General features: G+C 46.7%; 2 protein-coding genes and 1 pseudogene across 2 annotated transcripts in view; 1 reads left to right on the forward strand and 2 right to left on the reverse strand.

Annotated features, from left to right (window-relative positions):
• The window catches only part of LOC135900067 (adult-specific rigid cuticular protein 15.7-like), a 7,487-nt gene extending 6,158 nt beyond the window's left edge, over positions 1 to 1,329 (forward strand). Inside the window, exon 4 of the mRNA XM_065429507.1 lies at positions 1 to 1,329. This exon is cut by the window's left edge and continues 1,052 nt beyond it. The gene's annotated coding sequence lies outside the window, so the exon portion shown is untranslated.
• Positions 1,330 to 14,436: 13,107 nt separating this feature from the next.
• LOC135900068 (large neutral amino acids transporter small subunit 2-like) lies at positions 14,437 to 118,792 on the reverse strand. Its single transcript, XM_065429508.1, has 10 exons — positions 116,972 to 118,792; positions 65,320 to 65,445; positions 62,283 to 62,379; positions 59,472 to 59,516; positions 56,752 to 56,875; positions 49,190 to 49,293; positions 38,382 to 38,478; positions 36,014 to 36,163; positions 23,612 to 23,789; positions 14,437 to 21,131 (listed from the first exon to the last, which is right to left on the reverse strand). The coding sequence occupies exons 1-10, from the start codon at positions 117,399 to 117,401 to the stop codon at positions 21,049 to 21,051; spliced, it is 1,434 nt and encodes a 477-aa protein (XP_065285580.1). The 5' UTR covers positions 117,402 to 118,792; the 3' UTR covers positions 14,437 to 21,048.
• On the reverse strand, positions 58,357 to 59,393 carry LOC135900085 (uncharacterized; annotated as a pseudogene).
• Positions 118,793 to 130,978: the final 12,186 nt, after the last annotated feature.

Genomic DNA, 130,978 nt, shown 5'->3' on the forward strand with positions numbered 1-130,978 from the left:
CGACACTACGGCCAATTGTTCACACAGTCGCTTGGCTTTACAGTGAGAACACAGCGCGGTCCATGAAGAAGAGGCCGTGAGACTTGAATGGTCAATTCAATTGTTAAGCCTCGGCGGTTTGCTTAAAAAGAGAAAACTTTGTTGAGCCGGCAGCGACGTCCCCCTCCTAATGACGAAATCACCGGCTTTAGCAACGTCGACGTTCATTGTGTATAAGTGTACAGACAACTCCCCGCATTGTGCTGTTCTCTTTGTAAACTTTTCATGTTCATTGTGCATAAGTGTACAAATAACTATCCGCGTTGTGTTAACTACTGTTTGTAAACTTCCCTAGTGCAATATAAATAACTGTACAGACAATTCCCTGCTGTTTTCGCTTATATTTGTATGTGTTTTTTTTTTTATGCTGTTGCCTGTACGCTGGCTGGAAGTAACCAAATACCTAACTCTTTCCCGCGAAGCATGACGGTTCAGCGCAGATTTGGTGCCTGTCTTTCTAGATCCGTGCTGCTTCTGATACCGCTGCTCTCGGCTTGCACAGTTCTGACACGCGTTTTCGGCAGACTTAATCCCTTAGCGCGACTAAATTGCTCTTAGTTTGAGCACCATTGGCGAACAGCTTACAAATCAACAAGAAAGCATTGCCCTCATTTTAGCAGCACGTACAACTAGATTATTCTGATTTTGCTTCCAACGACCGCTTCCTGCAATTACTCGACCGCACGCCGCCTGCTCCGTATAAGTATTGTTCCGCTCTACTAGCGCGTCGCGCCTGCGGCTTGCAGCCTAGAAAACTGACGTTTTCGGCCGGATTAGCCCCCTGGAAATTGAAAATGCACGTTATTTTCGGCTTCAATCTCCCCGAGATTGCAAACACCGCGATATAATATAGCATGCCCAGGAAATTCGGCATTGCTTCGCTGCGCTTTGAGGTCTAGTTTCAGCGAGTTTTGTGTACATACGCTCATTTGTGACTGGCGCCTTCTATACTTTCCCGCGCTACGTCGATTCGACGCTCCTTCTTGTCTGCAAGCGGTCGTTGCTCGCAGTGCCAACGTGCCGTCGTGTTGCATGCTGAAAGCCATGTTGATTCTATTAAACCGTACGCTGCGGCCGTCCTTGAGCTGTGCGTGCGCCTCTGTGTGTTTTGTGGCAAATGTGCGAGCGCTCAGCGTTGCACTAACCCCGCAGGCACGCGAAAGTTATACAGGTCCCGGAACTCGTGTGCGTCATCGGGTCTGCGATTTGGTATTTAATATTTCCACTACCCTCTGTACAAAGTGTGCGTTTGGTTCAACGAAAATAAAAGAATGCTACTTGTTTGCCTTATGCCTGAAGTTCGCTATGCCTAGACAGTTGTGCTCCTCTGGCCGGCCAAAGAAGCGTTGCGTGAAATTACGTGCGTTATCTTGGGTAGCGCGCAGAAACATAGAGAATGTTCATTAGGCGCTGTCTATGCCCTTATTTGCTTCCACCAGCAACAGCACTTCCCTTGATTTTTTTTGAGCGATCATGATGTCCAAATGCCAACTAGCCCATTTTTACACTTTATGAGTACCATGAGAAGCAGATAAAAAATGCTTCCCCCCCTCCCCAATAAAAAAACATCGCGTTCATACATTCAGCGCATACAGTACTGACGGGCGAATGCATGCAAAAATATAATGTATAATATAATATATTAATATAACAACTGAATTACGGCTTACGCGCCGTAGTAATAGTAATTCCGCTAGTAATAGGCAGAAGGTGTCCAATATTAACAGCCTTATAACAAAGTGAAATAAATAAATGTGAAAAAAAACAATTACAAAACCCACATAAAGGCTTTGGCTTCATGTGATGGTTTGAAATCGTCAAGTACAGTTTTCCTCGGTAGCTGCGTGACCGTAGACAGGACGACGTAAGCGCTCTACAAGCCTTAAAAATCACTACTACTACCTTCAAAATTTTCAGAGAACGTTATGAACTGTTAGAACACCATAGTACGTGCACCACCTAGAGCTTTATTTTAATGATGACAACAAGTTTGTTCATTATCACATTACCAGTACAAGACATGTGACCAGCGCATAGCAGAATCAGTATATATGTACTCCATCCTGCTCCCGCACGCTCCTGAATTGCCTATATGCGCATCTATAAAAGAGAATATAGGCAAGAGGAAAACAGTTTGTTCACGTATCTCATTGTACTTCCACGAGGGCTGTCCCTTCACAGAAAAAAAAATGTTATTTCCTGATTCAGCAAAACCAGAACTATATACCGAACGAGCTCGATGTGGGTCGTGCTATCGCTCTACTGCAGCTACTAAAGCAGAAAGAACACCTTTTCTAGTTGCTCACACACATTCATGCTTGTATTTACACCAGCCATCAGGCAAGGAACACGCCGAGCGAAGCTAAAATGGACGATGATAAAGTGCTCGTGCAAACTATGCTGCAACTCCAAGCGTAATAAGGGGCATCGCACGCCTGAAGCAACTCGTCACTTGTATAGTCACCGCATATAAGGCAATATCCACACTGACAGCGCACATGTGCTTTGGCGCTATAGCTTCCCCCCAATGCAGCCTTTAATCGAGAGCTCCAGCATTATCATCATAGTGTAACGCCGCTAAGCGCACAGCGGCGTCTGTTAAGTAATAAAAATTTCTATGATGGAGGCAACTAGTCTGTGGCTTTGAGCGCGAGAATACGCCTAGTACCGCTGACAAGCGTTATCAGCAGAAAACAGCACTAAACGACAGGATAGAGAGGGACACAGACCGCAGTACCGCAATTCCCTCTCTTCGTCCTGTCGTTTAGCGCTGTTTTCTGCTAGTAATCATGAACCAACCAACCCAAATGCGTACTCGTCTGAAATCTTTATCAGTTCCTCGGATCTCACTAAGTGCCAATGATGGGATGCATATCCTTTTTTGGGGGGAGGGATTTTATAATAAAAAGAAGTTAAATTATGGGGTTCAAACAATATATTCAATTATGTGGCGCTAAATAAGTGAAATTGTGAGCGAAATACACATATAATTCAACTCTGTCAGCATAGCTTTGCGAATGAGCCACGATTTCGTGGTTACGCAACGGCGTGCAACGGAAGGTTTAGAATGCCGCTAAAACGGATCCTCAGCAAGGAAGAGTTGGCAGAGCGACGTCGTATACATGCCCAAAGGGCTTGATAACGCTTTACTGCCACGCAAGTAGCTTTATTATACGAAAATAAATCCATGCTCACCGGCAGGTGTGAGTAGCGATTGCCTGAACGATCGGCGGGTAGCCATCCTCTATTCCTTTCTATTCAGGAAAAAAAATCGGTTTTATTTAGCATATTAATGCATCTTTTACGCGTATACTTGACTTTGATGCGGGGAGTTTGTGCGGTTTTGTGATGTCGCATGACATACAGGGGCGCTATAACGTAAAACTATCCCAAACTGTTCTGTTTCAATTCTGCAATCAGCCCTCCGCGATTGGTCGAAAACATTTTGGGACCACCCCTACTTCACCTGTTTGTCACACGACGTCACGAAAACCGCGATAGCTCCCCATCTGATATGATGTCTGCACACTGATTATGCATGATTTGACCGAATAAAAGAAAACTAGCTTTTTTCTTATCCGACGACTTTTCGCCATTAGCCCTCGGCTATTGGTCAAAACTTTTCGGGCTGTACCCACTTCACCTGCCTGTCACGCGACGTCTCAAAACCGCAAAAACTCACCACCATAAAGTGAGGTGTAGGCGTTAAAAATGCATTACTATGCCGAACAAAACTGAATTTTTTCCTGAATAGCCGCAGGCTGCCACATTCCGACAGGAATAAAAGATGGCTGCCGCCGATCGCTCAGGCACTGGCTACTCGCACTTGCCGGAGAGCATTGGTTTATTTGCATATAATAAATCTTTTTGCGTGGCCGTGTAATGTTTTCGAGCACTTTCGGCACGTTTACGGCCTCGTTCCTCCAACTATTCTTTGCTGAAGATCCGTTTTCGCATCATTCTTAAGCTTCCGTTACGTGCCGCCGCAATTTTCGACCAGCCACCGCTAGATAAGTAATGGAAAGCTGGCCAATCGCACACGCCGGCACCACCCTCTTCATCCGATTATCGATTTTCAGTGTTGTGGCTCAGCCCCATCGAATCCTTCTCAACTTGAGCGTGCTCCTGGCCTCTTGTCAGCCAGTCAGATAAGACAAGCTGCTCAGTGTAAGCAATGTTATCCGTTTTTTAAGCAAACAAACGTGACCTCCTAAGAACGAGGAGAGCGTTTGATTGGTCTGTTCAGACAACCCTGCAGGTGACCGCCCGATGCTTACCTCGGCGGTTGCACAAATTTGACGTCAGGAGATTGTAATAAAAACACATTGGAATAGTTTTACGTTATACGGCTCCTGGTATTGCTTCCCTATAGCACCCTTTCCATCCTTGTCATGCACATCATAAACAGCAGCGGGCATAGAGGGCACCCCTATCTCTATCCTTTGGTGATATCGACTTTGACGTCGCTCCTCATCCCTTCCCATTCAATGCAAACGGTGTTTTCTCGGTAAATCTCCCTCAGAAGCTGTATACAGTTGTCACCTGTACTTTCGCCTTCCAGAAAATCCCACAAAATGTTATTGTCTACGTTGTCACATATGTTCCAGTTATGTCTAAAGAAGGCACATGTAACGGTCTCCTTTCTTCTCTGGATATTTCTATACACTGAGTGACAACCTATAAGTCATCATCCGAACGCCTACCGATTCTGAAGCCATTCTGAAGTTCTTACAATATGCCATTTTTTCTGCCCATGTTTACAATTTTAAATTTGAACGCCTGAATTGCCAACTTGCATATTATAGAGGTATTGGTCAACGTTCTATACGACGGAATTCTATCTTTCTCCCCTTTACCTTTATAAATTAATTTCATTCTACTTTTTCACCAACTGTCTAGTATTCGCCTACATTGTAAGCATTTTTCTGCTGCTTACAACAGACCTTCCTTACTTTTTTCGTCGTAGCTCATTAATCAGCCTGACGGGAACCTCGTCTAGCCCTGTGGCTGTGCGCTTAGGAATTTTCTCTTCGGCTTTCATCCAGTTGAAATTTGTCAGCACCAGCTCTTTTTCCATCTGGTTCTCTTTCATGCTCTCTTCTTTTTCTTCAAGTACAACCTCGTCATTGCCTTGAAAAGATTCGGCTGTTATTTTTCGGATGTAATTTAATGCCCGCATCCCCTTCCAGTTTATTTCCATCTCAGTCTAGGATATGTTGTTGTATGGTTGTTGACTTCCTGCCTAGTAATTTTATGTGGTTCCACAATATTCCAGGTGCGCCCTTCTTTTTCTCACGTATGTCTGACAACCAGCGTTCACTTCCACGTTTAATCTTTGCTTGAGCCAGTATTTGAACCCTAGGTCTTTTCTCCCGGTATATTTCCCTTTTCCTGTCTATTTCATGCTGCGGCAACTGTGCATTTTTGGCCTGCCTATGCCCTCGTGATGCTTTCTGCCATTCATCGATCGCTTCTCGTATGTCCCTGTTCCATCACCTTCACGGTTTCCTTTTTTCCTTTCCAACTAGCTTGTTGGTTCTATTTCCTCATTTCTCTCGCCATTACACTTAGAAGCTCACTATATTCCGACCTCGTGCTTGGACATTTGTCAAGTTCTTTCTCGACTGCTGTGACTACATTTATTTGTTCAGCGTTCAAATTTGGAGTGGGCATTCTTAGTTCCTTACTCTCTTTCCCTACTACATATCTAATCTTCGAAATGATGCATTTATGCTCACTACCTATGCTGCTATACCCTTCTTCGTCAATGACCATTTCTCTCAACTAATAATTTGCTTTTGTCATCAGACAGTAATCGATCGTTCACTGCCTATTTCCGCCTTCCTGTGTGATCTGGCCATCACATTTAGGCCCCATAGACACGATAACGCGGTTACGTTGCATAGAGACACCCCAGTCAGTCGGTATAACCGTCTAGATCCTGCATGTGGCCATTCATGTTACTCAACAGCATGATTTCAGCATTATTTCCGAAATTCTTAATAAATGCACTTCTGCATTCCACTAACTTCTGGGCCCTAAAACGTAAAACTATTCCAATCTGCTTTTATTCCAATCTCCTGACGGCAAACTTACGTAACTACCGACGTAAGCATCGGGCGGCAACCCACCGCGTTGTCTGAAAAGCCAAAGCAAACGTGGTCCTCGTTTATAGGAGGTCACTTTTGTTTGCTTTAAAAACGAATAACATTGGCTACAATAAGGGACTTGTCTTATGTAATTGGGTGATAAGAGGCGAGGAGCACTCTCAAGTAGAGAGGGTTTCGTTGGCGCCGAGCAAGCGCACTGAAAAACGATAACCGGATCTTGAAGAGGGTGGTGCCGGCATCTGCGATTGGTCCGCTTTCCCTTACTTAGCTTGCGGTGGCTGGTCCAAAATTGCTGCAGCGTGCAACAGAAGGTTAAGATTACCGCCTGAACTAATCGTCAGCAAGGAAAAGCTTGCAGAGCAATGACGTATATGTGCCGAAAAGGCTCGATAACGTTATACTGCCATGCAAAACGTTATAGGCAAATAAATCTATGTCCCCGGCAGTCGGAGCTGCCGCGAGCACGAACGGGCCACCACCCGGCTATTCAGAAAAAAACAGTCAGTTTTGTTCGGCATATTAATGTGCCTTTAACGCGTACACGTCACTTTGACGCGGTGAGTTTACGCGGTTTTATCACGTCGTGTGACAGACAGGAGAAGTGAGCGCAGCCCGAAAACGCTTGAGCAATAGCAGAGGGCTAATGGCGAAACAGGCGTCGTATCAGAAATAATTTTTCTTTCATTTGGTATTATCACGTACAATGATTGTGCACATACCATGTGAAATAAGGCGTTTTCGCGGTGTTCATGACGTCCTGTGACAGACAGGTGAAGTGAGGGTAGCCCGAAATTTTTTTGACCAATTGGGGAGGGCTGATTACAGAATTGCAATAGAAAAATTTGGAATAGGTTTACGTTATAGCACCCCTTCATTCTTCTCTTCACAATTTTCCCGTCCATAAATACGTCACTCTCAGCCAAGCTTTCTTTCCACCGACTGTGCCGGATAACCAAAGATGCTCTTGACACTTTAAATTTATTCTTTGCCGTTTGGCTCCGTGATGTATGAGCATTCCGACTCCCCCTCCCTTTCTTTCCAATTGTGTTCTGTTGCACCGTTCCCGAACATAATTCTCAATCATTGGTGAAGTCTCTAAGGTGTGTCTGTGTAAGTGCTAACACACCTATTTGATCTATATTTAACTGCGCCTCAATCTCTAATCATTTTTGCCGCCTTGTGTGTTTATGTAACCTATTGCACAGCAAGAACTTGTCCCGTTTTTTGGGGGGGGTTTTTTTCGTTGTTGTTGTTGTTATTGTTGTTTCCGGTGATGCTACTCTAAGGTTCCCCAGGGCGCCTTCTTGTTTACTACTTACCCTGCCCACCTGAGTACCCGTGGGCTCCCAAAAAAACAATTACACGCCCAGCAAGTCGCCAGCCCAATTCTCGTCCAAGCCTGTGACGGAAGGGTATTCCGTCTCTTTGAAAACCACCATACCTTCTCATTTCCCTGTTGATTTGCATAACCTCGAAAGCTTTTTCGTGGTTCACTTTCCAAATCGCCTCATTAGTCACCACAACTGTTCTTTGTACGTTAGTGTCACGTACAGGTACCTTCGGCGCCGTGCACACCAGAATCTGCATGCGAGGGGACATCTGGCGCAATTCGTCTACACCCTACGCCAAACGCTGGGCCAGTCTCGCCCCTTTCCGCTTTAGCACGTCATTTAGGCCGCCCGCTACTACTACAAGGTTGCATGCCTGTGCATTCTCCGCGAGCTATTCTCCAGCTCGCTCCATGACATAGCCCGATGGCCGCCCTTGAAACGCCCCTACCGCCACTCTTTTGTCATCCTTCACCCACTCTGAGAAGACGACGGCCCTTCACTCCTGAATGACCGCAGCCCAACGTTTATACGAGGCGTGAATTATGGCGGCTGTCTTGGCCTAGCTTTCGTCTCGTTCTTTCACAAGATGTGTTAAATGGGTTTTCGATATCGAGACACACTGGGGTGATCACATTCCCACGTACCTTATCATCAAAGGGATGTCCAGGTCCGTCCCGCGAAACACCATTCGATTAATTGACTGGAATAATTTTATTTCTGCCATGGAAGATGCTTGTCGAGAGGGCTTGTCCTCTGGATTAGAGGAAACAAACAAGTCTGCAATGCGAGACGCCACGCGCACGGTCACGGTTTCGTCGAAGCACACGGAATTGGATATAGAGTAGGAGCGGCTTCGTACACTCCATCGTGGTGCGGGGCGGCGATATCGGCGTACGAAATCCATCGATGACATTAGGACAGCCAGACAACTAGAAAAGAAAATTGAACGGCGCATGGATAGATTGGCATACTTACGTTGGACAATGTTTTGCCAGTCACTAGACCCCCTAAAGCCACTTTCAAACATCTCGAGAACCATACGTGGTCTGCGTTCCCTCCCTGAACAACACTTCCAATTCAAAGCGCTGGCGCTCTTCCAGAGGCGACTGGATGCTGATGTTGCAGAAGACGTGTGCAAGGATCGTTGGCCAAGCAACCGGTCCAGGATCTCCAGCCCCCAGTGACATCCCTGTTTCGCGTGACTGCAGCATGGATCTTCCTTTCACAATGGAGTAACTTGAAGCGGCTCTTGCTCTATACAGGCATTCTTCATCCCCAGGATCAGATGGAATATCCTACCGCGCCTTAAACAACCTGAGTGAAGGCACACGGAGAGAACTGTTAGATCTCTACAACGTATCCTGGCAAGATGGCATGGTTCCCGAAGAATGGAAGACAAGCCGCTTGGTCCCTCTCCTGAAGCAAGGCAAGTCTCCACTTGAACTCATACCGCCCAAAACAGCGCTGGCCAGCTGTGTGGGAGAGATAATGGAAAAGATGAACCTTGCCCGCTTGGAGTGGTATCTGGAACACTACAACAGGTTCCCAAATTGCATGGTTGGTTTGTGTCGAGGTCACTCATCAGTAGACAGTCTTGTCGATCTCGCTACGTATGTCCAGCATCAAAAGTCATGCAAAAGATTATCTGCAGCTTTGTTCTTGAATGTCAAGGGGGCATACGATAAGGTATCTGACGAGGCTGTCCTCGATGCTCTTGAGATGGTTGGCCTAGGTGGTCGAGTTTTTCAATAGATTTCTTATTACCTTTTTATGAGATCATTCTTTGTATGTACCGGCGATGGTAAAACCGCACGACACTACACCTAGCGAGGTGTTATTCAAGGCAGTGTTCTAAGCCCCACCCTATTCAACCTCACACTCATTGGTCTCGTTGAACATCTGCCACCAGCGATCACGATATCAATGTATGCAGACGACATATGTATATGGACTTCAGGTGTGACACGTCTTCAGATACGTGCAGGGCTTCAAAAAGCTGCTACTCTGACAGCTATATACCTCCGCAACCAAGGTCTTGAAATCTCGTCACACAAATGTGCACTGATGGCATTCACTCGCAAACCAATGATACCCTACGCCATCTCAATAAATGGCGAGATAATTTCTTATAATACTCACAGGTTTCTTGGCATAATCATTGATAGAGATCTCTCGTGGAGCCCGCACTTGACCTACTTGAAACAGCGTCTGACAGAGATCTCCCAGCTTTTCAAGTTGCTGGGTGGAAAGACTTGGGGAATGTCAGTGCATGTAATATTGGAAATGTACAGGGCTCTTCTGGGCTTCTTGAGATATAGTTCGCCGTTACTGACCAACACTTGCCAGACAAATCATCGTGCTCTACAGGCTATTCAAGCTCACGCTCTCAGGGTTTGTCTTGGTTTGCCAAAATGCACATCGGCAGTGGAGACTATTCCAATCGCCCGGGACCAACCCATACAAACACACATTGCGGTGGAAGTATTGAGAGTGCATATTAGGCACTTTGCCCGTGCCCGTTCCTATCATCTGGCAACACTACCGTCAGAAAGGCCGCAGGCATCATATTGTACAACAATTTAGGATTATTACACCCGCCTTCCATCACGCTTCACCCCCGTAACTAAGCCATTGATTCCTCTATGGTGTTTGACTCGACTTGCAGTGCACCTCACCGTACCAGGAATCCAGAAAAAATCTGAGCTGTCATCACCTGCATTTAAACAACTCTGCTCCTTTTGCAGGAGAGGTACGCCGACCGCGTACATATTTATAATGGTGGATCAGCAACTCTCCAGTGTTCCATGGAGCCATGGTTTTCTCAGCGAAAGGCATCGCCATCAGTTTCAACACGTGTCACCCAACGACACCGACGGCTTCGGGCTTGCAGCTCCTCGCGCGACACTTCGTCTCGTCAGCGAAGAACAACCTCGACGATGGTCAATATTCAGCGACTCGAAGGCAGCACTGCAGTCTTTGCTATCAGCCCTGCGGCGTGGACCACACGAAAAAATGGTATACGAGATTAGAGAACTAATCCATACCTTGACTGAGAAAGGGCACCACGTGACATTTCAGTGGCTTCCAAGTCACTGCGGCGCCATAGAGAACGAATACGCGGATAACGCTGCTCGGTCGGCTCTTCAAGCGACGAAGAGGAGCCGATACAGTTATCAAGGACAGATGCCGCTAGAAAACTTCGAATGCTCACCCGTGAAATCACGTTCTCCTTCTGGAACGCAGGAAGTTTTCAAAACAACCAGCTAGCTGCACAACCTAGACTCCTTTCTACGCCTTTGCATTCCAGCTGGACTCTGCCGTGGCGAAGCTATCCTGCTTTGTCGAATATGGCTAGGGGTGGCGTTCACTAAGCCTTCTCCATTCCGAATCGTATGGGCCGACGACGCCTCGTCTGATGACTGTGGTAGCGAGGAGACCGTTCAGCACATTCTCTGTGACTGTCCTCGCTACAATTTACAGAGACGATCGCTCGCAATCGCGATAGCGCGCTTTGACCAAAGACCTCTAACTGAGGAATTTATTTAGAGTGCCGACATCACAAGCCATCGCAGCGGAGTGCGATGAGGGTACTGTTGCAGTTTTTAAGGACAGCAGAATTGGACAAGCGGCTGTAGCCTGAACAGATGTTTATAGTGCTGCAAGTGCTACAGTGCTGTGCGGTGACGGTGATCGACTGTAATTGTATGTCTATGCTCCTTTCTTTGTCGGCACTTTGCTATCACTTTACCTCCCTATCCCCTCTTTCCCCAGCGTAGGGTATCAGACCGGATCTTCCCATCTGGTTAACCTCCCTGCCTTTCTGCTTTCTTCTGTCTCTCTCTCTTCACCTGCTCCACAATTGCATCTGAGCACCTACAGATTTGAGACAGCGGCGGTTATAACCTTTTCACTCTCCTACTGACGACGACTTTGCCTGCTTCCCTTTGTCATCCTTTTCCGCGTGATTCGGATTTGAAAAGGGAATTTGACGCCTGCGTCCGTACTTTGCCTTCGTGGTAGCTTCAAGGGAGGCGACCTTATTTCCAGCTGCCGTCAGTGTTGCGCTGCTAACGCCACCTAACGGCGGGGTTATTTGGGCGCAAAAGGAAGTAGCCTGTTCCTCTTTGGCTTGGTGTCGGCTAGCTGCGTGGGCGTCTCACGCGCTCGCAGGCGGTTTGCGGGACCTCCTTGCGAAAGGCTTAGGAGCAGGGCACCGGTATGGACGAACACGATCGTTCGAACGCGCCACCGTTCGCGTGACCGTAGACACGAACAATTAGGCGTTGGTGTTCAGCGTGGGAGCGAACCTAATCGCTCGCTATCCGGTCGCGGTGAGTCGGACTTCCTCAATTTGTCCCGTCCCCATCGGCATGTTCTATGGTAATAATTCGGCTGGCTAGATTGGTGTAAAAAGCTGAATGCCCTTGTGATCGTCTGCACTACTGTGTTGTCGTTCCTTAACCCAAGGAAACGTTTGAGACACCGCAGAATAGGCCTCTATGGATAAGCATATGTAGATACTAAAGGAGCTTACGGCAACGTAGACAGGGAATCGTTACGGGATATTCTCAAGAACGAAGGCATATATGTCGATCTTGTGCAGCTGCTGAGGAATATATATATATATATATATATATATATATATATATATATATATATATATATATATATATATATATATATATATATATATATATATAGAGAGAGAGAGAGAGAGAGAGAGAGAGAGAAACCGGAGTACAAAGATTTACAGACATCTCCGAATGTGTGGCAACACAGCGATAAATCTAGGCCTTAAGTTCAGCACAAAGATAACGGGAATTATAATTATAATTATAACGAGTAATTACGCGACGTCAATTCAACAGAAGTCATACCCCTAGCCATGTAATATATATACCTCGACGAATACATAAACGAAGGGTAGACTTACTTATGCGCCCGCCAAGGTAATCTGAAAATAAAAGGGAAGTGGAATGCAGCAATGATGAAACATACAGCACTTTGCGGCCACAATATATATGAAGTGGTGCGTCGAATCTGGAAAGTAATGGTTCCAGCGCTAGCGTTCGCAAATGCCATTCTATGCTTCAAAGCGGACATCTTGTCGGGTTTGGAAGTTAACCAAAGATCAATAGAACGGTTGACTTTGGGAGCCCCCAGTAAAACCACAAATGAGGCAGTGTAGTGTGACATGGGTTGGGCCTCATTTGAAGTCAGCGAACCGCAGAGCAAAGTTAGTTTTGAAGAAAGGCTCAGGAACATGGATCAAAATTAATGGTGGCTAAATTTCACAAGGAGAAGAAGGAAAAACAAGCGTCCAAAGGTTTAAGAGGCCTTGCGGTGTGGGGCCTACTCGTCGGCCAGGAGCCCTTGTGCCCTGGCGGCGTCTTCGGCGACCAGGATGACCCGCAGTTATTCTTCCAGGTCAGAGCTGAGTAGCACGGTCGTCTTTGCTCAGCGCTGTCATGTTACCTAGCTTTCTCCTGGGCGGCTGGCCCAAATCATATGATCAAAGTTAGCTTCTTCATTGCAAAATTACAAGTATCTGCACGTGAAAACCATAGACACAGAATGAGGGAACCAGTCAAGAAAATTGGCAACCAAGTACAGGGTATATATGTGAAAGTGCAAATAGACAACCAGGGGTCATCAGAAAGAAAGGGTGAAACAAAGATAGTGAATTGGATGCAACGAATGGAAACAAAAAAGAGCATGGAAATTTACAAGAATTGGTAGAAATTAGAAGGGAAAATGTGTACAGAACGAAGGGCAGTGCCTTGCTATTTGAGGCTGGAGCTGGCTGCATAAGGACAAAAACATACTGGAGCAAAAGTTTGCAACAAGGTGTGTATGCTGCAGCTAAAATGCGCAGACCACTCAGCACATTTTAATGGCATTCGAAGGGATTCACCAAGTGAGATCCATAGTAACGTACACCTTCCAAAAGCCCTTGGATTCAAAGTGGACGAAAGCATCAACCGGTCAGCAGCCGAGACAAGCAAGATGCATTTAGAGTATTGGTTGAAAAAAAATTCACTGGCGATTACGATACTCCCTAATACGAAATTTGAGCGTAGCGGTATGTGTTTTCATTTCGCGATATATTGGCTGGCACGGACAATCTCGTGCGGCACCTTGCAACGGAACGAAGTGTGGCGCGACTGCCTCGCTAATCGGGAGATCGCAAAAGGCAGCGCGTGGGTCACGCATGGGCGCGACTCAGATCTCCGCTCACGCCGCAGACAGACCTCCGCTCATGCAGCGCTTTGTTTCATATATGGTATCGGTGGCGTCATCGGTGAACAGACGACGCGCGCTACTCAGACGCCATCTCGTAGCCATCGTCGCCAAAGGGCCCGTATTGCGCGGCACAACGCTTCTCTTCTCACGCTTTTGCCTTATCCTCCTCCCCTTTCCTCCTCGAGCTCGCTTCACTATCGCCATCTTTCATACGCGCTCCACGTTCGCTCTTTCATCCTTCGCTGTGCTATTTCGCTCGGCTACGAGGATGGCGAGGGACGACGACGCCGCACGCCGCAGGAACTGGAGCCAAGAGCTGCGCTCTAAAAAATAGCGAAGAGATTGATACGGCCGGATCCGTTGCAGGCACAGGTAGCGGGAAAAGGTAGATAAGTCCGGAGGAAGAAAACAAAAGGTTAAGGAGATATATAAAAATACTACAAAGAAAAAACATGTATAGCATACCTGATTGAATCAAGCCGGCTAGGTGGCTGTCACCGCCCTGTTTCAAAGGGGATGCCAATAGATCACCATCATATCATCATCATCATCATCATCACCCTGAAAGCTGAATATGAAAGCACCCATAATAGATTTGTACAAAGAACAGTTTATTGGCCAAAAAGCGCTGTAGAGGCTGTTTTCGGTTAAACATCAAACGAGCTTGCTTTCTAGTATCAGGTTGCTCAAAAAAGCAAAAAGGCTGCCAAGTATGTTCATTAGAAAATGTATAGATATACACGTTCCAAACCACACTGAGAAAGTGACATGAATAGAAAGGTTATTTCGACAGGCATTTGTAGAGCACAAGACGTGGAATGTTGACTATACTAAAAGTCGTCTTAAAAATGACATGCAAAGTCACTCTCCAACGTGGTCGTTTCTTTGTTTTGCCTTTTTTCTCATCATCGTAGGTGCACCTTAACACAAATGAACACACAAACAATTTGAAGGAATGAAATGGATGGAAATGCAAACAGGAATGTTGTGGGGTCGCTTTTAAGATTTGTTTGAAGCAGGTGGCCCGTACCGATACTATAGACCAAAGTCACATAGAAATCTTAAAACTCTGGCCTTTAGTTGCCCACTAGTGTCAAGCGATTTTCGATCTGTACGCTACAACTGTCCGAAGTCGCAACGTTTGGGATAATGCTGTTGCTAAATGCATAGTGAACCCCACTTTGCCGCGGCTAACAAAAAGAGTGAGGTGTGACCAAATGCTCTATATGATGTAGTATATGTAGTGTCGTTGGTTCACTTTATGACATAACAAAGCAAATCGTATGACATTTAAGATACCAGTGAGGGGACACATAACACAAGAAAAAAAATCAAGGTAAGCAGCCGTCCCTGCCTGATGTTGTTGGAATAGAATATGATGTGCAGTACAGCGAAGCACAACTATTAAGTGCTTTTAGAAAAGTAACAAATGCGTCATGTAGCTATAGCCGAAGGATGATATGAAATGTGATTCAAGCGCAGTCGAGGACCCCAGTGCAGAAGACGTGACCAAATAAGCAGCAATACATGCTGTGCACATACACAATTAAGCAAGTCTGTTATGCCCGCTCGTACCAAGGTTTGCCCTAATGATCCCGCGCAATAACTGAATGCGCTCAGATACTTTCGAATATATCCGCTGGCATGCCAGAGCAAATGGTGCAACATTAGCAGGTATCTTGATGTCAATAATGTTGCTTCAGTGTAGACATTACCATTTAGAGCTTGGCATAGCATTTCCTGTGGTTACTTGAAACGTCCGCATGTCAACAATTTTCCTAACCTGCTTTACATATAACATCTCAATATACCTGCATCACTTTCCCCAACGTAAACACCGATAACCATGCACATCAATCGTGTAACACTCAGTCAGTGACTAGTAGCCCGAGCAGAGAACAAATTCCTCCCGGCCTGCACACGCAACTAAAATTTTGTACGTCCCAGTCACCGGCGATAACAATGGACGAAAATGTAATGATCGAATTTGACTACTACCTCCTTTCAAAAGCTTCAGTGCTTATTTTTCATTTACTAAAGACGCACATTCATACACTGCCTCATTGCGCAACAACAAACGCAAAAGCTGAAAGCTCTCTACGGACCACTGCGCTGGCGTTTAACTCCGCTACCAACGTCGGCCCTCGTGTACTTTGAATAGATGCCTTTCTCAATAAAATAAGATGGCACTTGCTGTGGAAAACACGTCGCTTGACTTAAAAAGAAAATGTGAAACTTTGCTATTTCATAGCCAGGGCAAAAATCAAACTGTCCACAGCGTACAGTACTTATTGGAAAATACAATTATGGCACACTCGATATCCTGTCCTAACAGCCCTAGCACTCATTTGTCACCTTCAGTGAACCAAAACTATGCTGTGCGAAAGAAAGAACGAACCAGCCTCAACCAATAGCTCAGGTGCATTACCGCTGGGAAAAGACGAGCCAATGCAATATGTATGAAAATCAACACAATAAAGACGATATTTGGCACTACTTGTGCTACATTGCTATGGGAACGCAGTGCAATGTTCTGTACAAAAATGTGCCACAACTTATACTTTCTAAAGCATCATCACACTATATCACTGAGCGTCCATCGGCATTAATTTCCTCAATACTACATTTATCAACAAGACTATTAAGAGCTCCTTAAGCATTGAGCACCGAGGTAGCATCAAAAATATACTCGACTCTGATATGTTGTGCCCACTGCTTACTAAGGTGCCCACACTTGCAAGCCTATTGAAAGGTATGCCATGATATCAAAAAAGTTCATTCTACTTTTCAACAACCTTACGCAAAAAAGTGGTTGCAAAAATCTACAGTAATCATTAGACTTTCTTCCTTTTGAACCATATATCACTTCCTCTATCACAAGTAACGGTCTGTCTTGATGCATTTTTAAATGAACAACATATGTTGCGTTCCTGTGCCACAGAGTAAAAAATATGTATAAAGTCCACTTATAAGCACAACCACAACGCCAGCACAAACAATCCCAGCAACAAACATGAAGACCTGGAGGCTGTCAAACTGTTGTAAACACGAGATTTTATACTAGCAGTTAAAGAATATAAACAAGGTTTCAGTGTCTATTACATAGCCTCCAACAACACGAAATGAAGTGCGCAAAACGGCGATCAAAACCTCCGTTTACACGCGCTATGGCTCAACAATTCTTTCTGACGTAATGTACTGGTCTTTTCGCAACCAAAAACTACCATATAGAATACACATGACACTTGGCTTGTTACGCTATCATTACGCCGGCGTTTTATGAAAACTTATTTGCACGAGATAAAATGGGAATATTGAAATTTTCCATCAGTGCTGCCCACATTCGTACTCAGCACAATCCTGCAAAAAAAGATTTTGGAAAAAAGATATAACAAGCTGGTGGCCATGGTGCGCGCCGTATTCAAACGGCACTGGGACAATTGACGCGGGATGAAACGCCTGGAAAACGGCAGGGCGACAAACATTCGTTTTGCGAGTTCGATTCGGCAGGACACCAGCATTGGTGGACAACGTAAAAACTCTAAAACAACAAATGATTATTAGAGTGCTCAGTTCCTCGTCACGATGCCATGGAAACAAGACGACGTGAATATGAGACAAAACTGACAAGCAATGGCAAAATTTGTAAGGAGAGATCTCAATCAGTGAACACACCACACCAAGAAGCCGTACGACCTCAGACAACGAGTATGTCCGTCGGCAGGCTTTGAGCGCAAAGAATGAAAACTGAGACAGCGTCTGGCCCCGAAATTTGTGAAGACTAGAGTCAATAGCATTTACCGTAGCATTCCCAGAGCCCTCGGTAATAAAAAAGTAACAATACCTGTCAATTTATGGGCACGTAAATTAAACCCGTATACGCGCGTAACATTAGAGACTTTTAGCGTGTCCGCTATTCCGGCAAACCGGGGCGGTTTGGGCGGATTACCGGATGGTCGGGGGCGTAAACGTCAGCGGCCAGATTGGTGGCGCCAGCTGGTGGTGCAAAGCTCAACCACCTAAACGCAAAGCCAATTACTATATTCTTGTTAGCTGGGGTGTAAGTTTTTGACAACGGCGTAATTGTGTTCACAATTACGCCGCTGCCGAAAATTTGGACCAGCAGCGAAGCAGAATAAATTAGGTTACTGCAATTTTACTTCTGTGTTTGTCTGATTGAGCTCTACACCACCAGGCGGCTGCACCGCTCCGGCCGCTCACGTTTACGTCCCCGACCATACGGTAATCCGCCCAAACCGCCCCGGTTTGCCGGAATAGAGGACACGCTAAACATCTCTATTGTCAGACCTGGGGCGCTATAACGTAAAGCTATTCCAAACTTTTTCTATTCCAATTCTGCAATCAGCCTTACGCGATTGGTCAACTTTTTTTGGGACACCCTCACTTCGCCGGTCAGTCACACGACGTCACGCAAACCACGATAGCTCCCCATCTGATATGACGTGTGCACTCTGATTATGCATGATTGGACTGAACAAAAAAAAATAGTTATTTCTGATTCGACGCCTTTTCGCAATTAGCCCTCGGCTATTGGTCAAAAGTTTTCGTGCTACACCCATTTCACCTGCCTCTCACGCGACGTCCCAAAACCGCGGAAACTCACCGCGTCAAAGTTACGAGCACGCGTTACAGATGCATTAATATGTCGAACAAAACTGAACTTTTCTCTGAATAGTCACAGGCTGCCCCGTTCCGAAAGGAATAAAAGATGGCTGCCACCGATCGCTCAGGCACTGGCTACTCCCACCTCCCGGAGAGCATGGGTTTATTTGCGTACAACAAAGCTTTTTGCTTGGCCATGCAACGATGTTTTCGAGCACTTTCGGCACATTTACGACCTCGCTCAGCCAACTTTTCTTTGCTGAGGATCCTTTTTAGCGGCATTCTTAACCTTCCGTTGCATGCCGCCGCGACCTTCTACCAGCCACCGCAAGCTAAGTAAGGAAAAACGGACCAATCGCAGACGCCGGCACCACCCTCGTCATGCGGTTATCGATTTTCAGTGCACTGGCTCGGCCCCATCGAATCCCTATCCACTTAAGCGTGCTCCTCGCCTCTTATCACCCAATTACATAAGACAAGCGGCTCATTGTAGGCAATGTTGCTCGTTCTTAAAGCAAACAAAAGTGACCTCCTATAAATGAGGAGAGCATTTGATTGGTCTGTTTAGACAACCCTGCGGGTCACCGCCCGATGCCTGCGTCGGCGGCTACGCAAATTTGACGTCAGGAGATTGGAATAAAAACATACTGAAATAGTTTTACGTTATAGGGCCCATCGGGTGCTATAACGTACAATTATTCCAATCTGTTTATATTCCATTTCTGCCGCTAGTCATCCACAATTGGTCAAAATCTTTTCGGGCCACCCCCATTCACCTCTCTGTAACGCGACGTCCCGAAAACCATAAAAACCATGAAAACCATCGCTTGTACACACTGATTATGCATGGTTAGGCCGAACAAAAGAAAAGAAAACCTTAGATTGTGCGCCTTTTTCGCCATGAGCCCTACGCGAGCAATCAAGAATTTTCGGGCTGCGCCCGCCCACTTCGCCTGTCTATCACGCGACGTCCGAAGAGTGCGAGAACTCACAACGACACCTTAACGTGTACGCACCAAATATTTATTACTATGCCGAACAAAATCGAATATTTTTTTTTCGGTATAGGCGGAGGCTGACGCCGTTCCGAAAGGAATAAAAGTTGGCTGCCCGCCGATCGCTCTAGCACTATAGCTACACGGAGCTGCCGAGGAAAATTTCTCTGAATATAAGAAAGAACTGTTTGTTGCCAGTACAACGTTGTCGAGTACTTTCGGTATGTACAATACATCGCTCTGCCAACTCTCCTTCGCTGAGAATCTGTTTTAGCGGAATTTTTAACCTTCTGGGGGAGTTTCACACCACCGCAACTTTCGAGCGGCCGCCACAAGCTAAGCAGCGGGAGAGACGGACCAATCGCAGATGCCAGCACCGCCTTCCTCATCCGGTTATGTACTTTCACTGCGCTAGCTCAGACCCACCGAACCTCTGTCCCCTTGTGCGCTCTCCTCGCGTCTTGTCAGCTAAATAGATGGCAAAACCCTGTCAAGGTAGGCTGTGCCATTTGCTTTCAAAGCAAACAGAAGTGACTTCCTATGAACGAGAAGAGCGTTTGACTGGGCTGTTCAAACAATCCTGCGGATCACCGCCCGTTGTTTGCGTCTGCGGTTACGTAAATTTGACACCAAGAAATTGGAATAAAGTCAGAATGTAGTAGCTTTACGTTATACGGCCCCTGTCTAACGCCACAATCAGTGCCGTCTTTTGATCATGCCGATTAGCAGGTGACGCTTCAGGTGACGCGATGCGCGTCAGAACCACCGACGACTGTAAACGGAGGCGTTGGCGTGCACGCGGTGACGGGAAAGCGATCTCTGGCCGGATGCTAGGGGAGAAATTGTTTTCCTTTCGCGTACACAGCCGCCCGCATAAGCTCGACTACACATCGGTTGCCTTTAGGAGGGCGAGATACTGCGCTCCGAAAGGCAGCACGTATAATTTTTGATTGGATGAAGCGTTTTCTTTGATTTGACACCATCGGCCAAGGGCCGGACGTTCGTTCACGGTAACGATGGCAACGCAGCAGCACTCAAGACATGACGAAGTGACAATTTGTTTTTGGAACGGCAATCACAACTTAGTGAAGAGCCGCAGTACCTTCCGAGAAATACAACCACTCCCGGCACTCACGCTAAATATCATCCCATCCTTTCTTCCTTACTTGAGCTAGATTTTCCAACATTAGACTCAGCAGCAATCAGGCAGTTAAACAGAACTGTGTGATAAAAATTTAAGCTATTCCTTGAAAGAGTAACGCCTACTAATTCGTACAATCTACTCTATCAGAAAATGGCAGAGACTTCTTGACATACCAAGGCACTGCAAGACGAGTAATCAATAACACACGACAATACCTCTTTGAGCTCATTCACCTGCAAATAAAAAATGAATTTTGACTTGTTACTACCGTCACCATTATGTTCTCGATCCTCCAGTTCATCATGTCAGTTTGCACGCAAATTTCTGGCACGCTACAAGAAGTTAAGCCATTCCTTTTTCGGTACAGCAACATTCACTAATGCTTGGCGGCGATAAGTATTTTAACAATCTTCCAAAAATTTACATACACCGGTGTTTTCGCTGCTTTTGACGTTCATTGTTCCCACACTGAAGCGACACTGGTTCAGTATGGGGACACACACTGTAGTAAATGAGCTGAATGGTCCTTTAGAATTAGGTTCCTGAAAGCAAGATTGCAGCCTTCAGGATTCAACTTCCAGAAGTTTTTCTTCTTGTTCAGGATATACGACTTCCAGATACTTCTGCATCTCTATTGTCATAAATTCTGGAAAAAAAGGCGGCACACATGTTAGTATTGCAACTTTTTCCAATCGTACCTCTATGTCTATAAAACAGATTTAAATTGACATGAGCACATCCCGCTCAATGGAAAGTTTCACTTTTTGATTGGTGATTGCACACGGAAGTTATTGCACGCGAACGATTTTTTTATATATATCAGGGGCCATATTTCGTATGGCCTCTTCGTAAGGACGATTCTGTTCATTTATCATTCGTTCCGAGGAGTGGCCAATACCGACGATGGCGGGGGCAACGAAGGCTAAACAGCATGGAAAATGAAAATAATCATTCTATAATATGGACTCAGGGCTTGTATTCACAAAATATGTTTTACGTAAAAACGTTTAGTATTGTGTGGAAGCTAGCGATCGGTGTGATTAAGAGATCATCGCCGGGGTTGAAGGCCAATTCCAGACAGCACTTGTGTAATACAGGTTTGGTGAATACGGGCTCCTGGGGCTAAATTCACAACAATTCTCATTCGTGAAATCTTTCGTCCTTCCCCGCTCGCCTTATATATGTCAGCCGATGCGTGTTCTTGCGAACTGCTCTAGCGTACGAACTGCTTCGGAATACAGTAACATGTCCTCCGGGCTCACATGCAAATATTTTCTTTCGTAAGAGCAGTTTGTCACTGGCCGGTCATCTTGGTTAATAATATGTTTGTTATTCTAACTACGCTGCGCCTCACAAAATATATGGACAGACCATACAGATTACAGTGAAGCCCAAAAGCGAATGCCTGCCACATATGTGCCCAGAAACTAAAACACCCTTCGTGGTGTCTAGGTGGAGCTTAAAGGGACCGACGACCGACGTTCAAGGACCCAGTTTTTTACGACGCAACAAAAATCTAATCGTTGGAATGTTTATACCTGCAGCAGCTACTTCCAAAAGCGCATGAAAATTTTGTAAGCCAGATTTTTCGATCTGAGCAATGTTTAAAAAAGTAGGAGTCTCGACAATAGCAGCACTGAAAAGTGAGAGCGATGTCGATTTCCCGCTTCGCAAATTGAGAAAGCAGAACGATATGCGGTTTTCGCAGGAGTGAGTGCCACTTTCACTAACCATCCGTATTTTGACCATTTCAGCCACTTTTGAAAATAAAAATCGGCTACAATAAGTGTGCGTTCCTGTAAAGACCTTACTTAATTTTCTTGCGTTTTTTTTTTTCTAAGTACACTCCTACGTCATGGCTTGTCCCTGATGTCCTTATTCTGCCAATGGACAAGGCAAGCCATCCGAAACGAAACGAAACTTTTGCAAGAGATTGATTGCTTCTTGCAAAAGTTCCGTTTCTGTAGCACCACGCGCGATTTAAGTGTGTTGACATTCGGAAACATGTCGTCGCTCGAAAAGATCAGCGATTTGTCACTCAGAAATTCTAGCTCGCGTGCGACAGAATAACCTAAATCCGTACTAACAAGCACCTAACCGCGATGTTTCCCCAAACAGCAGCGGAAGTGGGGATCGAGATTTCGAAAGGCCCCCATCACTGCAAGCCGTAACGAGAAAGAAGCGCCACTTTTCTACTCACAACAATAGAAGGTTTAGCTATGCGATGTAATATACAAAAAACAAGAAAGAAACTAGAAAATCCTGTAATAAATAACGTATTGCATTACACTATTTTAAGTATGCTCACGAGCCACATACATTAATGGAAGGTCAAGTGATAAAGCACCCTACTTGTGTTTTTGGCGCGTGGGGCACCAAACGTCATTTTTCGCGGACTGGTTGTGCCGTATTAAAAAAAAATTCCTCGTTTAATGAGGAAAGCGGTACTCGTTTCAGTTAATATAAGGCACGATCTTTCCATCAGCGGGGCTATCTCGCTCCGTGTGCTAAACGTCTACCTGTCCCTTTAAGTTGTCAAATTGGTATATTCTTCAAGCATCATCACGCACGAATTTTAGTCTGCTGTTTTCCATTGCTTCTTGATAGCTTAGGGAAGATTGTTCTGGAAGGAGAGGTAACGCTACGTGCACTTCTTTCTTATTTTTCACTTTTGTCGCATACTGTGTTGTGGTTTGTATACCACGTAATAGTTAAGTTTTAGCACAATAAGGGAGTGGGTATCAGAGCGCTATTACGTCGCGAGTGCAATGGTGGGCTGACCAATATCAGATGCACACGACGTGGGTAACACAGTCAAGCCGAGATTACAGCTGTTTGCTATAATGGCACATTATAAATAAAGGTCTGACTGCCAGCAGCGCCCTTCAATCTGATCGGTCATGCTGTCAGTATCGTCGCCCGTTACTGCCTAATTGTGCTATCTATGCGGGCGCAAGTTCACTCAGAAAACAGCTTCTATCTTTGATGTACTTCATCAGTTGTCTGCGCCCTTCTATTCGTATTCAGCTTTTGTAAAGTCTTTAGGCACAAAAAGGCACGAGCAACACAAATTTAATTCACTGAGGTTTCATAAACACGCGCAACAATGACCCATGCTATGCTTACCAGAAACCTTTCGGATCACTTTGTTTTTCGGACTCCAAATAACGAAGACGTAATAAGCTGGAATGCCAGTAATAAGAATTACAAGGCCCATTCCAGTCTCCGTGGGGCTGGCATACAAGGGCATGAACGTAAGGAAGGTGCACATGGCCAGGAACACAATGGGGACGATAAGAGGAACCTATAAGAGGTTGGAGAAAGGAATAAATATAATGAATATGCTGCGTACAATAACTCTAAGCCAAAGGCACACAGGGTTTTCAATCTCGCTTGCGTGAACGATTTAAAAAAGGCACAGTTTCGCCCGAAAGGCGAAGCCTTGATTGCTATGCCAAATGATTAAACAACAGTACAAAATATTAAGAATATCAGTTTTATCGGGCGTATAAACTGATGTTAACATTCGCTTACTAACTAAATTAGCAAACATCGTGTGACGTGCACACAGGCAAACATGAACACATTTCACTCGATGACCGCAAACACTCGCTTTCAGGAGGCCGACGTGATGAAGAGCGGCAGCAGCGGCAAGCGAATTTCCCTTCGTGCTGCGTTTCGCTTCAACGCGAACCAGACCCGTGAGAACACAGCACCCACGAAGCCACTATAGCTATCCGGGTGGCCTAGCCTTTGAACATAACTCAGATTACCTCCAAGACAGGGGTATGGCACGCCATGGAGGAAGGGAAATACCAGGAGGGAGTGTCACGTGACAATTTTGAAGCCTAGTCATAAAAAATTTTGAGGAATGGGATGATGGCAAATAGGCCCTCAGATGATAGGCAAGCGGTCGCTTTAGTCAGCTCGCTGTGGTTGCGTCTGCCGCGGGGGTTTTGGAATATGCGTACATAGTTGGCGTGGCAAACGCACGCCGAGGTTGAGTGAAGAAATTCAAGTGTGTGAAGCAGTTGAGTCTGTGTTATGTCAGTCAGGTAAAGCACCGAAGCCCCACGCGGCTCGCCACATAAGCAAGCAGCAGACAGACGCCAATGCAGTAGCGAACGAAGGCGTCGGTATTATGCCCAACAACCCGCCAGTACCACCTAAAGGACGACAGGTCGCGTTTCGGGCCAGTTTCAGGGAAACGAGGAAACCTTTCAACCGGCAAACGTGTGAAGGCAACCAAGCCGCCCTTCCGACGGCGATTCGTAGCGTTTGGGGCCATCTTCTGGGAAACAATATTCTGTCTTTCACCCCTGCAAACATGTGCAGGCGCTAAAGCGAGCGTCCAGGATCCGCAGCGACTGCTTTTCCGTGAGAAACAAATTGTACCATCTTAGAGCCACCCTTCAACACATGTTGTGGGGATGTGAAATATTACAAAATAAAATGGCAGTCTCCCCGGAAAATCTACGGGCGCGATGGTCGGCCGTGCTGCTCAGCTCAGAACTCCAAGACCAACTTTGGGCTGTCCAGCGAGCCATGAAGGCCGCACGGGAGCAGCAGCTCCCAGTAGCCATCTAGGCGGCCCCAGGCCTGGGCCTCCCAATCGCCGGATTCCAAATAAAGTTATCACACATCTTGTGCCCAGCGATGGAATGGCAGGCCCGAGACCCCTACCATATTTGAGGCCCACTGTTATAACAGACGGTCTCAGTCGACGCTGTCGTTTTGCTCAATGTCTTCTGTCTCTCAACAGACCGGCGAGAACTCAATAGGCACGTGTCGACAGCGTAAGGACGTCGCATCACACAATCTTACAAAACAGTGCGCGTAAATCTCAAGGAAAGGCGACGACTTCAGCGGTTAGAGTACAACGTAATGCTATTTATTTATTTCACAACGAAAGACGCAAAACAGCAGCTTTTACTAAGCAAACACGCGAAAGATATTGTCTGATCTTATATAGGTGCTGGACAGCAGAACAAAAATTGGCAATACGCACCGGAGTTTCAGATACACAACAGCTGATTTGACGAAACAATAGACCACATTCGGACCAACATATTCTCGACGGTTTTCGAAGTGAGAGCGCCGGCCAAAGTATAAACCCCATGCACGCGATCCTGCGCGCGACAGTGACACGCGATGCAATGGAGATGGCTGTCGCGTTCACTCGTTGCCTACAAGTACTACCCCATGCGAGCGACGATACTGAGCGGCGTCTCGCCGCTTTTGCGGTAATAGGGCATCAAATACGCGGCGAAATTAGCGTGACCAGTGCTTTATTAATTTAAGTTGATGCATATTTTACTGTAAAAAGCAGCATAAAATATTTCTCAATATCTTGCAGTAGGTTCTTATTCTTGCACGTATAAGAATTCAATAGTTTGCTCGTTCCGTGCGACACCCAGTAATATTTGAGTGATGTACATCCAGTTCCGGCTTCGCGCTATTGGGTAGTCACTCATAGCAATTCTGGGCGAAGAGCGACGAATTCTAGATTTGCAGAACCGAGCGACTGAGCGACAAGACCGAGCGATTTGTTCAAGCGACGGCCCGTTTCATCGCTCGAAGCCGTCGCTCGTCGCCGTCAAGCACAAAATCGCTCTCATCGGGCTTAGCCTTAACTGCGGTGGTAAGCGCAAGTGATGCTTTGAAAATTATGTCGCCATGGGTCTGGCTCCCCAGTCTTTCTCCACATTTCAAGGCAGCGCATTTGAAGCGAAGAACGGCGCCCGCGATAGTAGAAACCCACGCGTTTACTTCCTACGTACCTCCCTGCCTTTGACGGCAGGCGCCACTAGGCCACTAATCGTTACCACCTGCCAAACAAACACGAATGGCCCGGCAACAATGTGGGCCCATTCCTACCCCAAAGGAACCGCGCACAAGGCCCCGGCGAGCGGGGGAGGGGGGGGGGGGTGTCTTCATAGGAGGTTGGCTAGCCGAGGCTAGCAGAATCACGTGATGCTCCCGCCTAGTATCTTTCCTTCCTCCATGGGGCGCGCGGCCGCGCTCAGTCGCGCCATATGTAGCCGCGGCCGGAGTAGAAGCGCGCTAATCTGCCCCCCTCCGCCTCCCCTTTTCTTGACACAGCGCTAACATCTCCTTGCTCCCTCTCCCCCTTAGCGCGGGCGAGAAGACGGCAAGAAGACGGCGCGGATCCTCCCGGACTTCCTCCGCGCAGCAAGAAGGCGCCAGCCTTCTCGGCTCTCCCTCGCACTCTTTCTTTGCACCTGCAGCTTATGGCACGTAAAGCCCCTCAATCTCCCAAAGTAGCGCCATTCACTTCCCTCCTCCTCCGCTCGGCGCGGCCTCGACGGTGGCGCCGCTGGTGGTGGGCCTGCCGTAGCAGACGACGGCTAACACGCTACGGGAGGAAATCCGCGGAAAAGTTCGTTCGAGTCCTGCGGAGCAGTTTTTTCAATCTAGATCTTGCTTTATCAGTCGGTAACTGGCCTTAAGAATGTCGTGTCGGATTTGCGGAAGAAATAGAGAAAAGCACCATTATTCAACGCGTATTTAAGGCGTAAAGCGCGCGCACGTTGAAAGTTCGTGTTGCTGAAACGCGACACAAGCACGCGGTGTGCTCAGACACGCGAGTAATTACCAGAGTTTCAGGTTTTGACAGCGCGAAAGTATGTGCACGTGGTTTCGTAGGTTAATTTACGTACCTGCAGGATGCTTTTGTTCGGCCGGCGCGTGAGAGATTCCGACTGTCTGCGGTCAGCAATGCCTGGCAGCAGGGCCGTTTCTGTTCCGCGCCTTTTACGGATGTACGTAGCTCATGCACAGGTTGTGGTGGCCATGAGCAACGTTTTCACACATAGGCGGTATAGATAATTTTAACAACGTACCAGCATATGAAATCGTTATTTATTTATTACAGTGCAAATGGTTAGAATTTGATAGAAAAGAAAGAAGGAACTTGATGGGACAACTGGAAAGAGGTTCAGAAAATAATTATCCCCCTCCCTCATTGGCACCAGCAACACTTTTGTTGAAGTGCTAATTTTATCTCTGTATACTACGTGCGTCTGTATTCTTTTGCGTTGTAACTTTTCACAAGGAAGCAGTGTTGCGTTAACTGGAATAGTCAAGGCACACAAGACAGAAGAAAAGTTGATTCTTGGGTTTTACATCCCAACACCACGATCTCATAAGGCACGCCATAATGGGGGCTCTGGATTAATTTTTTTTGCAGCTGGGGTTCTTTAACGCACCCCCAATGCACTGGACACGGGCCCGTTTTGACACGGGCGTCAAAAGAAGAGGTTGGAGGAGCCGTGTCACTTCACAAAGCCGCGCGTTCTTTGCCACTTGCTCGAAGTCAGCCCACCCGATCTTGTGAATCCACACTTTTCTTCGTTTTGCGTTGCGCCCGGCGGATGGTAAAACAAAAAGCTTTTTGCCGTCACTGGGTCTGTTGTGGCAACCGTAGGCGCAGCAGCACGGCATCGCAATTAAGCACTCGGCCCTAACACATTGTATAAAACTACCGCGCTCCTTCAAACCGCCTGCCGTACTTCGTCGCGCAGGCCCAAGAATGGGGGTCGCAGGCCCAAGATTGGGGGTCGCAGCGCGCTGGAAAGAAAAGATATACAAAAGCGCGGCGCCTGCTCTGCGCCGGAAAGAAAAAAATATACAAAAGCGCGGGGCCCGCTTTCACGTGACACAGATTGGCCAATGGGGGAGCGGAGGAGGCTGGGGCGACAGGAGGAGTGGAGGAGGAAGCGCCTGGGTGAGCGGGGTGGCGGAAAGATCTAAGAATGGCGCTACTTTTGGAAAATTGAGGGGCTTTAATGGCACGCGGCCGCGATCCTACCGCACTTGCACTTTATAAGGAACATCACGGCAACGCCAACGGCGGTGACGGCGACGGAAATTCGTCTGGGATGTCCATATAATTGATATCGCAATAAAAGTGGTGTATCGCAGATGGCTGAGGTTAAAGGCATGTTATTGTTGCGCTTAGCCCACTTTTCTTTTATTGCACAAGCGCCGACTTACCCGAATAAAATTGACAATGCTAAGAATTAAACACTATTCCGGGGCACAACTTAAACTATAACAGCTGCAGAGGGTATCCGCGAAGGGTTCAATTGTTTCAAGACACCTACATGTTTGTTTTCCCGTGGTTTGCTGAAGTCCAACGGGTTTTTTGCATACCGTATGCAGCCTCAACGTCGGAGGAGTTGGTAACAATTGACGTTGCACCGAAGTACGTATGAGTGGAGCCAACCACATCGAAGTTTGTAATCCTTAGCTCTCATGCTTCCTTCAGCAGAAATATGGGGAAGTGACGCTGAGAGCTAGTCGTGCGTCAAGTATCAATGTGAATTCCATCAATGCTGCATCTCTAGAAGTATCCCTAGGGCGCCGCTGTGCGCGAGCGACGACGGACGCACTTCACATGGGCTGTGCCGATTTCTTGGCTTCACCCCGGACAGCGAGATCCTAGCGCACTTTCATCGAGGTCGTCAGCTTCCTAACGACGACAAGAATCCAGAGACACCAACCAGAAGTACGTACGACGACGAGTGACCAATTCAGGCCAACGTTTACCCGCCACCACGCCGGATGCCTCGTTAGGCCTGCCGCGCCGTCGACCGAGCCCGCGCGCCGTAGTTCACCATGAAGGTCGCCGTAGAGGGCATCCCAATTTCTCGGGATGAATTAGCAGCCATTGATTAGTTGACTAAATTTGACAAGCTCCGGGTAACGCGGACAGCAACGGGGCCAGCCGTACCCGTTTTCCCCACCTGTCGCTCGGGTCCGACAGTTTGGAACATCAAAAAACACGAGCCAGAAGGTCTTGGCCTTGGCTCACTACAGATATCTGCGGAAGCATGGGGAGTTTTTGTCATCGTTGAGGTAAAACCAGTGGAAGAGGGCTGGCTCAACCTAAGCCGTTATGCCAGAGCATCTGTTTCAGAAAGAGTTCCACCAGGAATACTACGAGCGGAAGCAACCATTCTGTGCCGCCTATGGCTCGGCGTGGCGTTCACGAACGCCTAGTCAAGCTTCCGCGTTGTAATGGCCGACAGCCTTGCTTGCCACAACTGTGGCTGCGAGAAAGCGATCAAGCGTCTATGACTGTCCCCGTTACAATGTGGCAAGGAAAGTGCTCGCGACCACGCTCTAAACACTGGACGATCGCCCCTTGATAGAGGAGCGTGTTTTGGCACTCAAGGCCTTAAGTGCTCTGCTCAAGTTCTTAGGGCTTGCGACTTGTGTGACCGACTTTCAAAGTTGTAGCGCGTAGAATCGCGTTATTGTGTGAATTTTTCTCACTTTATTTTCATTTGTTTCTTCTATCACCTTTTATTCCCTTTACCCCTTGCCCCAACACAGGGTCGCCAGCCGGTACACTTACACTCGCTAACCTCCCTGCCTTTCCTTCCCTTTGTTTTTTCTCTCTCTCTCTTAGGAAGAGTTCAGGACTCTGACCTTGGAACTTTCCAGTCGTCGGTTGCAGGGACCTGATGTCCGTTTTCCCTGGATGGAAGGAATTACCCGCCTCAAAATGACGTACAGACGTCAAGGAAGCCTCGAGGAAAATACTGGGCCTGTGAGAACCTTTACTCAGGAGATAAGCTACCGAGGGTCTGCGACCATTTCCAAATCTAGGTACGATAGCAGCACTATGCATTCAGACCGGATTTCGTAGAGCGTTCCAACGGCTCGGAAGAACGGACATTGAATACTCCATACAGATGCGTCAAGCAAAAAGAAAAATACAAATCAAATTATGGGGCTGAATGTCCCAAAGCAACACACATGCCATGAGACGCGCCGTAATGGAGGCTCCAGATTAATTTAAGCTACCTGGGGTTATTCAATGAGCACCTAATCTTAACATGCAAGCATTTTTGCATTCTGCCCTGATCAGAATGCCGTTGCCGCGGCTGGCAATCCAACCCGTGACCTCCAGCTCTGCAGCAGAACGCCATAGCCACTGAGCGTCATTGCAGCGTCAGTTGCGGCAGTTGTGTCAAGTCGCCATCCCGCTCGCTCTCAGCCAACCTAGCAGGTGCACGCTCTTACCACTATATACAATGGCGAGGGGAGAGAAAACGGACCGATCTCCATCACGGTTTTCCCTGTAAACCCTGACGAATATATATACATACACACACGCATATATATATATATATATATATATATATATATATATATATATATTACGCGCAAGCGCACATCGCCCGACAGCGAAATCGGCAAAGGTATGTTTGAAACCCCGAGGGAAGCGAGCGCCGGAGGAGGAAGGCGCCTGGAGGTGGAGAAGATAATTGCGCGCAGGGCCGAGGAAAGTACGAAGGAGCACGCAGAGCGCGCGGCAAAGCAATGCCACCTAGAGGAAAGTCAAGGTGGCGTTGAGCGAAGCGTCTCAGAGGAGGAGGGTAGGCGGAGGGAGGCGCGCTAGGTTGACCTCCTCTAGCAGCAGTGCTGCCAACCCTAGGGAAATTTTCCCAGGTCTAAGTGCTTTAGGTCTAGTTTCGGGAAAAACTTTTATATCTCGGGAAAAGTTGTGAAGTAATTAAAGAAGAACTGTTGTATTGCAAAAACTTGCACTGCAACATAATTTAGGCTTGAGCACAGCTACTTCAATAGATACGTTCATAAAAACGAGCTTGGCCATAACTGTAAACAATAATATCGCAGTACATCTGCATAACAAAGACGTTAATCTCGACAAAGAGGTATATTAGCAAAGTGAACAAGTGTATCCTAAAGAAGGTATGGATATCGAGAGAATTTCTTTATCCGATTTAAGGGAAAACTGGCTTGAGAGATTGGCAGCACTGTCTAGCAGTTGCCTCGGGTTCTGTCTGTGGTACGGACAGACGGGGTTAGTTTCGTAATAACATTGTTCCGGCGCGCCGTATGTTGTATGTGCGAGTGAAGCGTGCGATAGTGAGCCAACGATGGCAGCTCAATCTCGTGCATGCAAGGGAGGAAAGTGGGGAAGGAGCGCGTCGTCTTCCGTCGCAGACAAGGTACTGGGCAGAGGGGAGGGAGAGGGAGTGCCACCGCGGCGGCTGCTGCGTATGATGCAGCCGGGCGAGTCCTATGTTGAAAGCGACCTGCGATACGGACAGTGTAGGCGTCTAGGCGCCCTGAGGGCCGAGAGCTTCGTGTGCGTTATAGCCCCTATACGCTTGCGCGTCACTTGCGTTCACGAAGTGAAACGTCACTGTAACTTTTTTTGGTATTTGTGAAAGGGGCAGTTTCATCCGCTCTTGCTTTTTTAGATGAGATTGTTACGTAATAACTGATAACATTTATTTTGGCTGCAAGCTGCAAACGCTAACGCGGTCATCGATCAGAAGCCCATTAGTAATGACTTTAATGTAATGGGTGTGTAATGACTACAGTGACATTGACTAATTCTACAGCATTAATGAGAGGGTAGCTGTAGTCGTAATCAAACTTAATAAGAGGTATAGATTAAAGGTAGTACAATCCTACGCTCGAACATCCAGTCACGATGATGAGGAAGTGAATCAGATTCATGAATATGTTGAATTAGCGATGAGAAAGTGCAAACTCATTATACTGTAGTAATGGGCGACTTCAATGCAAAAGTAGGGGGAAAGCAGGCTGGTGAACAAGCAATTGGCAACTATGGCGTCGATTCTAGGAACACTAGAGGAGAGATGCTGGTAGGATTCGCAGAAAGGAATAAGCCTCGAATAATGAACAGCTTTTTCAGGAAGCGTAGCAACAGTAAGTGGACTTGGAAAAGCCCTAATGGTGAAAGAAGAAATGAAATTGACTTCGCACTTTCTGCTGATCTCAGCATAGTACAGGATGTAGAAGTGAAAGGTGGGGTAAAGTGCAGCGATCATAGGTTAGTGAAGGCTAGGATTCACCTCAATTTGAAGGGACAAAGAGCTAAATTGGTCAAGAAGAAACAGGTCAACCTAGAGGCAGTAACGGTAAAAGCAGACAAATTCAGGCTGGAACTTGCTAACAAATACGCAGCCTTAGAATAAAGAGATGATGATGACAAAGAGCTACTAAATGAAACCGTCACTAGGTTGGCTTCAGAGGCAGCAATTGAAGTGGGTTTCAGGGCACCAAGGCAAGCAGTAGGCACGATCTCCCAAGTAACAAAGGGTCTAATAAAAAAACGACAAAAATGAAAGTGTGCAACTCAAGAGATAGGATAGAATTCGCGGAACTGTCAAAACTGATCAACAAGGCGAAAGTAAGGGATATGCGAAACAATAAGGTTAGAAAAACTGAATAAGCCGTAAAAAATGGACGCAGCCTGAAATCGGTGAGAAAGAAACTTGGCATAGGACAAACCAAGATGTATGCATTGAAAAATAAGCAGGGTAATGTCATCAGCAATCTCGAAGATATAGTAAAAGCAGCGGAAGAATCCTATACTGACCTGTACAGTACCCAGAGGAGTCAGGATACCTCAATTAGAAACAGTATTGAACAGGATACAGAAACTCTTTCTATAACTAGCAATGAAGTCAGAAGGGCCTTCCAAGACATGAAACGAGGAAGAGCGGCAGGAGAAGATAACATAACAGTCGATTTGATCAAAGATGGAGAAGAAATAATGCTTGGAAAACTGGAGGCTGTTTATATGAAGTGTCTATCAACTGCAAGGGTCACAGAAAACTAGAAGAATGCAAACATTGTACTAATCCAAGGGAGATGTTAAAGAATTGAAAAATTATAGGTCCATTAGCTTACTCCCAGGGCAATATAAAATATTTACCAAAATAATTTCCAATAGAATAAGGGCAACACTGGATTTTAGTCAACCAAGGGAACAGGCTGGCTTCAGGAAGGAATACACTACAATGGATCACATCCATGTCATTAATCAGGTTATCAAGAAATCTGCAGAGTACAATAAGCCTCTATATATGGCTTTCATAGATAACGAAAAGGCATTTGACTCAGTAGAGATACCAGCAGTCATAGAGGCATTATGTAATCAAGAAGTACAGAACGCTTGCGTAAAGACCTTGGAAAGTATCTACAGAGGTTCTACAGCTACCTTAATTCTACACAAGAAAAGCCGGAAGATACTTATAAAGAAAGGGGTCAGACAGGGAGACAAAATCTCTCTAATGCTATTCACTGCGTGCTTAGAGGTATTCAAGGCATTAAACTGGGAAGGCTTAGGAGATTATTTATTTATTTATTTATTTATTTATTTATTTATTTATTTATTTATTTATTTATTTATTTATTTATTTATTTATTTATTTATTTATTTATTTATTTATTTATTTATTTATTTATTTATTTATTTATACATACTGCAGCGCAATTTGCGCTATTGCAGGAGTGGGTTGAGAAGAGGTGCAGAAAATGCATTGAAGTACACAGCGGTAAACACAAGTGAACACTTTTACAAAAGAGCATTGTTGAAAGGAAAATACACAACAAGTTATACAAATGCTACCGGGCATGGGTGAGCACGATTATGCATCTAGGATGGCGGTTGCAAAAATTCGGGATGAGCATGAGCGAATGGACCCAGGTAATGAATTCCAGTCTTCGATTGAGCGGGGAAAAAAGCTGAATTTGAACATGTTAGTACGTGCGTAGTACGGTATCAAGTTCAGGTCATGATGTCGTCTCGATGACGATCCTGGCGCGAAGTTTATGTAATTATCATTGGAGAGCCTAAGCGAAGAATTAACAATGCAATGCAAGAATTTTAATGATTCGACACGGCGACGAGAAGAGAGTGTGTTTAGGTTCAAGGATGCATAATAAAGAACAGGGCGGATTAGAGATTTATACATTAGTAACTTTGTGTCTTTAGGAGATCGGGTTAGCGTTCACCTCAAGTAACCTCATTTTTTTAGTGCTTTACTGCATATGTAATCAATGTGTTTAGATCATGACATGTTATGCGTAAAAATGACACCAGGATACTTGTACTAAGAAACCTTACCTACAGCACGGCCATTGAACGAGTAACTAAAAAGGGAGGGGCAAGATTTGTTGCAGAAAGACATCAGAACGGTTTTATTGAAATTAATGTTCATTTGCCAAGTGTTACACCAATCGTAAAACCTAGAAAACGACTCTTGAAGGCGATAATGATCATTAAAAGAGTTAGTCACTTTATATAGAATGCAGTCATCATCATAAAGACGGATGTTAGAAGAGCAGTGAAGTGGCAAATCGTTTATATATAATAAAAAAGAAAAAAAAGAAAAAGGAAGTGAAGTTCGACGGCGAATATCTCCGCAACCTTCGGTTCACCGATGACATTGTTCTATTCAGCAACAATGCAGACAAGTTACAACAAAGCATTGAGGACCTTAACAGAGAGAGTGTGAGAGTGAGGTTGAAGAGTAATATGTAGAAGACAAAGATAATAATAAATAGCCGGGCAAAGGAACAAGAGTTCAAGATCGCCAGTCGGCCTCTAGAGTCTGTGAAGGAGTACGTTTACCCAACTCAATTAATCACAGGGAACCCATGAGAAGGAAATTCACAGAAGAATAAAAATGGGTTGGATCGCATACGGCAGACATTGCCAGCTCCTGACTGGAAGCTTACCATTATAATTGAAAAGGAAGGTGTACAATCAGTGCATTTTAACAGTGCTGTCATATGGGGCAGAAACTTGGAGATTGACAAAGAAGCTTGAGAACAAGTTAAGGACCGCGCAAAGAGGGATGGAATGAAGATTGCTAGGCATAACGTTAAGAGAAAGAAAGAGAGCGGTTTGGGTCAGAGAGCAAACAGGTATAGACGATATCCTAATTGACATCAAGAGGAAAAAATGGAGCTGGGCAGGTTATGTAATGCGCCAGTTAGATAATCGTTCAACCATTAGCGTTACAGAATGGGTACCAAGAGAAGGAAAACGCAATCGAGGACGACAAAAGGCTAGGTGGAGTGATGAAATTGGGACATTCGCGGGCGCTAGTGGCAATCGGTTGGAGCAGGACAGGGGTAATTGGAGATCGCAGGGAGAGGCCTTCGTCTTGCAGTGGACATAAAACAGGCTGATGATGATTATGGTGATGATGATGATAATTGGCTACAGTGTACATGTGGAACAGTATGTTGCGTGCAGTGAACCGTGTTAACAATGCGATTTGCTCTCCCTGGGTCAAAATGCTACCTCACCACTTTTTATGAAAATAAAAGAAAGATACTTAGTCCCCTATAACGCTGACGGCTACTACTTTTCACGTAATAGTAACAATAAGAAGTATTGCAAAATATGAAGTAACGGCACAGGTATCAAAAATATAGAGCGGAGTTAGATAAGAGTGTAAACGAAGTCCACACGTAGTCCTGGACGCACAGGAATATACAGACAAAACACGAGGACAGGTTGCACTGCACACTATACGGAGTCCTTACACGCACACGCATTATTTCTGAACACGCACACGACGCCTCGATGGGTCCAAAGCGAGCACCCGCACAGGTGAAGAAAATACACATATAACATCGTATACAAGCACAGTTACACAGCTGCCAAAGCCGCGCTTCAATCATCACATAAGAGGCACAAACCTTGATTGGCCTGTGCATGTTAGGTCTTTTGTAACGCAGCCAGAGCATGCCCAAGATGGAGACGCCCACCCAGAGCCACTGGTTGAAGCTCAAATAGTTGATGAGGACGAAGATGTCGCTCGTCGAAAACATCAGCAGCGCCACTGCACACTGCATCAAAGGTTCTGATCAGATCTTGTTGCGCGGTCATCTGACATGCAAGCACAAGAAAGACACATTACGTTAAGAAACGTCTGCATGGTAAACTAAATCGCTCTCTGCCGACATTCCTTTGCACTGATATTACGATACCCCGCAGATTTAAAGATAATGCATGCTGACTACAATCCTTGGACTAGAGGAAAATTTTCAGAAGGTATGACATTAAACCAGGTCCTAATACGTGTGAAAAAAAAAAGGGTACGGCGATATTCGACTAACACCGAAAGTACTTTAAAAGCAATTAGCATTTTCTACAAGTGCACTTGAAATAACATGGAACAGTGTTTATTACACGTGTTCATTCTGGATACGATAATAATCGATATTTTGAATTCAAGCGGAACGCCTCCTTTTATTCGAACGAATTAGGTTAGAGAACTTCATACCAGGTATTTCCGAATGTTCACTTTTGGAAAAATGTAGGGGCGTAGTCGAGCTTGTATTGGGCAAATCAGAATGCGAGAGCTTACCGTTTATTATACGGTTTAAGTGGCCGCCAACTTCAGCGCAACTTATTTATGCTGACGACGTCTACTGCAAGCGCAAGAGTTTTGTTCTACAAGGAGCCATTGCTGCTAATAAAATGGGACCGTGAATGAGGCAGCATGATGAGCAAGATGTTTTCACAAAGAATACGAGGCATATTTTCTTTTTTTTTGATGACGTACAAGATTTTTTAAAATCACCTGTGGCAGATAGCGTATTTTGTCCTTGAGCTAGATCACTCGACGAGGCAGACATTACTTGCACGAGAAACGACAATGTTGACTCAACTAATTAACAAGATTTCACTAATAAAGCTTTTTACTAATTACTTCACGGCACATATTGCAATTTACGGATTGTAGCCGGTGAGTTCCCAAGGAATATCCACTTGAAACACATCCTGAGGATGGCACCGATTTCGAAATATGCACTTTCAAACTTGCACTGAATATGCACTGTCGTTCCACATGCCTTTTTCTAAAAAAATGCTATTGTATGTATTGAAGCACAAAAGTAAGTGAACTGGAACGCCAATGTGTTTCGTCATCCTCTTTGGGAACGATTACCTCGAAACTGGCGTCACCCGGAAAATTCTTTCCGAATGAGTACGCCATGCGAACTCAGCGGCTACAATTCGTAAATTGCAGTGTGCCATAAGCTAACTAGATAAACACTCAATTAGTGAAATTCTCATAATTAGTCGATCAAACATTTCAATCTTTCGAGCAAGTAATGTCTGCCTCTTTGAGTAATCCATCTCAAGGGCTATGATTATGCAATCTGCTGTAGGGAAATTAAAAAAAGAATATGTTTAGTCTTAAAAGAACATCCGGCATGAAAGCCCATACGGATTCGTCAAAAGAAAAGCCTCGCATTTGAAGGAAAATTCGTCCTGGTCCGCGACTCGAACCCGGGACCACTGCTTCTCGGGCCAGCCGCTCTACCATCTGAGCTAACCAGGCGGCTAGCACATAACAGGGCGAAGTCGAATTTGTGAACTTGTGAAATTGTGTTCCGAACCAAGACGAATTTTTCGTCAACTGCGTGGCTCTTCTTTCGAGGAACCCGTATGGGCTTCCTTTGCAGCAAGTGCTACAATCGGGTGGATGTCTCATTTTCCCTTCATTAATTACTTCTCTCCATTTTGCGGATTTCCGCAGAACTATTACGTCAAACTCTTGCTTTTGCTTCGAGATGTTCACTAATTCAACCTCGCCCTGCCATCTGCTAGCCGCCTGGTTAGCTCAGATGGTAGAGCGGCTGCCCCGGAAAGGCGGTGGTCCCGGATTCGAGTCCCAGACTATGAAAAATGTTTCTTCAACTGCGAGGCTTTTCTTTCGAGGAACCCGTATAGGTTTCCTATGTAGCAAGTGCTACAATTAGATGGATGTTTCATTTTCCCTTCATTAATTACTTCTCTCCACCTTGCGGGCTTCCGCAGAACTATTATGTCATAGTACAAAACTATACAATTGGATACTATAGTATCAAGTTTCACTGGATAAAGTAGTATGCAGTGGTAGAAAATGAAAACGAACTTTCCTTAAACAGAAACAGCCTCCTTATAGCATGTGGGTATTTACGCCTATGGAAATTGCAGCTGTTGAGTAGTATCAACAATAATAAAAACACCCAAATCGCACAATGTTTCTGCAAACAAGAAATAAAACGAGAAACTTACAGATAATAAAAGTGGCGGCGTCGGAGTTAGCTTGGTCGTGTGTATCATACCAAATATCATGGGAAGGTGCCCTTCCAATGCTCCAATGAAGAATAATCTGAAAAGTGCAAACGTGTATGTGCAATCAGCACAATGTACAGGCAGTCGATGCCCACCAAGATTGTTTGATCTTTTTATTTTGTCGTAATGAAAAACAATGGTGCAAAAATATGCACGTGTGCCTTCCTTCTGCAAAGCACAGTATAACGAAAACACATTAGACCAGTTTCTTTTTATCTTCCGCAAGATTCGTATATTGCAGCAGCGCCCACAAGAAAACGCAAATCGACGACACTAGAACAGTTTGTAGGACAAGTGTTATCTGAAGCTAAACAAACCTCTGTGCAGTCAGCTTGATAACGCCCACTTCAACCCTCGGACATCTGCGGACATCTTGCGGACATCTGCTCACAGAGCCAACGAAATAAGGCGGAGTGCGCCCGAAATCAATGTAGTGCGCCCAGCCCAGTTGTCAGATTCGGAAAATAACGCTTCGCTGGATCAAACTATCTGCCGGGTCACTGCGACATCAGTTAAAATCTTTAAACTGCGTTTGTACTTTCCTCTACGCCGCCCTCGATATCATCAAATCGTTGTCGTTTTCTTGTCTACCGTCAGGCCACCTCCTCTCCTTCTCAGTTTCCTTTACTCAGTTTCACCCTTGTCCTCACAACTCGTCCTCTCATCAGGCGTAACTGGCACAACACAGCTGTGAATTTGCGGCTGAACACGCGCCTTGACGAAGAAGCACGAAATATTCACTTCATCGCGAATCCAGTTCATCCAAAACAACTAGTGAAAATAACACATGGACATCTTCCATATCGGACCAGTTGAATACTAATTCTCCGTCACCCCAGACAAGAAAAGAAGCATGTGCCCTCATTCGCAGACCAGTACTTCAGCCTAAGCAGTTGGAACAGGCATCGACGAATCGTCGTGGAAACGTTGGACCAGGCCGCTGAGCAATGGCATACAGTTCTCACGAACGAAATCCTTTGTGAATCGAGCCCCTCCCGGAATGGCTAGTGGTATTCCCTGTTAGTACTGTATGCTGCACTACGCGTAATTTTGCAAACCAGGAGTGGCAGGGCTAAAAGATAACGCAGGAACGGCAGGCAAATCATATTCAGATAACGATTCTCTAGATACATAGTGATGTCTAAATAAATGAAAAAAAAAATCTTAGCATCAGCTTCGTAGAGCAGGCAAATTCATAATGTTTCTCGTTCGCAAAAATAAATTAACTCTCGCCCATAACGCGAAGCAGTGACGCAATATCTGGCGAAATATAATGCGCAGTAAGCCTTAAGAAGCGGATATAGTCAGGCGTTTCTGGCGTGCCAGGCAGCGGCCGGCGAAGTCGTATACGTTAAGTCCACGATGCCGGGAGTGCCAAAAAAAACTGCCCCCAGTATAGTTCGGCCCGCCGAGCGTGGCCTGTAACAGCGCGGCGATCAGCTGTTGTCGTAACGTACGCGCACAAGCGGACGGCAACGAGCGATCTTATTGGACACTCCAGACGCATTTTTGCCGTCGCCGTCGCTGTGATGTTCCGTAGAAAGTCCAAGGGTGATAGTATCGTCGCCGCGCCGTGTGCTATATGTGCAAGTGAGAGCGTGCGAGGGTGAGCCGACGGTGGCGGCTCAACCTCCAGTGCGCCAGGGAAGAAAGCGGGGAGGAAGCACGCCGCCTTCCCTCGCGCGCAAGGCACCGGGGGGAGGGGAGGGGGGGCATTCTATTCCGGTGGCTGCTGCGTATAGCGCGGCCACGCGGGCCCTATCTCGAAAGCGATCTGCGATGGGCACAGAGGTGACCGACTGCTGATAGCTTCGTGTGCGCTGCGTTCTCGACGCTTAGTTCGCGTTGAAGCGAGAGGCAGCACGAGGGTCAATTCGCTTGCTGCTGTTGCCGCGCTTCTTCATTTCAGCGTTTGGACAGCGAGTTTCGGCGGTCATAGAGTAAGGCCCAAACAATGAAACGTTCCTTTCCTTCGAGCGCTTCCTAACCTTACTTGAGGCCTCCTTACAGCGAAGGACCGATGGAGGAAGCAAGCGTACTCTAAAAGCTCCCTTCGCCCGTCCTCACGTAAGCAGCGGTTGTCGCATGCCTGGGTTCGAGCTGATCTCTTTAAAGCTTTACGCGAACACCATTATTTAATAAAAAAACTGTTGTATCGTCACACAATTTTTAAATTGAAGAGCTAATATAGAGATGCGTGGGTATTTTTTTTTCTAGTTTTTTTCACTAAACGTAAAAAAGTACCATATTACAGGGCAATACTTGATGTGCTCCAGCAACGCTGGCACGCCGGCGTCGTGCAACGCCTAGCAACGCTTTCATGCCGCATGCATGACTGAAACGAACATGCCTGGCAAGATGTACCGTGCTCGCGCTTCTCCGCAGGTGGACGACAGCGCGCATGCGCAAGGAAACGTCACGTGGCTATGCGTTGAAGTGAAGCGCTCGTTCAGGGCCAGGAGCGACGTAAGGACGCGTGAAGGTAGCTTTGGGGCTACCTTATGTTGAGGAAGCACTAAGCAAGCCTTCACCGAGGGCCCCTCAGTGAGGAAGCTTTCAGAGTGACATAAGGTGGCCTCACCGCAATGAAGGCTTCCTTACTGAGGTAAGGAAGATTTTGTTGTTTGGCCCTAAGATGTGTTCATGTTTGATTGTGCACGCGTGACACCATGCTTCTTACTTTAGTTAGTAAGCGAATGTTTACAAGTTTATACGGCCAATAAAACTACTATCCTTACTTCGTATAGCTGCCTAATAATTTGCTATTGCAATCGATGCCTTCGCCTATCAGGCGAAACTGCGACTTTCTTTCAGTTGGCAAAGGCGCCAACACAGCGCGCATTCTGCACTGACCCCGAACTGTAGACACCGATTTGCAAGCGTTCTTCGCTAGATTGACTTGGGGAATGTCCACAACCACTATGCTGGAACTATATCTGGTACTTTTTCTCATTTTTCTTGCGATACACCTTGCCAGCATTGACTAACGCAAGTAAAAAAAGCCTAAGTACTTGTTAAAGCGTTCAGGCTGAGGCACTCAGGATTTGCCTAGGTCTACCTCGAAGTGCGTCAACGGCAGCAACTATTGTAATCGCCAGAGACCACCTCATCAAGACCCACATCACAGTTGAAGCAGTAAGAGTGCACTTGCCCGCACTACTTGCTACACTCTAGCCTCTCTACCTGCGGAGAGACCACGTGCCTCGTTTTGCTGAACTGTATCCGCAAATCGTGAAGCTACAGACTCGAATTCGAAGCCGTTCTCCGGAGCCGCCATTTTCTCACGACAGTGGCGCCGAGGTGCGAGCATTGGCTGTGGACTGCGGGCACCGTGAATCGCTGCACTTGCGGAAGCAGGAGCAGTGGCAATGAATTGTTCTTCAAGCGGACCGTTGACGCGTAAAATGGGTAAGTGCATGCTCATTTCACGTCTGCATTATGTACGCATGGCGAACGCAGTAGAACACGCTTAGGATTGAGGGCACGCTTGACTTTTGTGAAGTTTCGCGGTATGATATTCGCAATGAGGACGACGCATTTTCGTTTGCGGAAGACATATGTATTGGCTTCCGCGCGGCGTAAAGCGAGTTATTTTGTTAGGTTAAGTGTTCTGGCAAGTGCCAGCCATGGTGCATGACAATTAGTGCCAATAAGCATGCTACAGCTGCATGTACCGTCACCGTGCGCTGTCACAGAGCCTTCTCAGTGACATGACACTGTGTTGTGGCAAAGCTTTAGTTGTTGACAAACGTAAAACTCGGAAGGTGTAAAACTAGATTTGATTCGTACCTGGACAAGCTTATGCAAACAGGATAGCGAGTTTCGAAATGCGTTTCACACTTCGTGTAAAGTTAGTGAGTGAAGGATGCGATGAAATTACTGTTTGTTTTCTTTTGAACCACCTCTGAAAGCTTCTCTAATAGCCTCGCTGGCTACGCGATACGTGACCAAAGCGCGCTTGCTTGAACACGCTAAGAAAAAAAAAACGAATACTTGGGGAGACCTTCTGCCACGCAACAATAATCATGATCTGGTTTCCTAACGTTTCATTTCTTGAAAACTCAACGCTCGGCGCCGCCGCGTTGGTGCAGTGGTTACGGTGTTCGGCTGCTGATGCGAAAGACGCGGATTCGATCCCGGTCGCGGCAGTAGCATTTCAATGGAGGCGAAATGCTAGAAGCCCGTGTACTGCGCGATGTCAGTGCACGTTAAGGAACCACAGGCGGTCGAAATTTCCGGAACCGTCCATTACGTCATGCATCATAATGACATCGTGGTTTGTCACGTAAAACCCCAGCAGTTATTTGGACGAAACTTTTGTATGTCTCATGCGGAGGTGTCCTTTAAAGAGTTCGCAATGCCCTTGTCGAAATCCGGCGTCGCCGCGGATGGCAAAAAAAAAAAAGCAGTGTCACGTGGCCTTATGGAAATGCATATACCCGATCATGTGTATGCGGGTATGCGTGTATGATCATGTGTATGCGGGTATGCGCCACACGGGATTTTACATGTAGCGAAAGCCTATCATTTGGTAAAGTATAACCTAGTGTGTAACTTAACGTATAACTCAATGCATGACTAAATTTGCACCAGGATTTCACCTTCAAGCGTTACAAAGAGTGTAACGCCGAGCGGAAGTTTTAAAACTCGGCGCTCGCCACATTCCTATAAAGAATGATCAACGCGCTGATAAAGCTCATGCCGCTTCTGACTTGGAAGTACCGGGCACGAGGCGATAACGCAAGGAAAGCGTGCGAGATAAATTACGACTTTTGTTGAGTGGCTTAAAAAGAACGCTTCAAATACTAGATGTTTATTTAGCGTGTAGGATGTTGCAGATACATTTCGGTATTTTAAGAGCCTTATCACAAAGGTTCGTTGCTAAGATGAGCGCGACTGATAGCGAAGCCATTCTTCACCCGCTGACCATACATTGCTCTTGCTGCTATCACTGTCATCCTGTTAATTTATTTAGAGGCACAAGCTCACCCAATGAACAGTTTACCGCCAGGGCTTTGTTCTGCGCGTTTTCATGTATGACGATATTGCAATTTGCGCTTTTTCTTTTTGCGTCCTCACAGTAGGTGACCGTGTTCTGCCACATCATCTTTCTATCGCGGCCAACGAATGAAAAGACGACATGAAACACTGGCCCTCCCTGCAGGAAAACCACATTATGTATTACCTGCGGAAAACAAAAGCCTGCGACCTGGAGGACGTCCAAGCCATCAAGAGCTTAGACTCATAACTACGTAATAAGTGGGAAAGTGGGTCAGCTCCTCGTTTGCCTAGGATGACAAAGAGACATGTTTCATAAAAGGGAAAGTCTCTCCTTCGCAAGCTCACTCTGACCGGCCATACGAAACATAGGTTTGCGTTGGAAATGATTGCCGTATCTTGACCGGGTCGAGCTTGCGCTTGCGTTGATTGCTCGTGCAGCCGACGACGGCACAATGTCGCCCTGTCGAGTAGCTTTTGTACACTGTTGCTACTCGCTCAAACCGTGAGCAGCAACGACACACACAAGCAACGACACAAACAAGCGACGCGTATAAATAAACACACCGCTACTCCGCCGATTCCCGGTGAGGTGACGCCTGGTGGTGATTACCCTCGCACGCAGGCTCCGTGCGAGGGTAAAATAATCCGGTCTATACCAGCTTGCTTCACACCTGCCGCGAGACGTTCGACTCCTCCTTGGCGCCTCAGTTAACCAAGGATTAACCTGACAATACCGGGCGTCCGGAAAAAAAGCAGATATGTCGTCGCCGGCTATTAAACAGCTTACCTTACTCCTATTAAATAAGAAGTACCGGTATTACACCTACACCAACGGCTCCGTCCTGCCGAAAAGCTCTACCGCAGCTGTCGTTATTCCAGAAAAACACCATCAATTGAAAACATCTCAATTGACAACGTCGACGGCAGCAGAACTCGCAGCGCTTTGAGTCGCACAACACTTTATTAATGACAAACCAACACACAAATTGTCAATTTACTGCGACTCGAAGACGGCACTACACTGTTTATTGTCAGTCTTACGGCGTGGTCCGCATGAACAGTTGGTATTTGAAATCAGAGGCCATAGACCACCTGACTCAGAAAGGACATGAAATAATTTTTCAGTGGCTACCAAGTCACTGTGGTATCATCGGCAATGAACGTGCCAATCAAGCTGCTCGTTCAGCTCATGCAAAAGACAACCGCCTTTCGATACCGCTGTCTAGGTCAGATGCTGCAAGGATTCTCCGCCTACTTGCACGCCAATGCACTATATGAGAGTGGAATGAACAACATTTTATGTACGCCCGCATATACACCCTGAATCCAACCTCAAGCCTCCGACTTCTATCAAGACTTCCCCAAAGAGACGCGACCCTTTTGTGTAGGCTATGATTGGGCGCCGCGTTCACCGATTCCTACGCGTTCCGCATAGGGATGGCCGACATTGCAGGACGTGGCGATTACGGCGACGCGGAAACAATTCTTCATGTTCTTTGCCAGTGCCCGCAGTAGAGTGTGCTGAGACAAGAGCTTTCCGTCGTGCTGAACAAGTTGGACAACCTGCCTCTGTCGGAAGAAAGAATTTTGAAACATCGATGCGACTTAACATCGCAACAGAAGGCCTTGCAAGCGCTACTGCGCTTCTTGAGATCGACCGGCCTGTGTGAACTCCTGTGATTAGAACGCCTTTTCTGTTGCCCCTTTTCTTTAAATCTTTTATTCTTCTTTTTCTTGTTCCTTTTATTTTCTCCTCTCGGCCTTTTCGTCTTTACAGCTCCTATAGCCCTCACCCCAGTGCAGGGTAGCAAACCGGAAACTCGCCTCTGGTTAGCCTCACTGCATTTCATCTCTCTCTCTCTGCAAGAGGCCAAGATAGGACGCGATTCACTGTCTAGCGGCTCCGGAGTGAGGATGGACATACACGTGCTATCACGCTCGGTGTGACCTACAACGCGAAAGCAGCGAAAGCGCGTGGCAAAGCCCTCGCGCGCTGTAGCTCATATTGAGCGCGATAGTGAGCTGGCTAAATGAGCAGGTCTGCCGATCGGCGTAGTTCACTGCTTCTCCGCATCATGACAGAAGGAGTGGCGCTGCGGTCAGAGGCCTGTCACGAAGCGCGCGTCGTCTGCTAAAAATTTCGTCGACTCATTCAATTGAATTTTGGGGTTTTCCGTGGTAAAACTACGATTTGATTATGAGGCACGCCGTAGTGGGGGACTGCGAGTTAATTTTGACCCCCAGGGGATGTTTAACGTGCCCCCAGTGCGCGGGACACGGGCATTTTTGTATTTCGCCACCATCGAAACGCGGCCGCCGCGGCCGGGTTTCGATCCCGCGACCTCGCGCTTAGCAGCGCTACACCATAGCCGCTAGGCCCCCGTGGCGGGATTTATCTGCTCAGACTGTTGTTATTCCGATTCTGTAACATTTCAAATATATTTCTTTTCCACTAAAACATTAAGGAAAACGGTTAACATACGGTTAGAGAGCGTATAAATGCCTGACGTTTCTTGCTGCAATATGTCATTTTGAAAAGCGGTCATTTATATCGTCTGCTCACACGCAGACGGCAGGGCGCGCTGCGCTCGTAGTCGTGATACGTCTCCGAGTTCCAGTAATTCGCTTCGACGTTTAAGGAACGAAGTGAGTGCTGTGTGTGATGTTAGTGAATACCAAGCTCCTGAGGATCCGAGACAGAGTGAGAGTGTTTCTGCAAATGCACAGAAAGAAACTAGCTGGAGGAGCATCACTAGCTTTGCGCGGAATTGTAAGTTCGGCTACAAACATGCCAGCCACGGGCCAAAAGTTCACTGGTTTCAACGCCGCGAGACCCAGAACTTTCCGAGAAACGATTCTCCGTGCCGAAAATGTTTCATCCGCATTAGTGGTGTGTGAACGCCACTTCGAGGAGTATATTTCATTAGTGTATGACAGGCCGGAAGATAGTGCAGATTTCGAGAATGTATCTGCGACACGGTATCTTCAGTGTTACCTGACGCTCCGGCTTACATATCGAAGCAAAATCCTCCCAAAAGAACAAGCAAGACTCCGACCGAATGGAACCGTTAAAATAATCCTGAGGAGACCGCAAGCCACACTTGCACACATTTCAAGCGAATAGGACGCGAATTAAAAGAGAGACAGATATGCAAATGAGAGAAAGGCAGGGAGGTTAACCAGAGTTAAAGCCTCCGGTTTGCTACCCTGTACTAGGAGAAGGGAAAGGGGAAGTAAAGACAGAAAGAGCGGGAACAAAAAGAAAGGCGTGAAAAAAAACGGGATCATCATAGTCTTTCTGATAGGCCACTGTCACGTAAAAAGGTCAACAAAGCCTTGACCGATATTTGGTGCGACGACAGTTCACGTCGGCATTCCAAGACTATCTGTTCTGAAAGTGGCCTGTCGTCAAGGTGTGCCAACACGGCCGTAAGCGACAGCCGGTGCGCGCTGTATCGAGGACAGTAGCAAAGTACGTGTTCTATTTTTTTTTTGCGTTTTCCTCTCTGTCATCTTTCTAACCCCTATCCCCCATCCCCAGTGTAGGCTATAGTTTGCTGTAGAAGCTTAGTGTGGCTGGCTTGCACGTGCGACCGACGAATTAGCCTATTGCACTAATATGCACACACGCACGCTCAACAAGACAACAAACTATGTGAAGTTTAATGCTACAAATTACTCATCTCATGGAGTTAATTACAGGTCACTGAACAAGGTAAGAAATTGTTTTTTTTGTTTTCACAAAAACAAGTTCATTTCTATTGTCAGAAATGTTGATATATGTTGCAAACGTGTACATCTTGTTTACAATAGCCCACGTACGGCAAGAAAATTAAACCAGGGGCTTTAGTTGCGCGGATATCAATATTTACTCGATCGCAGTTTACATTCCTTCAAACGAAATCATTTCCCTTAAGCATTTCGTGGCATAAGAATACTTCCTGCGCGAATTACGTTCGCATACAGCGCCTATACATCTTGTTTGTAAAACAAATTTCGCCCGCCTCGGTTGATAAGAACTGATCAAGGACTGGTTCATCCTTGCAGAATTTGTGCTCCTCTTCCTATACTCAATTTTGACGTGTTTACTTGAAAAAAACAGTGTTAAGAGCTCGGTATTTTTGCCGCTCAAACCGGGAAACAAACCTTCGCAAGTGACAGAGCTCCGCTTCATTCAGAAATTTGCAACTGTCTATGATGTCACTGTGAAGACGCTTTGCAGGTGAACTACAGTGATACATACTCCGCAGCTACTCTGTAAAGGTACGTCCTCACTTGCGTTTTCGCAGCAAGAATTCTCTAGAATAGCAGCTTGGGCTCGTTGGTTTTCCATCCTGGTGTTAACAGCGTAAAACCTAGACGGGACACGAGACGAGAACACGACACCACAAGCACTGCCGAAATAAGCGCGCGCAAGGCGGCGCGCGCTTGTCGTCACGTTTGTCGTCATGAAGCAGAGAACCTCTGAACTACGCTTCCCGCCCAGGAGTTGGCACACCTACCCATCTAGCCGCCGTAGCGATGGTACCTAGGGGCATGTTCTATTCCCGTGCCGACCGCAGTAGGTAAGGCCGGCTGCGCCGTAACGGTACACTGTCGCCTTCTCACCGGCGTAGCGTAACTGCGCTGCGCAAGCTGGTTACGCCGCACTGGCTATATGCGAACCTTTAGACTGCTATGTGCGGTGTTTGTTGTAGTGAACGTTAGCATGTACAAGCGGCAAACCTCCTTTCTAGAAGTAAAATAATTGTGAGTCGTATTAGTTTGTGGAAACTGCGCCTCCCGGTGGTGAAGTGGAAAGACGGGATTTTTATTTTTTCTCGTCCTATCTATCCGGACTTAGCAACTGATGTGTACTGAAACAACCCATCAGCTTTTTACTGTTGGATTCATCCGGCTTTTAACAAATTTATATTTGGGCTACCTCACGCTGTCCTTGAATAAAAAATAAGACGACGGCAGCGCCATCCAATGAACATGAGAAGTCCCGTAATAGAAGATCGACCAACGAAGACGAAGCAGACATGTTGAATAATTGCCATTACACCTAGAATAAGAAAACTAAATTGAGGATCCCTTCTGCAACTGGGAAGACGGCGTCCTATAGAACACGAAGGCCCGGACGCCAGCTCTATCCAGCATACAGATGTTGAGCGGGCGTTAACTAATAATGACAGCTGCAAGCGCAATCGCACTCTGCAGGATCGGTATTCTCCACTGCTGGCTGAGAGGCAGGGAGCTAGAATTGTGGGCTGTCAGTCTGGTGGTCGTCAATTCGAATCCTCGAGGCACAATGAGAACGTTTCTTTCTTCGTAATGTTTTCGCAAAGGCTTTTGAGATTGCAGCGACGGACGGTGGTGGACACCTGCAAACGCCGGTGAACATAAAAACAACCAGAGTGAGCCCAAAACAGCTATCGCTGTAAAATATTCTTGTTCCATGCAATGTGGGAATCCGTCTAAGACACGGTGTAAGAATATTTTAGGTGTTGACACTCCAGCCACCACCGCGGAGAGCTTAGGACCACATAGTATTCGCTGTAGTATAGTCGGCTGCGCTCCTGGTGGGCCCCCTCGCTCCAGCGCCAACGCGGCAACTTGAAACGCGGCACGGTACAACTTTGGCAGCGTGAAATCAGAGCTGCCGAAAGACAACTGCTGCCAAAATGTCAGCATCCGATGTTCAAACCACCCAGCGGTTGGCGCACCATTCCATAACAGTTAGCGCTACCGATACAGGCACTCACCTTGCAATAGTAAACATGATCCCGTTCAAGCCTCCAAAAGTGGACAAGCTCACAAATACTGGCATGATCCACGCTACGGCACCAATTGTACGCTGTGCGAACGTCTGAAAATAGAAGCGATCATTGCGTTAGTCACTGTTTCCTGGGGTACATTACGACCACGAACCAAATGGCAATGCAAATCGATTGCTGTAGAAATCGTGACCGCCATAAAAGAAGTGAGCGGGCCGATGATTCAACTTTGGAACTCTATTCAAAATGTCCGACACTGCTTGTAGGGTTTGGCAACTTCCTTTAAAATTTAAACTTTATTGTCACTGAGAAACATAGAAGCAAATACGTGTAAAGATGACTCGTCCCAACGTCTTTCTTTTAGCCAAAAAAGCTGCCTATACAGTGCGTCTTTCATGAATAACATGGCCTTGCATCTTTTGTATGCCACTTGCGACGTTTTTCACCTTTGCACCCTTAGCAATGTTAAATATATACCCTCCTCCCCTCCCATAAGCGGCCCTAAATTCTTACTGCTACCCGTGCGTTTCTGAGTTCGCATGTAAGCTTGACACAAAGACCCGCGGCGAATTATACGCGTCTGCTATGTGACTTCGCTAGAAAAAAGAATATCTCCAAATGCTAAATGTGCTGAAAGAGGCATTACACTATAAAAGGAAATCACTTCTTGCCCTGCTCTAGTACTGAGAAATGCAGTTCACTTTGCCGCAGCATAGCAATGCCACGCAACGAAAACGTCACTCGCACAGATTGATTTTGTTTCGCCTGTGGTGATTCGTAACACCGTTAACGAAGATAAATGTGGTACGAAAAGCAATGGAAAATATGGCAATTCTAATAAAACCAACCCGGACTGACTAAAAGAGAGAGAGAGAGCAAATGATAAATGAAAGGTAGGGAGGTTAACCAAGACTGAGCCCGGTTGGCTACCCTACACTGGGGAAAGGGAAATGGGGACGGAAAGATTAAAGAAAGAAGAGAAAGTCCACCGGGGATATCGTCCAGTCACTCAGTCCGGATTACAGACGCTCACTCAATCCTGTATCTTTCAAATATCGCAGCAGCGCTTTTGTGGCCTTTTGTAGCTGCGATATACGAGGCCATGGTCCCAAGATCTTGTTCAAGGTGAACGGTTTGCTATCTAACTTGTTGAGAGCTGTGCAGAGATCTTGTCTTTCATTTTCAAATGATGGGCAGTAGCACAGTAGATGGTCGATAGTTTCTTCGACACCGCAGGCATTGCACTCGGCGCTATCAGCCATGCCAATCAAAAACGTATATGCATTCGTGAATGCGACGCCCAAGCGTAAGCGGCACAACATTGTTTCCTCATTACGCGGAAGCCCTGGTAACAGCCGCAGTTGCATAGATGGATCGAGGGAATGCAATCGATGTTGAGTGAAATCAGGTGTGTGCCACTTCTCCAATGTCATACGGTGCGCTAGCTTGCCTAAGTGTTGGGCTGCGTCAGTACGCGATAAAGGTATAGAAACAAGGGTTGCTCCTTCGTGTGCTTTCTTAGCAGCGTCGTCAGCGAGGTCGTTGCCGGAGATACCGCAATGGCCAGGCAGCCACTGAAACACGACGTCGTGCCCTTTAGCAATCATGTGATGGTGAAGTTCTCGTATCTCCGATACGAGTTGTTCACAGGACCCGCGACGAAGAGATGACAGAAGACATTGTAAGGCCGCCTTTGAATCACAGAATATTGCCCACCGATTAGCCGGTTGGTTGCTAATATAATCAGCGGCACCTCGGAGGGCAACAAGCTCCGAACCGGTCGATGTTGTCATGTGAGAAATCTTGTATCGGATGCTTAGTGATCGTGAAGGTATAACCACTGCCCCGGTGGAGCTGGTCTGGGTGGAAGAGCCATCCGTATATATGTGGACTCGGTCAAAGTAGGAAGTGTGCAAACAATCCAGAGCTGCTTGCTTCAAGGCCAAGGTAGATAGGTCGGTCTTCTTTCTTATTCCTGGAACCGTAAGACGCACTTGAGGTTGTTTTAAACACCACAAAGCTGAGGTTGAACGTGCTGATGGTGTAAACCCCGATGGTAGGGAGGCACGATACTTGCTGACCTCGTTGGAGAAGGATGCCTGTGGTCGTCGTTCTGGCAGACAGGCAAGAAAGCTTGATTGAATCCGTGAAATATGACGAACATGGGCCCTGAGCGAGTCGGTGCTGATGTAAGTCGTGATCGGATGGTCTTGAGCCATTATAATGGTTCCTGCTGTTGAGGCGCTCCGCGGAAGGCCTAGGCAAACACGTAGTGCCTGTGCTTGCACGCTCTGAAGTTCTCTAAGATTGGACTTGCATATTTTAGCAAGCACGGGAGAACTATAACGTAGAAATCCGATAAAAAGTGCTCGATATAACTGTAGCATGGAGCCTATTGACGATCCCCATGTTTTGCCGGCGATGAACTTGAAGATGTGAACAATAGATATGAGCCTCTTCTTCAAGTGGGCAACCTGAGGGCTCCAAGAGAGGTCCCGGTCAACAATGACACCCAAAAACCGATGATTTTTCTTGTAGCTGATAGGCTGGCCATTGATATATACTGGATAACCAGACATTGCTTTCCGCGTAAAAGCGACTAACGCACATTTTTCTGTTGAGATGGTAAGGCCTTGTGTCTGAAGATAGTCAGATGCCTGTGTTGCTGCTTGCTGTAGCCTTGCGCGAACCTGCAGGCGAGTGACCGCTGATGTCCAGATGCAGATGTCGTCGGCGTATATTGAAACACTCACTGTTTCCGGTAGGGATTCAGCCAGCCCCAGAAGCGCGATGTTGAAAAGAACAGGGCTTAGAACACCGCCTTGGGGAACGCCTCGGCATGTGTAGTGGTCGGTAGTCGGACCATCTTCCGTACGCACGAACAAGGACCTTTGTGTCAAGTAGTTTCTGATCCATCGATATACTCGCCCTCCTAGTTCAACTGTGAGAAGTGCGTCGAGAATGGTTTGATGGGAAACGTTATCGTAAGCGCCTTTCACGTCAAGAAAGAGTGCGGCTGATAATCGCTTCCCAGATTTTTGTTGTTCTACAGAAGATACCAGATCGATGACACTATCAATCGATGAACGGCCTCGTCGAAATCCCGCCATTGAGTCAGGGTAAATTTTGTTGTGTTCAAGGTACCATTCGAGACGCATGAGGATCATACGTTCCATGAGTTTCCCGACGCAGCTGGCAAGTGCTATCGGCCGATACGATGCCAGTTCGAGCGGTGACTTTCCTGTTTTTAGTAGTGGTACCAGGCGGCTTCGTTTCCATTCCTGTGGGACGACACCATCTCGCCATGAGCTGTTAAAAAGGCTGAGGAGTTGTCTTCGTGCTTCTTGACCTAGGTGGCGCAAAGCACTATATGTTATCCCATCGGGCCCTGGTGAAGATGAACTCCTACAGAGCGCCGTAGCAGCTTCTAACTCTTCCATAGAGAATGGAGCGTCCATACTTGTATCTCGTGGACCGGGGATGTCACCTGAAGTCATGTCAAAGGCTAAAACTGTGCCGCCGGCGACTTTCGCACAAAATTCCTCCGCAATTTCTACCTCACGGCGGTTTTCATAGAGAGCAAGGGCGTTGAAAGGGTGTCGTTGCTGGGGGCTTGAGCTAAGGCCCCGTAGGGTACGCCACACGCGGGATAATGGCTTGCGGGGGTCCAGTGACTCGCAAAAGCATTTCCATCTTTGATCCGCTAGCTTATCCATTCGCCGCTTTATCTTCTTTTGCATACGCCGAGCTTCTCTGAGGTCATGAATTGACTTCGTGCGCCTGTACCTCCTTTTAGCTCGGCGACGAAGTGCACGAAGCCTTTCCAACTCAATGTCATTCTCTGTACGCTTTGATGAATGTGTGAAGCAACGCGTGCAATCTTGCATTGCGTCAGCAATTATTTCTTCTAATTTGCGTGCGATACGTTTCTTGCATGTGTCTTCTACACGAGCTTGAAAGACTGACCAGTCGATTTGGCTAGATACAACCGGTAATGCGGCGTTTAGTCCATCGATTCTCACATAGGTCGGAATGTGGTCACTTCCATGGGTTTCAATATCGGTGAGCCACTGCACGCTCGAAGTCAGGCAACGTGACACAAAAGTCAAATCAAGGCAGCTGCTGTACGTTGTTCCTCGCAGAAATGTCGGGCTTCCGTCGTTTAGAAGACATAGGTTGTGGCCTGATGCAAATGATATTAGTGACCTGCCCCTCGAGTTTATCCTGGAGCTTCCCCATATATGGTGGTGGGCGTTGAAATCCCCTGTTATTATCCAAGGACCGGGAGTAGCAGTCATAATATCTTCTAGTCGTTTGCTATTAAACTGACTGGTTGGGGATAGGTAGACGCCAATAAGAGTAAAAGACAGCCTCTTCTTTTTCACAGTAACACAGACGTATTGGTTACCGTCGTGTGGCGCTACGGGTTGGGAAAAATACGTAAGGTCTTTGCGGATGTAAACCAAAACCTTACTACTACGGACACACGTGGTTGAAACAAAAGGTTCATATCCTGATAGTCTTATGGAGGCTGATAAGTTCGGTTCGCAGATAACCAGTATAGGAAAGTGGTTGTCAAACACGAACTGCCGCAACTCCGAAATACGTGACCTCAGGCCTCTCGCATTCCATTGGAATATGGAGGCACTTCTGACATCATCCCGGAACGATCGCTGTTGCTGTCGATGAGCCATGGTACTGCTGTAGAAGCCCTCAAGCACTGGACTTCTGAAGGCTCTCAAGAACCGGATGGATGGCATCCAGCACTTGCAACGCACTTCGAGCTGTTGGTGTCTGTAGCTTGTCCAGAAGAACACGAATAGCACTCATCAGAGAGCTTATCATGACAACAACTTGTTGATCCTGGTCTGACAATTTATCAGGAACAGATGAGGTATCCTTTGCTGTAGAGCTCTGGTTTCGCTCAGTAGGGGCATGTAGCCGCGGGAGTGCAGGCCAAGCGTCAGCAGCCATGCTGTTCGATGCACCTGTGTCCTTTGAGCTGACTGTGTTTGGCCGGGGCGGAAGAGCGGGTGGTATTGTACGCGGCTGGCGTTCTGCAGAGGCTTTGGAGGTTCTTGATCGTCGTCGGCGACGTGATCGTCGTCGCTTAATTGATGCTGCTGCTTCTCGGTGAGACGAGTGGTCTCTAACCATTTTTCTCAATATGGCCATTTCCTTTCGTATCAAAGGGCATTCCTTCGAGGATGCATCATGAGGGCCGCTACAGTTTGTGCACTTCAGCACATTGGCCTCGCACGTGTTAGTGGTGTGTGGCCCAGTGCAGCGAGAACAGACGGTAGTGTTCTTGCACACACTACTGACATGTCCAAACTTCATGCATTTCCAACACTGCAGCGGTTTTGGTATAAACGGGCGAACTGCGTGTCGAAAGTGGCCCACTTTTACATGCGATGGGAGGGATTCGCCCTTAAATACGATCTTAACACACCGTGACGTGCCGAGGCGAAACGCGTTTGTGATGATGGTGTTTTCGGTAGCCGGCTTGATTAAGATCGACAGATCAGAGTCGACAATGGTCTCGTCAACATCGTAAATTACGCCAGTACTGACTTGTTTGCCCAGCGGAATATGAGGGCGGACTTTTATCCCGTCAAGTTCCGTGACATTGCGCAAAGAATCCAACGCAGCTGCGTGTTCTACGTCAATCGCTAGGATGTTCTTGCGGGTGTTCACTCTGACGTCTTTGATTTCGTTCGGAACTAGCGCCTCTAGATGTGAAGAAACGGCTTGCTTGTTGAGGCGTCTTAGGTTGTCATTGGCGAGAACTGGCGCGAACAGGATGGTGAGCTCCTCGGTATTGCGCGAAGATCTCACGGTGGACTCACTCGAGTTCGATGATGCGCTGAGAAATCTTCGCTTCGCTTTACGACTCCGCACCAGCTCGAAGGTGTCGTCACAAGAATCTTCACTGCTGACATAGTACTGCATCGTGTCGTCGCTGTCAGTGTCGCTCTCGGTGCCGTTGCGCTTCCTGGAGGCAGCCGCCGCGGGCACTGCCGAGTCCGGCGGACGCGCGTGAGAGTCCATCTCCGTCGCAGTTAAGGAGGAAACAGCAGTTCAAGGCAGAGTCCAAGAAATGCACAAATGCACGCATGTTATGCTGCTCACTGCAGTTTGCCGACGTGCAGGCAGTGCCATAACATAAATTACAAGAATAAGGTGACCGAATAAAGGCACCATATGGTACTTTGCAGAACCTCGCGCACACCCATCCGCTGTCACCGTGAAACGAGCCCATAAAAAGGTTCTGTAAAGTGTGTTACTCGACAATTTTCACCAGGGACCTAGAGGTACCGTCAACTTCCGTTAATTCTACATCGTCAGGACACACCCCTTCAGTTCGATTTTAGCAATGCTCGGATCAAACGATGTCAAAACTCGCACCAAAATAAAGTTTTATTTACTTGATATGCCTTATGATGGCGAGCTCTGAGCAACGCTCGGTCGCGTGCACTGTGGAGATGGTCGCATGTAGAACGCCGATATAAACAGTAAATTGTGATCTGTAGTGTCTTATTTATACACGAAGGCAATGCTGACCTAAATCTCTGTCCCACGTTGCATATACGTGCAGCTTAATTCGTCATAATCGCACAGGCGCGAAAGCTCTCGTACGATTAAGGATGTTGAGCTGGACGTATGAGTGAACAGATTATAACAGAGCGCCTATATGCACGGTAGCGCCGTCCAAGAAAGTCAGCTATATGTTCAGTGGCATGCATGATGACATCACCTCCAGAAACACCTCACCCCCCCCCCCGCTTTTCCTCTCTCGATATGCTCTCATCAGCCAACGTGCACGCGGCATTATGCAAATATGCGACTTTGGCTATGTTTCATGGAGCCGTTCTCATATTCAACATTTTCAGGTTGCTATGTTGTCAATAATATGGAGCTAATGAACAGTTAGCTGTGAAAGTATTACTTTTCACGTGTGTACAGCATTGATCACAACATTTATTTATGTAGTAATTACATCTTTAGTACGTGGCATTTGTTTTTTCAGTCGATGTATTTGACAATAAATCCACGGCAACCCTTTCTTTTTATGTTCACCAGTGAACGTTCTTTGTAGTCAAATTAACCAGCCACGCGACTCGAATCACTGAAGAAAGGAAGAGGGGAAAGGGGGCAGATGCAAAAGTCACCACACCGGACGAGCCTCCGCTCCTATACCATGTAACTTCATTCCTGGTTATGTCCAAATGCGGGTGTTGCGTCACACTTCCTTCATACCGTCATGCATAGATCAACGCTTAGCGATGGCTATTAGAACTCCCATCCCGCCACACGCCGTAAGCCGCCGTGACGAGCTTCTACTGCGGAACATTGTCCGATTACGGCAGCGTCGCATCTTTCTTACCCTCGCCATTACAGTAAACGACCTCTGTCGCACACTAAATCGCCTTTCACGCGAAATGTCACGAGTACAACAGCGCCACTTGCTGGGCAGCGTACAGCGATCACTCGAAGCCTATATAGAGGTCACAAAATATATTTCATACAATAACATGCTTAAAGCGTACCACAGCAACAGCCGGCGATGCGAGCATTTCTTGGGGAGATACTGCTGTGAAGTAGGCAACGTTGGCCAGGACGTAAACGACCGTCACAAGCGTAATACCGATGTATATAGCTCTCGGCAGGTTTCTGGAAAAAAGATCAAACTCAATACAAATAAGGCAGACATAAACAAAAAAGAAGACAGTCGACGATTTAGACAAAACAGCCCTGCCCTGCTTAAATTTGGGCGTCGAATGATAAAGATCTTCCCTTTTCTACAATTATTGGCAAATCGTCTTTAATGCCAACATTTGCTATCTTCTTTTTGGGTGAATAAAGTTGAGAATCTATCGCGCTAAAAAAGCAGCACTCAGATATAAGTTTTCTTCAACATCGTTATGGAAAATCAAGTACGATTAATTATTTCAATGCAACTGCAGAATGCAAAATGACTCCCATGAAGCAAATATACGGCAATAATCCTGGTAAGAATAGGCATGAAGCAATTATCACGAAAAGCCAGCACGCGTTTTCCGCTGTTACACGCGTCAGAGCAGTAAAAGCGCCTGTGCTATCTCGTCGTCTTATGTTGCATGCACAGCCTTTGTCAAAAGCATACGGCCTACTCCGCGTTTTAACAATATACGCCTTTCGGCTGTGTAGTGCGATTACCGCGGCGCTTCTGACACTGCAGACCTCTGGGTCGTGAATACGAGAGTTCTCTTCATTCTACCGGGAGTTGCAATTTCGTACATACCGCAGGAAGTCGCTTAAACAGTCTGTAGTCAGCGTGGTGGTTGCAGTCAAGGTATAGCTCGTATATTTTTTGACAGAGTGTACGTATCGCTTACACTGCATTTTTCCTACTTTTCGTAACAGTGATGCCAGTTATACTTCACGAATTCTTCCCGAAGTATGCTGTCATAGAGAGAGAGAATATTGAATTTAAACGGGGCGACAGACTATGGCACTACCTTCCAGAAACGTTCGCATCTTCTGAGCGAAACCATCAGCTTTTGATAAATAAATGTGCCAAAAGCAAAAGTGATTATTTCCTCTTTAAGCACGAACACAAGAACTGACGTTTGATTACATTTCCGTGCGACAGAGAAAGCAGCTCTCACCTTACGCAGTAGGCCACGGCACTATACAGGACTCGTATTTTTTTTTCTTTATACTGTATTCTTTAATGCGAAAGCATTATATGTCCCATTACGCGAAAATCCGGCCTTGTAGTCGGCGGCGTGACTGAATGATGGCACCAAAAATGCCCGACGGCAAAGAGTTAAACCATATAAAAAAATGACCTCTAATTGGGAGCCAATTGTTAACTGATTCATTCGCTCGGATGACCGCCGATCGTACTGTCAGCATTGCCGCTGTCTCTGTCTACGGTTGTTATACTGTCCTGCACAGGTTCACTCACTAAAGTTAACTGTTTGTGAAATTCTTCGTCGCCTGCGTGCCTACCTTCCAGATCCCGTCTTTTCTACCTGGGTGGATGGATAGATGAGGCTCAACCCTTTGAATCGGGCGGCGGCGGCGCGCGCCACCTAGGCTTGAATGGTACTATATGCATGCATACCTATGTATTTACTCCTTTACTTTTGCGTTGATATTATCCACCAGTCAGATAGCCTCCGTTTAGTTATTTCTACCTGTTCAAAGTCTACTTTACTTTCACTGTCTTTAAAACCCAAAGCATTGAATAGTTCCCTGTTACATTCAACTGCAGGGTGAAGTTGTTTACAAGAGAGTATCAGGTGTCCAGCCGTTTCCTCCTCCTCTCCACACGCCCCGCACAACAAGTCTATCTCCTGGCGTCTGGCTCGGTACGTTTTAGTCCGCAGTGCACCTGTCCTGGCCTCAAACAACAATGAGCTTCCCTTAGCGTTATCGTAAATATTTTCTTTGGCTATTTCTTGCTTAAACGTCCTGTATGTTTCTAATGCTGATTTGGTTTGCATCTCTGTTTTCCACATACCCCTTTCTGTCTCCTTCACTTTTTTTTTTTTTTACGGATGATTCTTTACCTGTCCCCCCACTGCTGCCCAAGTATTTGCTTGACAATTTTCTAGTTCGTTTTTCCACCTTTTGTCAACATTCCTCGTGTATAAGTAACTGAAAACCTTCCTAGCCCACCGCATTTCCCCCATTTTTCTCAATCGCTCCTCAAATGCTATCTTGCTACTAGTCTCTCTGCCTTCGAAAGAAGACCATCCCAGATCCCACTGCACCCCAAGATTTGGTGTCTTGCCATGTGCTCCCAGAGCGAGCCTACCCACACCACGTTGCCTAGTTTCCAACTGTGCCCGGGTCTCTGCTCTCATACATAGAACTGCGTTGGCAAAATTCAGGCCCGGAACCATTACCCCCTTCCATATCCCTCGCACCACCTCGTACCTATTGTAGTTCCACAGTGCCCTACTCTTCATCATCGCTGCACTTCTGTTACCTTTAGTCATTACATATTTTTCGTACTCTGTCAGATACTCAATGCCATTATTTATCCACACCCAAAGATACTTGTACTGATCGACTATCTCCAGCGTGGCCTCCAGCGTGGCCACCTGACAATAATAGCAAGCGCCCTCTCACATGCTTTACTACTTTTCAATTTACGACTTGCTCCAACAATGATCATGTCGAAATCCCCTTTGCACATCTCAGCGCAACACCCCACTCTATGGTACTCTTTCTGTGGTAAGCAAGTATCGACTGGGTACAAAGAAAACAAACTTACTTGTTTGGATCCTTCAATTCCTCGGACACATAATTCAAATAATTCCTATAAAAATAGAAAGAACAATGTCAGTCAGGGCAAATGATTAAATGTGCATCGATAAACTGCCCTTCGTAACGTTACAGATAAATTATGGCCGCAGTGCTCGCACATGTACGTGTAATGTCGTGGATACACCTAATGAAGTGACGCTAAGCGCTAATCAGCAACATCAACGTCGTTACCGAAATATCCCATTAAACATTAGTTGCGCGATAAGGCATGTTTTTTTTCCTTTTTTTATTCTTTTCTGTTTTTCCTTTCTTTGAACACTTCATTCAAATATAGCGTCCAACGTTCTATACAGTCCTGTTATTCTCGTTAAGAAATAATGTCGCACTAACATCACATTCATGTAGCGGCCGCTGTACGTTATTATTATTACTGTTTTTGACAGCAAGACCTCACTACTCATATTTAGACACGGAGGTATTGGCGAACATAACCTCACACCCAGATATATCCGCTTTGTAACTGCTTTGCATACAGCGTATTCGCTTCTCAGGCTAAATTTTAAGCAGTAAAAACAGCTCAATATTACAGCTGCAGTCTGACAGCACAATCCAGCTGGGCTGTATTTCGAGCAAATAAGTCTGAGAAACACATAAGTAAACATACATATATTTTCGCAATGGCAACAGCACTGCGATAACAGGGCTTCTTTAACAGCAAGGCTCGAAGCAAAAAAAAAAAACACGAAAGCAAAAGCAGCGACTGTTTAGATAACCGCAATGGAGACACCTTGGGGTGTCCTATCATCCAACGACCTTTTCCCGACCACTCATAAGCCACACTCGACTCTTGCCACGAAGCACAGAGGCAACAGACTAGGAGAATCATCCAAAGCAATCTTGCCAGGCCTTCGTTCAGGCAGATGTTAGTAAAGCAGTTTTCATCGCACAGCCTCTCGCAGTGTCGGCACTGCTGAATTGACTGATGCGGTTTAACGTGCCACAGCGACAAATATGTATGAGAAACACCGTCAGCACTTAACGAAAACGTTAAAGGTTAACCTTCGCTTTTAACTCTTCCCTCTCTTCCTCTTTTAATGAAAATATAATAAAGAGGCGTAAGCACTCTATAACAGCGACAGCTACTTTTTTTATATAGCAGAAACAATATATATATATATATATATATATATATATATATATATATATATATATATATATATATATATATATATATAAAGAGAGAGAGAGAGCCATTTTTATACAGCTTGCTCGAACGAGCCACGCAGTCGATTTTCGCCGACACAAATGTCTGCGGAGTGTTAAAAGCTGCAGTGCACAGTGTAAAAAGGAGCTTACTCTTCTGACACTGCGCCTTGTATAAGGTATCCGAAATAACTCTGAAATACTTCCGCCACGTTATTTACAACGTAGGAGAGTTTATTTTTGCAAAGTATCATATCAACAGGCCAAGTAGTTAGTAAACGCCAATCATTTCATTACCCCGTAAAGCATCGAGAACACTAATTGGCCCGAATATCATAATTCCCTCAAGTACCCTCAAAGTTCCAAAAACTTTCACTTTTCTGCAACGTGTTCCGCATAAAAACATTTCATTTCTACCCAGTTTGATCTTGATATGCCCGATACTTCTCAAAGAACACTCTATTGAACAACTCAAAGAGCTCCAAAGAGCAGTTAGCCTAACTTTGGGAATGCTCATTTTCTACAAGTTGCCTAATTATCCGACACAGTTTTGTCCTTTCCCACAGATGACACTTGACAAGCGCAACATGTCCTCCAAATGTATTTGCGCTAGCTCTAATTGTTTCCTCAACCAATATAGGTGCACATTGGAGCTGACGTTTAGGAGCGGGCGTTCTCAGCCACCCATATAATTGCAATACCTTTGCTGAAAAAACAAGCGGTGGCCCTTCTACTGGAACAGGACAGCTGTGACTCGTTCAGCTCCGAAAGGCATCGTCTAAAATCATCATTATGTTCAATTAGGTCTACTCGCTTCACTATAGCTACGCGCGCTACGACGCGCCTGTTAGCTCAGCGAATTTCGGCGCCGGCTTTGCGCCGCTGCTAATACACGCGGGCGCATAGACAGTAGACATAGAAAATGAACAGTAAGGGCAAGGGAGGACTTTCGAGTTCAATGAGTCGTCCGCGCGAAAACTGGAAGCGTAGAGGCTGTCGCGTTATTAACTACTAACAAAAAAAACGAAACCACTTCATCACGGTGAATCACAGAGCGAGCGAGATATTGTAGCCAACACCTCGTCCAGCCGTAATCCAGCAAGCACGGTGTGTGCACTTGGTCGAGTTGGTGACCCATATTAATCGTGCTAAAGCGCGTTAGAGACAGGGCTTAGACAAAGAAACAGGTAACACAAACGCAGTTGGAGATTATATCCGATTGGCAATAACTCCACCAGTACGTAACACGCTCTAAAACTTCTTGCTCGAAGATATCGGATAAGTCACAATTTCTAATGCCAAATGCAGTTCACACTGACTTTGTTAGAATGTTTGCTGGTCCTATTAGATAAATCTTCTGGACTCTAGTCAATTCAAGTTTCCGTCACGACAGCAATCTCATAATATACCTACGCCCTTCTCAGATAGCAAATACCCCTAAACATTGCACAACAGCTCCCACATAAATATGCACTGATCGATCATGCCCGTACTGAACGAGCCGCCACTTTCCCGTCTCCTTTCCTCGGTTTCTTTTCGCGGAAGAAGATGGGGACAGCACCTCGCTCTGTGCTCTACATCCTGACGAAGTTTCTCGCTTCATGGATCTACTCACCATCCGCCGAAGGCAAAAAGGCCGGCATAAAAAGACAGCGAGATCCCACCAACAGAGTATTCTCCCTCGAAACTGTTTTGCAGGTACCCGACTTCACCTGAAACGAAACGCAAATAGGTCATTGAAATATCGCAGAAATCATATAGATTATGCACAGATACCTATGTCCTCGCACAACTAGCAAGTTAAGCCAAACTAGAACACGAATACTCTACTCAGTGACTTTAGCCGATTCAGAACTGTGTCGAAGAATAGAACTATCAATGAGCTCACAAACAAACACATAAATAAAGCCGGATACAAGCACTTAGAGGGAACCCAACTAGAGGTTAACTATTAATAACGAGGTAAACTGCGGCGGACAAGTGCTTTAGGTCACCATGTCGTTTGCGTGCATGAGCGGTTGGTGCGTATGACACTTACGCCTAATTTGGCGCAACCACGGACCCGCACAAAGCTATAGCGAGTACATCATTACTTAATCACAGCAGCCTGAACATTATAACAACGCATAAAACACGCGGACGGGCACGCACAGGAAGCAGAGAACATTGGGCCAGTCTAATGTAAGCATTCCCCTTCGTTCGATTCTATTCCTTTCCTATCATCCACTGATCAGGACCGGCCGGTCGTTGTGATAACGTTGAAGCGGAGCGCTGCTCGGACCACTGACGAAGCGAGAAAAAGGAACTAATCGGAACAGAACCGTGACATCATCCCAGCCGAGATCCTTGTTCGCCATCCCCGTCGTTCTTTCTTGTGCACCTTGTCTTAGTACTATTATTTCGGAAGTTGGCCCAACGGCATCAAGCACTTCTCGCGGGAACAATGCCAGCAAAGTTGAAAAATGGAAAAAATCTAGACGCAGACATAGACAAAGCGACAGGAACGTGGACATGTCTGCATCTCAGTTTTTTTTTTCCTTTTTTTTCCTTTTTCAAGGTTGCTGGCATAACCACGTACCAGCTAGCCCAACAAGCCACTCTTATGAACTTCTTGCAGGAGGTGTCCTGGCCTCTACAAGATCCGGCGACGCTACCTGCAAGCTGTAGACACTTCCTCCCACGAGAACACCGAACTAGGAATCTGGGCTCCATTGAGCCCACTACCGAACCTTAGTGACGTATATTGCCGAAACTTGCCTGGATTTGTGCATATAATCCTGTACACCTTCGGACCGTGAGCCCAGCGCGTTACAATCCCCACGTTGATATTTTTAATTGCAACTTGCAGCAACTACCGTCACGGGCGGTTATATATAGTAGTGAGCGCTGTGGACACAACGGGTTCCGACATAAAACTAAGGGTTGCATCGCGCTGAATCATTTAGACCACATTCCTTAAGACTTACGCTTACCCCGCTATGGTTTGTGGGAGTAGACAGCTGCGTTGTCCCTCGATTTAGTCCCTGCACTTGAGCAACACTCCTAGGCAATTTCTAAGTTTCACCAATATACACATTTAACGCCAATTCAATGGCGCTGGAGAAGAGTTGTAATTATCAGACAACTCTTCAACGTACGAATCAACAAGGAGCTACTTAGATCATGTGATTGCTTAGGCCTAGGCACGGAGCTGCCCTCCATTCCCTGATGTCAAGGCAGCGCGTCGTGTGTAGAGTTACGCAGTGGTCACATACATGGTGTCCCGCGTAACTTGAGTGAAACATTAAAAATATGCAAATGCCACGTAGCTGGACAGAACGAAGGCAGTGTTGTTTGCCGTCGCTTGGAGATACTCATATAATTTTTTTCATTCCGCCTCATTATATAATTAGTCTTAATTAGTTCATTAACTTCTCAAATGTATTGAGTAGATGCAAAGCGCCAATGAGAGAGCGGCGACATGAAAAACTCCCCATACAGCTTTGTGTTGCTCAATACGTGCTACATAAAAGTGTTTTTCCGAGCGTTAAAAAAGCCCGCAAATGCCCGCAAAGTGCCTCTAGCGGCCAGTCACGCGGCGATTTTGCGTGCTTTTGCGGGGCAAAACAATGTGCGGTGCCGCGTAGTATCACACTTCTCTCCTTCAAAGAGCACAACATTGCGAGCACCTGGTTACCTCGTTAAAATCCCTTGTTGCATTTCTGTCACTGCCATGGTGCAGCGGTTGTTTCTCACATACAAGCTTCTCAGTTGATTGGACGTCCAGTGGCGAACGGCATTAAATGCACGTGTCGAATAATGCAAACAAGCCTTCTCACCAAAGAGACTCTGCGTAAGCATTGGTTATTTAACTTGTTTAGAAAGCAGATCATATTTTATATTATATTCGACATTCAGAGGTCGTTTCTCTCAAATATTTTTATTCAATTCGACCAGAAAATTTTGTTATTCGAGCTTCTCTGCTAGCGAGAGAAAGTCATTTCTTATTCAACTGACTCAAGGGAAAGCATCTGTAATTAAACGGCGCGCTTCGTATCGTAAAGTATTACTTCGCGAGGCCTTCACTGGACAAATGCGAACGAGTGCGAATGAGGGCGAATGAGTACATCGTGTTAGGATATCTACAATGCCAAGACCACGTTGCACAACAGTCATGAAAAAAGAAATCTGTCTTTTTCATGAGCCATCTGATCCTTTCCTTATAGAATGCGGCGATCGTACTAGAAATCATCCCTTGTCATTTGGTCACCGGGCTAACCCGGACTATTTTATAATTCGATATCGTATCTGCAGCTGCTTCCTTTAACTTTCTAATAATTCGTTATCGCACGTTTTTGTGCCTGAGACAGGACTGCAAGCAGAAGCAATATACGTATATATAAGTTGTGCAACAGGGTCGAGAGCTTGCCAGTTGGTGCATGATTAAATGGCGAAAATCCATTTAATTTATGGACAAGTGCAGTCTGGTCCCGTCGTTTACTGGTTATCTGTACTTTGTCTTAAGCGCTGGGTTTGACCAATCAGTACAAATTTCACTATGTACACTAAAAAGAAAAGAAACTGGCGCGCTCAACGTTAACAAAATATCTGCAGTCGCCCCATTTGCGCACATCAAGCGTACGGCACAGCTGGGAAATGCTTCAAAAACGAACCTTGCGCAATCCGAACGATGCCTGTGACGATGATGAGTGCCAGCGCTGCCAGTTTGGCTGTGGTGAAGACGTCCTGTACCTTCATCGCCAGCTTGACACTCTTGCAGTTCACGTACGTCAATAAACCTGGGGGCGATCGAAAAGGACGCAAGTAGGCAAAGTGCATAAAGAAACGCGAGAACAAGACATTAACACATGTATCATTTGCCAAGCACACCTTCTCCAATGGCAATTCTTCCCCGTACCCATGAAGTCTGCACGTTTGGCATCTCGGTGTGAATAAATCTCGCCGCACTTCAAGTACCCGCGCCCATCATATTGCAATATTTGTGCGTGTGCCGGATTGTGCACCCATTCCAAGTCATCATCATCCCTTTTGGATCCCTTCCCCATTCCTTCTTCACCAACACAGAGTTGATAGAGAGAAAGGGGGAAAAAAGCTAATTCCCTGCCTTCATTCGAAGACGTTGTCTCCCGCTTGAGTACTGCCAGCGCCATTTCCACAGGAACAGTACTTTGAATACCTTTCGCACTTAAGCAATGGAATTTTCTGCGACCTGCCTCTTAAACACCGTCGTTGCTTTTGTCCGACCAATGCAGCACGGACACAGCCGTAGATTCTATGACTTCCTTTAGCTCTGCCCGACGACAACATTTAAATAATCAGGAGTGTGCTTTCGAATATTCCGAACTAAACGCACCGCCTTTCGTGCATATTCATTACTATTAGCTCTATACATTTACCGAAAGTATATTCGTGAAAATAGCTACGTACCAATAACCCCGCATGCTAAGCATAACATATAGTCACTTAAACAATGCCTAATTTCTAAATTGGGGTAAGGCTGGGCAAAATTAGACACGGGGCGAAATGCGACATTTTGACTTTGCTGCCATCTATATATACCTAAAACAAAAAAGTACTTTTTTGTGGTTCTTTACCAGCAAGTATGCGGCCTGTATGGTGAGCAGCACAGCAACAAAGAACGTCAAGCAGAGTCAGAGAGGCTGAGATAATCTCATGGGTGGCGGCAATGGCAAAAAAAAACCTGCCATGAGTAAGTACTTAAGAGGAACAAACGAAATCAGGAAAGAAACAATTTATGATCACTCAAAGGGAAGCTCATTACTTTTCGAAGCGAGATCAGGGTGCCTTAGAACACGCACTTATAAAGCGAGATATAAGAAGGAAGAAGAAGCATGTGCTTGCTGCAGTAAAGCTAGGGAAACGATGGAGCATGTTTTAATAGAATGTGAAGATATCTGCCCAGCGGTCGATTTAGATACCACTGGCTTCCTAGAAGCCCTTGGGTTTAGCGAGAGCCGGGGGAAAGTATACATGTCCGCAATAGAGATTAGTAGGAGGCGATCGGGAGATTGATGGAAGAAAAGTAGGGAAACGACAAACAACGGAGGCGTACAAAAACAAAGTTCACAAGAGGGCTCCAGAATCTATGGTTATGGGAATTCATCGGTGTTTGTTTTTCCTTTTTTTAACATAGGTAGCTCATTAGGCAATAAAGTAACAAGAGCTTGGTGGCGCAACCCACTGCCCCGTTCCAAAGGGAATACTCATAGCATCCATCCATTCATCCATACTGATGAAAAAGTTCGCGACTGTCCGAAGAGTTCGTGCGGGAAAAAATGAGCGGTTGTTGACAGTGAGCTCATGACCCGCCAAAAAAGGTGAAAGTCGGAACCGTGCATGAAGGTACTGCAGCGTCAGTTCAGCAACGTAAGTATTTATATTGTTGCTTTTTTACCACTAATTACACGCTGTCAGAAGTTTAGTTCTATAAGTGTCGTAGGTTAAAGGGGGAAATTCTTAAAATTCGGGCATTTGAAAGGGGCAAAACGCGACAAAAAAGGCGTAGAATCAGCATAACTAGTTTCTTACTAAGCAAATCATTTATTTACACGCATTCAATATTATTGTTCTAGGATGGTGACGGACGTACAAGAGAGAGATGGAGAGAGAGCGAAATCGTAAGGGAAAGGCAAGGAGATTAACCAGGCTGAGCCCGGTAGGCTACCCTGCACTGGGGGAGGGGGGAAGAGGATTGAAAGAGGAGAACGAAGAAAGAAGTTCACAGTTTGCACTGTTACGCACACGAGCTTTCATCACTGTGTCAGTCACAGGCGGTCATACAGGCTGGTGCATTTCAAGAAACGCATCAGCGCCTTTGTGGCCTTCCACATAGCAGACGCACGAGGCCAGGGGCCCAAGATCTCTGTGAAAGGACTGTCGTCTGAGTGCTCCAAAGCTGTTCGAAGGGCACTCCTCTCGTCTTCGTATGTAGGGCAGTCACACAGGAGATGTTTGGTCGTTTCTTCGACACTACATCTGCTGCAATTGGGACTGTCCGCCATTCCAATTAGGAATGAGTAGGCGTTTCTGAAAGAAACTCCTACTCTTGTGAAAGAAACTCCTACTCGCAAGCGGCACAGTAGCGTTTCTTCCCGTCGGTTATAACCAGGTAAAAGTTGCAATGTCATATGCGGGTTAATGGCATATAGGCGCTGGTTGGTGAACTCCGGTGTGTTCCATTTCCTTACAGTAATAATATGGGCAAAACCGCTGAGGTGCTGCGCTGCATCTGTTCTTGACAATGGTATCGAGGTGCTTTCACGCACATCATGTGCCTCACGGGCATCTTTGCCGGCACTTTCATTGCCAGTAATGTTGCAGTGCACAGGTAGTCACTAAAATACAATGTCGTGGTCTCCGTCCACTGCTTGATGGTGGCGTAATCGTATTTCTGCTACCAATTGTTCATGTGGGCTGCGGCGCAGAGCAGATGAGAGTGATTGCAGGGCTGCCTTTGAATCACAGAATATAGCCAGAATGAGCCAGTATAGCGCGAACGTTCAAGAAGTGCAACAATAGCATAAAGGATGACTGGCGGTGCTTGATCTGCAAGCGCTTGTGGAGCACCACAGCGCCATGCTCTGTTTGGATCCAGTCCGCGGAGTGTAAAACAGTGGATGCATGAAGACTACCTGGGTGCTCACGGAGTGAATTTCAAGTGCTTCTCCTATATGAACGGAACTACATCAATTTTTTTTAGACGGTCTCGTATTGCCCCACGTGGAGTCTCATTTTGTCCCGCAGGTTGGAGCAAAATGACACAATTGTGACGTCTTATTTTTTTTATGAAACTTTTGAATAGCGGCAACATACCCATATCAGAAGAATATTGTTTACCAAAAGAAAGTTCCTATTTTGTTGTTTTATGGTACTGAATGAGGTAAAAAAAAACATACTCACTTGTAAATTTCTGTGGCATCTTGCCCCACCTTACCCTACGTATTTCTGCAACCATGACACACAAAACGACATATTTTTTACTAACCAAACTAGAGCTCTACAAAATGGGGGTAGAATTTCAACAAGATACAAGTATAGTGGGGGAAACTCTGGCACTCATTTTATGCCTGAAGGTCAGCAGGTCAACGGGATTGAATATGTTGTGCGAAATGCTGGGACAAAGTTATTCGAAATACACGACGACAGGTGGAGGAACCGATTAGCTAGGTGCTTCAGTTCAGCCAAACAGGCATTGCAAACTGAGATGATTCCCGAAATACCTTGACACGCGACTGGGACGAACAAGACGTAAAATATGCGGATGTGTTCCGTTAATAGTTTCGTGCAGCAGAAAAAGCACGCACATCCACTAATGTGCCCCCGCTCAGACGGGCTCAAAGCTGTGCGATGACCTCAATAGCGGAATTCCCGACATTTGTTTCCCACAAAAGTTGCCTCTACCTCAACCACAAAACGTCACCGTTATCACTGACGACATCCGACTTTATGACCCCGCCAGAGACTCCTCGCAAATAAACAAGGTCCCGATGGCATGTTTATCAAGCCGTCTGTCTAGACCAGGCACTAATCCACACGGTGGCGGTGATGATGATCCTTGCACTACGACCTCATCGCACACAAGGCAAACGACACCTCCTGAACAAAGCCGGCTTTTGGATACTTAAACTACACAAGGACGTTGATGGATTCAAGTACGGATTGGGCGGTCACTGATGAAACGGGCGGTCACTGATGTCATTAAGCCCATCATGCTTACCTTTCTTCTCCGCTTATTATAGGCCCTTAATATCCGTAGTTCATGTTCACAAACCATCGAACCCTAAAAAAAAGTGCATTGCCCTGAAAAGTATCGTCCTTTTCATTCTCTAATTCCCGCCTTTACGCCACCAATACTACAGCCATAAATGTATACGCTCCTTTCTTTCTTTATCTCTACTTTGCAATCCCTTTACCTCCTCTCTCTCCTGAGCGTAGGGTACCAAACCGGATCTACCCATCTGGTTAAACTCCCTGCCTTTCCTCTTTCCTCCGTCTCTCTCTCTCTCTACTGATCTCCACCACAGACACATTCACACTTTCTTTCCATTATTAAAGCCCAGGGCCACGAGTAGGGTAATGAAGACTCCATTTAGCTTGGGTTGCATATTGTGGCTTGCTATCAACATACTGCTTTATGGTTTCTGCGCTGTTTCCACACATACCCGCCACGGTGGCTTAGCGGCTATGGTGTTGCGCTGCTAAGCACGAGGTGGTGGGATCAAATCCCGGCCGCGGAAGCCGCATTTGGATGTGGTCGAAATGCAAAAACGCCCGTGTCCCGTGCGGTGGGGGCACGTTAAAGATCCCCTGGTGGTCAACGTTAATCCGGAGTCCCTCATTACGGCGCGCTTCATGACCAAATTGTGGTTTTGGCAAGTAATACCCCAGAATTAATTCATGTTTCCACACATTATGTAGTGGGTGTAGAAAAAGTAAGTATGCAGTGCCATATGCATGGTGGTCTTAAGATTTGAAGTTTTACTTACGGCAGTGCAGTGATAATGGGAGATATTGAAAATGTCCAGCACCGGCTTGAAGACATGATGTCTGCACACAGCGCTGCACACTGTTAAACGCTCTGTGAACGGACCCTGGAGTTATCTGTGCGATGTGCTGGGTAATGACTGCCTGTAGCGCCTGCACGGTGTGCGAGGATTGTTCTCGTACACCCGTCCTTGTGGGCAGCTTACAGACGTCCCACACACGTTATCAGACGAACTAACGTTTTTACGCTATCATATTGCACGTGAAACTGCGATATCATTCACAGTTATTATGATGTTTTTGTTTACTTTCTCACTGCACAGTTACTTTTCGGACACCCAGTATGTATAGTCGCCATCGGCAAATTTCCCATACCATTAGCAGACTTAGATGGGCAAGTTCGTTGCTGGCTTGATGAAACATGTTTATAACGGCGCGTTTTAAGGACAGGAAATGGAAAAAATGCACATAGGATAGACGCCGACACAAGAATGCACACAGGATTCGGCGTCTGTCCTGTGTGCATTCTGTGTCCTGTCCTCAAAACGCGCTGTTATAACCATGTTCCTATACCATTTCTACACAACTTGATCTAGCTTCGAAAAGTAGTGCACTACCCTTTGAACTATCGTAAAACATTTTGTTGTTCTTTGCGATTTCATTTTTTGCTGCTTAATATAGTAGCTCCATCACTCGTTATTTTCCATCGAGCCTATCCCGTATGATGTTTCTGCATCTCTAACTTCGCGTTCAATGGTCTTTTTCTAGCCGCTACTCACGCCGTTAACGTTATATTTACTGGCTGATTTCCTGGTTCGTTTTCTTCAACGCGAGTAGACGTTTTTCCTGTACTGGTAACCAAGTAAGTGCCAGTCACGCGTTTATTTCCTTTCACATTCCTCAGTTGTGTTTAGAAGCATATTTTGCTCTAGGCCTCCCGTACTTCGAAGGATTCCCAGCCCATGTCTCCATGTACTACCTATAGTTTGTAGTTTTTAGAGCGTATCCTAGAGCTAGCATTCCGACAGACCATTGATTATACTCTCGTCCCGATTGCCCTTCGGATTTTAAACATAACACCATGTTTTCATACGGAAGTTCTGGAACTATGGTCCCTTTCAACAGGCCTCGCCTTACTCATATTTATGGTGCCTCCATAGCGCTCTACAATTCATTATGGCAGCGACGCCATTCAGTTCAAGGTGTCTTGCACAAGGAACGAACACGAATAGTCCAAGAAGTCGCCCATCAATATCTGCTGAATATCCTCGCCACCTTGCTGAATTGTCAAATTTTGCCATGCTCATCATGCGCATGGATTGAAGTTGTTCAGATTCTCTTCCTCGCCTTCGTCCTTAACAAATGGTAAAGGCAGATACAACTTCACCACTGAGGAACGAACTCCGGCCCACTCGGCAGTGCGCACCTGAGAGCCGGACGCGCTAACCAGGGCGTATTCGCGCTTAGCAATTCGTGCGTCGTTTCGAGCGTGACAGTCTGTGCACGCATTTCGGAGGCCACAACAGACAATGCGGCAGCAGACGAAGACATGTGTGCATCGCAGAGAAGTACTCGAGAAGACTCGACAGCACCAGCAAGATGGCAGTGTCCGCGGTGATTCTCGTTGACGTTATGCATTATTATTATTATTATTATTATTATTATTATTATCACTTATATACTCGTGCAATGACCCGTGTAAAAGCCGCACCCAGAACTTGGTAAAAAAATCCCCAAAAAATATATTTAAATATTATCTGTGTATAGGCCACAACCTTGACTTTTGAGTAGGATGGCAGTGTTATCTGTGGTGTGGTGCGAGAATTCCGAAGCTTTTCTTTATTATTATTCGGTGGCAAAATAAGGCAGCTGTGCAGAGTTTTTGGCGCCTCCAGGTAGCAAAAGCACAGCCTCCGAGACGCTACCATCACTGGTCTGCGGGGCGTCGCCATTTATTCCAACCGGCAGGTGACGCGCTACGGGAATAGCCAAGAACAGCCAGAGCTAGTACAAGCGAGTAATGTAATTAAATAAAGGCAAGTACCACGAAAAATATTTACGAAAAAAAAATGTGTCTTTTTCTCCGTGTAATGGCCGACCCCGATTCTCACTCCAGATTTCGGGGAAAAAAACTGCAGCCACTACAAGAGTATATATACGGTATCATTATTAACTTAGATCGACACCAAGTAAAACAGATACTATCTCTCTATTATCAATTAAGCAATCATGGAACTATCGAGGACGTCTCAGAAGCCATTTGCATAACACTTTCAGTAAGTTTTAAGCAAGGGCGGTGGCTACACTTCGTCCAAACTTCCGCTGCACAGTGATAATGCGCCAAGCACAGGGCGTCTATATAGTGCAGAACTTATTGCCAAAGGCATTCGCAAAGCAAGACCGCCGCTGTTATATGTGGCCATGATGTCGTCTATGGCTTTAATTATTCAGTGATGTGCTTAGTCCAATCATAACTTGCATACACAACACCTGCCTCAAAACACGAACATTTTCTATACCATGGAAGATCTCTCTTGTCATTCCCGTGCACAAATCTGGCTCAAAAACAGACATGCGAAAGTATAGACCGACATCTCTTCTCTGCCTCGAAATTCTTTGAGTCTGTCGTGCACACATTAATCGCAGGCAGCGCGCTGAACAGCCTAATACCTAATCAACGTAAGTTTATACCACGGCGTTCAACAACAACAAACCTTGCCTCTTTTATGACCCACACATCAGGAGCGGTCGAGAACAGGAGTCAACTTGACGCTGTTTACTGTGGCCTTTATGTAAGGCGTTTCGTGTCGTCAGTCACGCCCTGTCGCTCCCAAAAGTCTACGAAACCGGTGTTTCTGCAGCTTTAATGGCTTTAATCACTTTACCTGTCAGACCGACAATGCTATTAGTCACCTCCAACGGACAGATCTCAACCACGTACATAGGTACCAGTGGTGTGTCACAGGGCTCTTCCTTGTGTTCCTTCCTGTTTTTTGATTTATCATATACGCTGAGGGCATAAAAATATTTAAGGCGAAACACAATATCAAGGACTAACACGCTCCACAGCCCGACCTATCCAAATTTTCTGAATGATGCCAGTTAAACTGGCTCACTCGAATTCTGTCACATTCGCGTAAAACCCATAATATCGTTTTCCCTTAATGTGTTGATCGTGCGGCGTTCACAAGGGCTGTTCAAATAAACGACCAGTGTGTGCTTTGTGATACTATGTTGAGCTTCTCTGCCCACTCTAAGCGCGGTGCATCAGGAGACCTGCGCACGCTCGGTTCCGTCTGCAGACTTACAAGAGATGTCCGTACCCCACTTCACTTCCTCAATTTCTTCACATCCATCTGTCTCCCATTACGTGACAGTGCCTCAGGGCTGTGGAATGGCACAAGCAATTCAAATAGCATCTTAATTTTGAATGTGTGTAGAAATAATTCATGAGTAATATATAAACATTTATATATAAACATATATAAACATAAACGTGTATGTTTTCTGACCTCGCGCACCAACAGCTTTTCAAGTTTGAATAATCATCCTGCACTTCCGCCACTTAGCTGCAGGCGCAGTCGTACCGGTATCCTCTTTCTATAAAAAAAAAACATTCATGCAATTATTACACGTTAGGACCTACTGGCTTTTGTTTGACTGCGGGTTCAGCAGAAGACTACCAGGAAACAAAGACCCTCCCACGTTCCAGCTACTTCCAGCAAACACTCGCCTCTGCACAGAATGCAGAATTTTTACAACTATCATTTTCTCCAGCTTGATATCTTTCAAAACGTGTTGTCTTCTTTCGCTTCCTACTTCGCACTTCCTCTTGAGCCGTCTTTCTTGCTGAACTGCTCTCTTGTCTTCATTTATTTTCCCCCTCCTTCCGTACGTGTACTCCGTCTTGCATTTGTGTGTTATTGCTGTTTTGTTGCTTCTTATGTACCTGTTTAAGCAGTTGTTCTTGTTTTCCATAAATGTTTTTATCCTATAGCTTTTCTGTACTTTTTCATTTCCACTTTCTTTTTCTCTGTACACCAGCATTCATACCTTAAAATTGTTATTGGACACGTATAGTTTTAGTTAGTTAGTTAGTTAGTTAGTTAGTTAGTTAGTTAGTTAGTTAGTTAGTTAGTCAGTTAGTCAGTTAGTCAGTTAGTCAGTTAGTTAGTTAGTTAGTTAGTTAGTTAGTTAGTTAGTTAGTTAGTTAGTTAGTTAGTTAGTTAGTTAGTTAGTTAGTTTTCCAATGGAAACTAAAACACGGTAATGCACACACTACAACCCTGCTTCGAACAATAACGTTATCTGCATAATGCGTGAACCCACGAACCAACGGCGCAAAAAGCTCCCCTGTACATCCCTACCTTAGCAGCCCTTAACCGGCGGCCCTAAAACAGCATTTGTGAAAGGGGAAAATTGGTCTTCTTACCGAGAGTAGCACAAAATTCTAGGGTAGGTGACCGACTGTTCTCGTTCATTAAACTTCCTACCTCTTCGGTATTTCCGCAGAGCGAGCGCTTTGCGGAACGTTGTTAATGTTGTTAGAATGTTGTTAGAAACGCCCTCACACAACGCGTTGAGAATTTCGCGCTCGGGGTCATGAAGTACTCCAGATCACTGCCCAAGGTTAACGCAAAAAGACTAGAAGCGCGCAAATACTGTGCTGCACGCATGTTTGTGCGTTCTTGCTGTCACAGAATCTTGCATTCTTTAGACGATCCAACATGAACTAGCTCGCGCTTTAAAGAGGACTTCCTTCACTGTGTTTATTTCCTGAGCAATTCATTGTTCTTCATAAAGAAGTTCTAAAGAGATTGCTCGACTTAGTGAAGCTGTTCCCCCTTTGACACGTGTGCCACTCCTCCCCCTTTCCTTTCCCGCATTCCACACACTTGCGCTCCTTACAGAAGTGCGAGTAGGGCTTCACAGCAGCCACTCGCCTGAATCCTGTCACCTAGCAACCGCACGGCAACGAAGTAGGGGGATCAGGACACGTCCGTTGCTAGGCCGCAGCAAAAGGAAAGGCCCGGCTGTCTCGATCTGTCTCGCACGGAAAAAGCTCTCCGTCGGTTGCCAAGGGAGCGCATTAGCGCCAGGCTCTGCTCTTCTACAAAATGAACCACCACGCTTGTCCTTTGAGCTGCACCTCGTCCACCAAAGACGCAAAACGAAAACGCGTTATATATCAACCTCAGCGTGTGCGCATCTCAATATACTCCGATCTATCACTATAGCTATATAGTACTAGTCAACAGAAAGGTTCTGTTCATTCCATTTCTCCCTTCATCCACAAATGAAAATAAGATACTTCAAATGTTTGCTTATCAATTCGGTATACGTAGCAGCAGAGCAGGTTTTGCTATGTAGTTTTTAACGTTTTCAAGGGCATAGAGAGATGTTCTGCGCGAAAGATGCACTAAAGCGTCTACAGAAGTCCATACAGTACATCCATAATCGGACAAATCAGCGGACGATATACATCAGCTGTAATGACCACCTACTTTATTCCGAGCACGATTTTATTTCACTGGTTCAGTAAAATAATAAAACTACACGTGGAATTGACACCATTCGTATAATGCGGCCTACAATTATTCAAATCATGGGTGCTATAACGTAAAACTATTCCAAACTTTTCTATTCCAATTTTGCAATCCGCCTTCCGCGATTGGTCAAGAACCTTTTGGACCACCCCCTCTTTCACCTGTCTGTCACGCGACGTCACGAAAACCGCGATAGCTCTCCATCTGATATAACGTGTGTACACACGGATTATGCATGATTTGACCAAACAAAAGAAAAAGTTATTTCTGATTCGACGCCTCTTCGCCATTAGCCCTCGGCCAAAAGTTTTCGGGCTGCGCCCACTTTACCTGCCTCTCATGCGACGTCACAAAACCGCAATAACTCACCGCGTCGAAATGACGTGTACGCGATAAAGATGCATTAATATGCCGAACAAAACTGAATTTTCTTCTGAATAGCCGCAGGCTGCCCCGCTCCTAAAGGAATAAAAGATGGCTTCCGCCGATCGCTCAGGCACTGGCTACTCGCACCTGTCGAAGAGCATGGGTTTATTCGCGCGTAATAAAACTTTATACGCGGCCGTGTAACATTTTCGAGCACTTTCGGTCCGTTTACGACCTCGTTCTGCCAAGTCTCCTTTGCTGCGGATCCGTTTTAGCGTCATTCTTGTGCTTCCTTTGCATGCCGCCGCGATTGTCCACAAGCCACCGCAAGCTAAGTAAGGGAAAGCTGACCAATCGCAGACGCCGGCACCACCCTCTTCATCCGGTTATCGATTTTCAGTGCAGTGGCTCGGCCCTATCGAATCCCTCTCCACTTGAGCGTGCTCCTCGCCTCTTGTGATCCAATCAGATAAGACAAGCCGCTCAGTGTAGGCAAAGTTATTCGTTTTTCAAGCAAACAAAAGTGACCTCCTATGAACGAGGAGAGCGTTTGCTTGGTCTGTTCAGAGAACCCGGCGGGTGACCGCCCGACGCTTGCGTCGGCGGTTACGCAAATTTGACGTCAGGAGATTGGAATAAAAACACATTGGAATAGTTTTACGTTATAGGGCCCCATGTTTTCGTACACCGAAAAAGATACTTAGGCATCATCAACAACAGCATCATCGTGACAGTCGTCATCGCCTCTCTGGAAGCGGTTTCGTGCGCTCGATACCAATAACGTCAGAAGAAACCAAGTAAGTACACCGTGATGGCAGCGATACACCTGTGTGCAAGGCTGCTACTGACGGGCAACAGAGATATCCCTACTTAAAGGTAGTTTGGCATTTAGTGCAGTGAGATATATGCGCAAGCAGTTCCATCAACTTCACAATCAAAGCTGTATTTTTTTTTCCTAATGTAAAGAAAGTGAACTTCTGCGTAGCAATAAGTGCTGGTATCAACCTGGACTTTTATGTTGATATCAGGGCATACACAAACTCATAAGGTTTTAGTACACGAATCTTCCGGCTTTGTCACTATCGTTGTCAATCGAGAGCATAATGAATATGAACAAGTTAACGTAACGTATCTGTACTAACATAACGCGACTTTTCCGCGACTTTTCATAACGCGAAATTTCCGGCTTCCATAACGCACCTCGCCTTGTATTCGCGTTCGAGACACAAAGATAACGCTTTTTTTTGTTTTCGCGTAGTCACCATAGCGAAAGAGCGCGCGAGCTGCGAGTGGCCACTGTGCATTTAGCACGGTCTTCTCATTTATAACCCCGCTTATGTCGCATTAGTGCGGTTACGGCGTATTAATCTCGACCTGAGCAAGGCGATCGGAGCTGCAGTGCAGGCGCGTCAAGCGAATGGTCTTCGAAGTCGCGCGGTATATCACCGCACAGTGCGTGAAAGGCTTTCTCGTGCTCGATTGTGTCACAGGCATTTCTGAAGTGCTGCCTGCCCAATAACTTTGGTGGCATGGAGGACGGCGCCGTTATCGCCGACAGTGACATAGACGTCAGCCCTGACAACGAGTAAATTGTGCATGCACTCAACCTGTCGCTTTATTTTGCTATGGCACTTCGCAGTAACGATGAATAATCCGCTTTTATGGGCCGCTTCCTCTTTCTTTAGAGCATCATTTCGCATTATAACAGTTGTTCTTGTCATTTTTCCTTTTTCTGAGACCCTGAATATGGCCCCTCACGTTACTTTCGTGGTCGCGTTATTTATGTGCAAATACGCCATATGTACAGGGTACAAAAAGGCCTGAACACTTGATGAACTCAACCGCGACGTTTACAAAATTAATGTACGTGACATGCGCTTCGGTGTCGAACTGTCAAGTGGCAGGCACACCAGATTTGGGCACACCTACACACCTAGAAATACCAATCTTCCGTGTGAAAAGTGCGATTTTCGAAACCTTTAAAAATATTTACGCCGTCAAAAAAATTGACTAGCCATCCCGACCGTGCGAGAGTGGATGGCCGGCGAAGCTGTTAGAAAACCATTCAAATGCCGTCGATGGGGATATGAAATGTTTTATTCTTCTGTCTAGTCTTAGCGCCACACAGTTGTTGAGCATTACGATTTTGCGCTCTTCGACGCTCATCGTATTCACGCTGCCCTTCGGTAGTCTTTGCGTGGTCGACCCATATAGCGCTCTTGCAATGAACTGAACGAGCTGCTAGGCAGGTTTCTCTTTTATACATGAAGTTTGGTGACGTTACTCCCTGATTCGTATGCTGTCGTTGCCCCTTTCTCACCGGAGCAGCTTATGCAACCGTAATGTTTACCGGGAGAAACACGCGGGGAGAAGAAACGTGCCTTGCATTGTTCACAGGCGCCTTATCATCCATCGTGCGGTTTTGAACGAGAAGAAAGAATGTTAACCGAGGGGCCCGATTTTTATTAGTCATACCATGAGAAGCCAACAAACACTGACACCAAGGACAACATAGGGGAAATTACTTGTGCTTAATAAATGAAATGAAGAAACGATAAATTAATGGAAACGAAAGTGGGTGAGAAAACCACTTGTTGCAGGTGGGGAGCGATCCACAACCTTAGCATTTCGCGTGCGGTGCTCTACCAATTGAGCTACAGCGGCGCCGTTACCCCATCCATTTTCTTGGGTATTTATGTTTCCTAGGAGAACCCTGGGAGTGTTAGCCAGCGTCACCACTCACAAACCTTGGCGGCGGATGTGGAACATCCTTTCTACCGCAGGCGTCGCGAGAACGTGATCTTCTTGAGTGAAGGCAACCGGTCAATAAACCCACACATGCTACCTGAAGGCATCAATGTTGCCGGATTGGAGACCCTCGTTATGTAATGAACGAGAAGAAAGGGTGTTAACCGAGGGGCCCGATTTTTATTAGTCATATCATAAGAAGCCAGCAAGCACTGACACTAAGGACAAAATAGGGAAAATTACTTGTACTTAATAAATGAAATAAAGAAACAATAAATTAACGGAAATTAAAGTGGATGAAAAAACAACTTGCCGCAGCTGGGGAGCGATCCCACAATTTTCACATTTCGCATGCGATGCTATACCAATTGAGCTACCGCGGCGCGGTTCATGCGGTTTTTACGCTTGTTTTGCGCTTTTCTTTACTGAAATGAATAGTGAGCTGTGTGTTGAATGCCTGATTTCAAAGGAGATATGCACTTTCTTTTTCGTTTTTTTTCTTCGCTTTTTTTTCGTTTCCCCCCCCCCCCCTGCTGACGGACACAAAAATCCCGACCGACTAGAGGATAACAGCCTCACTGCAAAATATGAAACAAAAGAAAGAAACTTAAAAACGGGGACGGGGCCAGCAGTGGCTAACACCTACTGCCAATATCGGCGAAGCTCTAGCTGGTAAGCACTTTCACAGGCCACGACTAATGCAGTAAGGACCGGTTCTAGCGTGCACGAAGGAGCGGCGACGGATAACATCAGCCTCTCACGAAGGAAGCTGTACTGAATTGCAAACAACGAGGACGCGCTCGCGCAAGCACGCGAATAGGCTCGAAGGTGGTAGCCGACAGCTCGATCATAAGGAAGCAGTATTCTGAAGTCAGGTCGCTCAATACATGGTTCATCGAGTTAAACCAAAAGGCTTAGCTTGCCGGTGGAAATCTAAATGCACAGCAAAGCACGCATCAACGCAAAAAAAGTAAGGCAGCAGAGCGCTATCCACCGCTGTCGAAACCGAAGTTAATTTTCTGGCTTCTTACCTTCGTTTTTATGCTAATCGTGTGTCAAGTTTAACAAAAACTAACATACCGGTTTACCAAGTGCTTCTCTATACAGCTAATGGCAAAACCGTGGTGGCTTCACAAAAAGAAAAAGAAGTTTCCAAGAGACCGGCATACGCGACTCCTACGTTGTGTGATCCGAAACGTAGTCTCTCAACCAAAGACGACTTGCGCGGCAGGTCATGTGAAGACAGTCCTGCGCTTTCGTTTCGGTACTTGTTTAACCACTCCGGCGTACATCGCTCCATGTACACCGGATTGCTGCCGTATATTGGACATTAGCGAAGCCTCCACGTTCCTCAGCGAAAGGTTTTTTTGGTTTCAACAGCACAGTGCACGTTCGCGTTTGATTACGCCGAGTGCCTCACTGCGCAGTCTGTTTCACGTGCCCGCTGTGCCGCTGACTTAACACGCTTTTTCTGTCACTAGAAAAGCACGCCCAACCTCAAATTCATGAGTTTCATACGCTGATGACAAGACGCCCTGGGCGAAAGCATGTTGACCAGCAAAATCTTAAAGCGAATCCCCCCCCCCACCCCTGGCCCCAAGAAGGCAGACACAATTAAAGCTGGGCTCACAAAATTAAACGAGGAACACCATAACGCAAAAAAAAATAGAAACGGATACCGCAAAATGACCTCGCTGCGTTGACCAAAGCTGCATCCTGTTAAGGATGCAGCTCGTTCCTTGGTATGTTGATCTTCTCGTCTACAGGCTGTCTGCGACGGTGTGGTGGTGTGCTGTCGTGACTGCCTAAGTGATACACACTATATGGCGACATCCAAACAAGACCAAAGTTCACAGTAAGATGGAGGTTTGAAGTGATCAACAGTGGTAGAACAAGGAGCCTCGCTGGGAGTCAACGTCTCGACAAGAACACTTGTCTTTATCAGAGAGACGACTGCTACGCTTGTGTCGCAAAGAAGGACATCTGGATATAGGATCCTTTATCGCGCAAATTTATCGGATTTATTTTTGGCTGCTGGTAATCGCATATGCTAGCGAGAATGCTAGAAAGAAAAAGCGTCATCACTTGTTTCAGGTGCGTGATAATTACTTTGTACGTACCCGGAAGGCAAATTCGACAAAGCAAGTACAGCGCCTACAAAAAAACAATATACGTGTTTCGAAGACCACGCAAATGGCTCAAATCTACAAAAGCCCCAGAGTAAGAAAGCTTCAGTTTCTTGATTTTGACTCGAAGCCAGACGAGAGTCACACGTGTTGTGACGCAACAAGACCCGACTACAAAAGGAACTTTTGGTGTCACTCTAGTCGATCAAATGTATGCAATAAAAAGAGGTGGCGTCTGAGCATCTCTCAGGCAAGCAGTCAGGAAGTGACACCTCCACGCCACTGCGGAAAGCACAGACGAGCAGATCAGCAGACACAAGGCGCACGTACGGCCTGCTAGCAGCAAAATATATTGCTGGCTTTAAAGGAAAACAAAACGACGTGCAACAAAAACCCAAGGTAATCTGAGCCTGTCGCCCTACATGTGCATTTTGCCACGGAGAATGAGGTACATGCTAGTCAGCGGTTTGACGCGAAAGTGCCGTTTCGTGCTCCACGCAAGCTAAAAGGAATCTGCAACTGTATGAACGCGAAATGAAGGAAGAACGAAAATTATGTTGTTCTGGCCTCCCAAAGTCCTCTTCCTTTGGTCAGATTTTTGTAAGAATTTGTCTCTCTGTTTTTCGTTCGCAAGTTGTTGCGCTTACGCCAAGTGACGTGTCTTTCGCCTATCACCACATATGAGGGTAAATCAAAAAGTAAAGGCAATTGTCACATAACGCCTCCAATTACACACAAGAAGAACTACACGTGTCACTTTTTTCCGCATATGCCTCCTGTACAGCAGTGCACTTTTGAAATTGACATTGTGCAATCAGCTCCCGTACGCAGAAATGTTTGGTTACTCACGAAGTCATGTCTGCGCCTCTTGATGCACTTCGTTATCTAACCTGAATTTGATGGCGCCAGATCAGCGCTGTACGGAGGATGGGGAAGAGCTAACAAACTACTGTGGATGCCCACCGGTTGGACTACCTCCGAACACAGAAAGCGCACTGCGGTGCCCTGTTCCTCGATGGTGCATTCGGGGTGTGGTGCATCCATACATTTGACCCCTTTTCTCCGTGACACTCGAGTGAATGGGGCAGTGTTGCATATTCCTACTTCAACGTCACTCCATGTGTACACATGGTGACGCCATGGTGACGCCACACAGCCTTCGTTTATAACCGCGAAAACACAAAATTGCCTGTACCTTTTGATTTACTCTCGTATATACACAACTTGAATAAGACCTTTGGTAGTTCTCGCTCCGGACCTTTCATAAATGAGCACTGTTTCTTCTATGGCTGTCTTTTAGTCTGTTATGCGTCTGGCAATACGAAGGCACACCAATACGTTCCATAAGCATTAATGTTCATACGCAGGCGTGTCTACATCGCCTTCAACAAGTATGTTACCACCGAATGCAAGACGGTCGCACAGATCACATGCCGGGTGTCACACCTACCGTTGTACCAGTCAGGGGAGTTCCCCAGAAGCCCAGCGGCGCCTTTTATCTTAAGCAACAGGCTAGAAAAAAAGCACTGAAGTAAGGACCTCAACTCGACAGCATTCTTTGCTGATATCAATCACCACGTGTGACACAGATGATTGCACAAACTCGTATCGCTTGTTTGTAGGGCAGGCGCGTGCCTCCCTCGTATCAGCCAGCACAACAGGGGCCTCGCTGACGCGCCGTCCTCTTCAGGTTCCGACGCAAGCTGCTCTGAAACGGCGGCCAACTGCTGATGCCGTAATAATGCCACAACGCCCTACACTAATCACCACAGACGACCAGGGAGCGAGCCCTTCCAGCAAAACCTTAAACTTAATCGTATTTTTGTACGAAACTGTAGCGCACGATCACCCATATATAGCTTGATAACTTTAACGGTGCCCGGCCTTCAAAGGCCAGTAGGCAACGGCAGGGATTCCGGGCATTCTCCAGTGATTGATCAAAAATGATGATTGGCCTCAGGATTTTTGACCACCCAATCCCTCAAACACAGGCTTGTTATGAATATGAAATGAAATGACAATTCAAGCCTTCAGGCAGAACATTTTTATAACGTTCCAACCAATATGACGTTGGCCATGTTTGCTGTTTCCAGACTCTGCCTTTCAGTGTAACCCACATAATTCCCACGCAGGCCATATAACAATTCGCATATCACTAAACCTTGAACACTTAACCTTCCGCGTTGCAAGATAAATATATCGCATCGGAATAACGACAAAACGAAATCTATTCTTTAGTCAACCACCATCAGCTCTACACGTGAAACGAGTGCACATTTCTTTCAAGTCTACCAAATCGAAGACTACTGGTTGCACAAGTAAGCGCCTCCGGGAATCCATCCATGGTAACCAGGGGCCTCCGGGAGTGTTCAAGGCTGATCGACCAAACGACGGAATCCTTGTGGCAGATTCAACTCAAGGAATTGCGTCGGCTTCTCCCCGACAAGTTACCTGCACCAAAAGGGAAAGTTCATTTCCTACAACGGGAAAGTGTTCCTCCGGACGTGCAACGCGTGCTCGCCCTAGGACCAAAGTTCGCCTTCGAAAAACAGAGGACCCCTCCAGAGCTCCCGTCTCTCGCCAGACAGGTTTCCCAGCGCACCGCCGGAGAGGACGCTGCGCAGTGTGTGTCGGACGGTGTCGATGCCTTGATCCATAGCAAGCCAACGGTTCCAAAGGTATCTGTAAAACGCGTAGCCTCTGTCTTAAAGGACAACAAGTTATGTGTACTACCTGCAGACAAGGAGGGCGGTTTCGCAGTGTTGTCTCATGAGGCCTTCAACAAAAAAGCCTTAGATGCGGTAAAGAAAGTGTTTATCCCATGTAGGGATCTGTGCGCGTCAAAAGTGAAAGCGAAAGCCAAGAAGCTTTGTAAACGCCTGCGTTTAGATGGTGTTATAAGGGGGATAGCTGCGAGCAAGCTTGATTGTCTTGATGTGTTCTTCAGTGTAAAGACACACAAGATGGATGCACCTTTTCGAGCCATTGTGTCTGAAAATGGCACCTGGCAAAAATGTATAGCATTGTATCTTCAAAAAATGCTAAACATGTTGCCAATTCAGGACCCATTTCTTGTAAGGAACTCTGATGTGGTACTCGATTATTTCAGGTCGTCAACCCGTAAGAACATTAAGGCCTTCTCTGTAGACATAACAGACCTGTTTTATTCTTTACCTCATTCAGGTCTGCTCTCCAGTGTTCAGAGTTCTATTGACGCCTTTGGAAACGTTGCCTTCGCGAACACCACCGGGATGTCTAATGACGATTTCTTAGGACTCCTTAGCTTTTATCTTCAGTCTACTTTCATTCAGTGGGAAGGGCAGCCTTTTATACAGAAGGAGGGAATTTGCATCGGATCGTGTATAGCTCCCATTCTTAGCGATATATTTTTAGCTGAACTAGACAAGAACATAAGCGGTCGGCTTCCAGATTTTAAGATTCTCAAAGTTTTTAGATACGTCGATGACTTTTTAGTTCTACTTGACTGCAGCTCTAACTGTTTCGATTTTTTAACTACTAATGCACTTTCTTTTATACGCGAGGGTTTATCTCCTCTAAACATAACGCATGAACTGCCGATTGACGGAAGTATCCGATTTCTTGACATTAAGTTTTTATTTTTCACTGACCATGTACGCTGGAAGTACGAGCCTCGCGCGAACAAGCCACTGCTCCCATATCAGTCGGCGCACTCTAAGTTGGTTAAGAGGGGAATAGCAAAGACATGCTTGTCAAACGCATTGTGTAAGTCATGCCCGGTGCTGATGACCGAAAGCATCAAGGATCAGATCCTCCGTCTTCAATTGGCAGGTTTCCCTACACACGTACTTATTAGCGTTGCTGAGGGTCTGCTCAAGTCGAAGCTATCAAATAATTCCGCTAGCGTGCCTTGTGTAGATAAGAGGAGCGTTGCTGTCATCCCATATATCCACGGCTTATCGCATCGTTTAAAGAAAATAGGCCAACGTGCGAAAGTTAAGGTTGTGTTTTCAGCTGCTACAAAATTGCAATGCCTGTGCAGACTAACCAGACCAGGCCTCTCTGATAAGCGCACGTGCAAAAAGAAACACCAGGAACCGTTTGTTGAATGTGTGGAAGAAGTTGTTTATAACCTTCCTTTAAAGTGTGGGAAAAACTACGTCCGGCAAAGCGGAAGGTGCCTCAACGAGCGTTTAAAGGGACACCGGTACAATGTAGCAGAAAAGCGGGGCGGGTTTCTTGACGCCCACTGCAGGCATTGCAGCTACACTGTTGCCGGGGTGGATGATGGCGACCATTCGACGTGTGCTCCAGCATACAAAGACTGCTCCATTGTGGGAAAAGCCCGAGGTAGGATAACTCGCGAAATTATAGAAGCAGAAATGATTGATAGGCTTGGCGATAACTGTGTGTCCAAACCACCAATTGCCCTTTCCCACAAAGAGTTATCGTACCTGCGCAATAGTGTGTAAGGGTTTTTTGTAAACAGCGCATGTATGATGTACGCGAAAAAATTTGTATATATGTATGGGTCCCTTGCTCGAAATAAAGATTGTTGCAAGTTAGCGCCTGTGTGTGTCACGTCTCACCTTCGTCCTTGTCTTTTTAACGCGCTATAAGCGTCATGACGACAGTGAAAGCTCTCAAACGAAAAGCAAATTGCTTTCGCTGCCATTCCATCTTCACAGAGTGGAATGGTTGTCATTTTTTGCGTTGCGAGTCTGGCGTCGTTGCTCGTTCGGAGGTGCCCGTACTCGCGATTGTCGTTTTCGTTCAGCATCGCGGGAACGTTCTTGTTGGTGGTCGTTTCGCGCCGGCGTCGTTTACATTCTCGTTGCTGTTCCCTCCGGCGCTCCTTGTACGCATGTTGTTCTTCGGGTGTACGAACTAGACGTGTCTTCCCCTTCGATAACGCAGCTGTTTTTAGCGCCGATGCCTCTCCTGCTTATACACTGCGATAACCTTGACGCCACGCTGTTGTTCATGGCGCGCGTTCTAATTTGTTCCGCATTTTGACATCTGCGCCGCCGCACTGCACCCGTATGAGAAATCGCTAAGTCCGTTTCTGTTGCCGGACGCCGAAAAAACTGGAGAAGGTTAGTCATATACAGCTTTCTCTGCAATAAAAAGGCCATCACTCGCAAGCATACATCTCCATATAGTGCCAACGCCAAATTTTTGACACCACTGGCGCGTGCCTAACGTGGCTCAACACGGGCGAGAGCACGTGCGTTGGAGAGCGCAGGCGCGCGTGCCAGTTTCCTTTTGGCCGCAAACGTAGGAACGGAAGCCCAAATTATAATCACTATGTTTCGCGTGTGTTACGTCATACATGAATGAGTCGCCGATAAAAGCGAGGGCGTGCCAGTATCTTCCAATCTTCCCTCGTGGCAGCTAGCGCTTTCAGATGCTGTCTCAGGCTCGCACAGTCTTCGGGATCGGCCCACATTCCACAGTCCTTTCCTCGCAGTGCTGCTTCGTCGCTCTACGACACCAGGATCGGGTCAGACAAGAGAAAAGGTTGTAACGTGTCTTCGCCGAAGTAATAAAGATCAGGCGTCATGCGATCACCATCGCCGTCGTAGTCGTCGCCTTGCTAGTTGTCGTCGCGCTTAATTTCTCGCCTTACATAAATCTGGCCGACGTTCGATTTCACCTCACGGGATTGTCCAGGCTGCGTCGATATCGCGGCCTACGTCAATCTAGGCCAATCGCCTGAGGCGAAACCGAACGTCCCTTTTCGAACGCGTATACATACGAGATAGCGGCCCTGGTAACACTCTACGCAACCCCAGACGACGCTGGATAGCCTGCTTCCGGCAAAATGCTTACCATAACATTATTTCCCACATTGCGTGGGATCTGCAAAATTTTATGATTATTATCATTTTATGCACCCCCATTCGTTTCTTTCGTGCCATACCCCGAAGTATGAACTTAAACGCGTGTAATGTGCTTCAGCAAAAACGTTCAAATCTGTGCATATCTAGCACCGAGAACGATTTCGTACATCCGCGTCCCGAAAAAATTGTAGTCACAGAAAGGAATGCGTGCTTGCGGGCAATGTGAATTAACTTCTTGCGCACTTTCTGAACAACCGCCGTCACCAACACCCGTCTTTTTGTTTTCTTTTTTCTTTTTTACTCTTTTACGCACACAGCTAAAATAAAGTTTAAATTTAAAGCACAGAAATTATCTGCAGTAAGTGTTTCCCTTTAAGGCTGGGTCGAAGGTAAGCTAGTGTGCTATTATTTGCACTTTGACGAAGTTGTCCTGCATGAGCGAGAGAGAGAGAGAAAATGATAAATGAAAGGTAGGGAGGCTAACCAAGACAGCCCGGTTGGCTACCCTACACTGGGGAAAGGGAAAGGGGGACGGAAAGATTAAAAGAAGAGAAAGTCCACTGGGGATATCAGTCGGTCACTCAGTCCGGATCACAGACGCTGACTCAATCCGGTATCTTTCAAATATCGCAGCAGCGCTTTTGTGGCCTTTTGTAGCTGCGATATGCGAGGCCATGGTCCCAAGATCTTGTTCAAGGTGAACGGCTTTCAATCTAGCTGGTTGAGAGCTGTGCAGAGGTCTTCCCTTTCATCTTCAAAAGATGGGCAGTAGCACAGTAGGTGTTCTGTGGTTTCCTCGACACCGCAGGCATTGCACTCGGCGCTACCAGCCATTCCAATCAAAATTGCATCTGCATTGGTGAATGCGACGCCCAAACGTAAGCGGCACAGCACTGTTTCCTCATTTCGCAGAAGGCCTGGTAACAGCCGCAGTTGCATAAAGGGATCGAGGGAATGCAATCGATGTTGAGTGAATTCAGGTGTGTGCCACTTCTCCAATGTCAAAGAGTGCGCTAGCTTGCCTAAGTGTTGGGCTGCGTCGGTCCGCGATATAGGTATAGAAACAAGGGTTGCTCCTTCATGTGCTTTCCTAGCAGCTTCGTCAGCGAGGTCGTTGCCGGAGATACCGCAATGACCAGGTAGCCACTGAAACACGACGTCGTGTCCTTTCGTGATCATGTGATGGTGCATTTCTCGTATCTCCGACACGAGTTGTTCACATGACCCGCGATGAAGAGATGACAGAAGACATTGTAAGGCCGCCTTTGAATCGCAGAATATTGCCCACCGATTAGCCGGTTGGTTATTAATATAATCAACGGCACTTCGGAGGGCAACAAGCTCCGAATCGGTCGATGTTGTCAAGTGAGAAATCTTGTATTGGATGCTTAGTGATCGTGTGACCACTCAGACCAGCTACACCACTGCGCTGGTGGAGCTGGTCTGAGTGGAAGAACCATCCGTATATATGTGGACTCGATCAAAGTAGAAAGTGTGCAAACAATCCAGAGCTGCTTGCATCAAGGCCAAGGTAGGCAGGTCGGTCTTCTTTCTTATCCCAGGAACCGTAAGACGCACTTGAGGTTGTTTTAAACACCACAAAGCTGAGGTTGAACGGGCTGAGGGTGTGAAGCCCGATGGTAAGGAGGCACGATGGATGCTGACCTTGTTGGAGAAGGACGCCTGTGGTCGTCGTTCTGGCAGGCACGCAAGAGAGCTTGACTGCATCCGTGAAACATGACGAATATGGGCTCTAAGCGTTTCGGTGCTAATGTAAGTCGTGATCGGATGGTCTTGAGCCATTATAATGGTTCCTGCTGTTGAGGCGCTCCGCGGAAGGCCTAGGCAAACACGTAGTGCCTGCGCCTGCACGCTCTGAAGTTCTCGAAGATTTGACTTGCATGTTTTAGCAAGCACGGAAGAGCTATAGCGTAGGAATCCGATGAAAAGTGCTCGATATAACTGTAGCGTGGAGCCCACTGACGATCCCCATGTTTTGCCGGCGATGAACTTGAAGACGTGAACAATAGATGTGGGCAACCTGAGGGCTCCAAGTGAGGTCCCGGTCTACAGTGACGCCCCAAAACCGGTGATTTCTCTTGTAGGAGATAGGCTGACCATTGGTGCATACTGGATAACGAGTCTTCGCTTCTCGCGTAAAAGCGACTGCATGAAAACATTGCGTACCATCCAATGGAGGGTGATATTTATAAGACACACTGTTGGTGAATAAATAATTTGGAGTTAGATATTGCAGAAAGTTTTAGTCTGAATTTTGCAACACATAAGCAATAACGGGAGCAAAATGTATTCCATGAGTGAAAGCTTGTTCGCAAGCGTATCCTTAATAGGCGGGACCTGCGCAATAAACTGAATAAAAAAAAAGAATAATTGCAAGTAAAATCTCAACAGTTTTTTTTTTTTTACATACATATAGCAAAGCATAACAAAAGATTATTTCACGTGCTAGCACCAATGGGCTTAAGCGCTATGTTTATGGAATACCACCCTTTTTTCCCTATTTGCTTTAACCACTGTTCATCCTTTAACGCAGTTTTCCGGCAAGACGAACCAACAAGCCTGAATGAATAGGGTTTCTTGCCAAACGGGCGTTCCTCAAGAGGAAATTGATTCCGGTCTATTTCAGAGAACCAAAACATCTGTCGAATTTATCGACTGACAACGCAATGAAGATGGACGATGCTCCCAGCGCTCCCAATATAACGCAGAATACAGGAAAACGGTTGCCAAGGAAACCGGTGCCGGGAACCGATAAGGACGTCTCATGTTTCCGAAACCGTTTTCTGGGGCTCATATGATAAGACGGGATGCCGTCGTCGAAGCCTCGGTGATAAACGAGCGGTAATCTATATATATATATATATATATATACAGGTGCAGGTGGTCTGCACCTGCGTGCGAGACGTTCCAGGGTCATATAATTAGAATCACGGACCTCATCGGCATTATTCACGTTGAGAATAATAACAATGTACACAAATATTCGCGCCCCATCAATCACTCCCTTGCCCGCGAGTGAGTTCCCAGGGTTGTTCTATAAAAGACGGTATTCGTCCTATCGTTTCCATGAAAACATCGTTTAAAAAATGCAGTCAAGGAAGAAGAGCTCAAGGTGCGCGTATTAATATCAAGTCGTAGAGGCACATCGCGTCTTTTGTTCTGCCATGGACAAAATTAGTAAAATTAAACTGAATACTACAAAGTTAACACTTTTTTTTTCAGCAGAATGAGAAGAGCGGCACGATTTCGCTTATATATGCAAGGACATGGCTCTCTTTTTGTTGCCTCGCTATGTGCGTTGCTTGATTCTTATAAGTGGTGCCCTAGAAAATGCGTTAAAATCTTTATACTTGACCGATTTCGTCAAAATTTAAAGGGACTCGAGGTATAGTAGGCCTGTAGGCCGACAAATTATGAAAGTTAGACTAATTAACCTTTTACTGAAAGAGTCGGACAATCGACCATAATACGACTATTGAAGCCCGTGACTGTTGTGAAATGACTGCTTCCATGCACGGTCGGACGAGCATAAAATGGGGGAGATTGCGGCGCGATAAAAACGTTCGTTCATGCACGCCCGACAGTGAGGCGGTAACAATCGCGTCCTTCGTGGGCGTCTCACGACTCTTAAGCTCTTGGGTTCTTCGGCATTGGAGTTTCAGTTTTCTGGGTGCAACTGGCCGTATATTATTACTCCGCGGAAATTAGCAGCGTCAGCGTCTTGCAATTAAAAAAAAATGGTTATGAGCTCTTTGGACGACGGATTTCAAGCCCCGCATTAACATCTATGGTGTGACGCGTTGGGCAAAACGCTAATAATCTTAAATTTCATAATTGCTTCTCTAATTGCCACCCGCGGTCATGTTAAAATGGTTACCGCTGTGGTAAAAGCAGCAGTGAGGAAATCGCTTTTCTGAACGAATTTTCTGAATAATAAATGTTCACGGTATTCACGCCATTGTCTTGACAAATTATGCAGTAAAGTCCTCAGGCAGCTTTCTCAAACAGGCAAATGCACCTGCACTATAGTGGAGCCACCTGAGGCAGTACAAGATATACGTTCGCACCTCAGCCGAGATGCCACAATGCCCAAAGCTGCAACTGCTTCGCGATGCAAAATTTATTTTGAAATTTAGTCAGCTGATCGCTTAGGGTAATACGAAAGCTAGAGCCTACGCCGAATCAACCGCAGGGCTGTCATTCCCATTAGTGCCAACTATTGATACCTGTCGATGCGCACTCGGATAATGAGGCTCGCTTCTCTTGCTGTAAATAATAGCGCCGTCATAGCAACGAAGATCCAACGATGCACTGTTTCCTTGCTTAAATATTTGCTGCCTATGTAGGAATACTATCGCTCATGGTAATGCCGCTTAATTGCGAGCATGCAAGTCGCATTAGTCGAGACAGGATCCGGCTCGTAGCCTCATGAGGCATAAAAGGTGGGGGCAACATACCACCCACGGCGTATAAACAAAGAGGCACAGCAGTTTCGACTAGCTGGCAGCGTATCTCTGCTACGACACGGTATACGGTGCACTGGCACACGGTACACTTTAGATACGGCTTGCATTCCGAGAGTTTGGGGCAACAAAAATAGGTCTCTGCAAGCACAGAAGAGGCTGCAAAACAACCGAAAGCAACGATACTATGAGTGCCTATAAGAAACCACGGCGCAAGCAGCAAGAGAAGAGTACGATTTCGTAAAAGTCCAGTGAGTCGTATCTGTGAGCACAGATCAGACAATCCCCTCACTACCCGCGTATCCCACCTCCCCACTGGCGGCTGTGGTGGTCCTCCTCGCGGAGGTATACTTATAGGTATATCTATAGAGCATTCTCTCTCTCTCTCTCTCTCTCTCTCTAGCCATTCAGTCAGTCACTCAGTTTGTTCATTCATTGTTCTTTGGTTCGTTCATTTGTTTGTTTGCATAAATATGTGAATGATGGACAAAATATAACGTGTTGCGCATCTCGGCTATTGTATTACTCTTACTGCTCGTATATTTGGCAATTTTCATGGTATTAAATATGACGTACACCTATCGGCGTGGTGGCAATTAGGTTTCGCCATGCATGGAATATATACGACACCCATCTCACGGCGTGCGGAAAGTCCATTGTGTACGTCTTGTGGCTGCTACGAGACACTTCAGCACCTTATACTTGACTGTCCCGCTTTCAGTGCGCAGCGCATTTCGCTAGTGAGAAACTATCATCTCCTTGGCCTGCGGTGTGCGACACTCGAGGAATGTTTATACCCCAGTGGCTGTGCATCTAAACGTAATCAGGCCCATCGCGCCCTACTAACCTTTATAGAAGTAACTAACTTAGGTTCACGTTTGTAGCATGAACATTGAACATTCTGTAGTAATAATAATAATAATATATGGGGTTTTACGTGCCAAAACCACTTTCTGATTATGAGGCACGCCGTAGTGGGGGACTCCGGAAATTTTGACTACCTGGGGTTCTTTAACGTGCACCTAAATCTAAGTACACGGGTGTTTTCGCATTTCGCCCCCATCGAAATGCGGCCGCCGTGGCCGGGATTTGATCCCGCGACCTCGTGCTCAGCAGCCTAACACCATAGAACATTCTGTAGTAGCGTGACCTTCAGTGACCGGCCCTACTGTGTGTGATCTGTGCTGTGTTCTAAGGCTTCTTCCTTCAAAGATGGGAGGTGGCGGGTTCAAACACCTTATAGTGTATATTGTGAACCGACTAACGGTGAAACGGTGATTACGTGCAGCTTTACTTGGCGTCTCATCGTGGAGAACACAATTAGCCGCATAGCGAACTAGCCATGGATGTGGTTGATAATTGTGGAGGCTGTTCGACGCGGCGTCACTTTAATTCCGGATGCTGAGTTCTACTTTAGTCTTTAGATTTGTCCTGTTGCAGTGTCCTGTTGCTCTCCTTTCCTCTTTCCGTTTTCCTCCCCTCCTTCCTATCCTCTATTTCTGTGTTGCTGTCACCTCCCTTCAGAAGAGTAGGCAGGCGTTTTGCCCCTTCCGGTGGCAGTTGCCAGCCTGCCCCTCGCTTTCCCTTTCCTAATACGTGTGTATATGTGTATATGTGTTCAAAACAAATAATAATAATAATAATAATCTCACACATTCTCGATGATCTTGCCAAAGATTTTGATAAAGTTCCTCAGTCATTGGGCAACAGTGCATTTACCGGTGCAGAAGGGAATCGAGCCATAAATGCGAGTCTCTCAAAAGGCAATAGCAAAAATACAGCTCTGCCTCACAGCTCGCGCCGGGGCTGTGAGGCGGCGTTTCGATTCCTAGAATGACAGAATAACGCGGCTATGGCGCTCTGCCGACTAAGACTCCATGAGCTGGTCAATGCCTGTGTACGCACTGAAGAGATATACAATAGAACGTAAAACTGGGAAAACAGAGCAAAAGGAACGGCTACACAAGACACAAAAGTACACAGAACTCAGCGCCTGTCCTGTGTACTTCTCTGTCTCGTGTTGCCGCTCCTTTTGCGCTGCTTTTACAGTTAGCACTTGTCCTGTGTACTTCTGTGTTGCATGCAGTTCCTTCTGCGCTGCTTTTACTACTAAGAAGAGCTACTGCGGCTTGCGAAGCACGCAGTGCATGTCGGAGGACGAAGAATTCCCTCGACGACGAAAAGAACGTGCGAGACGGCGATTACTGTATCAGAGAAGTTAGCAGAAAAGATTGTGAGCTGGCGTCGCCTCATGACAGGCAACTGCGAACGTTATCTAAGCTCTAGCCTGACTGCCTGTGAGATAACAGCCGTAAAACCACGTCGTAGTCATTCTCACACCATCAAGGGTTGAATTTAAAAAGAGAAACTTTTGTTTTATTTAGACTCTCAGCGCCACTTGGCTGGACATTAATGAGTGCACCAGTCAGCGAGCAATGGGGTTTCTTTTTACTTCTTTCGTAGTGCCAACAAATAAATTACAGGAAGAAAGCAAAGCAGCAAAATCTACAAGCGGGCTGGTGCCCACTTAGTGGAACACTAGACGAGGAACAAACGCTCGAAAGTTCTAGTCAACAAAAAACAAACGGCCAACGTAATGTCCTGGTCGTGCTTGTTGCCGCAGGTGTGCATCAAAACTTAATGATGAGGTTTTACGTGCCGAAACCACGATTGATTAAGAGGTACACCGTAGTGGGGAACTCCGGATTAATTATGACCACCTGTGATTCTTTAACATGCACCTAAAATGGGTGTTTTTGCATCCCTCTGCCCCCCCCCCCCCTTATCGAAATTCGGCCGCCGTGACCGGGATTTGATACCGCGACCTCGTGCTTAGCAGCGAGCGGCCATCAAAACTTGTACGTGCACACGAGTTACACAAGCAGAAAACAACGACCGCTGTTTCACCTAACAAATCTAAAGAGACACTGCCTTTGTGATTATAATAATTCGAAAGCTCATTCAGACTTCACATTTCCTTTTTAATATTCGCTCTTTTTTTTAATACTCTCGCTTTAAGGTAGGTAAGGGCTGCACGATAATACAGTGGCGGAGGTTCATACAGGCGCATTAACTAGACAGCGGCGGCAAAGTGCACTGAACATAGCTCACGCGGACTAGAACGTGCATCGATGTGCACGGCGATAACAGGGTGCGCTGCATTTTTGACAAGAATTTCCTTCCACAGCGTCCTCAGGTCGCCACTTCTTCGCTTGTCGTTTTCTCTGTGACGACAACTTTAAAAGCGAATCGATGTTATCGATAACGATGCCGTCTTACTTTTTTATTACGAGCCGTACACAACTCGCATGGCGCACAATCGTGCCATTTCGCGTCTCCACACTAAATCGAATGAGACAGAGCAACATACATCAACTGCGTCCGTATGCGCGCCTGCACGCGCAGACGCCTGCCATGCAAATGACACGCAAAGCATTCACGAGTTGTCAAATAGCGCGGCGTCGCCCAGAGCCTGTCGCGGCCGAGATGAAGGCGAAATTGAGCGGGCAACCAACCCCACGAGAGCGCGGCCCTGAACGCTGGTTCCGGCGATCAAGACGGAGAGCCGACGCAGCCTCGCTTTCCTCGAGTCACCGCTATCGCACACCACGAGAATCCTCGCATAGTACACTGCAGTCTTCCCACTGTCTGAGCTTCCACTTTATCTCCGGGTCTCGTGTGGCCGCCTATTAACGTTTTCGTTGTTTATTGCTTACATATGTATATATATTCAAGCAGAGAAAGACGATACGTTCTGTTTCGCTCTCTTTGCATCTTTGAGGCTTTCTTTTATGCACTGCTTCTGAAATATCGTAAATACAGGCGGCTCGAGTGTTGTTGTCTATCAAGTGCACGCAATACACATCGGAAAAGCCAACTCTTGACGCATTCTGCAAGCTTGAACAGACCTGCATGCGATCGAGAACATGCGCGAAAATCATCAAATGAGCGAAAATCATCAAAGCGCCCCACATGGCATCTCTTCCTCGCGAAAGCAAATAATAGTTAGGAAACTATATTGTGCAACTGAATAATACGTCTGTTCCTTGAGTGCGAAGAAAACATAAGGCCAGATGTGATTTGCGACGGCACGTCTGCGCTATCATTCCGGGCTATCCGCTATTTTGAGCAAGATGTCTTACGTGACTTCAACGTGCGCAACTATCGGCCTTATAACGGACGCAGAGGAGCTCATGATAATTTGGCGCATGCTCAGGAATGCCGATTCTCACCGGCTAACACCATTATTCTTCTCCATGTAATTTGTTGATGGCAAGCACGTGCGACGAGCGCTTCTTTTCCATCCTCGAAAGCACAACGGGGGGGGTCTACAAACACACATAACTATTGACGCCCGGCACATTCTCTTAATCTGTTATATATAAACCTGAGTACATTACTTCAATAAAACAGGTTCTTGGGTGTTGTGATTGACGGAGACTTGTCCTGGACTCCTCACGTGAACCACGTGAAAAAGCGACTGATTGCTATTTGTCATCTGTTCAGATTCCTTGCAGGAAAGAACTGGCGGGTGTCCACACAAACGATGTTACAGCTCTACCGGGTGTTGCTTGCTGGGTTCCTCCGGTATGAGATATTTACGCGCCGGCGTGCGCAAATGGCGGACGCCGTCTTCGGCTTGTGCATTGTATAACCGCTGGAAAAGGGGTTTGTTCGAGTTTTCGCGTAACAGAATTATGTTTTCTCGTATATTCAAATTACAATCAGAGAGTTATCATGTTCGTATGTTGTGTGTAAGTCATAGCTTACGATTTTTTCCCGTACCTTAGCTTGAGAAATTCAATTTGTTCAGTGAATTCCTTGCGTCACATGAACGGCCTGGGGAAGTGTGGTGCGAAAATCTTTTTGCGATGCGACGTCTGACGCCGATGCCAGGTTTGATATACGGGCTCCTTGACGCCATCGCGTTAATACAGTAGCCATGTACACACCTATACTGACAGATCGAACACATTGACCAGTTCTGGGGGTGCTATGTTTATACCGGCAAGAGGAGTAGCACTGCGATTCAAGGCGACACATGTCACAACGTCTACGGCTGCAGAACTCACGGTTTTGCGAAGTGTGCTTCAATTTATTGACACAGAGAGTTCCGGGACATGGGCCGTGCTTTCCGACTCAAGACCGGCTTTACACAGCATGCAGACAATTCTCCGACGTGGAGCTCACGAATAGCTAACATACGAAATCGTAAATCTTCATCACGTCTTCAAACAGAAAGGCCACAAAATTATTTTGCAGTGGCTACCTGGCCATTGCGGGATAAATGGAAATAACCAAGCAAAGCTGCCCGAGAGTCAAATCAAGAACAACACAGCCTTCCCATTCCTCTTTCCAGGACAGACGCTGCAAGGCAGTTTCGTTACCTGGCACGCAAGCTCTCTTTAACAAGGTGAAACACCCCAAATATAAGACGCACCTTGTTGCATGAACTGAACCCTTCGCTCCAACTCCAACCTCCACCCGGGCTTCACCGACGTGAGGCATCACTTGTACAATGTATACCGGCTGTGGTTGGGAGTGGCTTTCACGAAGGCGTACAATACTTTGACTGGAATGACCGACCATGCTGTATGCGACGTCTGTGGCGTGGAAGAGAACATCGAACATTTATTGTGCCATTGTCATTGATTTCAGTGGGAAAGACAAATATTATCAATCGCATTGCGACGACTGGACGATCGGCCGTTGTCTGTGCAGCTGCTGCTTGAAGACCATCCACATCGCTCGTCGGCCCACAAAGCTGTGAAGGCACTTTTGCCTTTCGTGAGGGCGACTGGCCTATGTGAACGCTTTTGACTCGCTCAGGCCCTCCACACGCGTGCGCGAGCTGACCCGCAGCTTTCCTCCCCTCCCTCTCTCTATCTTTCTATTCTCTCTTTCCCGTCCCCCAGAGCAGGGTAGCCGACCAGACGCATTTCTGGTTAACCATCCCTGCCTTGTCTCTTTATTTCCTTCTCCTCCTCCTACTTCAATAAAGGCAACATTGTATGGCCACTAAGATGCATCGTGGCTGAGTGTGTAACGTGAAGCGAAGTTCAAGTGGTAGCAACTATGCGCACAATAGAATTTCTTGACGGAAGCCCAAAAACAAAACCGAGACACGTGAGCAACGCTATAGAGGCTTCCAAGAATTAGAGCTAATCCTTATCGCTCCTTCCAAAATGAAATAAGGCGGGCGTCTGACTGCGCTTATCGCTTCACCTCTCCGGTGACTGATAATTTTATTGGCGGTATAACTTCTCTGTTTCTGGGTGTGACGAAAGAGTTTAGCTTTACAGCGTCTTTCATGAAGCGATCTCTGGGCCATTAAAAGTACCTAGACAGGTTCGCGCAGACTACACGATATGAAGGTCACTAGCCAACCGTCGACAGATTCACTCTCTGCACCGTGAAAGGACGCTTTGAGCATGACTGTGACCATGATTAATCCTCCCGTTACGCGTAATATCTCTCGGGAGTTGTTTTGCAACGGCATTAATGTTCACTAGAAGTAACGGGCATGCTTGTCAATTGCTTACGACTGTGTCTGTATGTGTAAATTGCTTGTCTGTGGAGACATTGAAGAAAGCCCGGGCCCTACAGTTGAGAGAGAGAGAGAGAAAAAACATTTATTAGAATCATCGAGGTGGTTGCTCTTGAGGTCGAGTGGGTGGTGTCCTCATTCCAGGACTCCACTGGCCATGGCTGCTCGACGTACTTGCTGGACGAGAGCTTCTTGTCCCGCCAGGGTATCGCCGGTCAGCTGTACCTCCCACCGCTCAAATTGCGTGCTAGGCGTCTTTAAGTGTTGAGGTTTGCCCCCGCACCCCCACGAGATGTGGAAGAGTGTAGGGCGTGTGTCGCCGCACCAGGGGCAGATGCCGCGATATGTATGTGGGAACATTTTACTGTATTTGTGTAGGTTAGGAAATGTGTTTGTCTGAATAAGTCGGAGAGCTACGGCATCTTCAGTGCTGAGCTTTCTGTGAGGCGGAGGATAAATCCTGCGGTTGAGTCGCTGGATCTCGAGTCGGTCGCAGTAATTGGACGGCAGGGGCATGAAGGTAAATGGTGGGGATTGGTGAGACGATTCGTCGTGCCCCGCTCGGTTGATTAGCGCTCGAGCTAGGGCGTTCGCCCTCTCGTTCCCCTCCAGACCCGCGTGGCCCGGCGTCCACGTGATTTGATGGTATTCTTGCAGCCTCGGGCCTAGAATCTGAGCCGCCAGAAGCGGTGTTCGTCCATTGGTAAAGTTACGGCAGGCCTGTTGCGAGTCGGTAACGACATGGACTTCCCTGCCTACCCTGTCTTCTTGCTTTATTATCAGTGCCGCGGCTATGGTCTCAGCCGCAGCTGGGGTCTCTGCCCTTACGGAGGCCGCGAGGGTCAAGGAGTTGTCTCTTCCGTTCACGGCGGCTACCGCAAAGAGGCCCCCTACAGGGTACGCCGCCACGTCCACGTACGTTACGTACGGGTCACCCTTGAATTGTCGGCGCTGTCTGTCGACGCGAGCCTTGCGTCGTCCTTCATGGAGTTCATGGCTCATGTGCTTCGGTATCGGGTTCGCCTTGATTTTGCCTCTGACCTCAGGCGGGAGTGATCGTTGCCCATCGAGGGCACGGAGCTCCGTTGCCGTTCCGGTCCGGTGGAGGATGGCTCTGCCCGCCGCCGTCTTCTGCAGTCTGGTCTTTTGCGAAGCCATAACCGCGTCCGACAGCTCAGCGAAGGTATTGTGGATCCCGAGGGCCGCTAACTTCTCGTTTGAGGTGGTGACAGGGAGACCCAGGGCCGTTTTGTACGCGCCTCTGATGATGGCATCGACTTGTTCTTGGTCGCGTTTGTTTAGCGAGTGATAGTGATACGGCATGCTATACGTGATTCTGCTGATCACCAGAGCCTGGACGAGGCGAAGCGTGTCCTCTTTTCGCATGCCCTTGCGGCTTCTTGTAATTCGTTTTATAATCCGCGAGACCTGGTTGGTGGCAGACCTTAGGGTTTGGATGGTGTGGGAGGCTTTCAGGTTGCTCTGGATCCAAAAACCCAGAATCCTAGTCTTATTGCCCTCCGTGATCTTCTGGCCCTCAAGATAGAGGTCGATAGGGCCAGGAGACTTGTAGATTCCTCCTCCGTGCACCCGGATCACCTCGGACTTTTCTGGCGCACAACGCATCCCGCTCGCTGCCGCAAATCTCTCCACGGCCGTCGCGGCCTCTTGAAGGGTCGCCTCTTTTCGCGCTAGGGAGCCCTTGGTGGCCCAGAGCGTGATGTCGTCTGCGTACAGGGCGTAACCTAGGTCGGGGATCTTCCGCAGCTCTTTGGTCAGCGCTAGCATCGCGACGTTGAATAGAATCGGGGAGATTATCGCCCCTTGCGGTGTTCCTTTGTTCGGCACGTCGATCGTATCCGATCGAGTCTGGCCAATTCCGATGGTTGCCGTCCGGCCCGTCAAGAACGATTTAACGTAATTAAAGATGTGCTCCCCGCAGCTGATGTCGTTCAGTCCCTTGAGAATGGCCTCGTGAGAGATGTTATCGAAGGCCCCTTTTAGGTCGAGTGCGAGCAGGAGATGTTCTCCTCCCTTCGGGATGCCCTTAAGAACTTCTTCCCTTAGGATTAGGAACGCATCTTGCGCAGAAAGTCCCGGCCTGAAGCCAAGTATGGTGTGCGGGAAGAGGTCACCGTCCTCTATGTAATGTTGGAGGCGGGTTTCGATGACCCTCTCGTACAGCTTGCCGAGGCACGAAGTCAGCGAGATGGGACGCAGGGCGTCGATCGCGGGCTTCTTGCCGGGTTTGGGAATGGTCACGATTTCCGCGTGTTTCCACTCGTTCGGTACGTGGCCCTTGCTCCAGAGTTCCTCGTTTAGGTATTCGGTGAAGTCCTGGATGTGCATCGGGCTCAGGTTTCTAATCATGGCATTGGTGATTTTGTCAACTCCGGGAGTCAACTCCTACAGTTGAAGAAATGTTTGAGAGCCTTCAGTCAGGGCAAGCAAGCCTATTAACTGAGCTAAATGGTATTCGGGAGAGTCTTACATCGAATGAACAAGCCGTCGCCACTCTTGATACAAGATTGAATGCAATCGATAAGCTACTGCTAGAAATTAGCAAAAAAACCTCCCAAATTCAAACACTAGAAGATAAAATTCGGGCTTTAGATCAAGTGGTTATGAAACAAAACGAAAAACTAACTGACCTCGAAAACCGCAGTCGGCGATCAAACTTAGTTGTTTTCGGTGTCAAAGAGCAAGACGATGAAGATGATAAAATGTTAAGAAAAGCAGTCATTGATGACATTTTTCAAAAAAACTGCAGCAATCATGCAAATCCATCGCGCGTATTCATCGTCTTGGAAGACAGCCAGGAAAAAGACCTGTTATGGTACATTTCCAGGACTTTTTGGAAAAAGAGGCCGTTTTTCGCAACGTTCGTAAGCTTAAGGGTAGTGGTATATCTATCCAGAATGATTACAGCAAGGAAACTCTGAGAAAACGAAAACTTATTTCGGAAACTGTCAAACGGGATGTCGACAATGGAAAACGTGCTTTTCTTATCAATGACAAACTGAAATTTGATGGCTGCGTTTATGCTTGGGGTGACAGCATATCTCAACAAGTTGTAGTGAGCCGCGAAAACAAAACTTTTAGTAATGCATGACAGAACACGTGCGCCATTTATAAAACCTTGCGAGTGCTAAATTTCAATGCCAGAAGTATAATAAATAAGGTAGAACAACTTGAATGCCTCCTCTTCAGATACGACCCCCATATTGCAATTGTCACAGAAACCTGGCTGCATGATGGGGTTAGCAACGAAATACTGGTATCACCATCACATAAGATTTTCCGTCGGGACCGTGGATAGAGGGGAGGAGGTATTGCGATTATTCTAAAAAAGCAAGTTTTCCGCAGAAAGTCTTCCTCAGATCGAAAACCATAAGAGTCTGTTTTTGAAAGTTAATTGTTGGGGACATGTAGTTGTGGTATGCGCGGTTTATAGGCCACGATCATCCCCTCCCAAGTTCTTGTCCTCACTGCATGACTACATGACTGTACTGAAACACCGAAAATTATCATGGCGGGCGATTTCAACCTACCCGCAGTTAGTTGGCTGCACAGGCTCGAGATGCAGCTGGCCGATAGCCCTCTTCCCGACATAATATTTGCATGTGACATGGAGCAAGTTGTGCTTGAAAACACACGTGACAATGCTGATACTGGTTCAATTTTGGATCTTGTATTTCTTAGCAAAAATATGACAGAGCTCAACGTCCGAGTAGAGGAGGGCATATCTGACCACAAGCTTGTGCTGGTCAGTAGTAGGCTTGATAAGCCCTGCAAAACTGTTAAAGACTTTATTAATGCCAATCATCAATCTATCCTTGATGAACTTTGGAAGCTGGTCGAGAACTTACCAAAAACTGATGTTACTTCACTGTGGCATGCGTTTGTGACCTGCGCTAACTACTGTATTGATCTCTTCGTGCCGACTAAATGTATTAAACCACAACAAAGAAACCCATGCATTGACAGAAAAATTACACATATAAAACGAAGGTTAAAACGCGCCAAAAAAGCCCCGGAATAAAAACCCTGAAGTTATTCGCCACCTGCAAGTCCAGCTTTCAGACGCATTGTCTTTTGCCCGACAAAAATATTTTTCTAATGCTTTGCCGAATTACATAAAAAACCAGTCAAAATAAATTTTTGCGATATCTTGGCAGTGCAAACACACATTTGCCAGAAATAAGGCAACGCGACATTGTGATCACCAATCCTCAGAAAATATCTAACATAATGAATGAATATTTCCATTCTGTGTTCACCCGCGCTGATAGAGTCATGGAAGCCTTGTCTTCTCCTTGCCAAATGTCAGACTTCATTTCTTTTGAAGGCGCGTTTTCCTTATTGCTTAATGTTCAAAAAAAATCTTCTAGGGAGCCGGATGGCATACCAAATTCTTTTCTTCGCCGTTGCGCCGAGCCTGTTGCAGACATCTTAACAGCTGTCTTTTCTTTATTATGAGCACAGCAACTTTACCTGATGACTGGCGTGTGACTCGTGTCATTGCAGTCCACAAGAAGGGTGATCGCCTAAGCATTGAAAACTATCGTCCCATTTCGTTGACATCCACGTGTTGTAAACACTAGAACACATCATCGCTCATTACGTAACTAATGTTCTTGAGAGTAACAACTTGCTCTCTCCATTTCAACATGGCTTTCGAAAGAAACTGTCGACATGCACGCAACTTTTAACAACTGTTCACGAAATCACTCTTACGTTTGATTCTTACGGACAAGCTGATCCTATCATCCTTGATTTCAGTAAAGCGTTTGATCGCGTCCCTCATGGTAAACTTCTTGGAAAACTTGTTAAGCTCGGCCTTCTTAAATTTATCCTAAATTGGATGAGAGCCTACCTTTCAAACCGTAGTCAGTTCGTAGACGTTAAGGGCCACGCTTCTACTGCATTACCAGTTCCGTCTGGAGCACCTCAGGGAAGCGTATTCAGCCCGATTCTTTTCCTAATCTATGTTAATGATATAATTATCCCCATTCATCCACACGTTAACATCAGATTGTTCGCAGATCATTTTCTTGACTTTAAAGAGATTACTTGCCATGATGATCAAGTTCAGTTAAGCACTAGCTTAGCCAGACTTAGGCCCAAACAATGAAACGTTCCTTTCCTTCGAACGCTTCCTAACATTACGTGAGGCCTCCTTACAGCGAAGGACCGATGGAGGAAGCAAGCGTACTCTGAAAGTTCCCTTCGCCCGTCCTCCCGTAAGGAGCGGTTGTCGCATGCCTGGGTTCGAGATGATCTCTTAAAAGCTTTACGCGAACACCATTATTCAATAAAAAAATGTTGTATCGTCACACAATTTTTAAATTGAAGAGCTAATATAGAGATGCGTGGGTGTTTTTTTCTAGTTTTGTTCACTAAACGTAAAAAGGTACCATATTGCAGTGCAAAACTTTATGTGCTCCAGCAACGCTGCACGCCGGCGTCGTGCAACGCCTAGCAACGCTTTCATGCCGCACACGTGACAGAAACGAAGATGCCTGGCAAAACGTACCGTGCTCGCGCTTCTCCGTAGGTGGACGGAGAAAACGTCAAGTAAACGTCACGTGGCTATGCGTTGAGGTGAAGCGCTCGTTCAGGGCCAGGAGCGGCGTAAGGACGCTTGAAGGTAGCTTCAGAGCTACCTTACGCTGAGGAAGCACCAAGGAAGCCTTCACCGAGGGCCCCTCAGTAAGGAAGCTTTCAGAGTGACATAAGGTGGCCTCACCGCAATGAAGGCTTCCTTAGTGAGGTAAGGAGGGTTTCATTGTTTGGCCCTTAATGAATGGTGCACCACCTGGTCTATGACTCTAAATACTGACAAAACTGTCTTACTTCGTGTCCCAAACAAAAAGCAACCTATTGCATTTACATATTGCATCCATAGTACAGAAATAAAGGAAGTCTCCGAATGTAAATACTTTTGCATAACCATTACAAACACTCTATCGTGGTCGAAATACGTTGCGAACGTTTGTGCATCCGCCTCTCGAAATCTTGGCTTTCTGCGTAATAAACTGAAAACAGCACCTTCAAATTTAAAACTTCTAGCATACAGAACTTATATATTGTCAAAACTAGAAGCATCAATAGTATGGGACCTCTGTCACATAAACGATAAACATAAGCTTGAAATCGCTCAGAGGCGAGCAGTACGGTTCATTTTCAACAAGTTTAGGTCCACTGATTCGCCGTCGCAACTAATGACAGAAAACCATATCCCTACCTTAGAAGCACGAAAAACTGTGGCACGACGAAAATTTCTTTTCACGATGTACGACAAGTCGCTTGAATTTAATGGACTAACATACATTCAACCTTACCTGTCACGCGCGTCTCGACACCGTCACGGTCACAGCTTGCTCCCTTTCCGCGCACGCACTAACCTGTTTAAAAATTCATTCTTTCCTCTACCCTCAGAAATTTCCTCTGCTGATAATTTTGAGCAGGCACTACACACGTATTTTGCACAGTAATATGGAATGTTGTTTTTTACAAGAGCGCATATTATTCTTGTCTTAAATGTGTGTTTGCAGAAATACGCCCACTTGCATGGTCTGAATGGGGCTCCTGCATTGCCCAGGGGGCATTGCGAAAATGGTGCTAAAAAGCGCCCGCTACATGTCTTGAATTGGGTAGTACCAAGGTCGGTCGTCTGTTTCGGAATGCACGTTTACAATATGGACCCACCACTTTCGGTTGTGTTGTACCATGGCTTTCAGCGAATATCGGGCGCCGAAGATTTTTGCAGGGGTGGCACGCTGCGTAAAGGCAAGAAATTATGCAACGCCGAATGCGTGTACGCCGTTCAAGAAATAAGCGGCGAAGTTTTAGCGCGTTGTCAATCGCAAGTGCAGCGAGTCGCGTACGAAGCTCAACTTTAGGTGAGGTTTGCACGCTGATAGATTTGGGCGCACAAACGCGAGGAAATGCTTGCTCTAAATGAATTCACAGCAGCGATAAGCAGACATCATGTGTACCGAACTGCTCGAGCGCACGATCGTACGCGCCGCGATGGCAGCGGTCTTTCGACATGCTGCGAGACGGCGGGCCTCCTGCAATCTTTGTTGACTGCATGCCGCTAGACAAGTAGTTATGCCTGCGCTGTAGTAGCGGCCATCTGTCCCTTTAGCAACTGATAAATAACTGATGAAATGCATATGAGCTCGCAGTAACGTACGTGCGAATCGCGCCGCAGCGCGAGCTCGTGCGCTGCTCGCTTGATGTAGCTTTTAATGACAGCGCTCGAACATCGATGTGCTGCAATCAATACTACCTTGCTGCGCTGCCTCAACGTGCTGGCTTGAAGTCAAGGATGAGCACATTTAACTCTCTAACCTGTGCTGCTCGTAGTTGGGTAGTGAACTGTCACCGAATCAGCCCGACCATTTGTGCTCATTTGCACACACCTAGTCACTTCCCCACTTCGCACAGGTCGAATTGTTAATTGTCGCTGTGGCCGGGTCTCCAATCGTGAATCATCGGCCACGTCTGCTGCTATGTCGGTCTGCCGTCGGGACTGTAGGTGCAAAAGACCGAATTTTAGAACGCAGATAATCAAGCAAGCTTCAAGACAGGCGAAGCAGTCAGCATGGCGCGAAGTTTCGCTTACCGAGCGCTACGAAATCCAGCGCGCCTGACGCTTCGCTTCGTGAGGCCTTGCAGGAAAACGGTAGAATCTGATGTTGGGATTCAGGCCTTCTTGTTCATGGCAGCCCACGACGCAGCAGTAACGACGGTGACGCTTTTTCGAGGCTGAGCTAGGCCTCTCTGGGTCGGCGTCACCGATTCCTTCTGCTTCCAGCATTACGTCCCACGGAGAGTCCGTTTTCGTTAAACTAAAGGCTGCGACTTGCTCGCAGCGTGGTCGGCGTGGTCTATGAGAAGTGACAAGCCTGTTCGCACTCGCAACAAGGCAGAAAGAAGTCTGAATGGACGCAAAACTCGGGCTAGAAACGCGCTTCGTCACAGCCAGGGCTCAATACCTACCCAAGCTGGTACAACGTGGTACAACCCAGACAACGTTTCTCGCCGCTACTATACCTCAAACTCCAGCGCAAGACGCCTATAGACTGCAGTATGTACAAATAAATAAATAAAATAAATAAACAACTACAGAGTTTCCAGCCACTTCTAGCAAACATTATTCTGGCTGGAAAATAGCAACCGAGGGAGAAAGAAAAACAAACTCGGTCCCTGGGAGGACAAAAGCACCCTACGGCGGTGCTGTTGTTGAATTGGTCTATGCTCGTGCGATAATTTCCGTGTCGCGTGAGGCTGTACCCTCATTGAATGAGCAAGCGCTTTGTGCAAATCACCGCGTTCATGTCCGTTCAGTCCAAACATTACAGTTTTAAAGTCGCACTTATCCTGCACATTCAAACAAGAAACGAGGTGGGCTCTCAAAGCGGCAGCGTGAATCTGCTCCGTCACTGTCAGAACTGTCGACGACCGGATATGGTTAGGCATGCGACCGTGACATACGCCTGTTAACGCGCCGCCATCTGGTCAAAAGCAACCCAGTGAGAGTCGGCAGTACCGTTGCGCAGCCAGCCTGCACTACCGGTGGTGTGCGGCCAGCACCACGGGTATATAGTGCAGGCTGCCCGTGTCGCGATAACAAAAATGAAAAAGGTGGCACCACGACAGACCGGCTTCTCATTTGCCAAAAGGGATGCACACGATGTGCATGGCACCGTTTTCTTTTCCTTCGTATGCAAATAAGTCGGTTATTAATGTATGATTCCAATAAATTCTTGCTTCGAAGTGTCCCTGGCACGGTGTTTTAGAAGTTGCCAGTTACACAAATTTTCCGTTTGAGTGTGCTTTATTCTCTGCGATTGCACGATTTACGAAATTAAGTGGTCTTGTGACGACGTCAGACAGCCTGCATTATTGGGCGTTGTCGTTGCCAAAAGGTCCTACACCATGACGACTCTTCGCGCTAGCACAGAAAGCCACATGAGCCGTGCTAAACTGTCTAAATCCACTAGCTTCAGACAAGTTATTATATCCCCCCCCCCACCCTTCGCCGACGTCCTCAGCCTTTTGCGTATGATAACAGCATTAGTTCTCTCCATTCTAGGTGCCTTCGTTATTCCCATTATTGCCTCCCCCCCCCCCTAGTCGGGTAAAGCAAACCTGTGGTGGTATTCTGGACACTGTCAATTTCCATCATATTGTTAGATACTGTAATGGCGGCGCTTTGAGCCAATCAGAGAGGCCGCAGCAGCCCTGCGAACCAATCAAACCTGGCAAAATGACGAATTCGACAATGTGGCGGAATTTTGCATGTCCACAAGAGCACCCCAGATCACGGTCGAATTGAAGTGCGCGCACCCTACTTCTTCACTCTCGTTCTCTCAAAACACACGACTGGTCAGAAAGGTATAACCTATGGGCTACCACGCATACTATATGACACTTGCTGAAAGCTACGAAATCGAACACTTCTATACGTCACTGGCTGAAAGAGATCACCGGAGCAGACACACCATAGGCATCGCACCAGTGTCGGCAAACTATGCCTATGGCATGTTGGCATTATAATCGCACTAGGAGTTTGCGTCACCTTTCGTGCACAAGCACTGGCCTCGATATTAAACTCAAGTATGCTCATGTTTAGTCAGTTACGCTTCGCGCTTCACGGAACAAAAGGACTTAGTAATTCGTCTATATTTAAGACGATTCTGTTTGCTTGAATATAACGGAAATATGGACCATGCACCATGTTTCGAAAGCGTTTTTGACGACGTAACGTAACAAAAAAAAATGCATGGCGATAAATTAAATGTAGTAATCTACGGCGTACAGAACTAACCATGTCGGTTTTCGTTTCAATGTGAGCGTAATATTTTCTTTACTTAGTAAGACAGCCCCGAACCCCCGTTTACGCCTAAATAATACATAGGGGTGTCGCATAGAATGTGTTATACAGAGAAATGTTCGGAAAGTAAGGTCCCTATATGTAGAGAAGAAATATCATGCACGCGTAAAAAGTAACAATAAAAATACATTTCTTGTAAACTTCGGGTTTGTGAATGAAAAACAAAAAAAGATTCACAGAATACACGTTTAAAACTCGGGTCATGGCCGATTCCTTGGAAAGAAGGACTAACCCGACTTCCATCCCTTTTTCGTACATTAAAACTAATTTTCAAGATACGGGTAACGCATCACCCAAACAACTCATCTGACTCTGAAGTGCACGATGAGCTGCCATGTGCCTTGCGAAGCAGTTACCGCTCCCATAGCCATAGTTTGCCTTCATATTAGTAAATCTATATGCTGCGCATTAGGTCAAAGGCATACACAGCAACAAGCCCTTCCCCGGGCGGCCTCGACCTTTCCTTCAGTGTCGCCCACTTCACTTTTTCGTCCATGGCAAACAGGCTAGACACGCATCCGAAGCATCGCAGTCGTGTAAGACCTCCATTCTGATTTCACCCACGAGCGATATCGGGCGCCGAACTTTGCTCGCGGGCGAGACAGCCTTATCAAACATTGAAAACCGGCGGCTGGCGCGATATCTACATAGAAAACACCTGTCCAGAAGCTAGGCCCCGAAGCGATCACTGCACGCGCTAAGGCAAGCGGCACCTGGATCCGCAAGGCGGCCAACCATTCTCGCGTGTCCGTCGAGACTGGCGGCGGTGCCTCTATGACTTCCTTAAAAGAAAGGATGGTGTGGCCGCATCAGATAAGTTGGGGCGCCCATTCTAACAGTACTGGCGCGTTGAAGCTGCATTTCACGCCAAAACAACGACGCATTACAAAAGCAGAGGAGCATACACTGTAAACGAAAATAAACCCACCTAGGAGTTTTTAACAGGTGATGTACCCTAAAACCTCCCCTGCTAAAATATTTACTCCGATGTATGGGAGCAAAACAGCGCCATTCCCTCGTTTCACTCCGCTGGCTAGCTGCGGGAGTATTAGGGCGACATGACGCGATTTTACTCCGCTTAAAAATCTTGTTCTCCCGTGAAACTCCGACAGGGAGTTTTAAAAACTCCCCTCCGCCGAAAGAGCTTGGTCACGTGGCGCTTCCCATGAGGCTGTGCGCCTCGCCAGCGACCGGGCGCATTCGGCGGAGTCGGCAGTGCTCATGGCTGACGGTTTGTTTACATTTGTGAAGTGTCGTTCCGTGACAGCGTTTCGTCAATTTGTTTCCCGTATTTCCTTCCAGAAAGTGTTATAGGCATGCCTGAAGCTCGCTGTTTCTCAGCTTCAAGTACGTGAGCTCGGATCGCTTTGCTGACAACGATGAATGCAAGAGCAACGTTTTCAAGTGCGGAAAAAGGCTTAGGTATACCTCGAAGCTGCTCACTGGCTCGTGATGTCGGCTCAGGTTCTGACTGCGTTTTCGTGCTGCGTGACCCTGGCTTGTGTTGTTCAGTACGTGAAATGCGACTTTTATGTCCTTTTGGGTACATGCTGACAACGTCCGGTGTAATGTTTGAAGGGACCGCGTAGCAATGGCAACAGCAGCCACTGTTCGCGCGACGACGTCCGTGCTAGTCGCACATGTATGGCGTACCCCAAGTTCGTTGCGGTGCTGTGTTGCCAGTGAGAAAGATCGGAGTGCAAGCAACTGTTTTTATGTATCTGCGAACGGATATTCTCGCCCGAAGAAAAACGGTAGGACATAAGTATGCGTACTGTAAATAAAGCTTCTTATTGAGCGATGTGCATCGAATTGTTATCGCGCATAAAGGTTTTGGTCACGTCATTGCTTCCGATATTGCATTAACATTACGCTCTATCCGAGACACTGATTTAGACGCATGCCTGCTCGCTCCGAGTTTAAGCATTTACTCGACAGATCAGCTATGTAGCTCCTTTTCACAACCAAGAGATATTGCTTGGACGCGGAGCAAGTACTGCGGTGTATAATATGTATGACTGCGCATTTTTCGGTATTACGTCGGCTGCTGCGGGTCATGCTCACACGTAATAATTTGTTGCTACGCTACTACTATATCGCAAAAATTTAATTTTATTATGAAGCAGACGCACTTACATTTTTCTTGCTTACTGTAACTAACGCACTACTTTTTGGCCGCGAACGCCGGCAGTGTGCGAAGTCGCTCCAGCACTCAGAATGGCATGCTAATTGTGAAAATTTACGCCATTAACTTTTTTCTCTCACTATTCTGAATTAACAGTCTTGTGTTGATTAAGGTGTTCTGTTAATATCAGAGAGGCACATCTCCTATGAACGAGCATGGGAGTCGTAATTCTGAAAGAAGCACAGCTGGTCCCCAGGCGGTTTAGAGGCACACAGTATCGTGGCTATATATACTGGCACCGTTGCTTCTTGGGTATCGCGTGTACGTGGGATGTCTTTCAAGTTTCTGCATTGGGCGTTTCTGAAATGTTTATGTATGTCATGATATATGTGCTTTCATTGACTTGTTTCGTCGAATTTGACGCGGTCTCGTGTGCATATTTCGAAATTTGACCAGCAGCCTCTGTATGTAAAGATGTTCGCGCAAAGTCACGCGATGCCTCTTTTTATACTCCCGTTGCACCTCAAAAAAACTCGGTCCATTGCAAAGCAAAAAAGAAAGAAAAGATAGAAAAATAACTCCCATAATTCCACGCGAAAATTCCGCTCGCACGGAGTAAAAATTCTACTCCGATCATACGGAGCATAATAAACTCCGAACCGGGGGGTCGCTAGAGGACAAGTGTTATACTCCCACGTCGGAGTTATTTCCGTTTACAGTGTAGTTGTGGTTTTGTCGCGTACAACTCAATAGGACAAGCGCACAATTCATGTGAGGCCTCAATCGCACCCACAGTCGAAAGTTTGACAAAAAATTCCGCCCCCATTCCACCCTGTGAAAGTGGATGTACAGTGAAGCCGTTGCCGACGTGAGACAAGTGTCACCACCTCAAGTGACGTTAGACGAAGTTGCCCAAGCACCACAAGCGACGTACGTCACGCGCCCACGCACGTGTGCAGAAGTGCAGCTCACATCCTCTTCCTTCTAGGCCCTCCGCCAAGCGCCTTACTGAAATAAATGAAATGTTTAAAAGTAAATTGCGTCAGAAAAATGCGTAACGTACGACCTGTACACTAGCTGCAGACGTGATAGCTTAGGATTGCGATACGAATATACGAGAAAACATAATTCTGTTACGCGGAAAGTCAAAGACAAAGCCCTTTTCCAGCTGCCGTTTGGGCTTTGTCTGAATACCCGCGGTCGCTAGGTGGCGGTACTTTTTTTTTTTTTGGGGGGGGGGGGGGGTGAGCACCCCACAAAAATCCCGACCAACTAGAGGCGAACAGCTTCGCTGTCAAAAAAACAAACGAAGTTACTGTACGCATGGCCTCAGTTGACTCCGAGGCGTCTGTGCAGCCTCTCGTTGTTTTCATAGTGCTCGAAGACTCCGGAGAGAGACGCAAACTGACCTCATTGTCACTTTCACGGCAACCTACAAGGCGAGAAAACAGCGCACGCGAAGCTATCAGTACTCTGCCCCCATCGCAGATGGCTTTCAAGATCGACCCCACGCGGCGGTGCCATGCGCAGCAGCCGTCGGAGCAGAACGCCCCCTCCCTACCCACCACTCGTTGCCTTGCGCGCGACGGAACACGGCGCGCTTCGTCCACCTCCCCCTCCCCCCCCCTGCCCCCGCTTTCCTCGCTTGCGCGCAAGATTGAACCGCCATCGTGGGCTCACCCTCGCACACTTTCACTCGCGCATGCAGCATACGGCGCGCGGCGAGGATGTTACCGCCATTGGATTTATACGGAACATCACGGCGATGTCGGCGACAGAAATGCTCCGGGAGTGTCCATATAATTGTTATCGCAATAAAATGAGAAAGTAGGCTTCTTTACGTAGAGTCACTTTTCCCAAAATTCTAAGCACATTATTCAGGCAAGAATAATACAGGAGAAAAGCTATCAAGAAAAAAGAGTACGCTGATTTAGCGTTGCTCTTGGGTGTCTCTTTAAAGGGGCCATGACGCAGTCGTCCAACAGTCCTCTGTTTATATTTGTAACTGAGAGTAGAGGGTCTAATATAGCTATGCACACAAAAAAAACGGGCTCTCAGGGCATATTTTAACCCGAAATTGCAATTTGAAGTCGCTGTCTCTTAACCAATCCCACCGCCACCAACGACCATTTTGGCAAGGCTGTGTGACGTCAGGAAGTGCAGGGACCACCTCTGTGTAGTCTGCTTTGAAAGAGTTCGAAACCACGTCGGACCTCTTTCTCCACACGATCTCCACACGCCTTTCTCCACACGCGTCGCCGCTGAATTGTGCACACAATTCCTTCACTTGCGCGATAAGAAGCATGTTTAGTAAACCGCAAAGGTGCGCCGAAACGCACAAGCAACAACAAAGCGACGCATAGCGGCCATGACGTATTTCGAGCTCTGCATGCAGTCACTTCAGGTGTATGCAATATACAAAAGCATGGCCTTCGAGACTAGCTTCTGTTACACGAGAGAACCGTTTCCGTGGGTGCCTATTTATTTCGTCACCACTCAGCGTCGACAGACTGATTTGCGGTTCAACTGACACATTAAAAAATTCAAATACAGATTATCTATGGCACAGAATGCACTCAAAGTTTGCCAACTTGCTATGACGTGCGTGAGGTTTGACATACATGCATAATTTAAGCTAGAAAAGATGGCGTCATGGCCCCTTTGATATCACCACCTAGCCGCCTAATCGACTGCGCCGGCCGGCCTCGGAAAAAGCACACAACGACGCGCGCCCTTCTCCCAGCTGCAATGCATGCTCGCGCTTCAAAACAATCGCGCTTCAAGAAAAGCAACGTGGCTAACGTGGCAGAATAAGTCCCAGCTAGCACACTGCGTCTCCAACGCACGTGCCCATGAGTAAGAACAATGTGTGCCCCAGCTGCGGCATTGACTTCACAAGCGCACGGGAATATGCCACTCGGGCTCCCACACGATCGGCGCTCTGTAGAATAAGAGGGGCGCTTCGAGAGAAAAAAAAAATCGCCATTACGTATCCTCATCACTCACATCACGTCTCGGAAGCTTTACCTCTACCTTTCTCATTCTTGCCGTTATTTGTGGACACTCTGTACTGGTTATTGCTGAGCGCGAGTCCCAAGCAGCTGGAATCCGGAAGGCGTCACATACATGCATGGGCGGAGCAGTATTTATTTAACGCGAGGAGGCAATGAATAAACACAATAAACGTTCATGCGGTGTAGCGTTACCAGATGCATTTGTCGTCACCAAGCTTAAGAGGCTGATGTGAAAAGAAGACCCAATAACCGTCGACATTAGGAACAATAATGCAATAACGGGCGTCGAGTATCAAGCGATATATACCACCTGCATGCTATCATTTAAACATCATTTTACAGCGTATTCACAACGGCACATGGGTGTTCATTTTAGGTGTCAGCTATTTGCTCTTCAAGCTTTTATTTACCATTCCTATTTCGCACATGTGTGCACAAACAAATTTTAGAATGAATCGAACTCTTGTTACAACATGCGGCAAGATTTTAAACACGACAAAGATGGAGCCCAGTATATATATATATATATATATATATATATATATATATATATATATATATATATATATATATATATACACGACCAAGTTCTTCACAGAAGGAGGGAGAGGTCGGCATGAATTATACTCCCCAAGATTGAGCTGCAGTTATTCGCCGTTAAGGGGAGATATTCCCAGAAGAGTTATAGCAATAATGCTGGCTATTCGCAAACTATTTACGTACCTGTAGCTCAAAAGCCATTGTAACAGTGCATATCTCTCTCGCCTCTCTGTTTGTTCTGCTATCTCTTCAAGAATTCGTCAATTAATTCCCAGCATCTGTTTCCTATGTCTTTCTCGAAAAAAAAAATAACATTTTCTATCTTCTTTTTTTCTTGTAATAATTGCACGGCTTCATGAGGCATCTTTTTCGAAACCATGTGTGTGTCATACGTGCCTCCGAGATCGGTCGCGCTTAATATTACTTAAGACAGCAAGTCATATTTAGTGGATGGATCCTGTCATCTCGTCTGAAGCTTCTCGTTCCTGTCCAACGACGCAAGACCAGAATTAATGCGGAGCCCGCCATATCTGTACCCTTCATAGTCAAACTGTAAATTCAGGGCGAACAGCCCTATCAGTTATTTACAGCTGAGAAGCTCAGCCACAGCTACTGCATTGGTGAGAACATCGACAAGTACCGCTGTAACTTCTTTGTGCGTTGAGAACAACAAGTGCGGGTTATTCCTTTCGTAAATATACGCATATTGTAGATATTCTGCAAATGCCGACGCCTGTGCGTTGTTCAAAGATGGGGGGTAAAGCGCAAGTATTAGGGGAGGCGACGGCCATCCCTTGGCTTTTTCTGCCGCTGTCCTTCCTTCCGGTTCCCGTTCGGTGGAGGTGTGTGCAATACATAAATTTAGTGGAGTGCGAAAGAACATATAAAGCAAGGTGCCTTAAAGCACATTTTACTAAAGTTGCCGAAGGCAGCTTTCGTACGTACAAGATGAAAACAAGTTTGCGTATAATGTAGTTATTTTAATCTGCAGAGTTTATTCAAATCTCCTGCGGCCGAATTCATTGTTCGTAAGTGCTGTTCGATAGTGGCCAGCCGCCTTCGCTAATAACATGCCCAACATCCCGACTGGCTGGCATCTGCTCTTACAAATCGCTTTTAACTTGAGAACTTTTTGTGAATACCGGCCCTGATCATTAGGAGCGTGCTTTTTTATTTGTTTGTTTGCCTGCTTTTATTCGTTTGCTTATTTATCCCGTCTGCGGCAACTACATACACAACGTGGCACTCAATGCGCACTTTGCAGAGACCTGCCATGGCTCCAATACTAGAGATCAATCATATCGCGATGTTTTATAGTCACAACGCTACTGACTCAAAGTCAATAGTTAAAGGAGGTAGGTAGCACGAAGCTTGCACAAGCGTCACGGTACTGTCTCGTTGCGCATGAGGAGCCTATTTAAGCCAATTCTGCAGGACAAAGATGTTTCTCTGATATATATATATATATATATATATATATATATATATATATATATATATATATATATATATATATATATATATATATATATATATATAGGAAGTCGCCATTGTTTTGCGTCAGCCAACTCCGTCCTATTTTGGTGCAGGCACAGTGCACCGAAATATGAGCCATTTACATTTTGCGATGGTGTGGAAGTCGGGCTGCCGAAACTCGCAGCTATCCTTGTTTGCATACATTGTTCTTGCCATCATTTTGCACCTTCTGCGTCACTTTACATAATTTTTATTCATCAACAGCGCATTATTATTATTATTATTATTATTATTATTATTATTATTATTATTATTATTATTATTATTATTATTATTATTATTGACACGTGTACTTATCTTTATCGGGCGACCACGTTTCGCCGCCTAACAAATGTAATCGCACAGCGTGGGACGCGCGTGCATGTATCCGAAGTTTCTGGAAAGTTATCGATGCTTCTATCCGATGTCTGTTGTCGCCGAACCTTATGTTATCTGATTTCGTCACCTGACGCGAACGGTGTAGAACTTTGTGGAAGGCACGCGGGTGCGAGCGGTTAATCTGGAACATTCGACGACTGATCTATAAAAGCCGACGCGCTTGACCCGCTGATCAGATTTTCGACGATCGCCGACCGGGTTCGCCGCTGTCGTTGTGCTATAAGTGTAGCCTCTTTTGTGGGCACAGGTTCGCCCAATAAAAGTTAGTTTTGTGTTTCACAGTGTTCCTACTGTGTTCTTCGACATCACGACCACGTGACATTATAATTATTATTATTCACAGCAATACTATCGGTGTAGGCGAGATATTTCCAGCTACATAGAAAATTTCATTGCCCTCCTATAGAATAAGCCATAAACATTGAAGACGCATGACCTACACTGCCATGCACGGATATATGCATTGGATTCCAGCAAGAACTCCTCAATTTGTTAAATGCCGTTTTATGTGATACAACAGATATTTTTATATAAACGGGAGAAATTCCACGCGTTGTAGAAAATAAATGTAATGCTGTGGTGACCTGCTCTGTGCGTACAAGTGGAAAAGGTCGTAACGTCACAGGCGTTGTCTATGAGAACGCGCACTTTCACACTATATGTTCGACTTGGTACCTCGGCTGCGATTTAAGCTGTCGGTGTATCAACTTCAGCGGAGAGCTTACCAGGCGTTTCTTTTTTTTAAGATTATTATTATTATTATACTGCAACTATTCCTCTAATGCGTTTCAAGTGGCTGCAAGTTCTCCGCCGAAGATGTTCGAAAGCACAGACATGAAATTCGCTTTCGGCCTTCTCCCTGGCACTCTTTTGGCGTACATTTACGGCGATGCTAAACGGCAAAACAAAGAAGTGATTCATGGGTGACGTTGCTTTCTAGTTTTGCTTTCGCGCGAAGCGTTCTATGTATGATGAAACACCGTGAGCTCGCTAGAGCTTCGACGACTTTGCCTTCGCAAAGAACGATTGCAGTGCTGTCGTAGTCACAGTCGCAAGGGGCCGCCGGCCTGCATTAGGGCATATTCTAGCCACTATAATTACGCTGTGAATGGGCACCTGGTCACCCATACTATCCCAGCAAAAAACGTATGTCGGGAAGACTTTAACAGGGCGGAGCACTCCCGAAGAGCAACATAGCGTCAACAGAGGACGTACGTTCGCTTTGGTATGCCCAGCCAAATAATTGTATGCACAGCTGTTTACGCCTGAGCACATTCATCATCATCATCATCCGCCTGGTTACGCCCACTGCAGGGCAAAGGCCACTCCCAAAGGCCACGTCAAAGGCAAAAGCCACGTCAATGTGCTGAGCACATTGACGTGCCTGAGCACAGAAAAAGAGAGAGAGAGACCCATTTTAGTATAGCTGTGAGTGTGGCAGCCTTGTCACTCTCTCTCCAGGAGCAACAGCATAGCGATATGCCACGTGCACCTGATTGAAAAAACGCAAGATGATGCTGACGCCACATCTGCCGCTGATTGTCAGAACAAGTGACGATTCTCCGTTCGAATGTGCGCGCGCTTTACCGGCAAGCGCGAGCGCGTGGCAAGCAAGCGTGGCTGCGGCGTGTGCGCGCGAAACAAATCACGACGACACTCACAGAGGCAGACGATGGCCATGAGCCTGAGTGCCAGGTCCGGTGGTTCGCAGTCCGGGTACAAGGGCTTCACCATGTATGTGGCGAACGTAAGGCTGAGAACGGCGAGCGTGGCCGGCTGCACCACCAACACCGTCACCCAAAGCCTCAGGAAAGCGGAGAGCGGGCCGAACGCTTCCAGCACGTACGCGTAGTCGCCGCCGGATCTTGGAATGGAGGTGCCCAGCTCGGCGTAGCATACGGCGCCGATCATGGAAAACAGACCGCACAGGACCCATATGACAAGCGAGGCGCCTACAGAGCCGGCGTGCTCGAACACTCCCTTCGGGGAGACGAAAATACCGGAGCCGATTATAGTGCCGACCACGATCATGACGCCACTGAAAAGGCCGATCTCCTTTTTCAACTTCACCCGTCCGTCGTCCTCGGCCATTTTCAAGCGTGTCAGAAAGTGCGCTTCGGAGCGGCGGCAACGTGCACGCGTTTGACGGCGCAGTCTGTGAGCCAACACGCAAGCCCTTCCGGCGGCGACGACTCGCGCACTGACAGCGGCCACACACCGCGTTCAGTGACACGAGTCGCCTTTCCAGCCGCGTTCGTCGCGGGCGCCTCTGGTGGTGCGCCGGCGCGTTGCAACAGTACCGGAACCGGAATTCTTCGTAGGGTGCCTCTTGCGCAAACCGACAGAGGACGCGCGGACAGCAGGGCGGCTATGCGCGGCGGGAGTGTTCAAAACATGGTTCAAAATGTCGCAGCTGCATGAAAGGTTCGATCGGAAATTGTCGAATGCGTGGATACCTAATTATTCTTTAAGAACACGTGTGTTTAACAATCCAGTTTCGTTCGTCACTAAATGTGGCTTTATAAAACGCTGCACATCTACTATTTGCCGGTTTCCAAAACTGTCGCTCATTTTTGTTGTTGTTATTGTTTTGTTCTTGTTTTTCATGCAGCCTTCGCAATTTCCTTTTACGCGGTGTAAGATATATGGTTCCGCTGTAGACTTTTTTGCGTAGTAATTTTTTTACATCGAGTGTAGCGAAGTTGTTTAGTTGTCAGCGAATTGCTTATTTTAAATGTCACACTTTCGCCGCAAGGGTGAAGCAACGAATGCAATAGCAACACATTGGAATGTTATACGGAGTAAGGCTAGCAGCTTTAGGCGCAATATGAATTATAGTAAACGTGAGCTTGCTAAGCAGGTGTGCCCCGGCGCAGCCAGACCGTTAGAAGAGAGAGACTAGATGACCACGACAAGGCGCATGTGAAATGGTGGCGTTGAGAAGTGGCTCCCGTGGGCAGCGCGTGCAGGTGCGAGGGGCTATATACGTTCTGTGTTGCCTATACGGGTGGCATTGTATGTGTATCGAGCATGGGAAAATGAGCAAATGAGATAGCCTTAGCTATACGTCGCGGAGGAAGACAGCGTACATAAAGATAGGATTGGAGCAGCGGTCTTACGCTGAACCACGCGCTTTGAAGTATTCCCTTGCGCATGTGAATTACGTAACGACATACTAACGCCACACAAGTTCGCCACCGTGCGTGGACGGTCGTTTGCAGGCGCTGTTTAGTGACGCGTTCTCGGTGGTTGCTCGTGCGCACAGCGACAGCTGCGGTCATGCGATTCTGGCAGGGATGATTGCATATGCAGCCGTGTGCAAGGCACGAAATGGTGTTTACCGTGTAATTGCAGCGGTGTGGATATATAAAGCGTCGCTGAAGGCATGCTTGTGTTTGCATTGTAGCGTCAATATAGTGGTTCATGCGCAACCAGATAGATTTGGGAACGCGCGCATGGAGTTGAACCCGCACATGGAAACGTATTAAAAGCTCGTTATTTCCCCCGGACATTGTCACATTATAATGCGTGATGCAGTTACATTGATAAGACATATAGTGAAAGGAGCGTCGCAAGGTAATCATGTTATTATTGTGCAGTTACGTAAGCAGTGAGCATCACATGAAGTCGCAATTTCGGCAGAAAGGCGAAGCATCGATTGCGATAAGAAATTAATGAACGGTTACACGAACTAAAGATAGTAGTTTAGCGGCCGTATAAACTTGTAAACATAAGCATCCTAACCAAATTAACAAGCATGCTGTGAGCGCGCACAGGAAACATGAACACATCACACTCGATGACCACGGACACTCGCTGTCAAAACGCTGGCGTGAGGAAACGCTGCAGCGAGCGAAGTGACTGTCGTGTTGTCTATAGCTTCAACAAAAATCTGGAGGACGCTTAAGCTTCGCCTTTAAGAGTGGAATGCGATAGCATTCAAAGATCCCTGACTGCTTCTCACGCTTCCCGGCAACTGCAGCGTATTTAACCATAATGTTTACCGGGAAACGCTCACGGCGAACGCTATGCACGAAGGCGGGCTTTCTGGTAGAAACGCGGCCTCTTGCGTGGGCCGCGATGCGGCGGAGGCGAGCGCCATCTGGAAGTGTTTCGAGGACTGCGAGATATTCACGTGCTGGCCCGCGCAAATGGCGGAGGCCGTCGCCGGTCTATGGATGATAGAAGCGCTGGAAAAGGGGTTTGATTTTTCGCGCAACAGAATTATGTTTTCTCGTATATTCAAATTACAATGCGAGAGCTATCATGTCTGTAGGTTGTGTGTAAGTCATACTTTACGATTTCTCTACGTATTTTAGCTTGAGAAATTCATGCTTCAACACATATTTTTCATCAATATTTAGTACTGAAGATCACTCCACCCTACCTGACGTTCCCGATTTAGACTATCAGTACATGACACCCATCGACATTACTATCGACGGCATTGTATCTCTAATAAACAACCTTAAGTTATCTAATTCTTGTGGTGTCGATGAGATTAATTCCAAAATACTAAAGAACACTGTTACGACTTCTAGCAAAATACTATATCACATTCTCAAACAGTCACTAACTTCAGGAGCGCTCCCGTCAGATTGGAAGACTGCCAAAGTAGTTCCCATATTCAAAAACGGTGACAGATACTCACCAGATAACTACCAGCCAATTTCGCTCACGTGTATTTGTTGTACAATGCTCGAACATATAATAGCTTCTCATATATACAACCATCTGGAATCAGACAACTTTTTTTTCACTAATCAGCACGGGTTCAGGAAGGGCTTGTCATGTGAGGCACAGCTTTTAGAATTCACGACTGACCTGCATTTACACATGGACCATAATGTACAAATTGATAGCATATTCCTTGACTTTTCCAAGGCGTTTGATCGCGTAGCCCATTGCCGCCTAATTTCAAAGTTAAATGCATTAAGATTGGATTCACTGACACTAACTTGGCTCCGGAACTTTCTTTCTAATCGCCGACAATTTACTATCGTTAACAACCTTTCTTCGCCCCTTTCCTATGTCACTTCCGGCGTGCCACAAGGTAGCGTCCTTGGGCCGCTACTATTCTTAATATACATTAACGATCTTCCTAATAACTTAACATCCCGAGTGCGAATATTCGCAGATGACTGCATTATTTACCGCCCTATAACCAGCCCCGATGACCACCTCATTCTTCAAAACGACCTTCATCTCATATTCGATTGGTGTAACACTTGGTTAATGAATCTTAATTCGTCTAAATGCAAAGTAATGTCTTTCACCCGTAAACACTCAATCTCTTCCTTCCAATATAACGTAAATAATAAGCCAATTTCTGTAGCTACTTCCTACAAATACTTAGGCATTAATCTCGCACCAAGCCTTTCCTGGGCCCATCACATTACTACTGAATCACAGTGAATCACAGTTGATCGAAAAGCTAATCAGCTATTACCGCGCAATTTCTGATGTCCTCTAGTGCAAATAGTGTGCCGGCCCAAAGTTGCCTCTCTACTTCGGCTACACTCTCTTTTAAGACTCGCTTACAACCCAGTCGCACGGGCGATTTCGATCGCGAATGAGCCCCATCGGGATCGAATTTCTCGATCGTGATTGGTTCCTTCGCAGTTTGCGCAAAGAAGACAATGGCGATTGAAAAAAATTCGATCCCGATCGGGCTCGATCCCGATGGAAAATGCCCGTGTGACACCTGTATTATTCTTCGGCAAAGCCATCCGATATTTACCTCGCCTTCTTCAACATACAGCCACCGTTGGCCTCGAAGGCGCAGGTTCGTCTTCCATCTGTGGCGGCCGCATTCCGACGGGCACGAAATACAGAAACGCTAGTGCACTTCGGCTTTGGTGCGCGTTAAAGAACCCCAGGTGATCAAACTTAATCCGGAGCCCTCCACTACGGAGACCCTCACTGTGAAGCTTTTCTAGTTCAAAATCCATAATTTAGTTTTCTTTAGCATCATATATATTATTTCCTGGACTCACACCTTAACTACGAAGCAATTCCTTGCCACGGTCTTGATTTCTGTAAACAGTGAGTGCCTGTTCGGAGAATAGAGACTGTCCAGAACCACAATTTAGCTCTCTTAAAAGCAAAGAATTAAATGCTACGGAAACTTAGTTCATGCGTTTCGGAAGCCAATCCTAAACTCGAAGCATTATGAGGCCTTCAGTGACCACGTAGTTATAAGAACAGGTAGGGATGTTCTAGAAATTTAGACAGTCGGTTATGGTACGACGAATAAATTCGAAGGGGTATATTCGTCCGAGCAACCTGATCCAAGAGCATTCTCTTATCCACGAGCAGGTGCTCCTTATCTCTGTGATCTCTTTTTCTCTAATAAAAGGTAAAAAAGTTCCGGCACGGTTCTGTGGATGAACACAAATATTTCGAGCTACTTCCGTTGATCTCACAACATCTTCCATTTTTTAATGCGTAAGCATTTCTGTGCCTACCCAACGACCAAACCCATCCGTCTGTCCGTCACGTAACACTATCGCTTTCAAGATAGGGCCTGCAGCAGCGAGCGAATCGACCTTTGTGCTGCCTCTCGCTTCTGCGCAAACTAATGGTATCTTCGACTGGTCGCCTCCGTCCCCCGAAGCAGAGTCGGGCAGATCCGGCGTTCCATGAACTCGGAGGTAGAGGACAAGCGCGCAAGCCGAACGAGGTACGCGCTCTCGAAGGAGGAAATGGCAGATGCATAACCACGGGATCACTGCCAACGTCCGATGTGTCGCCAATCCAAAGTTCCCGGCGGACGCGGGATGACCGTTCGTCGGAACGCCAGCATGCACTGGCCTGGGTCTCCTAGCCAGGTTACGGGTGACCATCGCAAACAACGGTGCTGTGATGACGTTGCGGGAAACGCTCTCAATCTCGGCGACTGCTCCGACGACAGGGCTCGGAGCGCCTCAGAGTGCTCGAAGATGGAGGAGAGCGATCGAAGCTTTCTTTGCAACCCGAAAAAAAAAAAGGACTACGTGAGACCTATCGTAAAGGGAGCAACTCGATCGCTGGTTTCTGAAGGTGCTCTACAAATCTGCTTATACCTCGGCTCCTCAGCCAATAATTAAAAAGTTGGATATTTAAAATTAATTAGTGAGTTATCGGGAAAAAAATTCTCTATGTTACTATAGGCTATTGCGAATAGTATGCGCTCGGTTCAATACGTTTCCGACGCGCCTTTTATTTTTAAATTCTTGGCTCATGTTATGTGGGCACCTTGCATATTCGAAGAAATGCAAGGTGTCCATTCAATTTCATGTAATTTCATTATATTGAATTATAAATTAGGTTCACAAGCCCTTTCGCCACATTTCTAAGTGAGTTCGAGAACCTGAAGCTGGGCTAATCGCCTGATCAATCAATATACGAGTAAAGACAGCGGCAGCACTAATAAGACACATTTCTTTCCTCGTCAACTTCTTTATCTATGACCCTCGTTCGCGGGCTATATTTGTGGGATTCTTGGACATCCGAGCCACTCCAACGGCTTACCCGAAAGTCGTCTCGAAAGCTTAAATTTGTGTTGAATCTACACTTTGGACACAAGAAACGCGCAAAAATAGCGTAAAGTACATGTATAAATACAAGATCTCGCAAGTAACGTTTTTTTTTTTCTTTTCGTTGGACGACAATGTACAAGTGAGATCTACAAGCGGTGGTACTGCTGAAGAACCTCAAGCAATCAAGCCCGTTTTCACCGAGGTTTATAGCGATATTTACTCAAGCCTGCGAGATTATTTGAAGCTGACGTAAGTACCCCCCTCGCTCCCCGTTTCCTTTCTTGCAGCCGAACTGCCTTTCAAAACTGCCACTCAGAGCTATAGTAACACCCAAGACAAGCAACTCCTTTGAATATTAAAACAGGAAACAAAAAGCAAGAGACATGATAACAGACATGGGAAAATATTCGAAGTTTCGATACCAACACATTAACTAGTCGTATGCGTATTAGAAGAGGAACTATTCGGTATTATAGATTATTTAAATCTAGCCAAATATTTCGCAGTACCCGACTGTTAACGTGTTGTCAGTGTTTTTATTCTGCTAAATAGGTCTCGCAACTTACTAGAAGTGAAACAAGGACAAAAGTTTTCAAAGCAATGCAGAAACAAAATGGATAGTGCAAGTTTTGTTTTCAAAGCTTACGTGACAACCTCCCAGTATTGCTTATAGGCTGTCATTTAATGTTTTTATGGTCTAATCGGTCTAGTCATGTAGCATTCTAGTATTTTACGCTACGACCAGAGTTGTTTTTCTTGCAGCTGGGTTTCCTACATGCATTTTTTTTACAACTTCTGTATTTAATTTTTTTTTCACCACAGCTATTTATTTAGAGTATTTGTACAGCTATATTCCACACAACGTGTCATGTTGTGATAGCTTCTCAACATGGCCATTCGTGCTCATGCAGTGCGTACAGCCCGCCTCGCGACCAGCTACCGGACTTCGATCACTTTGTAGGAGAAATCAGGAAATCCACGAATAGACACTAACTCGTCATAATGGGGGACTTCAACGCCTCGCACACGGCATGGGGCTATCATACCACCACAAAGAAGGGTGCTAGAGTGCACGATGCCGCCCAGCAACACAGACTCACCCTCCGGAATGATCCTCTCCAGACCACGAGAATTGGAAATGGCGTCTCCAGGGACACAAACCCCGATCTTACCACCTTTACTGCGGACGTCCTCCGGGCAGAGTGGAGTCTACTCCAGGAAACCTTAAGTAGCGATCATCATATCCTCCAATAAGATGTAGCAAACACCCATAGACAGACCAAGACCGGCATTGCACGGTTAACCGAATGGAAATCCTTTAGGGACAAGCTAGATTATGGAGCAAGCATAACTGACATTGACGAGTGGCTCAAAAATGTATTAGACACAGCAGAACGTCACACCAAGATCATACAACTCGATGCCGATACACCCGCGTTCGACGCGCACCTCCTCCATCTCTGGGAGACCAGAAGTGGCCTCCTAAAGAGATGGAAGCGGCAAAAGCTTAACAGAAGGCTAAAGACACGCATCGCTCTCCTTACCAAGCAGGCTAAACACTATGCGGGCCACCTCGTTAGGCAGAACTGGCACGCTTTCTGTGACAAGCTACAGGGGACTCTGAGCGCGAAGAGGACCTGGCACCTCCTACGCACACTCCTGGCCACAGAACCCACCAAAACAAAACAGAAGCAACATCTCCACAGTCTTATCCACAAGCACGCTGGATCAGAAGAACACCTCCTGCGAAAAATACAAAATAAACTATGCGGAGACGCACCCTCTCCCGCGCCGCGAAGAATACTCTAGAAAACCGAATCCAGAACTCGACCGACCATTTACGCAGGCCGAAATCTACGTAGCCCTATCCAAGCTGACTAGAAATGCCAGCCCTGGTAAAGACCGGATCGTTAACAAACACCTACGCAACCTACCGCAGCAGGCCACCGAGGCTCTCCTCCGTTACTACAACGAGTGCTGGGAGAAAGGAGAACTGCCTGCTGTATGGAAGCACTCGGAGATCACCATGATCCATGATACCAACAAACCACTCACCTTGGAGAACCTACGCCCGATCTACCTCACCTCGTGCGCGGAAAAGCTTTTCGAACATATGGTGCACGACCGCATTACCCAGTACTTGGAGAACAACGGGCACCTACCGGACACCATGTTCGGCTTCAGGTAGCACCTCTCCACGCACCAGGTACTCTTACAACTAAAAGAAGGCCTCCTAGATCACCTAACAATCGAATCATATAGTCTATAGTGGCATTAGACGTCAAGGGAGCCTTTGATAACGTTAGCCACGACGCGATTCTCAACAACCTCGAAAGCACTGGCTGCGGCTCTAGGACCTACGCGTACGTCAGAAACTTTCTGATGGACCGCACGGCAACAGTCGGAATTTGCAACATCCGCAGCGAAAGCTTCCTACTTCCAAACAGTGGCACCCCGCAAGGGTCGGTCATTTCACCGCTACTCTTTAAAGTAGCTATGATCAAACTACCCACACTCCTCGAGACCATACCAGATCTGCGTAAGTTGATGTATGCTGATGACATCACGCTCTGGACCAGAGCTACGAACACTGGAAGGCAAGAAAGTGGCTTACAAGAAGCCGTAGGCACCATCGAAAGCTAACTCCGAAACTGCGGCTTCCGCTGCGCCCTCGAAAAGTCCGAGAAGCTCGTCCTGAAAGCAAGAACGACAGGCCCGCCACCCAGCTACGAAGAACCCGACCCCAGCGTCACCCTCAACGGGATAACAATCCCGAAAGTCGATACTGTACGAATACTTGGACTCCACATCCACAAGGACGGATCGGGAGCTGCCAAAGCCAAAGAAGCGGCTCAAGGAGCAAGACACGCTAAGAATAATACAAACACTGCTCACCAGCCGCATCACATACGGCACGCCGTACCTGGCTTTGAAAACGCTGAAATAGAAAAGCTCAACAACATGATAAGAAAGGCAATCAACGTTGCCATGGGGCTCCCCGCCATGGCCTCCACTTCACGTCTCCTGAAGATGGGCGTCCACAACACGTGGCAAGAGCTCGCCGAAACGCACAAGAACAGCCAACTGGAACGGCTCAACCTCACGCCCACAGGGAGATCAGTACTCCGACACATGAACTACAGCGAGACGTACGTCGCAGGCACGGACAAGAAAGAGCCAATCACACCAGACATTCGAGAGTGCATTTGCATCACACGTGTCCCGCTCAACATGCATCCCATATAGCACAAGGGTAGAAGACAGGCTAGAGCCAAGGCCATCAAGCGAAGTTTCAAGCACAACCCGAATGCCCGCTACACCGTGTTACGGTTGGCGTGTAACACCCCGGGCAAGAAGGATGCTCAACCACCATGCCTCATCGAAACGGAGGGTGGATTCCTAATTCCTTGTGGTTGTCTCGAGTGGTTACCGGTCTGGCAGGTGCACCGCAGTACTTACACGCCCCTTCGTGTGTGTGCATGCCTAAGCAAAACGAAGAATGGATTCCTAATTTGCTATGGTTGTCTTGAGTGGATGCCGGTTGCTCCGCTGTGTTCGCAGGCCCCTTTGTGTGTGTGCGTGAAAACCCTTTCCGCAAACAAGACAGGACCCCCGGATTGCCGCTAGCGGAGGCGCGCTCGTAAATACATCAACCGGGAGAACGGATCAGCCGCCCATCCACAACCAGACGCCCTTTCCGCGAACCAACGCCGCGCGAAAGAAAAGGGATCAGCTGCCTTCGATCCCCAGGACCCGCAGGTTGCCACTTGCGGAGGCAAGCTCGGGAAAACATCGTCCTGTTAAAGTGGGTGCCGCCGCCAAGCACCGTGGGACTCAGTGCATGTCACGTGACGTTGTCGTGAGCAAGATCCCGCGTACGATTTTAATGGGCCTATTTAAAGGGCCGCGCAATGTACTTTTTCACTTCATTCTCTTCTCATCTTTCACCAATCATTGAATAAACCGTGCAAGTTTCGCACTAGAAGTCGTCTCGTCCCTGCCTGATCGCCACGGTCTACCGGACGCCTGCAGCCTGCCGACAACGCCACGCTACCCAGTAGTAACGCCAGTCGAGGTTGAAGAACCAGGCGTCGCGACAACTGGTCGGCAGCGGTGGGGTACGCTACCCAGGAGAACGCAACAACCTACACGGCCAAGTATGCGCATCGAAACGCCTACGCTCTCAACATCGTAGACTCCCGAGGCGGCAAGTTAGCATCGGTAACCGTCAAGGCACGCAAACAAGAAACGTCTGAAGAAGCGGCAATTGCTCTCGCCACCACCACATGCACCGATGCAGCGGTTATATTCACCGACTATCAGTTCGCCTGTAGAAACTTCTCGAGGGGCCGCATCTCGACCGATGCATTCAAGATGCTAAAATGACGAAGCACTCCACTCCCGTACGCCTGCGTAACGTGGGTGCCCGGACACGAGGGACTAGAGGCGAACGAAGCGGCCCGCGCCGCTGCCCGCGAGCCACGAGCAAGAAACATTTAGGAGTAGAAACTCCGCTGTTTGCGGCGACCAGAAAAAGTCACAAGCCCGCGGAGCCGTTATCGTGCTGGCGGCCTGGAAAGAAATTACCGCCGTTGAGAGCGCGCCGGAGCCGCCTGCCCGGGCGCTGCATTTTTTTTTTTCGCTGCGGCTTCTCCGACGCGCCGCAACTGTATACGGCCCCGTCGGCGCATACAATTGTGACCTTAGAGTGTTTTAGTTGAGCGTCTTTACGGTACGCTCCGCTCCGAGCTGCCCCGCTAAGCCACAGCGGAGCGGCGGGCAATTTTCACGTTTTGGTTTATACGTTTAGAGTAGCGGAGCGGACCTTTCGTAGTTGCAGCGCCCCCTGGCTAAATTCAGGGGTGAAAGAAAATAAAAACACTTTATGATCACTCTTATACAGTACAACGTATATATGTAACTTATTTCTCCATGAAGTATCTAAACGTGCGCTGTAATGCATTACACAAGGTCGATCCATTACCGGTCCATTTTATCCAATGGAAAATAAAGCGCCGTCTTGGGGAACGCCACGTGTTAACCAGCGCGCTTGCTTTCTGCATCCACTCCAATCTGTTCTGACGCCAATGCTAGCCAAAGTGCTGCGCGCCACGCTCCGCTCAGGCAGCTTCTAAGCGGACCATGTTCCTCGCTCCGCTATCCCGCTTACGGCTAAGCGGACGGCGCATGCGCATTCGCGCTTCCGCTTCGCTTAACTGCTTAGCGGAGCGTAAACGCGCTCAACTAAAACACACTCTTATCTGGTCGCCCGCACTCGCTCGCGCTGACGGGAGTTTCCCCTCCTAAATGTCTTACTCCGTGCCGCGAGCACATGAGCCGGGCTCCCCTCTTCCCACGCGCTCTCAGACCCGCGACAGAACAGGCGGAGGCCGTACCCACCATCTATTCAGCCATATTACAACGCTACAGGCTCGAGCGTCGAGTGTGCGCTCCACGGCACCCTAAACTCGGCAGAGAAGAAAGCATGATCCTTAGACGCCTGCAAAGTAACACGTACACTCGCGGAACGATAATGCATCACCTCTACCCGACGCTCCACGGCTACCTCTGTCCACTCTGCAACGTACCCGACACTCTGGCACACTTGCTCCTGGAATATGCCCGTGGCAGGAAGGCAGCGATATGCAACAGGAAACGGGCGCAAAACGAGCACAAGAAGCAAGCCACCTATTCGAACCGTGGGAGGCCAAGCTCGCCCTCGGTGACCTGGAAGACCAACGAGAACTCGTCGCCATGACCAAGAGCGCAGTCGAAGCCAGAGGGTTCCTGGACTAAGGAGCCTTCCCACCTTAGAATGATACAGGGCCTCGCTCGGGACACCGCTTCGAATAATAAACGTTTCTTTATCTCTCCGTGTATCTTAGATTTAGGTGCACGTTAAAGAACCCCAGGTGGTCAAAATTTCCGGAGTCCCCCACTACGGCGTGCCTCATAATCAGAAAGTGGTTTTGGCACGTAAAACCCCATATATTATTATTATTATTATTATTATTATCTCTCCGTGTATTTAGACAAGTGTTCGAAATGATTTCGGAGTCCTCCACTACGGCATTTTAAAGGGTCACTAAACAGAAAGATTAATGCAGCTATATTAGTACATCATTTTTGTAGAAAGGCCACTCTTACTGTGCGAGCAGTCTCGATAAGCCACAAAGGACGAAAAAATACCAAATACTGGTGGCGACGCCGCATAAAACTTCCTGTACCAGCTGGCCGCGACGTCTTGGATTTCGACGGCCGTCTGCTCGGTCTTACAACTAACTTTTTATCGGTAAATATCGACTACGTTGCATTCTAAAGGATCTAAAGACTGAACTTGGCAAGTGTCAAGCACTTTTACGAGAAAATGCTTTGAAATCCGTGACGTCACACTGACGTAAAGCCACTAGGGTTCCGGCGGGAAATTCAAGAAATTCATGTTTAGCCTTCCTTTTCCGTACTAATTTCACGACTTACCTTGTCTTTTAGTGTCCTCATACAATACCGAAAGACCACTCTTACCGCGCGAGGAGTCTCGATAAGCCAGAAAAGACGATAAACACCCGTGTATTGCTCTAGGATGTTAAATTCCGTAATGTTTTTTTTTTAAAGAAAGTCAATGAAAACGACTCAGTGAAAACAACGAATGAAACAAAATATGTTTTCCTCTTAAAAACTCAGCAGAAATTCTAAAGGAACTCGACATCCATTTTCGAGAACAAGGTGTCCCATCGATCCGTGAACTTAATCAGTGATACAGCAATAAGACTACAGGTAAACCTCAGCATAACAATGTCGGTAAAATCGGCAATTTGCCTCGTTATATAGAAATGTCGTTGCACTGAAATTCGACCTTTTATGCAAATAAGTGCAGCCGCCAATCGATTTTTCTTCACACCGAAAGGGCCCACAGAATTTTACGATTTCTGTTGGGCACTGAGCGCGAGGTCGCCGGATCGAATCCCGGCCACGGAGGCCTCATTTCGGTGGGAGCGAAATCCGAAAACACCCGTGTACTTAGATTTAGGTGCACGTTAAAGAACCCCAGGTGGTCAAAATTTCCGGAGTCCTCCACTACGGCGTGCCTCATAATTAAAGTGGTTTTGGCACGTAAAAACCCATATATTATTATTATTATTATTATTATTATTATTATTATCTCTCCGTGTATTTAGACAAGTGTTCGAAATGATTTCGGAGTCCTCCACTACGGCATTTTAAAGGGTCACTAAACAGAAAGATTAATGCAGCTATATTAGTACATCATTTTTGTAGAAAGGCCACTCTTACTGTGCGAGCAGTCTCGATAAGCCACAAAGGACGAAAAAATACCAAATACTGGTGGCGACGCCGCATAAAACTTCCTGTACCAGCTGGCCGCGACGTCTTGGATTTCGACGGCCGTCTGCTCGGTCTTACAACTAACTTTTTATCGGTAAATATCGACTACGTTGCATTCTAAAGGATCTAAAGACTGAACTTGGCAAGTGTCAAGCACTTTTACGAGAAAAGGCTTTGAAATCCGTGACGTCACACTGACGTAAAGCCACTAGGGTTCCGGCGGGAAATTCAAGAAATTCATGTTTAGCCTTCCTTTTCCGTACTAATTTCACGACTTACCTTGTCTTTTAGTGTCCTCATACAATACCGAAAGACCCCTCTTACCGCGCGAGGAGTCTCGATAAGCCAGAAAAGACGATAAACACCCGTGTATTGCTCTAGGATGTTAAATTCCGTAATGTATTTTTTTTTAAAGAAAGTCAATGAAAACGACTCAGTGAAAACAACGAATGAAACAAAATATGTTTTCCTCTTAAAAACTCAGCAGAAATTCTAAAGGAACTCGACATCCATTTTCGAGAACAAGGTGTCCCATCGATCCGTGAACTTAATCAGTGATACAGCAATAAGACTACAGGTAAACCTCAGCATAACAATGTCGGTAAAATCGGCAATTTGCCTCGTTATATAGAAATGTCGTTGCACTGAAATTCGACCTTTTATGCAAATAAGTGCAGCCGCCAATCGATTTTTCTTCACACCGAAAGGGCCCACAGAATTTTACGATTTCTGTTGGGCACTGAGCGCGAGGTCGCCGGATCGAATCCCGGCCACGGAGGCCTCATTTCGGTGGGAGCGAAATCCGAA

This window comes from Dermacentor albipictus, chromosome 1, assembly GCF_038994185.2.
Source record: "Dermacentor albipictus isolate Rhodes 1998 colony chromosome 1, USDA_Dalb.pri_finalv2, whole genome shotgun sequence".
Lineage (NCBI taxonomy): Eukaryota > Metazoa > Arthropoda > Arachnida > Ixodida > Ixodidae > Dermacentor > Dermacentor albipictus.

Excerpts from the sequence above, each read along its gene's own strand:
- LOC135900068 (XM_065429508.1), bottom strand. The coding sequence starts at position 117,401 with ATGGCCGAGGACGACGGACGGGTGAAGTTGAAAAAGGAGATCGGCCTT. Across the intron at positions 56,876-59,471 it reads GAATTGAAGGATCCAAACAA|AAACCTGCCGAGAGCTATAT; the intron begins GTAAGTTTGTTT and ends TCTTTTTTCCAG. Across the intron at positions 23,790-36,013 it reads ACATGCACAGGCCAATCAAG|GTTCCTCTTATCGTCCCCAT; the intron begins GTTTGTGCCTCT and ends AACCTCTTATAG.